Source organism: Phocoena phocoena, chromosome 12, assembly GCF_963924675.1.
Source record: "Phocoena phocoena chromosome 12, mPhoPho1.1, whole genome shotgun sequence".
NCBI lineage: Eukaryota > Metazoa > Chordata > Mammalia > Artiodactyla > Phocoenidae > Phocoena > Phocoena phocoena.
Genome location: NC_089230.1, coordinates 30,922,563 through 31,066,741, shown reverse-complemented (window position 1 = coordinate 31,066,741; position 144,179 = coordinate 30,922,563). Strand labels below are relative to the sequence as shown.

At 38.8% G+C, this 144,179-nt stretch overlaps 2 protein-coding genes across 9 annotated transcripts; one reads left to right on the top strand and one right to left on the bottom strand.

Annotated features, from left to right (window-relative positions):
- The first annotated feature begins 72,586 nt into the window (after positions 1-72,586).
- ARG1 (arginase 1) lies at positions 72,587-84,814 on the top strand. Of its 2 annotated transcripts, XM_065888530.1 has the most exons (8): positions 72,587-72,912; positions 77,442-77,514; positions 79,894-80,068; positions 81,920-82,079; positions 83,303-83,397; positions 83,735-83,839; positions 84,045-84,181; positions 84,427-84,814. In XM_065888530.1, exons 1-8 carry the CDS (start codon positions 72,856-72,858, stop codon positions 84,591-84,593), a joined length of 969 nt encoding a protein of 322 aa, XP_065744602.1. In that variant the 5' UTR covers positions 72,587-72,855; the 3' UTR covers positions 84,594-84,814. The 2 variants fall into 2 exon arrangements, with proteins under 2 accessions (XP_065744602.1, XP_065744603.1); XM_065888531.1 differs by lacking the exons at positions 81,920-82,079; positions 83,303-83,397 and having other exon boundaries at positions 72,856-72,912; positions 84,427-84,593.
- Positions 84,815-86,138: 1,324 nt separating this feature from the next.
- On the bottom strand, positions 86,139-127,562 carry MED23 (mediator complex subunit 23). 7 transcript variants are annotated; one of them, XM_065888522.1, is made up of 30 exons: positions 127,515-127,562; positions 127,129-127,160; positions 126,883-126,970; positions 123,964-124,088; positions 121,768-121,879; positions 120,229-120,327; positions 119,562-119,663; positions 119,014-119,083; positions 117,651-117,763; positions 116,284-116,379; positions 115,721-115,738; positions 110,472-110,672; positions 107,512-107,655; positions 105,749-105,894; positions 104,547-104,792; positions 102,773-102,915; positions 101,476-101,650; positions 100,631-100,794; positions 97,854-97,978; positions 96,569-96,774; positions 96,300-96,480; positions 95,179-95,349; positions 94,523-94,739; positions 92,400-92,636; positions 91,259-91,424; positions 90,627-90,699; positions 89,612-89,826; positions 88,832-88,952; positions 87,950-88,081; positions 86,139-86,306 (listed from the first exon to the last, which is right to left on the bottom strand). In XM_065888522.1, the coding sequence occupies exons 1-30, from the start codon at positions 127,560-127,562 to the stop codon at positions 86,139-86,141; spliced, it is 4,134 nt and encodes a 1,377-aa protein (XP_065744594.1). The 7 variants fall into 7 exon arrangements, with proteins under 7 accessions (XP_065744594.1, XP_065744598.1, XP_065744595.1 ...); XM_065888526.1 differs by having other exon boundaries at positions 110,472-110,513; positions 127,515-127,553; XM_065888523.1 differs by lacking the exon at positions 115,721-115,738.
- Positions 127,563-144,179: the final 16,617 nt, after the last annotated feature.

Below are 144,179 nucleotides of genomic sequence, written 5' to 3'. Positions count from 1 at the left end.
GACTCATCATTTTTGTTCTGGCTTCCAGCTGCTAAATAACCCTCCAATGAGTAGGTAGAAAGGAAGTTTCACTTAACAGTCAGGCTTCTTCAAATCCCTGCTGGAAAGAAATCAGGCCCTTGGAAGGTATGAGATCCAGGGACACCACATCTGGGCCGGGTGAAGCAGACACATAGTCTTGGAACCAGGAGTGGTAACTAACCTCTGTCTCCACAGCTGGGAGGAGGTAAGCTGCTGGGCAGCAAGGAGCAGTTATCTGCAAACGAGTCTCCTGCTGGAGGGACAGAGCTGATTGCTGGCCCGCCACACTGAGAATGGAGCCAAAGCCCTTACTGTGCTTAAGAGTTCATAGCATTGTCACGTTGACCCCCTCCGTGGCTCGGGCCACTCCAGCCTGGCCTTCTTGGTGTTACTCATCCAAGGCAGCTCATATCTGCCTCAACCTCATCACCTGCTTTTCTCTCTATCTGGAAATGCCTTTCCCCAGATCTGTGCATGACTCACTCTCACTTCTTTCAGTTCTCCGCTCTAAAACCATTTCTTCAAAAAGAACTTCACTGACCATCTTACTTAAAATAGCTCCCAGCCCTCCACCTAAGTCACTGTACTCCCTCATCCTGCTGTATTGCAATGCACCTGTCCCTGTCTGAGGTATTCATTTTTATCTATTTGCTTATTTTCTGGGTCCTTTCCTTGAGAGTAATCTTCATGAGGGCAGAGGCTTCATCCATGGCTCTTCACAACACCTCAAACACTTAGTAGGTGTCCCGTAAATATTTCTTTAATTAATAAGTGTTATCCTATTTGTTTTCACTTTTGTTTGCATAAAGAATCTCATATGCACAGAAGTCTGAGAGTGTGACTTACAAGCTTAATTGTGAGAAAGTCTTATAATCCAAACATGGACCTTTAGAATGGACACTGCAAAAATGGAACCTCTGGCTTTCTCCAAAACTGCATTAGGAAATGACTGTGTATTAGTTTCCTATGGCTGCCACAGCAAATTACCACAAAGTAGGCTCTGTGGTAATTTGTGTGTAAACAACAGAAATTTCTGTGTAAACAACAGAAATGTATTCCCTCACAGTTTTGGAGGCAAGAAGTTCAAAATCAAGTTGTCAGCAGGGCCATACTCCTTCTGGGACTCAAGGGGGCTGGGGGAGAAATCCCTATTTCACTTCTTCCAGTTTCTGGTGGCTGTTGGCATTCTTTGACTCCAATCTTTGCCTCCATCCTCATGTCATTTTCTCCTCTGTGTGTGTCTCTCTCCTCGAATGACACGTGTCTGGATTTAGGAGACACCTGGGTAAACCAGGTTGATTACCTCAACTCAAAATCCTAAATTTAATTACATCTGCAAAGACTCTTTTTCCAGTAAGGTAACATTCATAGGTTCCGGGCGGTTAAGACATGGACATATCGTTTTAGGGGTCCACTACAGATAATAAAGCTAAAATTTGAGTTCGGTGTTTCAGATTCATAGTTAAACTTACTAAGTCTATGGCTTCCATTTAGACAGCAGTATTTCAAAAACCTACTTTCAAAAGGAAATATAAAGTGTCAATCTAAAGCACATAGCCAAGTATAATTTGATATTTAATCAACTGAGGATAACTTAAACTGACTTTTCACTATACCTGCTAAATAATCACCCCAAATCAGCCCCATGCAAAGGTGTGAAGCAGGCAGATTTTGCCTTTGCCCCTACTCTTTATCTCCTTTCGTTAGCCTATTTCTTTTTAGCAGCACCCCTTCCATATTCTACACTGTATTAATCAACTGGCAGGTTTTCAGAAAACTATTTCACGTTTTAACCTTGCCATCCATATTTATTCAGAAATTTTCTGCTTTCATTTTCTTCCCTTAGTGTTTGTTGAAGTAGTGTGGCTGGTCCTTGATAATTTTTGTTTGCAGTTTAGATTTTTGTTTTGTTCTCACTGACACCTGTGTTATGGGTTGAATTGTGGTCCCCCTACCACTGCACCAAAGATATATCACAAGTCCTAACCCCCAGTATCAGACTATCATCTTATTTGGAAACAGGGCTTTACAGAGGTAATCAAGTTAAAATGAGATTATCAGGGAAACCTAATTCAATCTGACTAGTGTCTGTATAAAAGGGGGAAATTTAGACACAGAGACAGACAGGTACAGAGGAAAGACAGCCATGCGAAGATGGAGGATTTAAGTGATGCATCGATAAGCTGAGGAAAGCCAAGGATTGCTGGCAACTACCATAAGCTAGGAAGAGGCAAGGAAGGACCCTTCCCTACAGGGAAATCAGGCCCTGCCAGCACCTGATTTCAGACTTCTAGCCTCCATAACGGTGAGACAATAAATGTCTGTTGTTTTCAGCCACCCAGTTTGCTGTACTTTGTTATGGCTGTCCTAGGAAATTAACACAAGCTCTGACCTCTGTTACCCGCCTTCCTTAAGCGCACAGAATTCACTCTTCTACTACTGCCCTCCTAGTTGCTATCTGGGTTTCTGTCTCAGTTTTTTGGTGAGACTTAGAATAATGAAGTTAAAGGCTAATCATTTGTTTGAAGCTCCAAAGAGGTTTTAGGAAACTTATTTCAAAATTTGAGGCAAGTGAATGCATGTGTAATAGTTCAAGATAAGGGCTTATTTATACAATCTCAAATTGGCCAGTGAATATGTTAGTTCATATAAAAGCTGCATAATTATTTAACATGGTTTAAGATATAAGATAACTTAAGAAGAGAGGAATCCTGTTGTGAGAATAATTGGACACTGGGTAAAGCTGGAGTAATTGTCTCATATGAATTTTTTATTTATAAAAATATGAATTTTCCCCTTATCTCCTCTTTTCTCCACCCCCAGCCTCCCAACAGGGCTCCATCTTTGCTCCTCAGGTATGGCACACCCCATCTCCAGGGGCAGAGAGCAGAAGGACCCATTGGTGATCCCCAGGATGCAGCAGCAGGCTCGGCCCTGTGCCAGAACATTTGAAGTCTACCTGTGTCTCTAGATGAGGAAGGTGCCTCTCAGTGGCTGGTACTGCTATGGGTTGTCCTCACCATTTTAGTATTGTTTATATGGGAAAAGATGTCTGCATGAAATGTAGTTTTGTCCTATTTTTAACTCTGAGAAGGAAAAGTTTCCTATAATATATCCATTGTCAATATTTAATCATCTAACAAATGCATGTTTTCTTATTTCCGTGCTGTGTGAAAGTAAGGCACTAATTCACATTCTTAGAAAAGGGATTACCTTCCCAGAATATAGGTGCATTTTATTAGGGGCCCTGATCCGAAGACATTAATACCTGTATCTTATACTCTGTAGGGTTGGTGAGGGTAGATTTTTTGGCAGGGGTCTTGCCTAATGTGTCTCAAATCACACAGCAGCATGGCTGCCCACACCGTCTTTGTATAAAGTTTTCCTGAAAGCTTGGCAAAATGAAAGAGCAACACTATGTGCAAACTCTGACGGTCAAACAGTATGTGGCATCCCAGCTCACGGAGCAAAAAGGGTCATACAAAGTGCCTGAGAGGAGTGCATGTCAGCCTTGCCTTATGCAGGGTACCGGGTGATGGTTGCCTCTCCCCTGGGATCGGTGCTCTGCCATACTACCCACAGATGATGTTTCCAACACTTTCTGAACTAGCAACCAAGAAGTGTTGGGTCAATGTCACCATCTGGTGACTAGTGCCGCAAACCATCTAACCTGAAAGTGGTTCCTATTTCTTCAACAAATTAGACAGACCAGAACCTAACTCCCAACAATCTGTTTTTCCTTAAGTGCCAGCATTCACTATCAAGAATAAACAAAATTTTCCCCCAACTTTTCCCTCTTTTGTTTAATTACCATATTGTAATAATATTTTCTATTTGAAATACATAACATTTTAAATTAAATGATTTTAGTTTTAAATTAAATCTTTGAAGGTCAGTCTGGTGATCTACTTTCTGTGTATAACATTGTTACTGTGGATAAATGTCTTCACAGTTCCAAACTATTGAGATATTAGTAGAATTGACTTTTGGTTTGCGATTTCCTGATAATTTGCAAGAAAAAAATATGTAAATATATACACACATATATATATATATACCACCAAATACTTCAATTTCAGGATGCAAAATGTATCATTTTCTTTCATCCTTTAAATAAAATGTAATATTTTCCAAATCTCCATCTTGCTGTAATAGTGGGAAATTCAAACTCATTCATTATTGGATTCTCTTCCCCCAGTTTCACCAGGGTTATTCAAAGGTCCAAGGAGTCTTATTCAGGCCAGGTCTAATGTGAAGGACCCTCTGGTCTTTGGTCTTCATGGTCACTGCTGATTGTGGTGGCAGCACACAGAGAACAGTTGGTTCCATTGGTTTATCAACTCAGGGGCAGAGAGATCTTTGCCAAGTATTGAGGTTCCCTTCCCAGAGTCTAGGCTGTCTAGTTGCACCAGGCAGGCGTTGCCTCCCCAGGGGTCCTGCCGTCCCCCCCAGTTTCCGCACTCTGAGCAGCTACATATTGCACGTTATGAAATTGTGTCATTGAGTATTTGAAAAGGGTAGTAGCAGATACTGTTTGGATTGCATTTCGTGTGGCTCTAAAGACATACACCATTCTGATTTTTAAAACTGGGGTTATTTCAGAAAGGTTTTCACCTTTGTGTAACACACACACTCAACCCCAAAACATTTAAAAATAATTTTCGAGCCGAGAGGCAAGTCCTACTGGCGCAGTTGCGGTTGCTCTCATGCAATGCCTCCTATAGGCAGGGAGAGGTCCGGTACTAGCTTTTCCGTTCCTGATCCTCTCTCCGTGCAGGACTCTCTCTAGAGTCATTTGCTTCGTCAGAAAGAGTTAAACATTCACAAGCAGCAAATCTACTATTTCTCTTCCTCCAAGGAGAATTACTTCAAAATCAAGATATGACTGTTGGATAATACATTTAAGAATTGAATGGATATTTTAAAATGTCCCTTTTCTCTGAAAACCAACTTCCTTCAGTTTCCTTGGAAAAATTAAAAAATCCTGCAGAGCTGGTGATGATAAATGCAGCCCTTGGCCAACTTTGCCTGTGTTGGAGTGTTGGAGGTGCTGACGTAGGGGGGTTTTTTTGTTTTTTTTTTTAGTTATTTCGGGGAATAGAGCTTATTTAAATTCCACCATTTGAAAAAAGAACCCACCCTCAGACAGTGCTGTTTCATGTTGGTTGAATAATTCACGAATGGGCAGATGGAAGGACACATATAGCTACAAACTGAGTGTCCCTTCAGATAAGCACCCTTCTGTTAAACATTCCCTATCCAGTTCCTCATGGTTAAAGCAGTACTTGGGAGGAATGAACAAGATCACTTCTCCACTAAAATACCACGTGTACGCAGTATTTATTAAATCCCTTACTAGCCGAGGTATATGTCTCTGGAATATTCTAGATCAAGACAGAGTAATCAGAATCCAGGATTGTATTCAAAATAAGCATCCTGTCAAAGAATTATGCTCCCGAGTTTCTTTATTTCTGAAAAAATAAATTTGTTTTGGAAAAGCACAATTATTGCTTTACCCATTCAAAAACATGAGCAAATTGATACAGCCACTATGGAGAACAGTATGGAGGTTCCTTAAAAAACTACAAATAGAATTACCATATGACCCAGCAATCCCACTACTGGGCATACACCCTGAGAAAACCATAATTGAAAAAGAGTCATGTACCACAATGTTCATTGCAGCTCTATTTACAATAGCCAGGACTTGGAAGCAACCTAAGTGTCCATCGACCGATGAATGGATAAAGAAGATGTGGCACATATATACAATGGAATATTGCTCAGCCATAAAAAGAAATGAAACTGATGAGTTATTTGTAGTGAGATGGATGGACCTAGAGTCTGTCACACAGAGTGAAGTAGTCAGAAAGAGAAAAACAAATACCGTATGCTGACACATATATATGGAATATTAAAAAAAAAAAAGGTCATGAAGAACCTAGGGGCAGGACAGGAATAAAGATGCAAAGTAGAGAATGGACTTGAGGACATGGGGAGGGGGAAGGGTAAGCTGGGACAAAGTAAGAGAGTGGCATGGACATATATACACAACCAAATATAAAATAGATAGCTAGTAGGAAGCAGCCGCATAGCACAGGGAGATCAGCTCGGTGCTTTGTGACCACCTAGAGGGGTGGGATAGGGAGGGTGGGAGGGAGGGAGACGCAAGAGGGAAGAGATATGGGGACATATGTATATGTATAGCCGATTCACTTTGTTATAAAGCAGAAACTAACACAGCATTGTAAAGCAATTATACTCCAATAAAGATGTTAAAAATAAATAAATAAATAAAACAGCAGATGATCTTTGAATATTCAAAAAAAAAATGCATGAGCAGAAAAGCAGAACTAAAGCCACTGCCATGTTTTCCTGAGACTCTCATCCCAGGCCTCCTGCAGAGCAACAGTGAGGGGTTGTGTGACTCAGGGAATCAAGCACCAGGCTCAGCTGCTGGGGCCTTCACCTAATTTTCAGTGACCTTGTGAAAAATACTTCAGGTGTCTGTGCCTCTGCTTGCTTTTAAGGTGAGGAGAATATCAGCCTCCCACCATATGGGGGTGAATAGCCAATGAGTATAATTGAAATCGCCTTGCTAATACTGTGCGAAGAGCCATGTGAAGTGCGGAGTGATAAACCTACTCGTGTAGGATGACTGGAAGGTGAAGGATGACAACTGGCCTGGTGTATTTCCAGATCTACAATTCGGTCATGCTGTAGCTTGGAATTCTTTGAAGGCTTTGTCATGGTCTAAGGCTGTGAATGACTTGTTTTAGTCCTAAAGAAATGAAACATTAACAACTTGCATAATCAGGCATTTCAATAAGAATTTGGAAGATATATGTCTATTTTTAGATCCTAGAGGCTTCAGAAGTCATTCAGTCCACCACCACCCAGACCCAGTGGTAAAGGAACCACATCCCTGAGTAGGGCCATTTCCCGTGGAAAGACACTCACCATCTCCTGGTGAATATGTTAGGCGGCAATTCTCCCTGACACTGTGTTGAATTCTGATTCCTTATAATGTCCATCCATTGGTTCTAGTCTTATTCTCTGAAACAACAAAATCAGTCTACTCCTTTTTCCATGTGATAGACTTTCAAATTATTGAAGTCAGCACTGCTGTTTTTCTTGAGTTTCTGTCTTCAGCTAAAATGTTTCCTTTTCCATTCCTTATATGACAAGGTACCTGTAGCTTCTCATCATCAATGCCATCCTCTTGTAATTCAGTCTAGCTTGTTTTTGTTTCTCTTAAACTGTAGTCTTCAGAATGCATCATTACCTTAAGCAGTGGGTCTAATAGTTCAAGGCTCAGTGAGGCCTCTTTTATTTACATTTTAATCAAACAGGTATTTATTCATTATCTCTATGGATATAATAATGAACAATACAGACATAATTCTTGGCCTTGTGAAGCTTATGTTTGGAAATGGGAGAAGTATATGGAGAAGACCCCCCTCCCAAAAAGATAGCTACACAAAGTCAATAAAATAATTCCAAGTCTTGAGACAAGGACCAGGAACAAACTCAGAACCAGGAACAGAATTCTTGGGGTGGGTATGGATGATTAGAGCTCAACCTCCATTCCCCCCTCCTTCTAGTTCATCTTCCTTTTCTCCCTAGCTTGGAAAGCTAGCACTATACTTCCCAGACAGCCTTGTAGGTAGGAGTCTGGATAGAAATTAGGTCCCACCAAATAAATGCAACTCAGGTAGGCCCTTGTTAAGAAATTTTATTAATGAAATAAAAAGCCACTGAATAATTTTAAGCAGCATTCTAACATTTATATCTTTAACAGGTTTAGATAACTGATAAGGTCAATTTCCCATTCTTTCTTTTTTCTTTTGAAATTTTTATGCTATTTTTTTCATTCAGTTATACTTCTAGATGAATTTTGGGATAATTTTATCAATTAAAAAATCCAACCGTGGATGAGTATACTGGGTTAAGCTTAAAAATTAATTTGAGAAGAAATGATTTAATTTTCCATCCTTGACATATTATTTCTCTCCACTTATGTAACTTTTCTATCTCTTAAAAAATTGAAAAGTAAGCTAAACATACTGAATATTGCTACAACAAGGAATTATTGGGACACTGTGAGAACTTACAATAGTGGAACCTAATCCATACTCATGGTCAGAGGCAAGTCTTTCCAAATGTGACATCTCAGTTGAGTCTTACAGAATGAATAGGAGTTCACGGGCAGAGAGAGAGGTGAGGGAAGAAACTTCCAGACAACTTGCTCAACTTATAGGAAGGCCCAGAGGCAAAAGAGAGTGTGGGATGGTGCTTCAAGGTACTGAAAAAGTTTAAAATGGCTAGCACATAAAGTCCAAAAGCAGAGGAGGACAAAAATGGAACAATCTAGGTAAGCAATAGTCAAATTACGAAGAGCTTTGTAAGCTGTATTTGGATATTTAGATGTATGTTTGGAGTTTAGACGGCAGAACCAACTTGACGTAGTAATAGAAGGATAGGGATGGTGTTGGGAAGGGAGGTATTAAGTAGAGTGCCCAGGCTTCTGGCTTTGGACCTGGGAGAATGGCTAGGCTTTTCACAGAGACAAGAACACGAGATGAATCATATCTGAGGGGGAAAAGATCATTAATGCATGTTTGTGCCTGTTGGATTCGCGGGCCAGGGGACACCCAAGCGGAAATGTTCAGCAGACTGAATCACAACCAAAGAAGATAAAAACCACAGATGAGCGATGTAGATGGAGATATTGGTTTCTGAATCGTTGGAACTGAAGACACAGAAGTGGACAGGATCAGCCAAGGACAGTGTGAGGATTAAGAAGTACAAGAAAAACAATATGTAACTTAGACCCTTTGCTCTGAAACCCGAGGATAACCCTGGTGAATGTAGAAGTCCCATTACATTGGCGACTCATACTGCACTCATGGAAACCTTCTGGTTCCTTTCATGCAAACTCTAGCAAGGCCACCTTGTTGCAAGTGACAGAGACCAAACTCAAACTAGCTTAAGAAAGGGAAAAAAAGGAGCATGGGCTCAAAAACTAGGAGATCCAAGGTAGACTTTAGACATCACTACATCCTATATATATATATATATATATATATATATATATATATATATATATATATATATATATCTATCTTAGAGAAGACACAAATTGGCCCTGCCTAGGTCTTATGCCCAACCATAACTCAATTGCAGTGGCCAAGATAATGGAGCAATATCATTGGATATCTTATATCTGGATCTCTAAGGAAAGTTAAAATTCTTGAAATCCACTCCAGACCTTCTGAACCAGAATATCTGGGGAAGAGTCCCAGAAGTTACTAATTGTTACAAGTGGCTAGAGTGATTCTTACTGGAGTGGGGATCTTATTCACAGGTCATGTTTTGAGAAATACTGCAGGCTCCAGAACTGTTGGGATAGGATGCTGCCTGAGAGGACCTCAGGTCTGTCCCCTGTCAGCTTTGGTGAATTTAGAAAATGTTCAGACTTTTGAGTGGACTTGAAAGGACTTGGGGTGAAATCTGGTCTGAATCACTTCATTAAATATATGACCAGGCAACTCATTTAACTCCCTTTGACATTTAGTTCCCTCATTTCAGCACACAGGGAAAATACTTACCCAGAATGGCTGTGCGAGGTTAAATCAAACATTTGTGAGGTCTGGTTGCCCACTAGCTTTCACCATTGCTTAGGCCCCTCAAACCCGTGACTAATGTCTAGGTCTTCCATGTCTTGGGGTCGGTCCTGCCTGCAGTATCATCTGTCATTTGTTGCCTAAGACAGTCGCAATGTTCAATTCTTCCATATTCTTTTAGGTCCCTAGGCTGCATTTCCGGGATGGTAAACTCCGCCTGCCCACACAGACCCTCACTATCTCTCTGTCGCTCCTTTTACCTGCCATACCTCTACCTGTCCCAACCTACACACTCAGCTGTTCAGGGAGCCTTTTTTTTTTTTTTTTTTTTTTTTTTTTTTGCGGTACGCGGGCCTCACTGTTATGGCCTCTCCCGTTGCGGAGCACAGCCTCCGGACGCGCAGGCTCAGCGGCCATGGCTCACGGGCCCAGCCGCTCCACGGCATGTGGGATCTTCCCGGACCGGGGCACGAACCCGTGTCCCCTGCATCGGCAGGCGGACTCTCAACCACTGCACCACCAGGGAAGCCCTTTCACTAAACTTTTGAAGTAGACTTCTGGCTGGGCTACTATGTCTCATCTTTGTTCCCTCTAATCAACATCACAGTCAGAGATCTCTCCGAAACAGTCAGCCAACGTTTTCTGTTAAGGGCCAATAGTAATTATCTTAGAGAGAGCCCTATGATTTCTGTTGCAACTATTCAAATCTACCTTTGTAGCACGACATCAGCCATAGACAATATGAAAATAAATAGGTATAAATGTGGTTTAATAAAGCTAGTTATGAAACAGTCAGTGGACCAGCTTTGGCTTCTGATGCATAGATGGCTGATCCCTGTTTTGAAATACAAACTTGAATACATCCTTCCCATTGCCTTTTTCTTTTTTTTAAGTTCACAGATTTTATTATTTTTTTAATTAATTTATTTATTTTTTGGCTGTGTTGGGTGTTTGTTGCTGCACGTGGGCTTCTCATTGCAGTGGCTTCTCCTGTTGCAGAGCATGGGCTCTAGGCGTGAGGGCTTCAGTAGTTGTGGTACACGGACTCAGTAGTTGTGGCTCACAGGCTCTAGAGCTCAGGCTCAGTAGTTGTGGTGCACGGGCTTAGTTGCTCCGCGGCATGTGGGATCTTCCTGGACCAGGGCTTGAACCCGTGTCCCCTGCATTGACAGGAGGATTCTTAACCACCGTGCCACCAGGGAAGCCCCCACTGCCTTTAGAATAAATTATAAGTTCTTGAAAACAGCTTATGAGCCCAGCCAAACCGCTTACCATCCGCCTGCATCACAAACTCAGCTCCAGCCATACTGGAAGACTTGAATTTATTGCATTGTGTTTTGATCTGCAGCTAACCTATTAGATCTATTGGGGGCTGATATTCCAAACAATGCAAGCTTAAGAGGCATGAACTGATGTAGGTTTGAGTTATAGCTCTGTTCTCACTAAAATTGTGATATCTGGCAAGCCTCAATTTCTTCATTTATGAGAATAAATGGGGATACTTATATTATCCGGGAATAAGAATATTATCTGCCTCTTACATAATTCAGTTGCTTAAAATCAAATGGCATATTGAAGATGAAAGCGCTCATAAACTGTAATGTGTTATATAAATGTCCATGTTGCCTACATAGGCTTGGCCAGTCCCCAGCTCTCCTTTTCCCCATCAGAACATGTCAGCCGGGGTCTCTCTGATCTTGATCTCTATATCTACGTGCTTTTTTGGCAGCATGGGTCAGCTGCAGCTCAGCAGGGCCCTGGAGGATTCAGGCCACCTGTCCTCTCCTCAGATTGACCCACTCGTTCCTTTGCAGGGCAGCCCACTCTCACGTCCCTCCCCAGCCCCAAATCTGGTGATGGAAACCCTGGCCCACACCCAGCCCGTTTCTGGAGCAATTTCTCACTCCCATGAGGGTTAATTAGAAATGATGTGTGTGTGTGTGTGTGTGTGTGTGTGTGTGTGTGTGTGTGTGTGTGTTGGGAGAGGTGGTGACAGACAAGGGAAGAATTAGGCTACTCACTATATCTAGCCTCTCTTGTTTCATTACTGTTCCAGGGAGGGGACAGTGCATTTCCAAATGGAGGAATTATAGACTGAGCAGATTGTAAGGAAAAGTATGTCATACCAGTGTATCTTAATGAATCGTCTATGCCCTTTGTGAGCCTGGGAATTATTCCCACCTTTGCAGCACCAGAATATGGTCCATAATTTAACATCAAATGGGACTTTTAATTTTTATATTTACCTTTTTTGTTTTTTTTTTATAAAAGCTGCTTTATAGCTTCTAACTTTACTTGTCTTCTTATTTAAAGATTCTCTGACTCATTCAGGCTTCTTAACCCACCTATTGAAATTTTCTGACAGGAATCAAAAGCACAGACAACTAATCTTCCACATTCTTTAAAGTTTTGAAGAAATAGCAGCCCTAACATCTGGGCACTGGGATCAATTACGCAGGAGGACACTATATAAAGAAGCAGCAAAGGAACAGAGCAGAGCAGTTGTTTTTTTATTTTTCACTATCTAGAACTAGAGCAAATTACTTTTTCATGATAGAGAACTAGAAAATGCACTTTAAAAAATACTTTATAGAAGATTCATTTTTTGGATTACAAAATTACTAAGAACATCATGACAGGCATTTACATACATAAATTTCATCTATTGTGAGTGGTGCCTTACAAAGAATCTTTTGTATATATATAAAAAATTGCATAGGATAACATTTTCACAAAAGAGGAAGTTCTGTAGGCATTTCTATAACTGATTTTCATTTCAGATTTGATTAGAAATCCATTTCATTGTCTTAATCTTTTTCTTTTCTTGTGTAAAAAAATTCCTTTATGTAAATTAATTAACTATACAAAAGCTTCTAGACCTTGCACATTAGGGCAACTACTATATATACCCCAAATATTATGTTAAATGTTAAACTGCAAGAATAGAGCTATGCAATCTATTATTAGATTTCCTGGGCATCTCTTTAAGTTTTTGAATGAGTATAGAGACGCTTCATTATGAAACAGATATAACAATTATAAATGCATTATACACACCTGACAACAGAGCCCCAAAATATATGAAGCAAAAATGGACAGAATTAAAGGGAGAAATACAATAGCTGAGTATGGACTTCCCTGGTGGCGCAGTGGTTAAGAATCCGCCTGTCAATGCAGGGGACACGGGTTCGAGCCCTGGTCTGGGAAGATCCCACATGCTGCAGAGTAACTAAGCCTGCGTGACACAACTACTGAAGCCCACGTGCCTAGAGCCCCTGCTCTGCAACAAGAGAAGCCCGCCTACGACAGCAAAGAGTAACCCCAGCTTGCTGAAACTAGAGAAAAACAACGAAGACCCAATGCAGCCCCCGTCCCCCCAAAAAAAGGTGAGTGCTTCCATACCCTACTTTCTGTAATGGACTGAACAACTAAACAGAAGATCAATAAGGAAACTGAAGATTTGAACAGCACTATAAACAAACTTGCCCTGAGAGACATGTATATAACACCCCACCCAAGCAAGCAGAATACACATTTTTTCTCAAGTGCATTTGGAACATTTTCTAAGATAGACCATATATTAGAATACAAAACAAGTCTCAGTAAATATTTTAAGTTTGAAATTATCCAAAGTATCTTCTCTGATCACAATGGAATAAAACTAGAAATCAATAACAGAAGGAAAACTGGAAAATTCACAAATTTGAGGAAATCAAAGAAATACTCTTAGCACAATTCAACCCATAACAAGGATTACTAGATTTTTTCCCCTCAAGTCCAGTTAGAAAACTGGAAAATGACTCTAATGGCCCAACTGGAGATTAAGTGTTATCCCTGAGCCAGTCAGTTGGGGCCAAGGTAACTGGAGTAAGAAGAGGCTAATCCTCGTATAGACACACAGTGGGGTTTGGGTGATTTTCCAGGAACAGGAAAGGGACCTGATCAGACAATATGGTAGGTCCACCATGCTGAGAGAGGTTCACATAAAGTCAAAAGAGTTATAAGGAAATTAATATTTAAGATACACATGGGGAAGGGAGGCTGGTAAGATAAGGATCATCTATTGGGTGAGGGAAAGCTTTCACCTCTGTTGCCCAGGCAACATGAATCTCTGCATCTGGAAGTAGCAAGGGCCAGCGAACCTGAGTGGTTTACCTCTGGCTTTCTAAGCCAAAGAGAATAGAGCAAAATGCGTCATTAGAACAACATTCCCTGAGCTAAACATTGAGAGCTGAAGTACAGAAAAAAATCAGTTGAATAACCTAAGGAAGACATAAGATAGAGGCATAACTTAGACCAATGCCAGAGATCAGGCTGTTGCCCACAAAAGTACATATGCACGTTTCTAGAAGCATATGAGAAGGGTAGGCTAAGTCCAATAGTGAGACTTGATGATTTTAAGAATATCTTTATTTCTTTGCTTTAATTCTTCATATATATTTCATTTCTTTTGTTCTTTGTCTCTGGAGGTGGAATGGAAAGAATGCTTCTGCATTCTAGGAACAAAGGTTTATATTGCAATTGTCACTTAAAGGGGAAGACCTGGTAACAGGTGACAGGTCCCTTACCCACTTCAGGTAATCTCCCTGAGCGTTGTCTGTGGTGTCCCTCTTTTTTTTTTTACATCTTTATTGGAGTATAATTGCTTTACAATGCTGTGTTAGTTTCTGCTTTATAACAAAGTGAATCAGTTATACATATACATATGTTCCCATATCTCTTCCCTCTTGCGTCTCCCTCCCTCCCACCCTCCCTATCCCACCCCTCCAGGTGGTCACAAAGCACCGAGCTGATCTCCCTGTGCTATGCGGCTGCTTCCCACTAGCTATCTACCTTACGTTTGGTAGTGCATATATGTCCATGCCACTCTCTCGGATATGGGGAGAGGGAAGGGTAAGCTGTGACAAGGTGTCCCTCTTTTAACGGTGCTCATCTCCTTATCTGGATGCAGCAGAGAGGCAGGGAAATCACCATGAGCATGTCAGAGCACTGACGGGGGATAGGTGGTTCTCAAGGCAGAGCTTTCTTTTGTCCGGAAACGGCCGAGCTCAGCTCTGTTGCTGATAATTAACAGGCTCTTCACCCTTCTTCAAAGAGAACTACCTTTTTCTTCTTGCCCTTGGCAGTGACCAGTCATTCTTTGACAGCTTAGTGAAATTCCTAGGAGAGAAAGGATAAGAATAGCTCTCAGCAGTTTCATGAGGAAATTCTTTTGTAAGGAGTTTAAATTAGGAAATACATTGACTTTAAATAGTGTTTGTCTCATTTTGAAAACTTAGTGAAATGTCTTCAAATATTTTAGATTCATTTAAGTTCATTTGATACATAAACTACGTGACAACTAAAAGAAACCTTCTTGAGTACTCTAAAAATATATTTTAAAAATTAACGTTACAATATTGAAGAAACTTAAATTTTGTTAAATGTCCTCAAACTGGACACAACCTTACTAAGATTTCATTTTGAAATCACAAGTTTAAATTAATTATTCAATTATTCATTTTAAATTGGAATTACAAGGCTGATCTCTTACTCGAATTGGCTAAATCCTTATAAACATAACAAATATGAAATATTAATATTACACAGATTCAAAAATACAAATATTAATGCTATGGTTTTGATTACTTATACATTTTTATATTTAATTCTAAATCTTTGCAGAATTGAAAAATGCTTAACCATCAAGGAGATATTTATGCCTTTGTAAACAATTTTGAAGGATATCTTCTCTGCCGGTTGAAATTCTGTAAGAGTGGAGGATTTCAGCTGAGACACTGATTGTATTCTTGTGGATGACATTGATGGGCCGTTTTTTGACCCGTTATATTAAGATCCTCTAAATAGGGTGGCCTGATGGCACTCGTGGTCCCTATTCCTGTGATTAGTTTGTATATTACCCAATTCTTTTATCTACCCACAGAGTATGAGGCTCCCTTTCAGCAGTACATAAATTATTCTCTTATATCCTTTTTTTTCTTTCAGGGGGTTCTGGCTGAGGGATCTTGTACCAGCTACATATTTCTACATAATAAACTACTTCAAAACTTAGTGGCTTTAAAAAAAACCTCTATTTTATTGTATCTCACAATTTTGTGGGTCAGAAATTTGGCAGGAATCAGCTGGTTCATTCTTCTGTTCCATCAAGTGACCTCCATTAACACCACGTGGAAGAGAACGATTATCCAGCTGAACCCTACAGCATTCATGACCTACAAAACTGTGAAATCTAATAAAATGGTCTGAAAAGTCCAGAGAGGTTTTATTCCCATGTCTCATACTTTAGGAGAATGGCTGGAAGGCTGGGCTTAGTTGGGACTGTCAATTGAAGTGCTTACATGTGGTGTCTCTAGCAATGTGACCTTAGGGTGGTCAGACTTCTTACGTAGACTCTAAGGGTACTAAAAGCAAGTGTTCTTGTAAGCAAGGTGGAAGCTGCACGAGCTTTTGTGATCTAACCTCAGAAGTCACATGGGGTTCACTTGCCACGAGACTTGACTAGTTGAAGAGTCACAAGCCCCATCCATATTCAAGGAAAGGGGACATAGACACCCCTTTCTATGGCAGAAGTGTCAACAAATATGTGACCACAGTTTACACCTGCCACAAAGCTATTAAAATAATTAAATGTCTTTTCCATTTAACTCGAAAGGTCTTTGACTTTGATGTGCATTCTTCTCAAATACTTCCTGTATGTTATGAACGCATAGATATTAAAACAATATCTGATTAATTCTAGGTATATTGCATGGTATTTTCTCGCAATCTGGTCATGACTTTGAAAGGTCTTTCTATTTGGTAAAATGACCTCGAAAGATCATTCTACTTGATGAAATCCTGCATAAGAAAATTTCTGTACTTTATTTGTTAATGAGCCACAGATGCCATCTCTTGAAATGAACTCAGAGGTGAAATGTCCTGGTCTTACCTTAATGATTTTTTGAATTTTTCTAACTGATAAATGTGCTATGAAGAATATTTTATGTTCTTATATACTCAATTCAGCAAATATAGAATGAGTATCTTCTGTAAGTGAAGTGCACATTAAAGAAAGGTTTGGATTTTAACAGGTGTAGATGGCTAGGAAGTCATTCAAAATGAATGGGACAAGACAGCAATCTAGGGAAGACATTTCTGAGAATAGTTTGCTAAGAAAAGACGCAAGAAGGTCTGCAACCTGCTTCATTCAGTCGGACCAAATTCCTTCTGTTGTCTTACTCTATCTGGTTAACTCCTACAGGGTTCTTAATCTTGATTCCACTTTTTGGGTGATTCTTTCCATTGCCTCTCATTGAAACAAGAATTGGTAGATGTTGAGTAAATATTTGTTGACTGAATAAATGAACGGCCCATTACAGAGAATTTAAATATAATAAATCAACTCTTCACACTAAAATTATAGTGCTCATAATTTAATTTTTCAGTGATCAGAAAGCATTTTAAATTCTCACTAGTACCTTTGGTAATCATTGTAAATAATCAGTTATCGTTGTTTTTGCCACTCAACTTATTTTGCTTTTCTGGGTATTTTAATTCCAGGTAAAGAAGCACATACTGTATTTCTCTCTAAATGTTTTTTCTATCTAAATAAGGTGATAGAGAATCAGGACTCTAAGAATTCAGACTGAGCTCACTGATATACAAACCATCACCAGCTCTTTTCAGTGGCTACTGTAAAATATCCTTAGGAATAGAATCTTGTTTGGTTCCAGTGAAATGCCCTGAAGAATGCACAATGCTTGATGTGTGCTAAAGGCAAGATAATATTGCAAAGTTGCCATCCCCTAAATTCAGGTGGTTTTAATCTCACTCAGTTGTGTCCTATAATGTGGGTCTGGAGAGAGATTTGCTTGATCTGCCACTGATTTAGTTGCCGGATTGCCCCACCTTTTACATTTCATTGGTTCGTTCTATCTCCATGTTAATCTCCTCTTTCCACTCCAAATATCATGTCCTCTTTGTTTTGTTTTACAGGCTTTGTGCTGCTCTTGAAAATAACCTACCATAGTTAAGGGGGCCTGAGAAGAAAAGCTATCTGTGATTTAGGGTGATGATTTCAATTTTCAAATGCCCTCTAAATATAGAGTCTACTTGCTTGAAAAAATGTGTTTAGAATGGGATCAGTTGTGGCAGGTTTCTTGCTTTCAGGAATCTGAAGGGAGTGCTGAACAAGAGGGGAGGAATGAAATGTGAAATGAGTTTCATAGTCCTGAACCTTGGCAGGCTGAGCCGTGTCACAGTGGGAAACAATTCAGGGGGAGTGTGACATGGGCGAGTGGATGTGTTTTCTCCTTATGCTATTGCAGCTAAGTGATTGGGGTGTCAGTATTTTGCTACCATTTAAAAACAAAAAGGGTTCCTGGTAGGAGGGCCTCTAGTTATTTTTGATTTATTACCTAATTTTCAGACACTAGAAATTAACAACAAGAAATGAACATGGGCAGAGAATAGCAGAAGCTCTGCAATGATGATTCATTCATATGAATAAATAACATCATTTCAGCATTAAGACAAACTAGGTGTGGCCATTTTCAAAACACCAAGGTCTTTGTTATCTTTTATTTCCTAGAATTACATCATTGTACGCTGTACAATGAAGAAATTGTGCAAAGAGCTGTTCATGAACATTAGCCTCTTTTCTAAACTGGTCCACGAGATTTTTAAAGTAGTCTTTGGAGGGAAAAACGGGTTTTTTTTCCCCCTTTGAAAAATGAAATAAGAGAAAGGAGTATTACTGATCTAGTGTGCTTAAAATTGTAAAAAAAAAAAAAATCAGTAAAAAATTTTCATGTACAAAGATTCTAATGCCGATCTGGCCTCCTTTTCCATGGAATATAAATCTGTATGATTCAGCTAATTTTGCCACATGGTTTTTACTCAGGTAATGCAGTAATAGATTAAAAAATTTTAAAAAATATATGTATATATATATATATATTTTTTTTTTTTTTTTTTTTGCGGTACGCGGGCCTCTCACTGTTGTGGCCTCTCCCATTGCAGAGCACAAGCTCTGGACACGCAGGCTCAGCGGCCATGGCTCACGAGCCTAGCCTCTCCGCGGCATGTGGGATCTTCCCGGACTGGGGCACGAACCCGTGTCCCCTGCATCGGCAGGCAGACTCTCAACCACTGTGCCACCAGGGAAGCCCTGCATATTCACTTTTTAAAAACAATAGACAACTCTTTAGATTTTCTATATATTCTTGCGTCAGTTTCAGTAAGTTGTGTTTTTCAAGAAATTTATCAGTTTCCTCTAAGTTGTTAAATATATTTCCATAAAGTTAAATGTGATTGCTACTGGTGGCCACCTCACAACTGCAAAAGGAACGAGCTTTATTATGATGTATGGAGAAGAATATTAGATAGACAGAAAGAATATTAGATAGACAGAACCTGGGTGCTGATGAGAATGAATTGCTTCTGAAGCTGCCCACCTCTGGAATTCTTCTTACATAAAATAGCTTTTTTTTTCTTTTTTTGCTTAAACTAGTTTGCATATGAGTAGAGTGAGACTAGAGTAACACAACTTTAATCCTTAAATTCCAATAAATGTTTCATTTGTACTGCTGAGCCACAAAATGAACCCACACCAATCTTTGCATGCCTTGTTCGATTGAACATTTTTTATACTTTTTCTTTTATTGTTTAAAAACCATTATGTTTATCATTCATATCACAAAGGACTTTTTTTCCTAATAAACAAGAAGTTCTTCAAATCAATAAGAACATAACAATTGAATAGAAAAATAAGCAAATGCCACAAACAGACAATTCACAGGAAAGGAAATAAAAATAGATCTTTAATATAAAAGAGGCTTACCTTCACTCATAATAAGATAAATGAAAACGAAAATTACACTACTTTACACTATCTTTCTTCCATCAGATTGCAAAGACAAAACTATTTGATAACACTATACTGGCAGGTGTGGAGAAATGGCATTATCATATGTTACTGATGGTTATTTAATTGGTACAACTTTTATGAAGGGTCATGTGGCACCATCATTTTTTATTGGAGTATAATTGCTTTACAATGTTGTGTTAGTTTCTGCTGTATAACAAAGTGAATCAGCTATATGTATACATATATCCCCTCCCTCTTGGACCTCCCCCACTCCATCCCACCCATCTAGGTCACCATAGAGCACAAAGCTGAGCTCCCTGTGTTATACAGCAGGTTCACTAGCTAGATACACTAGCTATCTATTTTACATATAATAGTGTATATATGTCAATGCTACTCTCTCAATTTGTCCCACTCTCCCTTTCCCCTGTGTCCACAAGTCTGTTTTCTACATCTGCATCTCTTTTCCTGCCCTGCAAATAAGTTCATCAGTACCATTTTTCTAGATTCCATATATATGTGTTAATATTCAATATTTGTTTTTCTCTTTCTGACTTACTTCACTCTGCATGACAGACTCTAGGTCCATCCACGTCTCTACAAAGGACCCAATTTCGTTCCTTTTTACGGCTGAGTAATATTCCTTTGAATATATGTACCACATCTTCTTTATCCATTCATCTGTCGATGGACATTTATGTTGCTTCCATGTCCTGACTATTGTAAATAATGCTGCAATGAACATTGGGATACATGTCTCTTTTTGAATTATGGTTTTCTCAGGGTATATGCCCAGTAGTGGGATTGCTGGGTCATACGGTTCTAGCAATTCCATTTATGGGAATTGAGCTTACAAATATAATTATACTCATTGAAATTATATTTTCACAAGTTTATTACTTTCAGTTTTGTTTGCCATAGCAAAAGATTGGAAACAACCTATATGTCTAGGTACATAAAACTAGTTAAATAACTTAGGGTGTACTATATAATGTAATACCATGGAAGTATTTTAAAAAATGGAAAAAATCATCTAGAAAGAGAAAAAGTGATATCAAAGATATATTGTTTAAAATAGGTACAGAGCAGTATATATAATGTGCTATCAATTATGTAAAAGGAGAAAATAATGTTTTGGAATTTATATGTATTTGTGTTTGCATAAATTTATATATTTGCAATATATGAATTTGCTCAACTTTTGTAAACTATCTCTAAAAAGGATACACAGGGAAGTAAGTGATGACTTTTTTTGCCTTCAGGAAGGGAAACCAGGGGGTTAGAGGTCAGCATCAGATGAGGCTTGAACTTTTTGAATTTAAATACAAAAATATTTTGAAAAATAAAAAAGCACAATTAAAAAAACCAAATAGCCAAACAAATATATATATGTATATATGTATGTATGCATACATGTAGACATGAGAACAATTTCTGTTAGTAATTTCTAAAAATCGTTTTAAAGAATTCATTTTAAGGATTTCTTTTTCTCTAAAGCTGCATCTTCATATTATTCTTTAGGCATGTTTTTTGAGTAAATAAGGGTGTACAGTCAAATTTATTGACACAGAAAGATGCCCACATCACATACCATACAAAATTGCATATATATGTATATATACTTAGAAGACATATGTATACACAGACACACAGACACACAGACACACACACACACACACACACACACACACACATACACACACACTAACCCCTAGAGAGATACTTGGAAGTAGTGCAGGTATCAAGTATTATCCATAATAATCTCTCTCTAAGTGATAGAGTTTTCATGATTTTTGCTTTCTTCTTTGTACTTTTCTATAATTGAATTTACTACACACAATGAATATGTATCTCTTCTCCCCCAAAGAATAAAGTCTTTGTAAAAGAATGCAAAATATTCATTAGTTGGAAAAATTTATCCCATAGTGAATAATAGCATTAAGTGTAGTGTTTTTTTCTAAATTGCCACTTGAAATTAGAATAAAAACACTGCATTTTAAAATAAAAACTGCTAGTTCCCTTCCTTAATTGCATACCAGCCTAATAAGAGCAGTATTTTTCTAAGGTTCCAGATATTTCCAGGCGTCACAGTCCCACGTGTTTTCCTGCCAGTGCTTTCCTGGCTGCAACGTTGTTTTTTCTTGCAAAAAAAGATTTACAGAAAAAAACTTGTAAAAGAAAGGCACTACTTCAGCAAAATTTTTAGACTCTTTTATCAGATAGGATTTGTAGGCTGAACACGACAAGCCTTATCTTGGCCTAATGTAGGAGGGATGGTTTGGCCTGACGTTTATACCCCTTTTCTGGAAATTGCTAGGTTATTTCTCCTCTCCACCCTGTCCTTCGGCACTGATGAATTTTATTCAAGCTCCTCTTCGAGTCTTGCAAAGTTGCCAGCACACTTGCTCCCTACACTATATTGTTACACGACTTCTTAACCCAGTAACTCCCATCTTATAATTACAACATGGAAAGAAGTACAGAATTTCCAATGCCAATCACCAGTGTGCACATACTAAAAAACCAAAACATAGATATAATACATATTATTACACACAAAGAAAAACATTGTCTTTTTCCTGTGTTGTGCCAGTTCTTCAGGATCAATAGATTTAAACTTGCTGGATTATCCAACCTAAATCATGAAACAATAAATGATTTAAAAATGTGCCTACAGGGACTTCCCTGGTGGCACAGGCGTTAGGAGTCCGCCTGCCAATGGGGGGGACATGGGTTCGATCCCTGGTCTGGAAAGATCCCACATGCCGTGGAACAGCTAAGCCCGTGCACCACTACTAATGAACCTGTTCTCTAGAGCCCATGAGCCACAACTGCTGAGCCCACGTGCCACAGCTCCTGAAGCCCGCCCGCCTAGAGTCTATGCCTCACAACAAGAGAAGCCACTGCAGTGAGAAGCACCACAACAAAGAGTAACCCCTGCTCGCCGATTCTGGGGTCAGAGATAAAGAATATTACCACTCATAGCAAAAGCAGTACATAGACTTTCATGTTCATTTGCATCAGTTTCCCATGGCCCCCAAGTCCAGGCACTATACAAAGAGCCCTTGATGGATGCCTGTGGACGCATTGAGTTGCATTACAGGATAACACTGATCTTGGGGAATATTTCACTTTTAGAGTGAGCCTACTCTTAGTCTTGGGGAGATGTACCTCATCCCTCAAGTTTGTTTCCTACAAACACCATCCTGAAAAAGGCCTAGTAAATATCTGTCAGAGTCTTGCAATCTTGGCATACCAAGCAAGGATGTGCAGGACTGCTCAGGACCCATGGCAAAATTGCTTCGCCCAAAGGGGCAGAGGGTGGAAAATTACAGACTGCATGAAATCTGGCCTGCTACCTGTTTTTTTTACTATCCATGAGCTAAAGACGGTTTTTACATTTGAACTCTGAATAAAAAAATTATTATGCCCCACAAAAGAGAATTCTATTCTTCTCATTAATAGACCCATATTACAAAAAATTTTACTCAATTGTTATTAAAATACCTTGACTTTTATCAATAAAAAAATCTCTTCTTTTAAATTTTTCTATATAGTATCGTTGATTTTGTTTCTTTGCCTGCAAGCCCTAAATTACCTGACTCTTGACAGAAAAAGTTTGCTGGCTTCTGATCTAGGTAATTGAGAAAAAGTTCACAAATGATCCTGCTTATTTGTCATTTTTGTAACTGCTAATTTCATTGCTAAGCTTAGAGGAAATGTGTGACTAACCAAATTAGTTCAGGTGTGTGCAGATTCTTTTCTTAAATATAATTTTTGAATAGGTAAACATGTATATTATTTAATTCAAATCAGAATTTATAAGGCTTCTTACCAGCTTTTCTCCCTTAGTCAGGTTGGTCTTTGAGTTTCCCATCGCCAGAGCTGAGGTTTATCACTTAAAAACACCTTGGCTTTATATTTAGTCTGATAATAAAAAAGACTAGCATGCTTGAATTAGGGGGATAGAGTACTGCTTATCCAAACTGTTTTTTATTTGTGTCACTTTCTCTTCTTTCTTGGATCCAGCTTGCCTGAATTAGTTTATTTAGTCTTCAGTACAAATGTCAAACTAGTTAAAGTTGGTGTTTCAGTTATGTATTGGTGCATAATAAATTACGTCCAAACTTAGAGGCTTGGAGCAATAACAATTTATTATGTCTCACAATTCTGTGGGTTGACCAGATGGTTCTCCTGCATTCTGGAGGGGTCAGCTGGAGTGCTGAGATGGCTGGAAGGGTCGTAATGGCCTCCCTCATGTTGCTGGCTGTTGGTGCCAGGGGCCAGCCAGGAACTCAGTTGGGATTTTTGGCTGGGGACTTGGTTCTTCTCTAAGCGGGTCTCTCACATGGCTGCCTGGTTTTTTATCGAGTGGACGTTGGGCTCTGAGAAAGAGCATTCCAAACCTAGTCTAAGAAGTTACACACAAACCATTGAATTACATTGATCAAAATATATCACAGAAATGTAACCTGGTTATGCAAGATGTTAACGTTATGGGAAGCTGGGTGAAGGGTACACAGGACCCCATCATATTATGTTTGCAACTCTTCTACAAATAAAAATTATTTAAAAATAAAAAATTTACAAAGAAATAAGTCATGGGGTTAGCTCAGATTTAAGGGGAGGGTAAATAGACTCCACTTTTAAAAAAACATTTATTTAATTAATTAATTAATTAATTAATTTTATTTATTTATTTTTGGCTGCATTGGGTCTTTGTTTCTGCATGTGGGATTTCTCTAGTTGCGGCGAGCGGGGCCTACTCTTCATTGCGGTGTGTGGGCTTCTCATTGCGGTGGCTTCTCTTGTTGCAGAACATGGGCTCTAGGCTCGTGGGCTTCAGTAGTTGTGGCACGTGGACTCAGTAGTTGTGGCTTGCAGGCTCTAGAGCGCGGGGTCAGTAGTTGTGGTGCATGGGCTTAGTTGCTCTGTGGCATGTGGGATCTTCTTGGACCACAGATTGAACCCGTGTCCCCTGCGCTGGCAGGCAGATTCTTAACCACTGCACAACCAGGGAAGTGCCTAGACTCCACTTTTTGATGGGGGAATAACCAGGTTATATTACAAGAGATCATGTGGTATGGGAGAGGTTGTTGTAGCAACCTAGTGGGCTTCTAACAGTGTCCTCTGTTCAGGACATCTTAGCCATGGCATGAGTTGGAGAGTGTGTGTGTGTGTGTGTGTGTGTGTGTGTATGTGTGTGTGTATGTGTGTCTGATTTCTAATGCTTTCCCACCTGAATTTCACAATTTCACTTTTGAGCCAACTATTAAGAAATACTTCTGGGTTCATATTGCTATCCACTCCTCCTTGGATCACTTTTTTTGAACATGATCCAGAAAAAATAGGTTGTCTTGGGTAAAGTTAAGGAATGGTCACTGACTTGACTACTGTGATGTGCTGATCCCAAGACTGGGACTTAGACATAGAAATCTATCACATGCAAATGGCGCATGAGCTAAAGTAGAGAGCCTTTGTTCCTGAAGGACCTGGGTCTCTCGGTTGCAACCTCTAGAATCTAGATGAACTGCTAATCATCAGTATTTGCTTTGTGAGCTAATCAATCACAAAACACTTTAAATTTGAAAGCTTGGCTGTGATAATTTGCAAGTCATTTGTAAACACCTTGGAATTTATTTAAACTACATTTTAGCATCTGCCTCTGTCTTTCCTGAAGTTCCAAATTCCACTTTCTGCTCTTCTTTTAACCTTTCATCATACCCCAGCATGGGAACAGAGGATTTATGAGGGGAGAGGAAGAAATCTGGGGTTGTTTGGCACAGAGATTCTATCCAAAACTTGTTTAAGAAAGTGCCATATTCGTAAATGAAAGTGATCTATGTTTCACTTCTTGTGCTGTCTATCTATATCGGATTTAGTATAAGAGACATGCTAGTTTTCCAAAATGAACTGGAAAGGTTTCCATCTTTGCATGTTCAGCAAAAATTTAAATAACACAGGAGCCATCTGTTCTTTGAGTAGGACACATTTTTTAAAAATAGGTCTTTGATAAGTTAAAAATTTTTTTTCAGTGACTATTAGTATATTCTAGTTTTCTATTTATTCTTGAATCAGTTTTTAAAATTTATTTTTCTAGAAAATCAGCAATTTCACCTAGATCTTCAAACTTGTTGGCAAAAAGCTGTGCATGATACTTTATTATGACCTTTCAAATGCATCCTTATTTGTGGTTTTACTGTCTTTCTCATTGATAGTTTTTCCTTTTTTGTTTTATCTCTTTTCCTTGGTTAATCTTAGCTATCTTTTTTCTTTTTCATTGTCTTTTTGGAAGAGAAAGCTCTGATTCTATTTATTAATTTTACTTTTCTGTTTGCTTTCTAATTTATTAATTTTATTAATTTCTTTGGCTTTGTGACTACTCTCAGTTTACTGATAAAGTCCAGAAGCTGAGAAAACTGAGTGGTAGAATTTCAACATGGGTATGAAAGTTGTCGAAATTGGTGGTGAGGCATGTGGTAGAGAGGGAGGCTGCTGGATATGGTAGGGGCTTCTGAATGGTCAGTAAACAAAGTTGGGAGATGAGGGACCACTTGGTTTAGTATGAGTGGTAATCCAAAGACAGTCCTTTTGAGTGATTTCCCTGAAATGTAATGAATAATTTAAAGATGTTTATAGTAAGTAGAGCATAAAGGACAGAAAGGAAATAAAACGAGCATATTTAATGGTGCTTAGGTAGATCTATTCTGCTCTGACTGCTCTCAAATTGTTTTACAGCAATCAAGAGCTTCATGATTTCTAGGAAAAAAATTACTCAGAAGATTATACTTCTAAATTCAAATTTATGAAATATTTTATTCAGTGATGCCTTTTCTTCCATCCAGAGCCATGAACTTCCCACATCAAGATGTAGAATCTCTCCTTCCTGAAACAAAGGCAGATTCCTAATGAGCAGAAAGAGGTTTTTAATGCCACTGGGAAAGCAAACTATCCTTCTGCCATTTTGATAACTTAAGGAGAATAATTGACATTGAATTAGGAGTGGAGGGCTTTGTCTCAGGCTTCAACAGCTAATAAAGTATTACAGAGAAGCAATTCCTTGGATTCAGATTCCTCTGGGATCAAGTGTCTGTCTTACTGAATTTGAATGCAGAGCATATAAAACTTGTCCCAGCATTTAATGCAAACCAGATAATGAAGCATTTATATGTACTGCTCTCAGCAATGTCCAACAATTTTCATTACATCCCCCATCTTTAATTCCCTGGCCCCAAGAACCTGGGCCCCAAAAACCTCTTAAAATGAAAATCTTCACATTATTCTCTTCCATCCTATTATTATCTCCTCATGGGTCTCCAAACCTCCTAGTTTTACCTATCTTGAACTCAACCATCTTTGAATTTTTTGCCTACCTTCACTTTCCTCTTACAACTAATCGTTTTTAAATTCAGCTGTACATGTGTGGTTCAGACACATTCTTGCTTTCAGAGGAACTAGGAGTCACCAAACACCAAAATATATTAGACATTGTGGCAGACATTGGCTACCTAACAAGATTTACTCTCCCCTTTCCTTTAATAAGAAAATCGTGATTTTAAGCTGGGCACATAACTGCTCAACCAAAAGGAAATCTTCTTAAAGATTTCCTTAAAAGGGAGTGTGTAGGTTTTTCTCCTATCCTTTCTTTGTCCAGCTGTCCAAAAGAGGGGTCACGGGTCAGTGAACTATAGTCTTTGCATAAGAAAAGTAGGAAATTTGGTGAGAAGAATTACTGTGGATTATGAATTGTGTCTTCTACCCTCAAGTCTTACATTGAAGCCCTAACCCCCAATGTGACTGCATTCGGAGATAGGGTCTTTAGGGAGACCATTAAGGTGAAATGAGGTCATAAATGTGGTACCGTAATCTGATGGGACCGGTGTCCTTGTTAGAAGAGGAAGAAACACCAGATCTCTTCTTCTCTCTCTCTCTCTCTCTCTCTCTCTCTCTCTCTCTCTCTCTCTCTCTCTCTCGGTGAACACAAAAATGCCATGGAGGATACAATGAGAAGGCGGCTGTCTACAAACTAGGAAGAGAGGCCTCACCAGAAACCAAGTCTGATGGCACCTTGATCTTGCACTTCTAGCCTACAGAACTGTGAGAAAACAAATGTTGTTTATGCCACCCAGTCTGTGGTATCTTGTTGTGGCAGCCTTAGCAGGCTAATACAGGTGTATGGGAACTCTCTGTACTATCTTTGCAACTTTTCTGTAAATTGACAATTATTTTTAAATAAAAAACTTATTAAAGAAAAATACAGTGAGAAGAAAGAAGAGAAAGAAAGGTAGAACACAAACTGGACAGAAGGCATAAATACAAATCTAGGCTGTGTTGGAGAGTGGTTCTTCTCCACCTCATTGCTTTAAATCAGCCGCTGCCATTTTTGAATTCATTCCTTTCACCTTCCTGCTTTACCTCCCCTGCCTTCTTCATTGTACTTCCATATGACTAGCCCTCTATTTTGTGAGTCCTCCCATCTTCCTCCTCCCTCATATCTGTATATTTAGCTTCTTGGTTATAAGAATTAAACAAGCTATGTACTAGAGCTACTTCATGCAGCCCGTGTTATTTCATGATTATGATGTGATTCTTATAATGTTCAAGGCCACAGGTAACACATGCCAAATGAATGGCGTAGACTCTGAAGACTACTGGATTCCAGGGACAAAGGGAGTCTGGTAGGGACCTGAATGGATTCTGACAATATTCTCTGTGTGTATAATGATATAACGAATAAGGAAACTGAGGTTCAAAGAAACCAGGTAACTTTCTAACATTACCCCCTGCTATATGATCTGAATGTTTGTGTACCCCCCAAATTTATATGTTGATATCTTGACCCCTAAGGTGATGCTCTTAGGAGGTGAGGCCTTTGAGAGGTAATTAGGTCATGAAGGTGGAGCCCTCATGAATGGGATTAGTTCCCTTATGAAAGAGACTCCAGAGGGATCCTTTGCCCATTCTTCTGCCATATGAAGGTACAATGAGAAACCTGCAGTCTGCAAAAGGACCTTCACCCGACCATGCTAGAACCTTGATCTTGGGTTTCCAGCCTCCAAAACTGTGAGCAATAAACTTCTCTTATTTTTAAGCCACCCAGTCTGCAGCCCAAATGGGCTTAGACATCCCCTTACCAATACCAGTAAGTCTACATTAACAGAGAATCCTAGCTATTTAGTCCCAAGCCTCAAAGTGCCTGGCACACAGGGGCACTCATTAAGTGCCTATTGTGTGAATGTCTCAGTACTCTTCAGTTGTTACATTGGAGTTCATAGTGCACAGCCTCTAATTTAAATCCCTGGCTACTTTGCCACAGTGTCATCATCCTTGGATGGTGGCAGTTAGGACCTTTGAATAAGAAAAGAATAATTGAATATTTCTCCAAATAATCTCCTTTTATATACTGTCACTGTCTTTGGGCTTAACAACCCCACATCCTGTCACCATGACAGCACACTGTCCTTAGTCCCATTCAGACCATTAGACATACTTTATAAGTAGAACATTTGGTTTCATTCTACCCTATTTCGACTTAACTTTTTTGTGTGTGATAAAACCAGAGATACTAAACAACATATTAAGTCTTTGCTTTAAAACTCAGGCTATGGTGTTTTCACGAGGTTTTGATTTAATAGTTCACACAGGTCATATGAGACTTGTCATGAGCATTTAACATTTAGAAATTATTTATTTTGTTCTCGCAACAAGTAGCAAGAAACTTCTATCTGGTAGGCGTAAAATTAGGTTCCAGAAACACAAAGATGAGCAAAAACGCCTTTCCTTCCCTGGGGACACTAACAACACAACACCTAGTATATTCATGTGTATGACGCATGAATCTGTAAATTTAAAATCAGAGATAATATGTTCAGATAGTGTTTCCCTCTTTTCTGCTAACACAAACACAGCCAACTATTGATGTCCTCATATCTGCAGTTTGTTTTAGATTTTACTCTGAGAGTCTCAGATTATCCTAATGCTGAAAGGTTTATAATCTATCAAATGACAAGACAGTCAAATTAGCGAAAGGAGAGACAGCACATTAATTCCAATCAGTGGGTTGTCTTCCTGTCTTATTTCAAAATACATTTGGTAGAGAAGCAGTTTCCTTTACCTCAGGTAATAAAATATGCTCTAGGAAAGTTTTCAGAAAATAAAAAAATTCCACCCTATTTAATTATATTTTATATTCAGTCTTAAAGATTATCTTTCAGATTTTTCTAGGGGTAGGAAGAATGTGCAGAACTAACTGGGATTGGTAATACCAATGGTAATAATAGTTATTATATGTACTAGGCATGGTAATCTGCCTATTCACACTCATTACCTCATTTAATCCTTATAATAATCTAGTGGAATATGTACTATCATCAGCCCCATTTAAAAAATGAGGACTCTGAGGCTTAAAGAGATTAAGTAATTTGCTGATCTCCTAAATAGTGGAGGAGAGGGGAGGAAGTTTTGGATATTATTGGTACTCATCTTCATTAATAAAAAGTCCATCTTCATTTGTTCTCAAAGTAAATGTCACACAGACCATTTGCAGCAGAATTTTTGCAATCAGGGAATATTTTATTAAGCCAAGACATTTCTAGTCCCTTGTCATATATCTTGGGTTATTAACGTCTCTCTTGTTATGAGCTAAATCTACTTCCTGTCGCTCTGTAATACCAAAATATCTCCAGTTAGTTAGACTGTGGAATCCAGAACAGTACCCCTGAGGTCGCTGTGATATTGATGTTTCTATTTGGATCTTCTTCCTCTCCTTCTCCGGGAGCCATGCTCTGCATCCCTGACTCACAGCACATGCTAACGGCTCCGGTGGCAATGATGCAAGCCGCCTTAGTTAATAAGCCCATTAGCAGTCAGCATCATTGTGGGTGGAAGAGAAAACAACTCTCAGTTTGGGGTGAAATAAAAATACAGACTGTATACGGAGGCAACAGAAAGGAATGGGAGTACAACTGTGAAAGGCACAGTTATTATTCCCTTAGAGACCCCGTACTGTACAAAGCTCCTTAAAATATTTTATTCTCATCTTTCCATGACTAAGAAGTATTTCTTAATGTTGAAAACAGAAGAAAAAAAAAACCCACTGAAACTAAAACCTGAAAGTTAATGGAAAGAATTAGGTTTCACTCAGAGTCCTGTAAATGGTCCAAGAAGAAAAATCAGAGTTTAAAAAAGGAAAGAAAGAAAAGGCAGAGCTCTTTAGGATTTCAGAGTTAATGGGTAAACCTCCAAAGTGCTGGCCACTTGAAAGCAGATTAGATGAACACCCAGAATTCTGAGACTTCACTAAGGAGGAGCCTAATTACTCAGATCTACGGTGACAGGAAAAAAGAGGTTGCTCTGCAAGATTCTTGCCCTCCAGGGGTGATTAAAATATGGTCCTAATTCCAAGATGCATCTTAGGGTGGCCTAGACCATGGTTTCTTAGCCTCAGCACCACTGACATTAGGGCCAGGTGATTCTTTGCTGTGGGGCCTGTCTTTTGCATTGTGGGATGTTTACCAGCATCCCTGCCCTATCCACTAGATGCTGGGAACATACCCCCTCCCTCAGTCATGACAATCAAAAATGTCCCTAGACATTGTCAAATGTTCCATATGGAGCAAAATCACCAATGGTTTAGAAAACCAATGGCTTAGACGTCCCTTGTTCACGCTCCTATAATGTGTGGTGACCCAGCTGACACTTCTTCAGGATACCTAGCTATATAGGGTCCACCCAGGCGTAAGGACTTCTACACTCCTTCAGATGGCTTTGAATTCCAACTCACTTACTTACTAGCTGTATGGTCTTGGTCAAGTTACAGAATAATAAAATATCGGTAGTTAATATTTATTAAGTGCATACGCATTCACTTTTCAACCAGAGTGTACTGAAGGAGCCAGGAAATATACTAGGTCCTGTGGATATGATTCTGAGCCAGAATAATACTGACTCTGATTTCGTGGAACTTAACAGCCTAGTGATGGGATGGAAATTACAAACTACTGCTCATGTAAATGCATAACTACCCAGTCAGATGAGTGCTGTGAAGTAAAGCACATGGCATTAGCACGTACATAAATCCTATGGCTGGAGAAAGCATCAGGCATTCTGAAAGATCAATGTGGTTGAGCCACAGAAAGCAGATTTGCCAGAGGCCGGAGAGTTTGCTAAGCACCTTCCCTGTGGGATGGCATGGAGTGGGTTCAGGCCACATGATACGGGTACTGTTGTTAATAACCCTATTTTTTTTTTTTTTTTTTTTTTTTTTTTGCTGTACGCGGGCCTCTCACTGTTGTGGCCTCTCCCGTCACGGAGTACAGGCTCCGGACGCGCAGGCTTAGCGGCCATGGCTCATGGGCCCAGCCGCTCCGCGGCATGTGGGACCTTCCCGGACCGGGGCACGAATCCGTGTCCCCTGCATTGGCAGGCGGACTCTCAACCACTGCGACACCAGGGAAGCCCAATAACCCTATTTTTTAAAACAAAATTCATAAGTTATCCCTCCCCTCCTTTCCCCTTTGGTAACCATAAGTTTGTTTTCTATGTCTGTGAGTCTGTTTCTGTTTCATAACTAAGAACATTTGTACCATTTTTTAGATTCCACATATAAGTGACATATTCATCTTTCTCTGTCTGACTTACTTCACTTAGTATGGTAATCTCTGGGTCTATCCATGTTGCTGCAAATGGCATTATTTCATTCTTTTTTATGGCTGAGTTGTATTCCATTGTATATATGTACATCTTCTTTACCCGTTCATCTGTCGATGGACATTTAGGTTGATTCCGTGTCTTGGCTATTGTCAATAGTGCTGCTATGAACATTGGGGTGCATGTATGTTTTCAAATTAGAGTTTTCTCTGGATATATGTCCAGGAGTGAGATTGCTGGATCATATGGTAGCTCTATTTTTAGTTTTTAAAGAAACCTCCATACTGTTTTCCATAGTGGCTGCACCAATTCACATTCCCAACAACAGTGTAGGGGAGTTCCCTTTTCTTCACATCTTTTCCAGCACTTATTATTTGTAGATTTTTTGAGGTGATACCTCACTGTAGTTTTGATTTGTATTTCTCTGATAATTAGTGATGTTGAGCATCTTTTCATGTGCCTATTGGCCATCTGAATGTCTTCTTTGGAGAAATGTCTATTTCGGTCTTCTGTCCATTTATTGATTGGGTATTTTGTTTTTTGTTATTGAGTTGTATGAACTGTTTGTATATTTTGGAAATTAAGCCCTTGTCTGTTGCATCATTTGCAAGCATCACTAATTTTGATGCTGACAAATTTATCATCCTTTTGTTTAAGGTATTTACATTTTGTGTGTCATTTAAGAAAACCTTTCTTATCCAAAGCCATTTTCTTATAAAATGTCTAGAGTTTTATTTTGTTTTATTTTTTAATAAATTTATTTATTTGGCTGTGTTTGGTTTTCGTTGCTGCATGCAGGCTTTCTCTAGTTGCAGTTAGCGGGGGCTACTCTTAGTGCGTGGGCTTCTCACTGTGGTGGCTTCTCTTGTTGTGGAGCATGGGCTCTAGGCATGTGGGCTTCAGTATTTGTGGCACGCGGGCTCAGCAGTTGAGGCTCGCAGGCTCTAGAGTTGCTCTGTGGCTTGCAGGCTCTTAGTTGCTCTGCGGCAGGCTCAGTAGTTGTGGCACATGGGCTTAGTTGCTCTGCAGCATGTGGGATCTTCCCGGACCAGGGATCGAACCTGTGTGTCCTGCAATGGAGGGAAGATTCTTAACCACTGTGCCACCAGGGAAGTCCCTAAAGTTTTATTTTTTAATGTAAGTCTTTCACACACCTCGGGATGATTTCTGTATGTGGTGTAATGTAGGAATCTGATTTTGTATTTTTCATATGGATAACCAATTGTTCTAGCACTCCTGAACTCTGCTGATCAGTATTGCCACCTCTGTCACTTAAACATTAACCAAATGTGTATAGATCTGCTTCTGGGCTATCTCTTCTCTTCTATTGTCTTTCCTTGTCACATTATCTTAGTTATTACAGTTTTGTAATGTCTTTATCTGGTAGCGTATGTCTTGATCCTATCTAATATTGTTTTTAATACACTTGACCCTTTGTTTCTCCATGTAGATTTTAGGGTAAACTTTCAAGTTCTACCAAATCTTGTGGGCTTTTTTATAGGAATTATATTAAATTTAAAGATTAATCTGAAAGAAGTATTATATTTTGATTTCCTAAATATATACATCTCTCTACTTATTTTGGTCTTCTTTAATACCCTTCAGTAAAGTTTATAATTTTCTCCAAGTCAAGCACATATTTTATTATGTTTGTTTCTAGATTCCTCATGTCTTAAAATTACATTTTCTAACTATCTGTTGCTAGCATATAAAAATGCAATTGATTTTTGTATATTGCTCTTATATCCAACAATCTTGCTGAACTCTCTGTTTAGATCTTACAAGTTGTCTGTAGATTTTCTTGGGTTTTCTAAGTAGACAACCATAATGACTATACTCATACACCAATACACATATTTACCACATGAGGATCTGTGATGTTGTCACTCAGCCAAGGTCACATGATTTGAGAGCAGGGAAGCTGTGGTTCAAGACCAGATCTGTTGTACTTAACAGCCTGTGTTCTTTCACCACTCAGTTATGCTACCTCTTCATTATCCCATCTTTTAGTGTTTTGTTTGATTGATTCTTTTTGTTCTTTTTAAAAATTCTTATGTATTTTATTTTGCAGACTTTATCTTTTTGAATTGTTATGTTTTAAATATATTTTTCTTCCTGCAATAGCTAAGACTTCCAGTGGTAGCTTGGACTTGCATTAAAATACAAAATATAAGCAATACAGTAGACATTCTTGATTTGTTCTTGGTTTTAAAGAACTGTTTCTACATTTACACCATCAGGTATGATATTTACTGTAGAATTAAATATATATATCCCCTATACTAGATTAAGAAATTCCTTCTATGTAAATATTGCTCAAACATTTTATCATCAATGGAAACTAAATTTTTTCTAGTGCTTTTTTTCTGCGTGTACTTAGACATTTTTCCTCCAAACTATTATTGCAGTGACTTACATTATTGGATATGGTAAATTACAGTAATAGATTTGAGCCTCAGTTTTCTCATCTGCAAATTGAGAAAAACCTTTACTTTGCTTGGTTTGGTGAGGAATAAATTAAATAGTGTCTATGAAGAATTGCCACGCAGGCACAAAATAAAGACCACACCCATGTCTTCCTTTTGCCCCATGATCCACTCTCTGCTCTGACACTGTGCCCTAGGACTGTGTTAATAATTAATGACTTCTTTGTTGCTGTCTCTAGTTAAGTTCAGCCAACGGGCGGTGGCAGCAGGCCACTGAAGTATTGGAAAAGGGTGAATAGAGTGTTTATTCTACCAGCCATGTCCTCAACAGGCCACACCAGATTGTGTGCATTTCTCTACTGAAGAGGTCAGTTCCTATCATGTAGCGCTCTCCACAGAGCTGCCTCATCCAGATTGTGTTAACCATACCCTCTCCCGCCTCTTTGAGCCCAGAGGTGATATAGCTCTCCACGCCCACATGCACTTACCAGACTCTGAGTCTTGCTCTCTTCACCTTGGTTTCCTTAATCTCTGCCCACATCTTTGTAAAATGTCCCTTTACTTAACTGTCCTCAAATGATTCAGTTTGAGTGCCTGTGTTTCATCCTGGGAACCTGATGAATACAGAGAAAAATAAATAAATTGTTCATTCCATCCCACTATAACCTGAATATGGAAATGGATGAGCTATTTATTTATTTAGTTAGTTTTTGCAATTCTAATTTTTTAATGTCCCTCTATTTTCACAGTTTTCAGGCAATGAAAGCATTATAGGAAATTTGAAAGACTGGCAAGCCGCCTGAGTGGAAATGGATGAGTTTTTTCTTTTTTTTTAACATATTTATTGGACTATAATGGCTTTACAATGGTGTGTTAGTTTCTGCTTCATAACAAAGTGAATCAGTTATACATATACATATGTCCCCATATCTCTTCCCTCTTTCATCTCCTTCCCTCCCACCCTCCTTATCCCACCCCTCTAGGTGGTCACAAAGCACCGAGCTGATCTCCCTGTGCTATGCAGCTGCTTCCCACTAGCTATCTATTTTACGTTTGGTAGTGTATATATGTCCATGCCACTCTCTCACCTTGTCCCCACTTACCCTTCCCCCTCCCCATATCCTCAAGTCCATTCTCTAGTAGGTCTGCATCTTTATTTCCATCTTGCCCCTAGGTTCTTCATGACCATTTTTTTTTTAGATTCCATATATATGTGTTAGCATATTTATTTTTCTCTTTCGACTTACTTCACTCTGTATGACAGTCTCTAGGTCCATCCACCTCGTTACAAATTACTCAGTTTCGTTCCTTTTATGGCTGAGTAATATTCCACTGTATATATGTGCCACATCTTCTTTATCCATTCATCTGTTGATGGACACTTAGGTTGCTTCCATGTCCTGGCTATTGTAAATAGAGCTGCAATGAACATTGTGGTACAAGTGTCTTTTTGAATTATGGTTTTCTCAGGGTATATACCCAGTAGTGGGATTGCTGTGTCATATGGTGGTTCTATTTGTAGTTTTTTAAGGAACCTCCATACTGTTCTCCATAGTGGCTGTATCAATTTACATTCCCACTAACAGCACAACAGGGCTCCCTTTTCTCCATACCCTTTCCAGCATTTATTGTTTGTAAAGTTTTTGATGATGGCCATTCTGACCAGTGTGAGGTGATACCTCATTGAAGTTTTGGTTCGCATTTCTCTTATGATTAGTGATGTTGAGCATCCTTTCATGTGTTTGTTGGCAGTCTGTATATCTTCTTTGGAGAAATGTCTATTTAGGTCTTCTGCCCATTTTTGGATTGGGTTGTTTGTTTTTTTGATATCGAGCTGCATGAGCTGCTTGTAAATTTTGGAGATTAATCCTTTGTCAGTTGCTTCGTTTGCAAATATTTTTTCCCATTCTGTGCGTTGTCTTTTCGTCATGTTTATGGTTTCCTTTGCTGTGCAAAAGCTTTTAAGTTTCATTAGGTCCCATTTGTTTATTTTTGTTTTTATTTCCATTTCTCTAGGAGGTGGGTCAAAAAGGATCTTGCTGTGATTTACGTCATAGAACGTTCTGCCTATGTTTTCCTCTAAGAGTTTGATGGTGTCTGGCCTTACATTTAGGTCTTTAATCCATTTTGAGTTTATTTTTGTGTTTGGTGTTAGGGAGCGTTCTAATTTCATTCTTTTACATGTAGCTGTCCAGATGGATGAGTTTTAAATCAAGTATTTCTTCTGTTCAGTGAAACAACTATTCATTGTCCTGATTTAAATGATTGAATTAATAATTATTATCTCTGATTTTGTCAAAACTGTTTTCTCTGTTGTCATTGTTTGGAACTACTTGCAACTTTCAAATCAGAGTTGAATAAGCAATGCATACGAAGAGTCTAGCACTATCCTTTGAGGCATTTTAAAGGCACTCTAACGTTTGTTTTGTTTAAAAGGAAGAAAGAAAGTGTATTGTGAAGGAGTAGAAATTTGAGCCATTTTAATAACTTTCAAGCTCACTGTGCTCTGCAAACCTAATATTACTTCCATTTTGTGATATTATAGTGGAAATTATAGAGCACAAGTCAGATCTGGAAGGTAAAGATATGGAAATTATTTAACATATCAAAAGGAACCCACATTTACTCTAATTTTCTTCTTGGTTATGCTGACAATCTTTCTCATTTTGGAATGTCTTTCATAGCTTGTAAAAGGCCATAGATGGGCATCATGGGCCCAGTAGAGTCTAAGTTGAAATTGGAAAATTGTTCAATAATCACCCCAATGAGAAAACTGTAGCAATCCTTCATTTGATGATATTCTTGCTTATAGTATATTTGGAATTATTCTAAGATAAAAAGAAATTTCGGGTGAATTTACAAATCCAAGGTATTAGAGACTACAGCTTTCCAGCTTTTTCAGGGGTTAAACAAATACCTCTGGAAAAAAATATTATTGAAAACAGTAATCCACTGACCAATCTCTTCCATGGTGTTTAAAATTCGGTATTTAATCTATCTAGGTATGATATAGAGTCTTGTTTAGAAAAATAGATAATATGATATTACTGAGTTTGGTTACTTTCAAAAATATTCTAGACACATAGTTTTAAAATAGGCAGTCCTAAAAATAGTGTCACATTACTGAATCTCTGCATTTGCCATCTTCCTCACCAGTCACGTTAGAAGAACATGTACTTGTGTTTAATAAAGTATTTATTTGCTTATTTTTAATGGGTGTTTCAATTCTGTCTCCAATTACTTTTTTCTTTAATTGAAGTATAATTGCTTTACGATGTTGTGTTAGTTTCTGCCGTACAACAAAGTGAATCAGCTATATGTGTACATATATCCCATCCCTCTTGAGCCTCCCTCCCATCTCCTGCCCCCGTCCCACCCCTCTAGGTCATCATGCTACACAGCAGGTTCCCATTAACTATCTATTTTACACATGGTAATGTATATATGTCAATGCTACTCTCTCAGTTTGTCCCACCCTCCCCTACCCCACCGTGTCCACAAGTCCTTTCTCTACATCTGCATCTCTTTTCCTGCCCTGCAAATAGGTTCACCAGTACCATTTTTCTAGATTCCATCTATATGTGTTAACATATATTTGTTTTTCTCTTTCTGACTTACTTCACTCTGTATGACAAACTCTAGGTCCATCCACCTCACTAAATAACTCAGTTTTGTTTCTTTTTATGGCTGAGTATTATTTAATTGTATATATGTGCCACATAATCTTTATCCATTCATCTGTCGATGGACACTTAGGTTGGTTCCATGTCCTGGCTATTGTAAACAGTGATGCAATGAACATTGTGGTATGTGACTCTTTTTGAATTATGGTTTTCTCAGGGTATATGCCCAGTAGTGGTATTGCTGGGTCATATGGTAGTTCTATTTTTATTTTTTTAAGGAACCTCCATATTGTTATCCATAGTGGCTGTATCTATTTACATTCCCACCAACAGTGCAAGAGGGATCCTTTTCTCCACACCCTCGCCAGCATTTATTGTTTGTAAATTTTTTGATGATGGCCATTCTGACTGGTGTGAGGTGATACCTCATTGTCGTTTTGATTTGCATTTCTCTAATGATTAGTGATGTTGAGCATCCTTTCATGTGTTTGTTGGCAGTCTGTATATCTTCTTTGGAGAAATGTCTATTTAGGTCTTCTGCCCATTTTTTGATTGGGTTGTTTCTTTTTTTGATATTGAGCTGCATGAGCTGTTTGTATATTTTTGAGATTAATCCTTTGTCAATTGCTTTATTTGCAAATGTTTTCTCCCATTCGGAGGGCTGTCTTTTCATCTTTTTTTATGGTTTCCTTTGCTGTGCAAAGGCTTTTAAGTGTCATTAGCTCCCATTTATTAATTTTTGTTTTTATTTTCATTACTCTAGGAGGTGGGTCAAAAAGGATCTTGCTGCAATTTATATCAAAGACTGTTCTGCCTATGCTTTCTTCTAAGAGTTTTATAATATCCATCTTACATTTGGGTCTTTAATCCATTTTGAGTTTATTTTCGTGTACGGTGTTAGGGAGTGTTCTAATTTCATTCTTTTACATGTAGTTGTCCAGTTTTCCCGGCACCACTTATTGAAGAGGCTGTCTTTTCTCCACTGTACATTCCTGCCTCCTTTATCAAAGATAAGATGACCATATGTGCGTGGGTTTATCTCTGGGCTTTCTATCCTGATCCATTGATCTATATTTCTGTTTTTGTGCCAGTACCACACTCTCTTGATTACTGTAGCTTTGTAGTTTAGTCTGAAGTCTAGGAGCCTGATTCCTCCAGCTCCATTTTTCTTTCTCAAGTTTGCTTTGAACCAGTGGGAGGGAGCTGTGAAGGAGGAAAGGTTTCCACACACTAGGAAGGCCCTTTGCGGGCAGAGACTGCAGGTGGCGGAGGGAGGAAGCTTTGGAGCCATGGAGGAGAGTGCAGCGACAGGGGTGTGGAGGGCAAAGCTGAGAGATTCCCACACAGAGGATCAGTGCCAACCAGCACTCACCAGCCCGAGAGGCTTGTCTGCTCACACGCTGGGATAGGTGGAGGCTGGGAGCTGGGGCTCGGGCTTTGGAGGTCATACCCTAGGGAGAGGACTGGGGTTGGCTGCGTGAACACAGCCTGAAGGGGGCTAGTGCGCAGCTAGCCAGGAGGGAGGCTGGGAAAAAGTCTGGAGCTGTGAAGAGGTAAGAGACTTTTTCTTGCCTCTTTGTTTCCTGGTGCGCGAGGAGAGGGGATTAAGCGTGCTGCTTAAAGGAGCTCCAGAGACGGGTGCGAGTCGTGGCTATCAGCGTGGACCCCAGAGGAGGGCATGAGACACTAAGGCTGCTGCTGCAGCCACCAAGAAGCCTGTGTGCGAGCACAGGTCAATATCCACACCTCCCCTCCTGGGCGCCTGTGCAGCCCACCAGTGCCAGGGTCCCATGATCCAGGGACAGCTTCCCCAGGAGAACACATGGCATGCCTCAGCTGGTGCAATGTCATGCTGGCCTCTGCTGCCACAGGCTCGCCCCACACTCCGTACCCCTCCCTCCCCCTGGTGTGAGCCAGAGCCCCCGAATGAGCTGCTCCTTTAACCCTGTCCAGTCTGAGCGAAGAACAGATGCCTTCAGGTGACCTATACGCAGAGGCAGGGACAAATCCAAAGCTGAACCCCAGGAGCTGTGCAAACAAAGAAGAGAAAGGGAAATCTCTCCCAGCAGCATCAGAAGCAGCAGATTAAAGCTCCACAATCAACTTGATGTACCCTGCATCTGTGGAATACATGAATAGACAACGAATCATCCCAACTTGAGGATGTGGACTTTGGGACCAATGATATATATATATTTTTTCCCTTTTTCTCTTTTTGTGAGTGTGCATGTGTATGCTTCTGTGTATAGCTTTGCTTTTACCATTTGTCCTAGGGTTCTGTCTGTCCGGTTTATTTATTTATTTTTTTAGTATAGTTTTTAGTGCTTGTTATCAGTGGTGGATTTGTTTTTTGGTTTGGTGGCTCTCTTCTTTCTTTCTTTCCTTTTTTTTTATTACTTAAAATATTTTTTTAATAATTATTTTTTATTTTAATAACTTTATTTTATTTTGTTTATTTTATCTTCTTCTCTTTTTTTTTTTCTTCCTTTTATTCTGAGGTGTGTGGATGACAGGCTACTGGTGCTCTAGCAAGGTGTCAGGGCTGTGCCTCTGAGGTGGGAGAGTCAAGCTCAGGACATTGGTCCACAAGAGACCTCCCAGCTCCACATAATATCAAATGGTGAAAATCTCCCAGAGATCTCCATCTCAATGCCAAGACCCAGTTCCACTCAACAACCATCAAGATACAGTGCTGGACACCCTATGCCAAACAACTAGCAAGACAGGAATACAACCCCACCCATTAGCAGAGAGGCTGCCTAAAATCATAATAAGGATACAGACACCCCAAAATACACCACCAGACTTGGACCTGCCCAGCAGAAAGCCAAGATCCAGCCTCATCCACCAGCACACAGGCACTAGTCTCCACCACCAGGAAGCCTACACAACCCACTGAACCAACCTTACCCACTCAGGGCAGATACCAAAAACAACGGGAACTACGAACCTGCAGTCTGTGAAAGGGAGACCCCAAACACAGTAAGTTAAGCAAAATGAGAAGACAGAGAAACACACAGCAGATGAAGGAGCAAGGTAAAAACCCACCAGATCTAACAAATGAAGAGGAAATAGGCAGCCTACCTGAAAAAGAATTCAGAGTAATGATAGTAAAGATGATCCACCCAAGAGGGAAGAGATGTGAGGATATATATGTATGTATAACTGATTCACTTTGTTATAAATCAGAAACTAACACACCATTGTAAAGCAATTATACTCCAATAAAGATGTTTAAAAAAAAAGAAAAGAAATCCATAAAAAAAAAAAAAAGACTGCTTTGGCTACTCGGGGTCTTTTGTGTTTCCATACAAATTGTGCAATTTTTTGTTCTAATTCTGTGAAAAATGCCATTGGTAATTTGATAGGGATTGCATTGAACCTGTAGATTGCTTTGGATAGTATAGTCATTTTCACAATATTGATTCTTCCAGTCCAGGAGCATGGTATATCTCTCCATCTGTTTGTGTTGTCTTTGATTTCTTTCATCAGTGTCTTATAGTTTTCTGCATACAGGTCTTTTACCTTTATAGGTGGCTTTATTCTTAGGTATTTTATTCTTTTTGTTGCAATGGTAAATGAGATGGTTTTCTTAATTTCTCTTTCTGATTTTTCATTTTTAGTGTATAGGAATGCTAGAGATATCTGTGTATCAATTTGGTATCCTGCGACTTTACTAAATTCATTGATTAGCTCTAGTAGTTTTCTGGTGGCGTCTTTAGGATTTTCTACATATAGTATAATGTCATCTGCAAACAGTGACAGTTTTACTTCTTTTCCAATTTGTATTCCTTTTATTTCTTTTTCTTCTCTGATTGTCGTGGCTAGGACTTCCAAAACTATGTTGAAAAATAGTGGTGAGAGTGGGCACCCTTGTCTTGTCCTGATCTTAGAGGAAATGCTTCCAGTTTTTCAGCATTGAGAATAATATTTGCTGTGGTTTTGTCATATATGACCTTTATTATGTTGAGGTAGGTTCCCTCTATGCCCACTTTCTGGAGAGTTTTTATCATAAATGGGTGTTGAATTTTGTCAAAAGCTTTTCTGCATCTATTGAGATTATCATATGGTTTTTATCCTTCAGTTTGTTAATATGGTTTATTACATTGATTGATTTGCATATATTGAAGAAGCCTCACGTATACTGAAGAATCCTTGCAAGTGATAAATGCCACTTGACCATGGTTTATGATCCTTTTAATGTGTTGTTGGATTCTGTTTGCTAGTATTTTGGTGAGGATTTTTGCCTCTATGTTCATCAGTGGTATTGGTCTATAATTTTCTTTTTTGGGATATCTTTGTCTGGGTTTGGTATCAGGGTGATGTTGGCTTTATGGAATGAGTTTGAGAGTGTTCTTCCCTCTGTAATTTTTTGGAAGAGTTTGAGAAGGATAGGTGTTAACTCTTCTCTAAATGTTTGATAGAATTTTCCTGTGAAGCCATCTGGTCCTGGGCTTTTGTTTGTTGGAAGACTTTTAATCACAGTTTCAATTTCAGTGCTTCTGATTGGTCTGTTCATATTTTCTATTTCTTCCCGGTTCAGTCTTGGAAGGTTGCACTTTTCTAAGAATTTGTCCATTTCTTCCAGATTGTCATTTTATTGGCATATAGTTGCTTGTAGTAGTCTCTTACAATCCTTTGTATTTCTACGGTGTCTGTTTTAACATCTCCTTTTTCATTTCTAATTCTATTGATTTGAGTCTTCTCCCTTTTTTTCTTGATGAGTCTGGCTAAAGGTTTATAAATTTTGTTTATTATCTCAAAGAATCAGCTTTTAGTTTTATTGATCTTTACTACTGTTTTCTTCATTTCTTTTTCCAATAATGTATTTGAAAGCTCTAATAATTATATGAAAATAAACTGAATAGAAAGCAAAGAATGTAGAGATTCTCTGGATTGACTCATTTTAAATCCTCCCCAACATCAATTCTATTGTGCCTTCCTGTGTGTAAAACTAACAGTTACATTCCGCCGTCTCTCTTAAAGGTAGAGGTCCAGGTGTAACTCAGGTTGCAACATTCAAAGAGGCTCTCCCTCTGAGTTATGTGGAGGGAAAAGAAGAGTTTGGGGCATCCATTTCGCCAATAGAGATCATTGCACCAGTGGCATATTGCTGTCAGCAGCAGTGGCTTTCAGATTCAACAGCTTCCTATTGTGGAAGAGCCAGCAGCTTCTGAAGTTCAGCCCATTTCTGCAGTCATCCCAACAATTCTGGGAGTTGTCTCTATCCCTGAAAAAAAACTCTTCACTAGTGCAGTGGATTCCATTGCCTACCACTAAAAACTCTGTCTAGGACCATTGGTATAGTGTATCAGTGAATCCTCAGTATAGCTGAAATGAACCATAATAGGAAAAGAAGAAAACCTTTGAAAAAGTAGAGTCGATTCACCTAGTCTGCATCAGGTGTTGTGCTCTGCAAAGTGCTTGGAGTACAGCCCCTAAGGAGCTCCCCATGAGCATTTTTGTACACGGGTGTGGGGAATGGCATGGTGTGGGAGGGGGGCAAGGAGAAGCTGACAGAGAAAAATAACCAAATATTAAACATGGTGGTAAGAGCAGCGTACTGTATAAACCTTACCACTGTTTGAAGCCTGACACCTTTTAAAATCAGAGAACTTAGGAAGGGAGGAAGGAGAAGAGAGAAGAAGGAAGGAAGGAAAAGAAAGGAAAGAGGAAGAATATCTGACGCTTGTAGATATTATTTGACCAGCATGATGTACAAACATTATCTTATTTAAAATACCATCACGGTATACCAGATACGTTGAGAATATTGATCCTGTTTTAGGGATGAGAAAACTGAGTCTCAGAGTCTGGGATTTAAATCCACACCCATCTATACCAAGAACTTACACTGTTTTTAACTTAGTGTAGTGTGATGGGGATAGGGAGAGACAACAAAATTTAGGGTTATCTGTACAAAGTTATTAATTGAATACCCAGTCCGTAGAATGAGATTTAAAATTGTGAGCATTTTTTCCCTTAAACTTTAATTACAGCTTGCTGAGTTTTCCTCTACATAAATTCAAATTTTTATACTACGGACATTTACGGGGCAACTTTGAAATGAGGACATGAATGTTTCTGGATATTTCTTACCACTCCTGAAAATTTTGCTGATTTGGCCTGATGGTTCCTATGAATAACTTTGCGAGGTGGGGAAGTGTAAAGTTAGGAAGAACAAGTTTACCAGAATGAACTATGATTAATGACAACACGTAATTCCCTTAAAGTTTTAAACTAAGAATGCATGTAAATGAATAACCTCTTTAAGGACAGACATGCTGTATCACCAGTAGAGTTTACTTAATTTATTTTGACAACTTTCTAATTACTTATATAACGCATTACATGGGTAATAAAAATGCTTAATAGGATAAGACCTCATTGCTATTTCAGATCAAGTGAGAGGTGTGTGTGTTGATTTGCCAGGCATGTGTGTGTGTGTGTGTGTGTGTGTGTGTGTGCGCACGCGCTGGGAGGATTCATTCAAAGAAACTTTTGAAATGTCAGGTGTAAAAAGAGATTAATTCCCACGTGGAATGTGAAAAAACTCTTCAATTGGTGAATACTGACAATTCTTAGCTGTGGAAAGCAATAGCTAAAATTTATTTTAGGTTAAATTATATTCTAAAGCTAATTTAAATGTTGGTTCTTGCGCGAGTCAACCTATTATATGTTAATCTAGCGCCCCCTTGTGTAATAGATTTTAATAAAGTTTGGGAGTCAGTATTTATATACTCTGTTTTCTGATAAAGTTCTGGTATCTATAATATATAAACAATTCTTACAACTCAGCGACAAAACCCCCAACTATCCAATTAAAAAATGAACAATGAATCTGAACGTACATTTCTCCGAGGAAGATATACAAAATGGCCAATAAGCACATGAAAATTTGCTCACATTATTAATCCTTAGGGAAACGCAAATCAAAACCACAATGAAATTGCACTTCACACCCATTAGGATAGCTTATATACTATATTTTGATTTCTAATTCCTAAAGGAATATTGGATCGTGATATTATTTTACCTTTGTTTGGTTTTTTTTTTTTTTTTGGTATTTTGAAAAGCATACATAATAAAAAAAAAATATAGAAAGGAGTGAGACTGAAATTTTTAGGTTTACATACTACGCCTATGACTGTCATTGAACAAAAACCACTTATGCATCAGGACATTTCTTAAGAAAATCAGATTCACTCTCAGGAATAAAGGAAAAATAACTTTGTAAAACAGGAGAATTTGTTCTGATTCTTGGAATTTCAGGGCAAGAAGAAAATGTGGAGACCTAGTGAGAGGCAGGAAGTGGTTGGCATTTGTGTTTCCTGTGCAAATACTGCTGTCACCGTGTGAGGGCAGCACAGGCTAAACGGCGTTATTAGTCCTTCATATGGAGCGTGGTTTTATGACAAATTTCTCTCCCTTTTTTTTTTTTTTTTTTTTTTTTTTCGGTACGCAGGCCTCTCACTGCTGTGGCCTCTCCAGCTGTGGAGTACAGGCTCCGGACGCGCAGGCCCAGTGGCCATGGCTCACGGGCCCAGCCGCTCCGCGGCATGTGGGATCCTCCCGGACCAGGGCACGAACTTGTGTCGCCTGCATCGGCAGGCAGACTCTCAACCACTGCGCCACCAGGGAAGGCCCCGAATTTCTCTTTTTAAAGAAGGTTGTGGTGCAGATACACAGAACAAACTAGTGGTTACTGGTGGGGAGAGGGAAGGGGAGCAACATACGTGTGGGGAGTGGGAGGTTCAAACTATTGGGTGTAAGATAGGCTACAAGGATGTATTGTACAACATGGGGAAGAGAGCCAGTACTGAACCCTGTAAATGGAGTGTAACCTTTAAGAATTGTCTATTTTCAGAAAAAAGACTCACTGTCTGTGTTCTTCTGTTCCCTTAATATCGTTATTACTGAGATCTGTTCAAGGGCAAGCATTGCGGCCAGGCTTAAATCACAAAATGACTCAGGCCAAAAGTGGCTTCTCTTATGTCAAAAACTATAACTGGTTCTTTTCCTCGGGGCACTTCTTGCCCTATCTGCTTACAGAAGTATATTCTTCCTCATAGTAACATTTTCAATGTGGCACAAAAACTTGTTTACTAATAGAATGAAAAAGCTTTAGTTTCTCTGTAAAAGGAAGTCAAAAGTATACAAACCTATGCACAGTAATGTTTTTATTTTTTTATATTATTTGGAAATGATCTAGATATTCAATGAATACCCATCAATCAAGTTATCTCAGTATGGCTATAAAGTTTCAAGTAACCAAAAAGATTTTGGAAATTATTTTTAAGTACACATACCATAAAGTACAATTATTGTTGAAAAGTTTATTTATAAACTTATATCTCACTTACATCTATTTAATTTACTTGTTAATAACCGTTACGTTTAGATTACTCATGAAAATTTCATTAGACTTTGAACAGGTAACCATGTTCTTAAGTTATCTTTCTTGCTGACAAATTCTGTGACAGAGATAACACGAGCTTATTTTAGTAAACCTAGGTAGAATAAAAGTTTTATATTTAATGCTGATGACTCTAAAGGCATGACTTCTAAAATTAAATCAACAAACTAGATTTTATTTATTAATGTGGGCAGAGAAAGTCAGCCCACCTTATCAGTAGACAAAGGATACTGTGGCCATGAAGCCATCAGTCACTGCAGCCACCCCAATGGTGCTCCCTGAAGGTCTTCAGGATGGAGAAAAACAGGACACTGGCAGTAGATAGTTAAGGTGCATATCAAAGGAACAATTTCATTGACCCTAGACTCTTGCATCTTCTAATACATAGAAAAGCGCTAAATTCTTTAACTTGAGAAGTCTGCTTTTGTTTAATTAGCGGTAATCTTTTGATGTTCTACTACCTGTTTTTTGTTTGTTTGTTTGAATTCCTATATATCCTGACTTCTCCCTTACCTCTTTGGAACAGTCCCTCAGAGCTATCTGAGAGGCTGTCTCCCAGGCTTACGTCCTCAGTATGTCCACTAAACAAAACATAATTATCAACTTTTAGATTGTGCATTTTTTTTAGTAGACACTAAAGACTTATCCTAGATCATGTGAACTTGAAAAAACATTTGGGTTACTTTCAATATTTCTGAGAGTCTAGAAATACTGAATTCATATAGGCACTTATTTTTCTTTAAGCCAATTACATAGAGTTCTTTTACAAATTAATGTTGGCAATACCGTCTGCAGGTAGAAAAATATCACACATCTATAATGTACATACACAGACATACATAAACATATGACAGATGAAAACAAATCTTATAACTTTTGTTTTAAAATTTTAGCTGTGAGATGGGTAAGATAATGCAAAACTCACTAGCTTATAAAAGAACAATTTGATCCAAATAGTGTTTCTGGCTGATGGCATAAGTTTATCTGTTCAGACAGCCTAAATTTTTTACTAACATTTGTGGAGTTTTAAGATTTTTCATTTGCCTAGATTCTAAGTAACTTTCCTTTCTTCCCCCGCTTCTGATAAGAATGACCTCCTTGAAGTTTGCACTTCAAAGATATGACATAATTAAGAGTTCCAAGGGAAAACCAAGTAGAACATTTACATCTCAAAGGCGCGGGGAAAACGCAAGTTCCTCCAAGAAGGACTTTGGTTTCTTAAATTCAGACTTTTTTTTTTTTTTAATACAATATCTGCAAGCCTTTTGAGATGACTAGGGGAGGTTTGGGGATTGGTAAAATGGATAGGTGGGCTTTGATTTGCTTCTAGAGCTGAATTCCGTTTCTTGTAAAGATTAGATTCATAAACAAGTAAGTACAATTGTTTCTAATTCCTCTAGGGATTGGGTTGCAGCTTGAGTGACATCATAGGTTGATCCACCCATCTGACTATATTATCTTCAATTTGCTTCTTTAGATCAGGGAAATGTTCAACTTAGATAGAAATAAAATATTCCTCTGTTTGAGACTTAGAGCTTTGTCTTTGGAAGGTTTTTCTTTCCCTTTGGGTACATAGTTTCATTTAGCTTAGGGAAAAATGCCTTAAAAGAAGTTTCTATCAGGCTCTGAATATCAGCTGCCAGTTTGGCCAACTTTTGACCATAGATCTACTGAAAAAAATCCTTTCAAATAACTTGTCAGGTCTCAGTCGAGACAAACAAAGAGAACACTGACCCCCCTAAAAAATAAGAAAGGAAGAAAGAAAGAAAGAAGGAAAAAGAAAAGAAAAGAAAGACAATTCCTCTGAGGGCTGGCAATAATTGGTAGGACCCAAGCCACAAATGTGGTGCAACTCATATTTCTATTCCATCACATTTTGGGGTCCCCAACCTGATGGTTGCCAAGCCAAGTTCTCAGGACACAAAATGAAACAAACAGGAAGGTAACAGCTGGCCCTGGGAAAGAAAGGAGCAATAACTGATAGGTCTGGATTTGGAAAAGTAGGGAAAATGTAAAATTTTATTTTCCTTTCTAGACTGGCAGTACAGACAGAGATTTGGGAGAGCTGACTATCAAAAGAATTCTCATCCTTCTGTCAGTTTTCCTAGGATTTAATCTGTAGGCTCTGGAGTAAGTTGGGTTTAAAGTAGAGTGTAGCTCCATTATTTACCAGAAGTTGTCAAGATTTTCCAATAATTTTAATTTCAGTTTCCCTTTGGCTGTTTAAGGGAATAACTGGTAGCAGTTACAGGAGAACCCCTTGGAGTCCCGTCAACACTGCTATGGGCCCATAAGGGGGAACTTCGAGGTTAGATACGGGGGTGTCTGTAAGGCCACTAAATTGGTGGACTTTTTTTAATGGTTGTGTAGTCTCTTCAGAGTGGAGAGACAATTCAGACAGAAAATTAGTAGAATGAGTACTCAAGTGAAGGGTAGAAGGAAGCAGTAGATGTTATGTGTGCCTTATAGTCTTTTGTTTTAGGTACCTCTTGTATCTTTAATTTTTCATTAGCCTTTTTCAAGGAATCTTTGAATAAGTTACTTTGGAATTTTGAAGCTTTTTGGAAGCTTCTGCATGCCAATTAAAATAGGGATCCCATTCTGTTTGTTTGATTTGGGAGCCCTTGCTTTCAAATGAACTTCTTAAATAAATGATCTTGTCTAATTGGAACATTCCTCATAAAGCCATTGTAGCTCAAGTTTGTCTTTAATAAGATTGATCCATGCACATAAAGAGACACCATAATTTTTAAAAAATATTTATTTATATGTTTATTTATTTGGCCGCGCAGGGTCTTAGTTGCAGCACGCAGGATCTTCGTTGTTGCTTGTGGAATCTTTAGTTGTGGCATGCGGGAGCTTTAGTTGTTGCATGTGAACTCTTAGTTGCAGCATGTGGGATCTAGTTCCCTGACCAGGGATTGAACCCAGGCCCCCTGCATTGGGAGCACAGAGCCTTAGGCACTGGACCACCAGGGAAGTCCCATAATTTTTTTTTTAACATAAAACTGGCTGAGGTTCCTAAAGGGGGGGCATCCTTAGAACATTTAGACGACTGAGATCTAATTTTTGGAGTTTTCCTGAGGGCAAAGAAAAAAAGTTCTAGATAGCTTAACGGGTATGCTTAGGGTTGGGACTTGGGTTTTTGTTTTTGTTTTTGTTTTTGTTTTGCGGTCCGCGGGCCTCTCACTGTTGTGGCCTCTCCCGTTGCGGAGCACAGGCTCCGGACGCGCAGGCTCAGCGGCCATGGCTCACGGGCCCAGCCGCTCTGCGGCACGTGGGATCTTCCCGGACCGGGGCACGAACCGTGCCCCCCGCATCAGCAGGCGGACTCTCAACCACTGCGGCACCAGGGAAGCCCTTGGGTATTTTTTGATAGTATGCCTTTCACAGGATACTTCTTTTTCCTGGTAGATGGCCTTAGCTCTACTTGACCCACGACCAGCTGTTCCTCCTTGGAGGGAATTTTCTTGCAGGTGGCTAGAGACCTGTTGTCAAACTTACTCATCCGTGACCACATTATCCTTACATGGGAATCTTGTGCTCTGGAGACAATTTTCTCTCAAATAAAGGTGACAAGTTCTTCAACACTGTCGGACTTCCCGGGTGGCGCAGGGGTTGAGAGCCTGCCTGCCGATGTAGGAAGCACGGGTTCGTGTCCCGGTCCGCGAAGATCCTACACACCGCAGACCGGCTGGGCCCGTGAGCCGTGGCCGCTGAGCCTGCGCGTCCGGAACCTGTGCTCCGCAACGGGAGAGGCCACAGCAGTGAGGCCCGCGTACCGTAAAAAACAAAAACAAAAACGGTGACAAGTTCTTTAACACTATTTCGGTTCTTGATCGGTGCCTACTGATTTTAGTTTTGCTCTCAGGGAAATTCACAGTTTAAATCTAAACCAAGCACACTCTAATTCAGAAACCGAAAGAGTACTCAGCAGAAGGACAATCTGTCCTTATCCAAATCCTGAATAAAGGCAGAGAATTAGACCAAAAGGAGGGAGCTCAAAATCTAGGAGGATACTCGTCAAGTCAGAAGCAGAAGGTGACCCAGGGAAGCACTGAGCTCAAGGCATTCAGTGCAAATACTTTGCTGGATTCCAAGGGTCATTGTCCCTTCAGGGGGTCATTTTCTTCAGATCCCACATTCTGTCACCATTGAATGTCAGCCTAAATAAGGAGGTAAATTGAGGTGAGCTCAAATTACCAGAAATTGGGTTTATTTGGGAGTAGCCAAGGAATTGCAATCTGGGAAACACAGGCAGGTCCGTTGAAGATTTGGGGTGGGTTGTACTTCTGGGCAAGGAGCTCAAAGAAGGGGAAGTCCAGCTGGAGTTAAAGCAGTAATTTCATTGGCTTGAGGGTGGGGATGTTCGTTGGTCAGGAGATAAGTCTTGGACTTCTATAAACCAGGCATTCACAGGAAATCAGTCTCTCATTTCCTAAGTTCCATTCTTCTGAGGGGGCATGCGTGAGATTCTCCATTTCATATATTCTGGTTCCATTTTAGGTTGAAACCCCTTCACACTGGGTACCTCCCACTTATACGGGAGGTATACATGCTATTAAACTTCTGTTTGTTTTTCTCCTTTTAATCTGTCTTTTATTACAGAGGGGGCTCAGCTAAGAACCTAGAGGGGTAGAGGGAAAATTATTGCCCCCCCCAAGAAGAGTTAATTTAATAAATGCCTCAAATGGTGAAAAGAGAGTGTCATTTGTTTATATTTTTCTGACTTTTCCTTCTGTTAGTATCACTATGGATTCGTGGATTTTTATAAATTCAATGAATTTCAATAAACTACAGTTATGGAGGGGGGAGGTTTCAAACCATCACAAATATAATCAGTGGAAGACCCTTCAAGCTGGTTCCTGGGTCCTTTGCACATGACTCCATTAGCCTTTGAAAGTGTTCTTGCTTGCTTTGGGGCACCAAATCTGAATCCTTGGTATGAGAGACAAAAATTCCTGTTCTAAGAGTGCTAAAGGCAAATGCAGTGACATCATATCAGATATTTCAGGGAGCAAAGGTAAAAAATACATATTTTTAAAAAATGAGTTCCTATGGGTATTTCTAATCTTGTCATTACAGTATTTTTACTCAATTTCTTTAATTTTATAGTTTTATCTCCCTCCACTTATATTTCATCCTATAATGTAAAGAAACTACTTTTAAAAACAATACCATAGCACAGCATTGTAAAACAACTATACCCCAATAAAAGAAAACAAAGAACACAAAAAATAAAACAGAAACAAAAACAATACCAGTATTACCACTGAAAAAAGTTAAAACATTATTTTTCCACAGATTTTCTTCCCCTTAGAGTGCATCCCAGTAAGAATGTACAATTGGGACTTCCTTGGTGGTCCAGTGGGTAAGACTCTGCGCTCCCAGTGCGGGGGGCTGAGGTTCGATCCCTGGTCAGGAAAATAGACCCTGCATGTGTGTCGCAGCTAAAGAGTTCGCATGCTGCAACTAAGAGTCTGTGAGCCACAACTGAGTCCAGTCTGCACGCAGCAACTAAGAAGTCCACATGCTGCAACTAAGACCCGGCACAGCCTAAATAAATAAATATTAGAAAAAGAAAAAGGAAAAAAAAAGAATGTACAGTCAGGGTACTCTCTTTTAAAGTTACTTGAAATACATCTTTCCTCTGTGGAGTAATCCTAATAATTTAATATACAGCCAGGGTCATTTATTTTGTTTGGCTTTCAATTTCAGTCACTGAGATTTAAATAAAATGATATTCTTTAGCAGGTAATGACTCAGAAATCAGATCCATATAAGAAATCTTCCTTCCATCCTGCCTCTTCCACCTCATTTCTCCCCACCATAGGTAATCATTTTTAATGGTGTCTTCTTTAGCCTCCTAATGTTTATTTTTGCAAGAGGATATTGTGTCTTATTTCCTTCCTTTCCTACACAAAGGGTGGCGTATCATTTATTTTTATACTCCCTTGCTTTTGTACATAACCATATATCCTGGTGATCTCTCCACAGCGGTGTTATCGCTACCTTCTTCTAACTTCATATATTGAGTTTCCTAATCCAGCATCTTTTGAATAGTCTCACTACATTTAGGGGACTATGTAGCCTCACAAGGGTAGATAGAGCCCAGAAAAGCTGATTCTCACACCTCCCCGCAAACCTTCCTCCCGCTTTCAAAATGGCATTCTTATATTTCCTGGGTTCCTCCAGTCAGGCTGAGCGGGCAGTGAGTGTTTGGGGAAGGCAGTTATGCATGATACCCCTTCTGATGGCCTTGGTGGCAGCAGGACGGTGAGGCTTCTGCGTGGTTCCAACAGTTCCTGGTACAGAAGCGTCCTGGGTGACTATGGCATTTGCAGATTTCATAAACTCCACTTAATGGCATCAGGACAAACAGTAACATCTGGTGGCAGCAGTCACTGTGAGGGCCCCCTTGTCAGGTCCCCTCTGTGGTGATGTTTGGGGGCTTGTTCCCAGAAACAGCCTTGAGCCTGGTTTTCCAGTCAACCCAACACTTCTCTGAGCTGCCTGGGATCCTTTTAATAAAATCCTTTTTCAGCTTAATTGGCCAGAGTATGTTTTCCTTGCTTACAACTAGGAACTCTGACCTAAATGCTCTTTATGAAAAAATAATGATTAAACAAGACTAAATAAAGAGAGTGAGGAGAAGGAGTGTACCATCTGTCCTTAGTTCATCTGTAATAGATTATCCTTGATGCACTCTCTCTCAGCCTGTCCTCAATATTTCTATTATGTTCATTTTTCTGCTTAAAAAAAGATAAAAGCAACCAAATTTTGAATTCTATGTTTTGCTTCCTCCTTGTGTAGCGGGATGATAATTGCAGATAGTAAACTGAAGTTTAGCCCTCTACCTAATGCCAGCATTTCTCAGCATCGAGGCTCCTTCTTTTTTTTTTTTTTTCAGTTCCCTGCGCCACCAGGCCCCGAGGCTCCTTCTTTTGTTCTGGCATCAAAGATGGCTTTGAGGATGACTGCTCTCAAGATATGAATGGTAAAGAAAGAAGAGTCAAATTGTTGACTTTTGGGTCTCTACGGAGATTCTCACGAACTCCCTCAGTAAGGGAGATGTTAATCTTCAAAACGTGAGTTTCCGTTTCAAGAGCCAGGTATTTGAGGGTACCACGAAATCTGATTATTGGTTTTTGTTTTAGTCCGAAAATCTCATCTTTGAATATCAAGAGCAAAATCAGGAGAACTCACACATGAACGTTTATGCCAAAACACAGTGAGAAGAACGGGGGATATCGTAAGGGGAGGTTTGGGTTTTCTCCCACTTCTAGAGATGTGTGGCTGAGTGGGTCAGTGGACCTGGAGGTGCCTTGGGGTGATGCAGGAGCATGGGAGAGAGCTTTGTGACCTGGCTGCCCAAGAGCAGAGGGGCACAGCAGAAGCAGCCAATAAGGGACTAAAGAAACAGTTAACCTCAGCAGCAAGTATCCACAGAGAAGTGGCTGCATAACTGACCCTTGCATGCCCCTGGTGCCATGATCCTAGTTGAGTATTATCAAGCTCACTGCCTGGAATATGGGATCTAGGTAATAATGTTCTCCTGTTGTTATCACATTAATCAATAGGCTGGAGCACTTCTTGGTCACCGCTGGACTTAAACACACGCTTCATTAAGTTACTATAGGCTAGGGACGTCCCTGGTGGTCCAGTGGCTAAGACTCTGCGCTCCCAAGGCAGGGGGCCCGGGTTTGATCCCGAGTCAGGGAACTAAGATCCTGCATACCGCAACTAAGACCCAGTGCAGCCAAATAAATAAATATATATTTTTAAAAAGTTACTGTAGGGGGCTTCCCTGTTGGCGCAGTGGTTGAGAGTCCACCTGCCGATGCAGGGGACACGGGTTCGTGCCCCGGTCCGGGAAGATCCCACGTGCTGCGGAGCGGCTGGGCCCGTGAGCCGTGGCTGCTGAGCCTGCACGTCCGGATCCTGTGCTCCGTAACGGGAGAGGCCACAGCAGTGAGAGGCCCTCATACCGCAAAAAAATAATAATAAATAAAAAATAAAATAAATAAATAAAAAAGTTACCGTAGGCTACTGAAAAGAGGGACTGGAGGACTCCCGAGAGAACATGGTGCACAGCCGTGCCCTGGGCACACTCAGACCTCCAGGGAGCGTCAGAGTTGGGAATGAAGTAGAATTTTGGGAGGCCAGAAACCTCACACCTCACTGGTGCCTCTGTCACTGATGTTGCAGGAGCTGGGTCAGGCTGTATAGGTTCAGGAAGAGGGAGGAGGAACAGGGGTCCTGTGAGGCTGACAGTGCAGAGAGAAGACATGGCAGAACCCCCAGAGACAGAGCCGGGAAAGCATAACATGACTTGGACAAGGCTGGTGTTGGGTGCTTTCTATGACTCCTCTCTTTATGCCTAACCAACCCCGGACACTGGGACTCCTCCGAAGATAGGGCATTCCAACTGGTTCCATGAGCTCCATTACTTTTGTTTTTCATCTCTTGATTCCTTCCCACGAATCTGTAAGGCTCAGGCTGCTTTTTAGGGTTAACATACAAGTTTATAAGTAAAAACATATGGGAGTTTATCCTCCTTTCCTCATAATAGATTGTAAACTCCTCTGAGACAGAGGAACCCGCCTTCTACAAGATGCCTTCTATTATGTACTATGCAAACGGGGGAGGGTTTTCAAATATTAACTGACTGACTAGACCCCTCCATTCTGATTGGAATGCTGGCAGCTCCATCCTCAGCATCACAGGTGAAAATAACAAATAGCACTAGATGTCCCAAACGTGTTTGTTTTTCTTTCCCAAGAGGACTATCTCATGCTTCCCTAAGCCATTTCACCTGGTGGCTCATCAAACCGTAACCTTGCCCAACAAACTTGTCTGACAAATGACCTCACAGAAGCTGAAGCTAATAACCTTGAGGACAAACCAGGATTTCTGGCTTCACCTGTTGGCTCGAAGTATCTGGACTGATTGCCCATGTTTTCTTAACTTTATTCCACATTTAATTTTATTAAAAAACATTGTACTAATTGGCAAATTAATGAGGTTTCATAAGATAAAAATGTAAAACACTTAACACAGCTTTGACACCAAGCAAGCTCTCCCTACGTGAGCTAATCTTATTACCCGATCTTCAGAGATATCACTTTATTCATCATTCTCTCCCGTAATCGTATACCACTATATGAGAAAGCAATGTCTAAGTTGTTGAACTTTTTGCTTGATATATATTTTAAGGTATGCCCCCTCCTATTTTTCCTGCATTTGCTACTTTCTAAAGTGGTCACAAATATTAGCACAGTAAGAAGTACATGAAAAGAAACTGCATTCTCTGTGCATTATTCATGGCCTTCGTTACCCAGAAAGGGCCAGCCTAGTTTTCTTTTGTTTTTGTTTTTGTTTTTTTGCGGTATGCGGGCCTCTCACTGTTGTGGCCTCTCCCGTTGCGGAGCACAGGCTCCGGACGCGCAGGCTCAGCGGCCATGGCTCACGGGCCCTTTTTTTTTTTTTTTTTTTTTTTTTTGCGGTAGGCGGGCCTCTCACTATTGGGGCCTCTCCCGTTGCGGAGCACAGGCTCCGGACGCGCAGGCTCAGCAGCCATGGCTCACGGGCCCAGCCGCTCCGCGGCATGTGGGATCTTCCCAGACCGGGGCACAAACCCGTGTCCCCTGCATCGGCAGGCGGACTCTCAACCACTGCGCCACCAGCGAAGCCCCGTTTTCCTGTTTTGAACTTGCTTCTCCTCTACCTAAGGAGGTAAGTTACCTTTGCCTACTATGGAGATTTCAATGAGGACGGGGAATGCCAATGTCAGCTTAGTTCAGTGGTTCTCAAATTTTCATCTGCTTCAAAATCATTTGAGAAGTTTGAGAAAAGTCAGAATCCAGGTCCTATTCACTCACTTCCCCCCTCCACACAGACTCTAATTTGCTAGACCAGGGAGGGGGTCCTAGGAATCTGCTTTTTTAACTCATCCACTGGGTGACTCATTGGCAGGTGGTACACAGACCACAATCTGAGAAACACTGGGAAGGCCCATTTACAGTCTCCCACTTAACAAGCATTTAGTGGGCATCAGGAGTAAAACTAGGCATGCAGTGTATTCCAAGAGAATACAAAGCACTGATAAAATAGACAGTTTTCAAAGCATGTTCACATCTTTTGTTTCCTCTCCACGTCAACCATGTGAGAGAGGCAGAGTACAGATTGGCTCTTAGATTGAGAGGCTAGTGTCTTTAGTGGCTAATTGATTACTTTTAACAAGATGAAATGCTTTTTGTGCTGGTCAATACTGAAGTTAGTTTTTTTGAAAAACAAAAGACTACTTTTTTTCTTCATTCTACTCATGAAGATATAACATTTAATTCCTATAAGAGTGCCTTGTAACATTTCTAAATCACGGAACCCCACCCCCTCTTAAGAATCTGATGAAAGTGAGGAACTGGCCTCTGAGTGTACAGACGCACATGCCCATGAAACACTGCAGAAAATTCCATCCATGGACAACAGTTAATCTACCTTGTCCTAGAAGTTTGCTCTTTTCAAATGCAAATCTAACACTGTTTATTCAGCAAATATTTTTAGGGCACTTACACTAGGCAAAAGCACTGTGTTAGATGTGGGGTAGCAATTTGTGTTTTAACAAGCCCTCCAGGTGATTCCGATGTATGCTAAAGTTTGATATCCACTGGTCTAAACCAAAATGCTCCCCATAGGTTCAGATTTATTTGTGGGGGGCCATCACTGGTGTTTTTAAAACCTCTTCAGGAAATTTTCATACACAGGCAGAGTTGAGACTCACTGGTTTAAACGTTGGAAATGTGGTTTCTGGTCACTGATAAATGCTCACCGTCCCCAAAGGAAGAAAATCCGATGTCCACACCTATGTATCTATAGCTCCCAGCATGCACGGTGACAGTAGGCTTGGAGTTTTAAAGGCGTCCATTACGACCAGGCAGCCCTTTTGCAGTCATGAGGTCACTTTGGAGGTGATGTTCCAGTGCTCCTCCTCCTTCCAATTAATTTATTGTTTAAGAGCAGAAGCCCCAGGTCCTGCTTTCTAGTTAATTATCTTTTAGAGTTGTTTTAATGGAAAAGATAAAACACAATCTCTGAGTGGTTTGTGTGACACTAGAAGATAGAAAATCCATTCCTGGGGTGGAGGCTTTTAACTTCCAATTGCTGTCCTTAGTGACAAATAGATCAATTTTTGTTACTGATCAGTTGCTCTGCTAACAGTTTCTGTTAAGACATCTATTTCACAACTAATGGAGAAATTGTTGTTTTGGAGAGCTTGTAGGCTTTTGATTCACACGAGAAGAAATTTTTGCAAGTCACTGTCCTCTGGAATATCTGCGTAGGGTCACTAAAGTCAGGTAAAAGACATTGCCTTGCCCAATAGAATGATTTTTATTAAATAAGGAAATATACATATACATGTATATATAATTTAAAAATAATAGCCATTATTATTCATTATAATTAATATACAATAAATTGAGCATTTATTATAGATGGACACTGTATTAGACACATTACATACATTAGTTAGTATATTCTTCACCAGAATCATTCAAAGTTATTATTATCCCCATTTTGTAGATGTTGTTCAAGGTCAAATACTCCGGATTCAAAGCCAGACATTTCTGATTCCAGATCTGTGAACTTTTCACAATATTGCACTCTCCTGTTACGACACAGAGTCCTAATATTCATATCATGCTTCATCAATTACCATGAGGAAGACTATTACGACAGAATTCCAAACTCCTCGTGTAACTGAACGCTTAAAATGTTTGAGGGGAATTCCTTGGCGGTCCGGTGGTTAAGACTCAGTGCTTCCACTGTAGGGAACATGGGTTCAATCCCTGGTCGGGGCACTGAGATCCTGCAAGCAGTACACTGTGGCCAAAAAAAAAAAAAAAAAAAAAAAAATTTGAGGAACTAACTGCGCAATGCTCATCGTCACCCTTTCTAGTTCCTGTGACAGCTGCCTCTGTTTTAAGCTGGTAAAATACTCTTATTCAGTATTGGGTTTACCTTGGCTGTTGTATGAGAGCCTGTAGAATGGACAACTTTGGAATTTTAACAGTAATTTCAATAGTAGTGAAGAGTGAAAAACAATCTAAATATTCATCATTCAAGTTAATTATGGCAAGATCATTTGATAGAATATTGATATCTCTTTAAAGCATTCTTCAAAAAATTATTCATAACATAGGAACTGTTCAGAAAATAATTCTAAGAGAATAAAACGAGATATAAAATTGTTCCCAATGAACAAAGTTGTTTGCAATGAACAACACATGTAAATACATAAAATATTAGAAAGTAACATAGCAGAATATTAGCAGTATTTATATATGAGAGGTAGGGTTGTGGGTAAACCTACATTTTCTTATTTTTTCAATATTTTACAATGGGCACATATCCATTTTTAATAATAAAATATTATTTTGGTCTATCATCAGGAAGAAAAATAAAAATTATGAGGAACGTGACAGATTATTCAGTGAATAATTGAGTTGTCTAATTGAAATGATAAATGTCTCCAATCAGTCTCATTAGAGATATTCATGTTTGGATATAAAACTTTTCTGAAACTATGTCTGTTTTATAGAAAACCACACATTGCTAACACTTTCCTTGTGAGTTTGGCATTATAAAATATTGGTTTATATATATTCATTGTTTTCATGCTAGAAATAGAGTAGAAGGTGCCTGGTACAAAGTATGTTCTCAATAAATATTTGCTGAATGAATGAATGAGTAGGAGACGATTTCTCAGGTTGTAATGCATAAAGAGGTCACCTTCTGTCAACTTTCTTTTACCGTTGCAGTCTTGGATTCTTTTTTTTTTAATCAGTCAGCTGGTATGTTTATGAGCATTGTCCTATAAATATTTTAATCATAATTTTCTCTAAGCCTTCTCTTGGAGGATTAGTGTAAATAGGCTTAAAACAGAAATATCAATTCAACTAATACTAAAACTATATGTGTCTTAATGAGGGTGTAACTTCTTTTTGTCAATGTAGAAAAGAAAGCCTCAAATCTTAAACTTGCATACAATTGTCTGAAATCCTTGAAAACAGTAGAAGCTCTTCCCAATAGCACAAATCTTCCTGGAAGTTCACTTGTAATAGAGTTTGGCAACAAAGTCCGTGGACATTACACTGTAAATACCACTTATATCCCTGCTTTCAACAGCCTTGTTGGTAAAAATTTTGAAACTTTGGAAGTACCGTACCAGAAGGTAGACCTCAGTGGGAATGGAAAACAATGGATATTCCTAAATCTGAGAAAAGAGCAGTGACTAGATCCACCCAATTGAGAAACCACTTATCCCTAACTAAAGTTGTATTTTTATACTCTTAGGGCTTTCTGGCTGTTCTCCCAGTCTCTATTTGCCACTGACTCTCACAAACAATTTAGGACCACTTTTTTGAACAGATACAAATAAATCAGCCTATGGCATTTCAAGAAAAAAAATTGTGTATCAAAACATTTTAAGTTTACTATTTAGTTGCTTATTTATTTTTCCCGTGCTTTGAGACTATGAAGAATTTGAGGGTGCTTTTAGGCAACACACATAATCTAATAATCAAAAATATACTAAAAATCAGGATCAGATAAAATGAAAGTGAACACACACACACACACACACACACACACATTCACACACACAAAATCAGCTTTGAGCTTCCTGGAAAACATAGCCCCAAAGAAAAGTCCAAAAGAAGAAAACTTAACTTTCTCAGGCCAAGCAACACTTTATAGCATTCAGTTCTGAAAGAAATTACTCAGGGGACTTCGTGTAGGGAACACTTAAAGATATAGCACACAATAACTTCAATAATAACTCCACTGCAAATATAGATATAAAGCTGCTTATATCTAAGGCTTATAAGATATAAGGCTTCTTCTTATTGTGTCCTTCCAAAAAGATCAATTTCATGATACTAAAAAGCAACCCTGGGAGATCAGTCTGCAGTGAATCAAAACGGTGCCCAAGGATATGGCTTTCTTAGATTGTGGTTCAAACCCTGAATAAAACCTACATTAGAAAAAATCAGAATGGATGAATTGCTTCACTTGAGAACACTCATCTATTAATAGATGTAGGTATAAAGTGTCATTGATTGAAGGATGTTCCAGCCAAATACTGTAAGATCAACTAATAGGGGAGTGGCCAAGATGGCAGAGTAGGAAGACCCTGAGCTCATCTCCTCCATGGGCACACCAAAATTACAACTATTTATAGAACAACTCTTTTCTTTTTTTTTTTTTTTTTGCGGTATGCGGGCCTCTCACTGTTGTGGCCTCTCCTGTTGCGGAGCAGAGGCTCCGGACGTGCAGGCCCAGTGGCCATGGCTCACGGGCCCAGTCACTCCGCGGCATGTGGGATCTTCCCGGACTGGGGCACGAACCCGGGTCCCCTGCATCAGCAGGCGGACTCTCAACCACTGCACCACCAGGGAAGCCCTAGAACAACTCTTGATGAGAAGAACTGGAAGATTAGCAGAAAAGATCTTCTACAAGTAAAGATATAAGGAAGTAACCATGAGGTGGGTAGGAGGGGCAGAGTTATGGTATAGTCAAGACCTGTACCTCCAGGTGGGCAATTTACAAATGGGAGGATAATTACAATGGCAGAGGTTCTCCTCAAGAAGTGAGTAGTCTGAGTCCTACATTAGGCCCCCAAGCCTGGGGATCCTGCACCAGGAATGTGAGCTTCCAGAACATTTGGCTTTGAAGGTCAGCATGGCTTACTTTCAGGAGAGCCAGAGGGCTGCGGGAAATAGAGACTCCACTCTTAAAGGGCCTACACACAATCTCACATGCTCTGGAATCCAGGGCAAAAGCAGTAATTTGAAAGGAGCCTGGGTCAGACCTACCTGCAAATCTTGGAGGACCTCCCGAAGAGGCAGGAGGCAATCTGGGGGCATAGACACTGGCAGCAGAGCTCCTCGGTTGCATAGGACATCTCCTACCAAAGGCCACTTCTCCAAGGCCAGGAAACATAACCTACCTTCAAGATACATAGAAATAAAATCAGCAAATTAGGCAAAGTAAGGCAACAGAGGAATATGTCCAAAATGAAGGAACAGGATAAAATCTCAGAGGAACTAAGTGAAGTGGAGATAGGCAATCTCCTCTACAGAATTCAAGATAATGATTGTAAAGATGTTCCAAGAACTCAGGGGAAGATTGGATGAACAGAGGGAGAAGTTAGCAGTTTTTAACAAAGGGTTAGGAAATATAAAGAAGAACCAAACAGAGATGAAGAATACAATAACTGAAATGAAAAATACATTATAAGGAATCAATAGTAAATTAGATGATACAGAGGAATGGATCAGCAAACTGGAAGACAGAGTAGTAGAAAACACTGAAGCTGAACAGGAAAAAGAAAAAAAAAAAAAGAAACGAGGACAGTTTAAGAGACAACATCAAGCATAGCATTTGTATTATAGGAGTCCCAGAATTAGATGCGAGAGAGAAAGGGGCAGAGAACTTATGTGAAGACATAATAGCTGAAAACTTCTCTAACCTGGGAAAGGAAACAGACATCCAGGTCCGGTAAGCACAGAGAGTCCCAAATAGAATCAACTCAAAGAGGACCACAGTAAGACACATTGTAGTTAAAATGGCAAAAATTAGAGATAAAGAGAATACTAAAAGCAGCAAGGGAAAAGCAGCAAGTTACATACAAGGGAACTCCCATAGCGCTATCAGCTGACTATTCAGCAGGAAGTCTGCAGGCTAGAAGCGAGTGGCAGGGTATATTTAAAGTGATGAAAGGGAAAAATCTACAACTAAGAATATTCTACCCAGCAAGGCTTTTCATTCAGATTTGATGGAGAGATCAAAAGATTTAGAGACAAACAAAAGCTAAAAGAGTTCAGCACCACCAAACCAGCTTTACAAGAAATGTTAAGGCAACTTATCTAAGCAAAAGCGGAAAGGCCATAACTAGAAACGTGACAATTATGAAAGGAAAATCTCATTGGTAAAGGCAAATATACAATAAAGATAGTAAATCAGCCATGTATAAAGCTAGCAGGAAAGTTAAAAGACAAAAGTAGTAAAATCATCTATATCTACAATATGTAGTTAAGAGATACACAAAACAAAAAGATGTAAAGTATAATTTCAAAAACAGTAAACATTGGTGGGGGCGGTTAGTAAAAATGCAGGGTTTTAAAAATGTATCTACTTAAGAGATCAGCAACTTTAAATAATCACATATAATAATCATATATATAATATATATAATATATATATACTGCTATGTACAGTGTGGGGAACATAGTCAATAACTATGTAGTATGGTGACATATTGTAACTAGACTTATCATGTTGATCATTTTGAAACATATATAAATACCAAATCACTATGTTGTGTAACAGGAACTAACATAGTGTTGTAGGTCAATTATACTTCAAAAACAAACTCATAGAAAAAGAGATCAGATTTGTGGTTACCAGAGGTAGGGGGAAGGGAAGGGGGAATGGCATGAAGGTGGTCAAAAGGTACAGACTTCCAGTTATAAGATAAATAAGTACTAGGGATGCAATATACAACATGATAAGTATAATTAATAGTGCTGTATGTTATATATGAAAATTGTTAAGAGAGTAGATCTTAATAGCTCTCATCACAAGAAAAATATTTTTTTCTATTTCTTTGATTTTATATCTATATGAGATGATGGATGTTCACTAAACTTATTGTGAGAATCATTTCATGATATTTGTAAGTCAAATCATCATGCTGTACACCTAAACCTTATATAGTGCTGTATGTCAATTACATCTCAATCAAACGAAAAAAACACCAACAGTGGACTGGGACCAATTAGCTCAAAAGCCTGCTAGCACCAAACTCAAGTTTTTACACATCTAGTGACTTCCCTGGTGGCGCAGTGGTTAAGAATCCGCCTGCCAATGCAGGGGACACGGGTTCGAACTCTGGTTTGGGAACATGCCACAGAGCAACTAAGACCATGCGCCACAACTACTGAGTCTGTGCTCTAGAGCCTGAGCCACAACTGCTGAGTCTGCATGCCACAACTACTGAAGCCCATGCACCTAGAACCTGTGCTCGACGACAAAAGAAGCCACTGCAATGAGAAGCCCACACACAGCAACAAAGAGTAACTCCTGCTCTCCACAACTAGAGAAAGCCTGCACACAGCAACGAAGACCCAACTCAGCCAAAGAAAATAATATATACATTAATTAATTAAAAAAATTTTTTTTACACATCTAGTTGTTTTAAGCATTGCCCAAAAAAACAAAATTTTAGCCATTTAGAGCTGCCTGTCTGCTTTGCATACTTCACCAAATAGCGCCCAACATCTGCTGGTCATAGATAAGATAAACCCTGTGATTATATAGGTGCCAAGCTGCTGCTGCCCTTCAGAGCTTTCTGCCCCAGAGGCTTCCTGGGAGACTGCTGAGAAACAACACATAAACATTTAAGTACACTCTTTTCTGGGAATTTCCTTGCCCTTCTCTCCTTCTGGATGTCCCCCTCCCCCAAATAATCTCTAGATTGTTTGGTTCTGGTTCTGTGAGGGACTATTTTCAGATGGATGGATGGTTATAGGAATAGGGGTGTGTGTGTGTGTGTGTGTGTGTGTGTGTGTGTGTGTGTGTGTGTATTTCCTAGCTCTGCCTGCTGAAAGAGCACAGAGGCAATGATTTCCCAGGAGCGATGGGCATTCCTGCCACCCGGATCTTAGTTTCCACATACCATTCTCAAATAAAAGGAACTGGGGCTCCTTGGACAAATGGCTAGCCCCAGGGCTGTCATAGGGAAAGAACAAGATGAAAGTACAAGACGAGCCTGGAATATCTCGTGGTTCCAGAAAGTAAGGAAGTGCTCAATAAAGATGGTGTCATTAAAACAAGATACACAAGTCAGCTTGAAACATTGGCCAAATCTGGGGTAATTTGAGAACAAAATAATAAACGGTAATGTTTTAGGTCAGGCAGCTATAACAAAATACTATAGACTATGTGGCTTAAACAATAGAAATTTCTCACAGTTCTAAAGTTCAAAATCAAGATGCCAGTAAGGTAGGTTTATTTCTTTTGGCTTGTAGGCAGCTGTCATCTTTCTGTGTGCTCACGTGACCTCTTATTTGTGCATCCATGGAGAGAGAGAGAGCAAGTTTTTTTTTTTTTTTTTTTTTTTTTGCGGTACGCAGGCCTCTCACTGTTGTGGCCTCTCCCGTTGCGGAGCACAGGCTCCGGACGCGCAGGCTCAGCGGCCACGGCTCACGGGCCCAGCCGCTCTGCGGCATGTGGGATCTTCCCGGACCGGGGCACGAACCCGCATCCCCTGCGTCGGCAGGCGGACTCTCAACCACTGCGCCACCAGGGAAGCCCGAGAGCAAGTTTTTGATGTACCTTCTTATAAGGGCAATAATCCCATCATGAGGGCCCCACTCTCATGACCTCATCTAACCCTAGTTACCTCCCAAAGGCTCCTATTTTCAAATACCATTGAGGGTGAGGGGATCAGCCTATCAACTGGATGTGGGGGACACCAACATTTGTAATAGAATATGATGGATCAATACCCATAGAGTAGAAACCACGAACACATGGTGATATGAATAACTGAATAAATAAATAAATGGGGAAGGAATAAAAGCTCTTTGTTAGAGTAGAATTCCAACTAATAAATGTAAAAAGTGATGGAAATAAATGATCACCATTTGGCAAATGTCACAGTAATAACTGTTTTAGTCAAGAATCATCAATGAAGGCTAAACTTAGTGGGTTGAAGTATAATGAGAAACAGGATAATTACATAAAACTGATTAACCTCACAAGATATTTATTAACCACAAAGAGAAAAATAGTAACTCTACAGTGGAGAAACCTGGTAAATCCTACTTTAACTGAGAGATCAAAGTCAACCTCAACAGTAATGGGACAAATCAACATCACATGCCCTCTAATGTGATACACTGAGAGTATACAACATTACTTTTGTGATATTCTTGCAAAAATGTAAAACTTGAATTTAATCAGAGGAAACCTCAGACAAACCTAAGTTGAGAGACTCTTTAAAAGTCTGAAGTTTATGAAAGACAAAGAAAAACTGAGGAACTGAGATTAAAGGAGATTAAAGGTGATTAAAGGAGTCTAAGGGGACGTAACAAGTTCATGCAATCTGTGATCCTAGCTTCAGCCTGAGTTAAGGGCTCTGTCTATATATTATACCTCTGGTCCCACATAATGAAAAGTACAGAAGCAAGCAGTAAATAAAATGGTTTTCAGTAAATACTTATTGATTGATTACTTACCAAGGAATCTAGGTAGGTAGAGCCCTCTGCTTTCATCAGCTTCCCTCTCTTTGAGTAGCAATGTGTTTTGAACCACCCACAGAATGTAAGTGTGCATGTATACAGGTTAGAGGAGCTCTGTCCTTCACCAGAGAATTTATAGCATATAAGCTAAAAAACTGGGTGGCTGCCTTGAAAGTGCTGAACTCTGCCAAGTAAAGATGTTTCATGATCTCAGAGGTGACTCTCATTCGTCCTTAACTCTGGAAAGCCAGAGAGCCAAGGCTCCTTGTTGATGTGTCCTGAGGACACATCTTCAAACGGTTTACCCAAAGAGTGGATATCTTGTCGATTCCCCCTTTTGGGAAATGTCACTGGAAAGACCATAAGTTCAACTTTCTACTGTATTTTGCCAGAATACTCTCAAAAATTCACCTGTAAACTTCCAGTTTCCAAGAATAGTAGGCTAGGTTATTGAGATCATCTCTCTTGATGACAACAACTAAAAATAATGGGCAAAACTCACTTAAAAGCAGTGATGACCTAACATGACAGTAAAGAATTGTGAGGTTAAAATTAAAAGGGAAAATGGGAGCCTCAGGAAGTAAGCTAGAACAGAAGCTGCTTTTGCTCTGGGGCATTTGAAAATTCAGGTAAATTTTAACTTTTGTTTTGACAGCCTTGTGGAGTGAAATGGACATAAATCAAAGCTCAGGGCATATAAAAAGTTCAGAATTGAAGAAGAGACCTTAAAAAAAAAGCTGTGACCCTTTAGAGGGACTGTCCTCAGAGTAAGGTGGACAAGAAGTTAACCAGTTTTTACAAAGATTTGCATCCAAGTTGCAATTCACCTGGGTGGCACTGAGACCCTGAGCCCTGAATTGGATTTAAGGTAGTTCTAGACTTGTTGTGCCCCAGGTACCTGGAAACCACACAGATTTTATTGGAAGAAGAGACTTTTATCATCTCCTCACATTATTCCTGAAAATATTTTCATTAACAATGACCAGCACAAAGGTGACCTAGCATTAAAAAACAAATCACCATAAGAAAGAAACAATAAGAATAGAAGTAGGCCTACAAAGATTTCAAACACTAATTACCAGCTACAGACTCCAAGCTGACTATATTTACTATGTTTAAAGAAATGAAAGACAAACTTGGAAATAGCTTACAGGGAGAAGAAACCCATATCAAAAAAATGGATAATAATTGAGAATTCATTAAAGAGATTTAGCTGATGGACAAATTATTGAACCAGGGAATAGATCAGAAGATGTTCCCTGGAAGGCAACATGGAAAGATAAAAAGACAAAAAGAGCAAGAGATAAGAGAATAGACTTAGAAGGCCTAACATACTTTTCACTTTAATCCCAGAAGGAGCGGAGAAAGAAGGTGAGGCGGAGAATATGAGACACTTGTACATATAAAAATGGCTGGGAATTAAAAACAACCTGATAAGCAATCTTTATCCACAGATTCAAGAAGCCAAAAAAATCCAAGAAAGATATATAGAAATGCACAACTAGACCCAGCACACCAAAACTACAGAAAGCCAAAGGCAAAGAGAAAAATCTTGAAAATGACTAGACAAAACCCCACTTTCCTCCAGAAATGCCTCATTGGAAGCTTAGATAACGTAATTCCCAGAGCATGAACCAAGATAACCTTAAAACAAAATCCTGCCATCTCTTAAATTAACACACTTCTGGTTTCCATTAATAGTTACAAGAAATTGATATCCAGTGCTGGTTAATACACAGACACACTAAAGCTCCTGAGCAAAAAAGAAAATTTTGTTTTTAATTTCAGTTTAATTTTCCAGAGAAGTCAGACTTGGAGGGCATCCACCATTTAGTAGGACAAATCAAAAGAAAGTAACCACTGAAACATAATATATAATGATTTGACTCTCTGGGTCTAGGTAGAGAACCTGATGAATTTTCTACAGATTCTTTGTCAACTTTTTCAGAGTATATGGTTCACTACTCACCAGGTTTCATTTCTGAAAGATTCCGAAAATCCTTTTAATTTTTTAAAAGCTAAAGTTTGACTGTCTCATTTATAAGAATGAAGAAGTCTTGCAGGTGAAGGGAGGTGGCATGAGAAGTGGGAGTAGCATTAGAGGGATCCAAGAAATGTGGAACCCGTTCTCAGCTCTAGACTCAATTCGTTGTGTGAGTTGAACAAGCTGCTCTACCTCAGAGGACACGGTTTTTCCATATGCCTGACTTCCTACATTCCCAGCCACATTACCTTAGAGTAAATCTAGATCCCAATAACAGGCATACACAGTTGTTCTCTGGCTCCAATCTTTGCCTGTTAGTGCAGGACCTTAAGTCCTCAAACTATTTCTAGGGTACTCTCAGGTGACTCACATGTGCTCATGAAACCAGCGATTATCATTTTCTGTGATTTATACCTTCTTCCTTCTCTCTTAGATTCTGTCTGAGAGTCTGCCGCTGCAGTTTCCGAAGTGAAACTTAAATATCTTCCCCATCCCAAGGCTGCAGTTCAGGGTCCCCTTGGGAACTGAGGGCTAGCTCTGGAGACTTCGGGGCACCAGGTGGGTGGGTCTTCCATTTTGGGGTTACTCACTGTCTCCTGGTGCAGTGCTGCCCCGAGCTCCTATGCTCATAGAGAGATCAGTGACATCCCGACATTTTGTTTCCTATAGCCCCCACACCCTCAGGAGGACTGCCTCAAGTCTGACTGGGTAAAGAGAGGAAGGCAAAGAAAGAGGAGGAGGCTATAAATACATAGTCATGAAGTGACATGAGCCAGACGCTCAGAGTGAAGCTTCTTTCATGGCCGCCCACTCTGCTTAAGCTTCTAGCATGCCTCAAAGCGTTAGAAGAGTTCCTTCCTAGAGACATGACTAGGTAACGTACCAGGGATCATTAGTTTGAACATTTCTATAAAATCAAAGTGTTCCAGGAGTGGGCCCCTTCTTATTGTATTGGGTTTAAAGAGTTCGGGCAAAAAAGAGTGGATATATGTATAATGTATAGCTGAATCAGTTTGCTGTACAGCAGAAACTAACACAACATTATAAATCAACTATACTCTAATAAAAATTAAAAAAAAAAAAAAAGAACACTCGGTAATTCAAGAAAACTTAAGAACCACCAAGCTGGAAACACTGGTGCCGAGCGCGAACGTCCCATCTGTAGCACATACATCGTAGACCCACCCCCCTGCTGTCGTACCCACACCCCTCACACCCACCCTGACCCAGACCGAGATGAAACAGGCTCCAATGCCAGCCTTTCAGGTCACTCCCTGAGTAAGAGATGGCTTAAAGAAAAAGAAAATCTTTAATGGAATCTGTTCTCAAATAATATGTTACAACAAAATATGAAGAATGTACACAATACAAAAATATTTAGAAGAAAAAAAAAAGTTTGGGCAATGCATCAAACAAAATGGTTCCCTGAAATCACTTCATTAGAGATTTAGTCGTTTGGATTTTTTGTACTTTCTAGCTCTTTATAAAAGTGCTAAGACTCCTGGGCTTCATTGGAAGACAGTCTTGTTTGTCAGTTGGCTGATGAAAGGACAATGCAGAGATGGGCCACAGTTTGAAGCCTTAGAAAGAGAAAGAGGTAGAGAGTAAGAGCTATATGATTTTTTGGTTTCTCTCATCGTGTAACTTATTTATTCATCCTTTCTTTTTATTGCAAAACCATTAGCTGAGGGCTCTTAAGGGTTGCACTGTGTTCCCCTAAAGATATGGTGAAGTCCTTATCTCCAGTTCCTCAGAATGTGGCCGTATTTGGAAATAGGGTCATTGCATACATGTATAACTAGTCAAATGAGGTCATACTGAAGTAGGGTGGGCCCTAACCCAATATGACCTGTGACCTTATAAGAAGATGGCCATGGGAAAACACAGAGGCACAGGGAGAAGACCATGTGAAGATGGAGGATTAGAGTGACGCGTCTACAAGCCAAGGAATGCCAGAGGTCGCTGGAAAACCACCAGAAGCTAGGAAGAGGCAAGAAACGATTCTCCTATCGGTTTCAGGAGGAGCATGGCTCTGTGACACCTTGATTTCAAACTTCCAGCCTCCAGAATTATGAGATAACAGATTTCTGCTCTTTTAAGTCATCCGGTTTGTGATATTTTGTTATGGTAGCTCTAGGCAACTAATACAAGGGCCTATGTGTCGAACCTCATTCTAGTGGCTTTGGATCAAAGTCAAATAAGATGTGGTCCCATCTTCAGGAAAGTGCTAGATAGGATTTCAGAGAGAGAGAGAGACAGAGACAGACAGAGAGAGAGAGAGTGAAAGACGGAGGGAGAGAAGGAGAGATATTAGATAAGAGGTTTGTATTACTAGGAGAAGGGCTTTAAAAACTTAATATGTACACTCTAAAATAAAGGAAAGGATTGAGCTGGAAAAACTGGAGCTCTGATAGGATGATATAGGTAAGATACCCTCTGTCTTCTTCCTTTTGAAGTCCTGAGATGACAGCTTTGGAGATCAAAAAGGTGGTTTATGTTCACAACAAAAAGGAAACAGTAATCACTAGAAGTCAGCATGGGTTTACCAAGAAGAGAATGTCTCTCAGGGTCAATTCATCACCTTTGACAGGGAAGTCAGACTGGTAAGTGACAAAATGTAGCAGGCAAAGTGTAGCAAGAGTTTATTGACATACCTGGAAGTTTTCCTTATGATATCCTTACAGCCAAGATAGAGCGGTTGAGCTGGGAATTGAGGGAACAGCTGTACCTATGGATCCATGACTAATGAATGGAACTATGACAATCTGGGCTGAGGTTTCCATCGGAATGCCAAGGAGCTCTTTCATAGGTGCTGCCCTCTTCAGTATTTTTATCAGTGAATTGGAAGGTCAAGCATTACCAAATTTGTCTTTGATGGGCTAGATGCCTCCATCTACACCTGGATGTGTGCACTTGGTTCTGGATAGAATCACATAGTTAAGGAGGCCATAGGGAAGCCAGAAGATGTTTTGAAGGGAAAGGCCAAGTTGATGACCTGAAGGAGAGTAGCCATCATGTAATATAAGAAACTGGTGAGGTATTTGGGGATATACAGGCTAAACAATAGAGAATGCAAGAAGTACATGAAGCCGAGGGATACTGTGTTTTACTTGGATTGAAGGGTTGTAATCACCAGGTCAAGTAATAGGAAGGCAAACTCAGCTTGATATAGAAGGAACTTTCAGATGTTAGAGTAAAAATAATACACCCACAATGAAACCTGAAAGATATCAAATCTCTATGGACTCATCTACAAATTTAGTAAAAATTCTAGCAGGATTTTTTTTAAGGAACCCATCAACTTATTCTGAATATGTAGACGAACAGAGGCTTATAAATAGCTAAATCAGTTTTGAAAAAGAAGAGCAAAATGTAACTATTTACCGAAGAATGGTAAGATATACCGTAAAGCCAGGATAATCAAAGAGCGTGGACCTGGTACAGCCACAGGTAAATAAGCCAATGGATCAGAAGAAAGAGCCCATGTGTCTAGGGGAACTTGGTACACGAGGGAAATAACACTCGAATCCATGAGGCAAAATGGAAGGACGGCTCAGTGGGTGTTGTTGAGGAAACTGATGGACTCTACAAGGGAAAATAGAGTTGGAAAACTTACACAATGTACAAAGATGGGTATAGATGGATTAAAGAACTAAATGTGAAACATAAACTCTAAAGCAAATAGGAGAAAATACAGAAATATATATTTGTGATCTTGGAGTAGAAAGGACTTAATGAAACTTCCAAAATGCAAAGCATAAGGAAAAAATTATTCAACTGTCCATTTCAAAAAATAAAAATCTTGAGTGATGACATATAAAGTTATCAGGTTACTGACAGATTAGAAAAAAGTTATTTGCAATGTGAAACCATAAGAGGTTAATACTTAGCTATATAAAATACCCCAAGTAAATATCTAGGATATATTGGGTTGGCCAAAAAGTTCGTTTGGATTTTTCTATAAGGTCTTACACACTGGTCTGACAGGCACACATAGCTGACACTTCATCTGCATTTAGAATGTAAAGTCCAGTGGTTAGGTGGATCCAGAATGCCTACGACTGTGTCATGGCTCTTCCTCTTTATGACATTTGGCAACCCCTCTGAACTTTAGTTGCTTCATCAGTAAAATAACACAAAGAGACTGGTCATAAAATTTACATAAAGATTAAATGAGATAATATAAACCAGAACAGCATCTGGCACATGATGAACTCAGTCGTGGCTGTTTTTGCATCTCTATTTCATTTTGATATTATGAGTCCAATAACTGTTACTTTCCTGCATATTGTATTTCAAAATTAGTGTGGTAACGCTTCTGGGTTATTAATCAGGCAATTAAGTTTTTCTTTAATTAATAATCAGAAAAGGAAGTCATATGCCTTCCCTGAGACTGTGCTCTGGTGGTGTATGAGGTGTGCCTCGTGGATTAACCATTAATCCCAGAGTGAAAACTGAATTCAGCATTGTAGAGCTGGAAGGGATATGGGAGACCATCTTGCTAGTCCCAGCCCTTTCGACACAGGAGGATGCAAAGACCTGGAGGAGGTAAGTGCCATGCCCTGAGTTTGCACTGCAAGAACCATAGCACTTCTTCTGTGGTTTTGATTAATTAATTATGACTAGAAAAGATAATTAGGAAATCAAAGTGGTGATTAGGAAAGATTAATGTCACCAGCTGGCTTTGTCAAATGGGTGTGAACTGTCTACATGAATAATCTCACTTAATTAGAGACCTAGACCCAGAGGACTCATAGTTATTCCAAGTATGAACTTGCTGGACTTCCACTTGACTGTTGCTTTGTTTCAGTAGGTGGAGCCACTCTCCCTCATTAGAATAAAGTAAACAGATTTAACTCAATTATAAATAGAAAAAAAATATGTGCTCTCCGTCACTGAGAGTTGCACAGAGTGACGACTGCCTCGAAACCCCCGGTGCAGCGGTGAGCAGTGCTGGAGCATGAGTTCCAAGCCAAAATCCATAGGGATCATCGGAGCTCCTTTCTCAAAGGGCCAGGTGAGTAAAAACCCTGGTTTTGAATAACCGGAATTTATGAGAAAGTTTCGAACTTCAAAATTACTAAGGTGTTAATGTCTAGTTAGTTAAATTCCCTGATACAACCTGACCTGAAATCTATGTTTTAAAGTCCTCTCACCATTTTGCATCATTGTATAATTATGGTCACAAATCCATTTATTCTTATGGCTCCTAATCTCAGCCACAGCTAATTTTATTTAAATCTGCTGAATTTTTCCTCATAATTTTTTAAGAGAAAATATTTTTATTTGAATGGGAATAGAATATTTCTGCACTGTAGCTACTTATTTAGATTTCCGTGCTCTCGTTGCTTTTGGTGTTACTGTGTATGTAGAAGGAGATAGAATTTTAAGAAAACACATTTGTTTAGTTATGTAATTAACACCTAGAAGAATTTCATAGACGGGCAGCAGCCTTTAGAATTTAAAAATGTGGATAACCTAAACATTATTGATTTATCAACTTTGCGAGTGATTTATATTATTTTAGGGCTTTCATGATTCTATAAAAGTACTGATTTCATGGACTAGGTAGAGTCCCTTGTGCACCTCTCTTTGAGGGAGGAAAAAAGAAAAACAAAAAAGGAAACCCACCTGCAAGTTGACCACATTGAAAGGACCAATGAATTTATCAAGCTCCCAGATTCCAGAACATGCCAGCCACACGTAAATGTACAGTCTTTTTTTTTTTTCTGCCCAGGCACACTCATTCTGGTAAATCTAATGAGATTACAGATATCTTCGACTCCTGTAAGCGTCTGTGCTAAAAGAGGGGGGATGGGGAAGTACAAAAACAAAAACAAACAGGATAGAGTGTGAATTGACACCTTCCCAGGCTGATTTTTTGTGGTTGTGGTTGTTTTAAATGGGGTTTCTCAGGTGTCTTAGAGCTTTCTCTTTGCCCGTCTGAGCAATGTATTTCTTCTCTTAGTTTTGAACTCTTGCTTTGCTCTCTGGCTTTTTTATTACAAAACAAATTGGGACAGGTCGGAGGTTAGAGATGCAAACTGCATTTGGACTGTCAGTCAATACTGCTTCACTTTCCCTGGAAATCTTCCAAAGGTCTCTCCTGAAACACAGGGACATTTTGCTGACAAAGAAGTGTTTCTTTTAATGCTGGGGGTAATTGCAAAATCCACAATGTGCTCACCTATTCTTGGGACAGGTTCTAACAAAGATAGCACTGAAATAACTGATAAAAAAAGAAGGAAGGAAAGAAGAGAGGAGGGAGGAAGGAAGGAAGGAAGGAAGGAAGGGAGGAAACGGCTTGAATATGCTCTGACCCCTCGACCTCAGCAGAAGGCCAAATGCTGATAATAACAGCCATTCCAGGGGATAATATTTTGAAATATAGCCAGAGGCATTTTCCATTCTCCATAATTCTTCCTTCCTGACTTCTACAGCTCTTCCTTATTAAAATATGGCGCGGGGCTTCCCTGGTGGCGCAGTGGTTGAGTCCCCTTGCCGATGCAGGGGACACGGGTTCGTGCCCTGGTCAGGGAAGATCCCGCATGTCGCGGAGCGGCTGGGCCCGTGAGCCATGGCTGCTGAGCCTGTGCATCCGGAGCCTGTGCTCTGCAACGGGAGAGGCCACAGCAGTGAAAGGCCCGCGTACAGCAAAAAAAACGACAACAACAACAAAAAAACATAGCCCCATGAGAATGAAGCTTATTGTCTTGTGATAGTAAGGACTCAGAGAGAGAGATTTTTCTACACTAAGCCATAGCATAGAAGGGAAAAAAATGGCCAACATATAAATTTCTGTCCTCACTTAAAGGAGGTAAAATTGGATAAATAGGCAAAAGGGAGGATTAAAGGGCTAGAAGGTTGAATCTGAAAAAGGACTCCATTCCCTTGCAGGGCAGTGGTTAAGGGGAGGAGGTGGTGGCAAAGAATGAAGTAGGTATTGTATTGATTTTACTGTTGAGTTAACTAAGGCTCAGAGAGATTTGAGAACTTGCTCAAGGTCACACAGCTTTGACTGTGTAATTCCAGACAGGACTGTCTGATACCAGAGCCTGTGCTCCTGACCTGCACTGGTGCATCTTTAGATCTACAGCGGATCTTAGAGTTGCAGTCAGTTAGGGAATGGAGCCCAGCTTCAAAGTCGGTAGAGCTAACAAAGAACAATGAGAAAAGACCAATCATTAGAAGCAGTTTGAATCAGACAAAAAAAAAAAAAAAAGCTAAAAAGTGTCACTCTGTGAAACTGATCGACTGTGATATTGTAATAAGTATACAGCTGGGCCTCCATATCTGAGGGTTCTGTATCTGGAATATCTTTATGTCATTTTATGTAAGGGACTTGAGCATTTGTGCAGGGAGCAGGGGGTAGGGGGAGTAGGGGTGGGGGGATGGGGAGGTGGTGGGGTAGGGTGGGTGTCCTGGAACCAATCCTCTACAGATACTGAGGGAGGACTTTCATATCAACTAAGGAGTGTATAAGATTTGTTGTGTGTGTTTTTTTTTATAATTCTTAAACTTCAGAATGGTGTTATTTTTATTTTTTTGGCGGTAGGCAGGCCTCTCACTGTTGTGGCCTGTCCCGTTGCGGAGCACAGGCTTCGGACGTGCAGGTTCAGCGGCCATGGCTCACGGGCCCAGCCGCTCCGTGACATGTGGGATCTTCCCGGACCGGGGTATGAACCCGTGTCCCCTGCATCGGCAGGCGGACTCTCAACCACTGTGCCACCAGGGAAGCCCCAGAATGGTGTTATTTTTAAAATTTTTATTGAAATATAGTTGATTTCTAACGTTGTGTTAGTTTTGAGTGTACAGCAAAGTGATTCAGTTTTACATATGAACGTAAATTTTAAATTCTTTTCCATTATAGGTTATTACAAGATGTTGAGTATAGTTTTCTGTGCTATACAGTAGGTGCTTGTTGGTTATCTATTTTATATACAGTAGTGTGTATATTTTAATCCCGAACTCCTAATTTATCCCCTCCTCCGTCTCCCCTTTGGTAATCATAAGTTTGTTTTGTATGTCTGTGAGTCTATTTCTGTTTTGTAAATAAGTTCATTTGTAAGGGGTGTATGAGATTTGTTCTAAAGTTTGAAAGGGAGAGGGAAAAAGGGCAGGGGGTTTTATCAAATTGACAATTTTTGAGCATCTACTAAGTGTCAGCTCCGTACTACAAAACACAGTGCTGGAAGTGTAGAAAAAATTGGACTGAAATCTAATAATGGAGAAAAGACAAAACAAACACAAAACCAAGGCAAAATCTGAGCCAAGCAGCACGCTGTTGGAGTTTAAAGAAGGAGAAATTGTATCTACTTGAGAGGGGGTGGGAGTCATACAAAAAAGGAGTGGAGTGAAGGAGCAAATGTGTCCATCTGAGTGTGGGGCGTCCCTGGCTGCCAGGGACAGGAATTTGACATGGAGGATTTACCCGGCAGCCAGGGCAAATCATCCTGTAATTTGAGTTGGGGAGAAATATCTACTTAGTTTGGTGCCACAGCACAATCCTGGGGATAGATCCACGTGTCTTTTGGCACACCTTCTCCACTGAGAACACAAAGTAACCTCCTGTATTGAAAAGGCTTGTTGGAAATTAGAATCAGAGAGACACATGCAAGAACCGGTTCTTTAGGTGGCTAATCTGCCAGGAGGCTGGAGAAGACTTACAGCCAGGAGGAAGCGTGTTAGCTTCCCTGATGTAAAATGAGCAAAGGTAGAATTGTGCCAACTGTGCTTAACCAGGTCAAAATACCTGAAATACCGGGTAAGTTTTGTGGTTTCGGCTCCCGGGTGATGATTTTCCCTGCTGCCTGCTTTCTCCCCAAGAGCCCTAACTTACCACCGTGAGGACCTGCAAGTAGGTCTTTCTCATGCCATGCTCTTTTTTTTTTTTTCCTTCCTTATGTTTTTACTCAAGCTGTTCCCCTGGTTTGCAAAGTTTCTCTATCACCCTATCTATTTTCCTGAACACCTACTCACGTTGCAGGACTCAGCAGAAATATCAGCCTACTCCACGCAGACTTCTCTGACACACTCTGCTCCTGGCAGAGTTAGGATCATCCTGTTTTTGTGGTTATGAATCTTGTATCTGCGTTGAAGCAAGTCTCTAAGCGCTGTAATTGGGATTAAATATCCAAATCCCCTATTAGCTTGTTAGTTACTCAAAGACAGAAGCCCTCTCCTTTTAATCACTCTATCTCCATCTCTCAGAGTGCTTTTGCACAAAATATGTGTTCACTGTGCTGGTAACGCGGTGCGATGGAGAAGAGGAGATGCAAGTTTTGGAAACTAAAGAATGCGGATGTGAACTAAGGCTCTCCCACTTGTTAGGAAAGTTATATAACCTTTCTGATTCTGGATCTTCATATCTGACATAGGGGTAATTCAATCTACCTTGCCGTGATGATTAAATGAGATAATGTAAATTCCTGACTCTGTAGGTATTCAAAAATTGATACTCTTCAATTGATTAATGAAAAGGGTTCCTATTGTGGGCATCAGTTTGTCATGATAATGTCTGTATTACTCTATTTTTTAATTGTTCAGCCACGAGGAGGGGTGGAAGAAGGCCCTACAGTATTGAGGAAGGCTGGTCTGCTTGAGAAACTTAAAGAACTAGGTAATTTGAAAAAATTAATTACTTTTTATTGAAGTATAGTTAATGTACAATATTATATGTTACATATATGTACAATATAATGCTTCACATTTTTAAAGGTTATACTCCATTTACAGTTATTGTAAAATGTTGGCTTATATTTCCTGTGTTGTACAATATATCCTTGTAGCTTATTTTGTACATAATAGTTCGTACCTCTTAATCCCTTACCCCTATATTGCCCCTCCCCACTGGTAACCACTGGTTTGAGCAAGGTACTTTTTAACTTGAAGGATCAGCCTGATTTTCTTCTCACTCTGAAGGAAGGACCAGGCTCCTGCTAAAAGAGGGTGTGTCTGGAGTGACATTTATACCACAGAATTGCAGCATTGGCTATAACCTTAGAAGTACAGCCTATAAAAAAAGCAGCGATGGGGAGCATGCTCAGTAAATACTGTTGGATGAATATCCTCACTCAGATCTTTTGTCTTTCCAGCCAGACTCTTGCATAAGAGAATGTGTGTGTGCAAGAACTGGGGGTGTGTCGTAGGGGAGTCAGAGGAATTGAAAATGAAAAGCCAGGGGCAGCAGGAAGTACACTACTAGCAAGAGGACCCCTATTTGTGAAAGGAAAGAAAAGAAAACAGTAATATGATAACAATAATAGTACCTAGTGTTTGCATGGTGTGTATATGTGTACACATATACATATACATACATATATACGAGCATGCAAATGCAAAGTGATATAATTTTAAAAGTATGGGCTAAAGTAAACGTCATCTTTATATTTAGAACTCTGATGAAGTGTTGGGGAGGATATGGAGCAACTTGAACCCTCGTGTATTTCTGGCGGGAATGCGTAATGATACAGCCACTTTGGAAAGCACTTTGGCAGTTTTTAAATAAACATACATTTACCTCTTGACCCAGCAAATCTTCTCCTAGATACTTACCCAAGAGAAGTGAAAACATATACTATAAACACTACCACCCGAATGTTTGTAGCAGTATTATTTATAAAAGCCAAGAAATGGAAATGAAATGCCTATTAACCGGTGAATGGATAAACAAAAAGTGGTACATCCATACCACGGGATAGTACTCAACAATAAAAAGGAACAGACTGCTGACATAGGCAAGAACATGGATGAATGGCAAAGACGTCATGCTGAGTGAAAGAAGCCAGACACAAAAGACTACCAACTGTGTGAAATTTTAGAAAAGACCAAAGCATAGCAGGACAAAGATCATTAGTTGCCTGAGGGTGGGGCAGGGATTGACCATAAAGGGGCACGAGGGAATTTAGGGGGTGATGAAAATATTCTAAATCTTGATTATGGTGATGGTTGCAAGACTGTAGATATTTCTAAGACTGGTTGACCTGTACATTTAAAGTGAGTGAATTTTAGTGAATAACAATTATACCTCATAAAGCAAAAAAAAAAAAAAAAAAAAAAAAAATGACCCCAAGAAAGAACAGAATGCTTGGGGAAATGGACTAGACTAGTCCCTCTGTTGACAAGCATAATTTGGTCATATTTTATATCAGGTTGAGTCTCTTGAAGGTGTTAGTGAATCATGGATACACACGGACATTTAATGACTACAGCATACAATGACTGGTTAGTTCAGAACACTGTACTTATATCACATGAAGCTCGGTAAATTGAAGCCTAAACAGGGCCTTTTAGGGAGTGACCTAGGTCCTTAGAAACTTTGGGCTAGCTGCAATTTCTTTTTTAAAGAAGTATAATAATAGAGCTTTTATTTCCTGACCTCACAAAAGCTTTTAACGCTCGTTGCTAATCATATGTTCTTATTTAATTCAGACAGTCCCACTATGAGGCAGGTACGATGGACAGAGCAGGGAGCTGAGCTGCTTCAGCTGGTGACAGATTGGACTGAAACCATGGGCTGTTAATATAGTGTGAGAAAATTTAGAAAATATTGGTGTATTTTCTTCTGGGCATAAATATATATGTATACATATTCTTTTAAAAACAATTTCTTCATTACATATACAAAACACGCTTATTGTAGTAAAGTAGACAGCACATAAACAGAGACAGAGACCAAGACAGTGATGCCACCCATTAAGAGCGAACCAGCTTATCACTGTCACACTTTCGTGTCTAGCCTAACTGGCTCGATTCAAGAAGTATCGATATTTGCAGAGAACCCAGTATACAGCAGGCACAGGTGTACAGCAAAGGTGGGATGATGCTGTCAGGCAACAGTGGACAAGATTTTTTACCTTCACAAGTTTTTACAGCCATTCCAGACTTTTTTTTTTTTTTTTGCAAATACACCTATTTGGTAAAATTAGAATCATCCTACAGGCTGTTTTATAATCTCTTTTTTTACTTAGTAACCTGAAACTTTTAATTTTAATTATAGACTGTGATGTGAAAGATTATGGGGCCCTGACCTTTGCTGATGTCCCTAATGACAGTCCCTTCCAAATCGTGAAGAATCCAAGGTCTGTGGGAAAAGCAAGTGAACAGCTGGCTGATGTGGTGGCAGAAATCAAGAGGAACGGAAGGACCAGTCTTGTACTGGGCGGAGACCACAGGTCTTTTTTAATGATTATCTCTATGGAAGTCTGGCACAAATACTGTAAAGGAAGTATCACCAAAACCATGAGAAGAGAGAAAATAAGGAAGGGAGAGCATTGATCAATATTTTACACCAAATTTTCTGTCTTTTTTCTTTTAAATTTATTGGTTACTACTTTATTTTGGAAACAAATTTAGCTCTGTTTGAAGGCTTGCATTATCTTTATAACAGCAGAAGATACATGACATGTGAATGGATTTAGGCAAAATATTCAGGCTTACATTTCTAAATAAATGAGCACTGAGGAAATTCATAGTCAGTTTACTGTACTTGATTACTGATAATAGAAACAATTCATTTAGGTCAACAACTAAAGCATGCGTTTTCCCGTTATAAAAGTTAATAATTGTAAAAAATTTGAAATACACACACATATATAAAAGGGAAAAAACAATGGCAGTTGTAATTCTCTAACAACCGTTTCTACTGGAATTTTGAAAATCTGGCACACTTCCTTCCTGCCACAATTTTTTCCTTGTGTATGATTTTAACAATTGTGTATTATCCTGTTTTGTTCTTAATCTACACTACCAATTTCCTTATGTTACTTCATGATATATGCAAGCATAATTGTTTATTGTTGCTTAATTTTTCATCAAGGTATGATATCACTATATATATCCATATTTTCAGATATTCAGATTATTTTCAAATTTTCACCATTATAAATAATGTGGCAAAGATAATTTTTGCGTGCAAGTCTTTCCATGTTTACTCTCAAGGTCCCACGATATGTTATCAGAAGAAGTATAATTAGATAAAAAGTACAAACATTACAATAGCTCTTGATGCAAGGGTCAGTTACCTCATCCCCCTCCGTTTTCTCCCCTAAAGCCAAAGAGTTACCAGGGCTTCTGTGACGAAACTGCCATTGAGAAACTGGAGCTCACTTTCTTTTCTAAGCGGAAAAATTTGTAAGTGGAAATTTTAAGAGTGGCTAATGGCCAAAGGAAAAGAAACCTGTAGGGAAAGACAAACATCAAGCTGAATCATCAATACCTGAACATCAAGAAACGACTGCTTGCACTTTGAGAATCTGAAAGTTCATGATTCTCTGGAGGATTCCTGAACATTCACAAGTGGGAGAATGCAAGCATTGCATGGCAAATCCTGATCTTTTAACTTTTGTGTAAGATATTACTTAGCATTTTCATTCCAGCAAGTTTTCTGGAGCTTGGAATGTTTGAGATGAACTTTGAGGGTTCTGGATCTGGCTAAGAGCGGGTCCTTAAATACATAGCAGGAGACTAGGAAGTTCCAGCAGAGGATCTGAGTGAGTGAGCTCCCAGGATGCTCTGGCTGAAGTGGATGTAAGGACTTCCGAGTGATGCTCCCCAAATGTAAAAGAATTGGATTTTAAGAAAAATGGAAGGACTCTGTCATAATTCACTTGGGAGAATTAGTATTTACCAAGAGAGATGAGAGTACAGAAAACGAGCCTGAGTTAACCCTGAGAGTTGAGCGGTGTCTCATGCTAAAAAATTTCTTGTGTGGCTACTGTCTTTTCACACAGTTAATTTTTAGTTAAACTATAATTTGCAATTTTATTAGAAGGTGGTTTTGAAAAAAATTACAAATTTATTAGTAATGCCATTGAAGTGAATAAATATAACTCGTTAGTAAATATTAAGTATAAGCTATACTTTATTGTTATCATTGTTTAATTGGCATCTCCAGTTTAAAACCTCTCAGAAATATTAGCCACTTTGACTTAAAGGAAAATCAGGTGAGGATGTTGCATTTATGATATGATGTATGTAATGATACTGCAAACCTGATGTCCATACAAACTTCTTTTCCTCTCAAGTTTGGCAATTGGCAGCATCTCTGGCCATGCCAGGGTCCACCCAGATCTCTGTGTCATTTGGGTGGATGCTCACACCGACATCAACACTCCACTGACAACCACAACTGGGAACTTACATGGACAACCTGTATCTTTCCTCCTGAAGGAACTAAAGGGAAAGGTAAACAGCTGGTTGGTATTTTGTTACAAAAGAATTATCTTTAGCAGAAGTTCAGGAGGCGGAAGGGAAGTAAGAACCCCTGTGCCATCTTCTTGATTAACTTCTCAAACTTTTTTTCTGGGCAGCCAATAAGCAATGGGTGGGCGGATAGAGGTGGTGAGGCTCTGTACCTCTACCTTACTTGATAGTTTGCAAACTGACTTCGTATGTAGCTTCCCTTCTGATTCTTAAACTACCCTTTTTAGTAGGTGGGGCAGAGAGGAATCCTCTATAAACAAGTTAACAGAGGTTAACAGACATACCAAATGTGCAGCAAGGACCAGAACTGGTCTCCCGGCACCTCCTCCTTCTACTACAAACCCCATAGCCTCTCATTCTTACCAAGTGTCCCCTCCACATCATAGGGCCTTTTCAAACATGGAGTTTTAAAATGAGGATTATGGTGGTTTATTATTTAGCATCTTTACTATGAGAAGCATATATCTAAACCACAAGAGGAAGAACTTCCTCCTCCTTGGAAACTTCTTTTCTAAAAGACGTTAAGATGAAATTCCAGAATGAGATTTAACATTGTAGTTCATAATTTTATTGATATGCTGTAGCATATCAATAAAACAATTTTTATTGATTCAACCTTAGCAAATTGGCCGTTGTGATGATACTTGGGGATCAAAACCTCCTTAATGTTAAATGTCGGCAGCAATGTCTTCCGAACAGATGACCAAAGTGATAGGCTTGCAAAATGCGTAGCCGGCTCATGGGAAGAGCCAGGCGTGGCTCCAGGACATCTGAAGATATGGTCAAACCAAAGGTCTGATCGAAAATTTCCCTTAGCTACTCTCAACCACCCTCTGGATTAAGTCTTTACTGAGAAAGAGAAGAAAAGAAGGAAGCTACGAAAGTAATGGAAGCACACTGATTTCTTTACAGAAGAGTTCCAGGAGAGCAGGGCAGAGTGGAAATGGGGCGCAGGGCAGGTAAACGCTGACAAGTGATTCAGGTTAGGTGTGGGCCACAGGGTTGAAGCTGGGTAAGGCCAAAGCAAACAAGGGTAGCACAGGCGGGCAGGCACTTCATTCTTCATTTTGTATTATATTTTAATGATTTCCCTGAGATTTATGTTCTAAACCAGACACACGCAATCTAACAAGTGTCCTTAACTTTCAATGTAAGATTTGCTCAAGAGAAGCACATATAACCCAATGGAACCATTGCAATTCTAGATTCCCGATGTCCCAGGATTCTCCTGGGTGACTCCCTGCCTATCTGCCAAAGATATTGTGTATATTGGCCTGAGAGACGTGGACCCTGGGGAACAGTAAGTTTATTCCTTGATGTGACTTTTCTTCCTTTTTGTCCTTTCTCTTGCTAGGTGTGCTGGTCGAGCCAATGAGAAAAAATTATTTTCAGCACCAAGTCTATATATCTATATCTACACATATTTATATGTATACACGTACATACGTATACGTGTATGTATTCAGGTGATTTTTACGTTGACTTGCTATTTAGAAATATATTGATATATACATACAGTTCACCAAACTTAAATATTTTTTTAAATCTCACCACACTGATCTTTTCTTTAAAAGGAAACAAGAGGGCATACGGTCAGTCTCCTTATAAATTGTAGATTAATATATCCTCTTTCATAGCTACATTTTGAAAATTCTGGGAATTAAATACTTTTCAATGACTGAAGTGGACAAACTGGGAATTGGCAAGGTGATGGAAGAAGCATTCAGCTATCTACTAGGAAGGTATGATACTTTGTGTGTGTGTATGTGTTTGTATGTGTGTAACATAAATATTATGAAAAGGACTTGCTACTGACACTGGTCAATGTAAGTTATTAATAAAGCAAGGAAGTACAATCATGGAACTTTTATAAAGTAAGAACTGTATTTTTCTACAAAATATTAAACCACCAACTTTAAACTGAATTCCTTTCCCACCTCTTAAAAGAAAGAAAAGGCCAATTCATTTGAGCTTTGATGTTGATGGACTGGACCCGTCTTTCACACCAGCTACTGGCACACCAGTCCAGGGAGGTCTGTCTTACAGAGAAGGTCTCTACATCACAGAAGAAATTTACAAAACAGGTATGTAAAAATCTGAGTGAATAAAGAAGGAGGTGTACACCCGGCCAATATATATTGATACCTCCCAAATCTGAAGATCGAGCCCCAACAGACACTTCCTAAATGTCCATTGCATGATGCAATGACTGAAATGTTTTCAGTTATTACACCTCTTTCTATTCCCAGATAATATTTCAAGTCAGTCTGTACTAAATTAAAAATGTCAACTATTTAATAAATTACATTATTTCCATTTGTTGTTGTAGGGCTACTGTCAGGATTAGATATAATGGAAGTGAATCCATCTCTGGGGAAGACACCAGAAGAAGTAACTCGGACAGTGAACACAGCAGTAGCAATAACCTTGGCTTGCTTTGGAGTTGCCCGGGAGGGTAACCATAAGCCTACTGATTACCTTAACCCGCCTAAGTAAACATGGAAACGTCATATAAAAATCTCACAGTTAATGACATAATTAGCAAATCGACTAGTTTAAACTTCTAGTTATCCTCCCAAAGGTTTGGTCTTTCAGAAAAATGTTTTGCCTTGGTAAAAGTTAGTACAATTAGCATAAACTGTATCAATTCCCTCTTGGTATGAAATTCAAGATATGGAAATGCTAACTTTTGTGAAATTAAAAAGCTTATATTCCCATTTTGGCAAAGGCCTTATCGTTAGAGAAATACACATTCATTTCCAAATAAAAATATGCTGGCATTAAAAATAAACACCTATATCAGCCCCCGCACATAGAATGGAACTCTTGATTTCAGGAGATAAAGCTACCCAACCTGAAAAGGGACCATATTTCCATGTTGTTCAAAGCTGTAATCCCTAGAAACTTCTTTTCTCTTTATCTCTTTCTAAGGTTCTGTCACTGCTACACAGGTTTCTAAATACATGCAAAACACACACACACAGGTGAGAGTGTCAACCTGGAAAAGCAACTGATTTATTTTTAAAAACAGAGATTAAAGAATCACCACTTAAGGATGATTTTATTAAGCTTATGCATTTCTAGCTATGTTATTTTCTTTTTTTTTTTTTAAAGAAGATGTTGGGGGTAGGAGTTTAGTAATTTATTTATTTATTTTTGCTGTGTTGGGTCTTCGTTTCTGTGCGAGGGCTTTCTCTAGTTGTGGCAAGCGGGGCCACTCTTCATCGCGGTGCGCGGGCCTCTCACTATCGCGGCCTCTCTTGTTGTGGAGCACGGGCTCCAGACGCGCAGGCTCAGTAGTTGTGGCTCACGGGCCTAGTTGTTCCGCGGCATGTGGGATCCTCCCAGACCAGGGCTCGAACCCGTGTCCCCTGCATTAGCAGGCAGTTTCTCAACCACTGCACCACTAGGGAAGCCCTAGCTATGTTATTTTCTTACATGACTTCCAACTCATTTCATATAGTAAGTTCAAGTCCATGGCAAAGGCAAAAACTTGCCAATCTACACTAGAAATATTAGCCCATTTACTTGGAAATCTATGATAAAAAACTTAAGCCATTTTAAAAAGAATATGAACCTATTTGCTCCAGTAATGCAATGAAATCTAGAGTCCTTTACTTGACAAAAATCTCTTATCCCAGATACACCGAAAGAGATTTATGTATAAAAGGATTTGTAGTAACTATTTTACATGTGTGGTGCCTTTAAACCAGTGTATTTGAAGACTGAATAAGTCATTAATACTAAAAAATAAAAACAATGGCCAAGATAGGAAAGACTGAGAGTAAAAGTCATTTAATCAGATTATGTCCCCATTCCTAGGTAGCTCTAGTACATTGTTGTGGATATGAACAACGTGTAGCTTACTTTATCTCTTAGAGACAAAAACATAGGGAGATGGGAGTTGGAAGTCAACAGATTCACCATTTGAATCAGAATAAAACAATCTGAACATCACTGCCTCTACTCCACCACTATGTAGCAGGATCAAGTTCAGATTTAACAGATTCAAGTCCGTTCTCACCACAGCACACCCTGACTTCACTGAGTCACTGGTAGGGACACTGGCACCTGATTAGACTGAGGTGCTGGAGACCCACTATTGATGGCTTGTGGAGGCACTGCAGCTGGTTCCATCTTGCTAATGTGAGTGATGAATCGAAGACGAAGTTTTAAAGCTGGTTTTAAATTACAGATAATCTTCTCTACCTAGAAAATGGAAACACATTAAAAAGTATTTTAACCAGAGAACTTCAATTTCCAACCTTTAAAGAAGCAATTTACACATACCCTGAGACAATAAACTAGGGAGTGGAACAGGTGGATGAGATGTTTCTCTGCATGTTTTGTGTTTTAACAAAAGCAGATAAAACTCCTTCTCTCTTACATGAGAAAAAACATGTGTTGTCCCTCACACACACACACATATATGTATATATATGTGCGTCTATCTATGTATGCATACACTTACAAAAACATACTCATTTACCTAGCTAGCCAGTCGTCCCACTGACGGCAGCTAGTAGAGTTTACACTGGGAATTCTACATACCCACCAAGGGGATCATCCTTTTAAGATACCATCTTCACGTAAGGTGTTACGTAAGGGAAGCATAAAGCACGATTATATGTCGAAGTTCTTTGAATAACTTACGTTCATAACATTTATCTATGAAGCTAACTTTTTGGTTTTGATTTACACTTGGAATTCAAACTAAATAATATTAGATCTACTCTGACTTAAAAAACTTTAAAGAAATAAATACATCAAGCAGTTCCATAGCTTTCTTAGCTTTACTCAAATGTTTTTGGATCTTACTAGGAAAGATCAGCCCATTAATAATTCTTCCTTTTTGTATTCCCCTTGTGTCAAAGTTTCTTAGGCCCAAATATAGGGAATATGCTAACAAGAACATTTCTGAATTGGTTCCCACTTGACAAACCTGCTGAGGCATGAAGGAGGCAACACCCTCCCCACCCCATGTCGCCAGCTCCAAGGAATGAATCCCTCAGACTAGGAGTCATATGTTTACGTCTATCAATTTATGTTCCTTTCCCATTTTAGAGAGAAATAACATTGAAGTATGGAGGGGAGGTCACTTAATTCCACCTATCTGCCCTCTCTCCACCCTTCTAAAACAGCTGAGATCCTGGTTTCCACCGACAGGAAACTCAGTTATGATTTAAGGAGGACCCTTCCACTTTGAGACAGCTCTCCCAGGGAATGGCTCTTTATATGCTGAGTTACAACGTGCCTCCCTTTTAACTTCACCAGTTTGTGTACCTTTTAAAGTGACACAGAACAAATTTAATACCTATTCCAAATGGCAACACCCAAATAGTAAGAATACAATTAATTCCCCAGGACTTTAAAAATTCAAGTTAAGCACCCCCAGGTCCTTCAAATACCCTTCACTAGTTATTCTCCTGACCCTCCTGGTTTTAGTCTTCTCGTCATGCTGCGATTTGTCTCACATCCTCACAGTGTACCCTAATCACTGTGGGGAAAACTAGGCCCTGCTTCACTTATAACACAAGGCCTCTCTGATCTTTTCAGTAGCCATACCGTACTGTTTCTTCCTAATGAGTTTACTGTTAATAAACCCCCAGGTCTTTTTCAGATGTTTTGCTGCAAATATCAAGGGGAAAAGTGTGAGAAATTATAATAGGTATTTACTTTAACACTATGTCCAGAGTAATAGGCCACGTAGCCTAAAAAGGTCTATTAACCTTGTCCCCTTAAAAGAAAAAAATTAACCAAAAACCCCACTCACCCAAACAAAAAAGTCTATCCGCCATATATTTAAGTTTTCTAAACTAAATGTCATTAAAAAATAATTAAAGTGAACTTACTTGCTCTTTTACGCTGTCACCAGTAAACATGTACTTCATATGATACAGGAAGTCACAGATGGGATCCATGTAGTTTAAGTGGGTGCTACACTGGTCTACGTTCAGCAACATGTCATAAAATGCCACACCAATCTATTCAACAAACAGCATAGAACTACTTAAATGATAAGAAAATGGTTCAGTAACTCGGCTTGATGCAGCTGGACTCCATTACAAGACCAGCACAGAGGATAACACGTTTGTTGAGGAACTGTCACTATCAGACAGACCTCTGTGCACAGGGTAATATGACACTGCCTGCATTTATAATGGAATCCAGAGTGCTACAAACTGCCTCCTAACAGAGCTTACAGGCAACTTCTCTCTCTAATAGTATTCTCTTAAACTTAAGAGCTAGACAATCCCTTTTCTAGAAACGACCTCTCAATTTCTGGGGTATCTGCAATCTCGGGGAGGAGCCTTTATACTGGACCTTCTTAGTTCCATTTGGTGGCTCACACTTTAAGGGCCTACTCCTGGCTCATTTCCTTTTATCTATACTCTTGTTATAGGTGACTGACTTCAACCATCCCCATCATTTTAATGAATTCCTCTGTACTATAGAGAATGTTCTCAAATGCACTTCTCTGTCCTTAACTTTCTTTTCAACCTTGATGACAGATATTTTCCCCTGCATCTCCAGTTCAACACATCACACATCAAACTCGTTATAGGCATACTAAGTTATGGGGACACTAAGGCCTCAAAAATTGCTCTTAGGTCCCACTAAAATGATTTTCCTACTAATGGTAATGATATGCAGTTTGAAAAACACTGGGAAAGAAATCTTAATATATCTTTTAGAACTTAATCTTATCACAGAAAACCCAGATTTTATTCTACCTCTATCATACATCGAGTTCTCTCTTGCTGAAATCTTTGTAAAAATGGTCCCACGAGATGGTACACATAAAGCAACTGGAACTCAGTCTTCACTATAGGAAGAAGTACTTCAGTAAGAAACCTAAAATTTAAAAATAAAAATTTATTGTTACTTGAAATCAGTTGAATTGTTTGAACTTTGTTAATACAGCCTACCCGAGTATTTGCAAAATTTGTAATCTTCTTAAAAACGTTTCCTTTAATTTTGGTAACATTTTAAATTAATCTCACATCTCTCACTGGCTCTTATTTTCATTTGATTATTGAAATAAATTACTTCAGATTTAGAAGTCATTCCTAATAGTAAAATTACTGAATGACAGAATGCGAATTATTTGAAATAAAAAGAGAATAACCAACCTAATATAAAGGCCATTCTCAAGAAATGTGAATCTAATTAATACCAATTATACAGTCAAAAAAAAAATCAGCAGATAGCCTAATATTAGTTATGTAGTTCAAAAGCCAACTTTTGGGATATATTCTGGAAAAAGAATGCATTTGACTAAGCCTCCCAAAATGGTAATGGAAAACAAGATACCAGATTGTTACTTGTATATACAAATTAATTTCATTCAAACAATTCTGAAATAAAGGAGGCTTCCTGATACCTAGAATCTACTTAAGACTTCTACTTCTAAGTTGTTCTGTTGAATGAGATATATACCTCATGCATAAATGAGATTATAAAACAAAAACAAAATGATAAATCAAATGTCTTTAAGAAATCGTAATACCTACTTGGGAATGAGAGAAAGTTGCCCGATGCTAGAATGGTGCCACACCGCATGTGCCAGAGCTAACGTGTAGCTGCAGCTCATCTCAGAGTAGGACTGATGACAAGCAGTGAAATCAAAGAGGCGGAAAGGATAGCCGACCCACTCTGTCTCAGACGTCAGGCTGGGACTGCTGATAACACTCACAATTCGATCATGAAGGACGATCCAATACGGCTCCTTTAAAACCAGGAGAAAGCCTCGTGAAAAATAGCATTTATCCAGTATTCCACCCCATATCCAGTATTCTACTCCAAAGCTTAAAATAATAGCACTTTCTCATGTCCAGTTCATTTAGTATCTGATATTTACTACATGGTAAATTGACTTTGCCTAGTTTATTATACAGATAACACTGGTACACATTTATAGTTCATAACTATGTGTGTGTGTATATATATATTTTGGAGGGAGTGTAAGGAAAAAGTGATTCATAAAGGTGCATAAAAAACAAGTGTGGAAAGCTCAGGTTTAGACAATATTACTGACATTCAAAGATGTTAGACAACTGTGTGGTGCTGACTAGACACGTGTGGCGGTCACAGAAGGGAGACTTCACATGGGCGGAGAACTCATGGAAGACTTCACTGAAGAAGCAAGCCCTAAGCCAGCAGAGAATGAGTAAGCTTTAGAGAAGGTGACGGAAGGAATAAGGTTCTGATATATTCCCTTACATGGCAGAAGTACCTGAAACATGTCTCAACAAGCATTATTGCAGGAGCAAAGGCTCTAGATACATAACACGTTATGGGGGTTGAAAGTAGATCAGATTTTAATGGGAAAACTAAGGCTGGATAGGTAAGGTGGGACCAGAGATGCAGGGACCCATAAGTCAGGTAGATTTATTTAGATTTGATGCAAAATGCAAACAAAATAGTCACTGTAGATTTCTGAAGCAATAACAACGTGAAAGCTTAAAAAATATGAAACATTTCATTAACTGCATGACGAGCTTATACAAATCACAATGATTAACTCACTGGTAGGGCAGTGATGATCAATCCAATTGCATTCATCCATGCTGTAATGTTCTCTCTTGGCACTAAAGGCTGACTATTAGTGGGGGAAAAAGAATAAAAGAGTGAAATTATAAAAGTGACAATGGATCTTATTTTGAGAACATATATCATTTGGGGGGTGACAACTGACCTATTTCAATAAAACTACAATGGATGTTTAGCGAGTAAAAATATAAACAAAAGCTAAATAAGGTTTTTCTTCTTTTTTTGCTTGTCTCCTTTAACAATGGCTGCTAAGCTAAAAGACTATTTCACTTATGTATACTTCTTCTCCAATCATTATCCCCTACTTTACATTGGTCTTTAAGAAGGGAATCTTGAAAGACTATCTTTAGTGAGAAGTTAACATTATTCCTAAATTAAACGTCAAACAGCTAATAAAGAGTAGAAGTGGGAACAAACCCAGGTCTTCTGACCCTGTTCAGGGCTCATTCCATTTCATCTATATTACAAAGACAAGATCTGGATCCAAAAGACAGTCACTATTCAACGTGCATTGGCCTTGGGACAACAGGTTTGTCAAACAGCTCCAAATAAAATATCATTCTCTACAAATAAACAATGAATCTTATTGCAGGAAACAGGATACACACCTTTTCAGGACAACATTTAGAAGAGCATTTCCAACATCTTGGCCTGAAACAGCCAAGGCCATGAGCTCCACACAAGTAACATGCAGTGCGTGGGCAGCGGGGTTGGGAAACTCATTGAATCTCCAGTCACAGTTTGGGAATGGACCAGGAGATTTGCCAGCCATTGGTGCAGATGATTAAAGCAATAACTATTTGATTATTTTGAGATTAAAGGCTCACATGTGTATAATGCTTTACAGTTTTCAAATGTTTCACATGTAAACATCTCATTCGATTACCAATTCATCTGATTATGAGGTCTCAAGAAGTGATTTATTGGAGAGCTTGAGAGGCAAACAATACAAACCAAATACAAATAAATTTAACATGACCGAAGTGTACTGATAGCAACCATGTGGTCAACCACAGGTATAAACAATTGGTGTCATATAAGTGGGCTCTTGTAATTGTGACATGATAGCTATAGATGCAACCAAGGTATCTGTAGGCTTTATCAACCTATTTTCTTTTAATAGTTATAGGAAAGTTAACAAGAACATTACTTTCTCATGAGTAATTCTTTTACTTCAGGAAATAATTCCTTGCATACGAAAAGAAATCATGCCCATTTATGTAAAATTGCTCTATCTAGTAAATAGTGGCATGAGGTATAGACATATTAAGCACAGTGTGCTAATAATTTAAAACAACATAAACGTGAAGAAATAAAAATACCAATATGGAATCTCTTTCACTAAAAAAAAAAAATAAGGTTTTATTGTTATCTATTAATGTTTTAAAAAACATTCAGGGATTTATTTAAAGCAACAAAATTCTATGTTCTCCAGTGGCAAACAAGATGTATGTTCTATAACACATAGTACATTTATTTAGGAATAGGATTTTTTTTCTTGAAAACAGATCTCTTCTCAAGGTCTTTTTTGAAATATAAATTTTAATGGAGTAAATTTCTGCCTATCTGGCATAATGCTGCTAATTTAAGATTTCAAAACCTTCAAAACATTTCAAATAAAATGATCTTAAAAAATTGAAATCTTAGAATATATCAAAATCTTGGAATATTTAAAGACAATATATGTTCACACAAATCAACATATAGTTATTTCTGAAGAGTCTGGAAAAATCACAGTAAAAAGGATATTATCTACTAGTCTGCCAATCAATTTGCAATAGTAGGAGTCATCTGGGACCCAGGGATTGTCTTCTCGTGCATTCATAGCGCATTTCAGGTAAGTGTCACTTAGACACCAGCCCTGTGGTCGATTATCCTTGAGTGACCCAATGATTGCATGGACAAGTTTCCGTTTGAGACTTTCGCGATTTCTCAGGTGCATTTCATAATAGTGCAGAGTGTTATACAAATAGGTCACTGGACGATCTGCCAAATAGAAAACAGATCATTACAATGTTACCTGGTTACTGACAACTGTGAAAAACTAATCCTCATTTTCAAGATTACCAAAAAACAGCTCAGAAGGTTATAAAACTATTTCACATGTTGGGCAATTGCATACAATGAATATTTTTATTCTAGGACAACGCAGAAGGCTTCTAACAATATACACAGCTTCTACTGAAGGATATTCATCACATTCTGACACAGCAATTCCAGTCCTGGAAATTTATCCTGCAAAAATGACTAATGTATAAGCAATGTTGCTGCAGCCCTGTTTATACTAGCAAAAGATTAGAACAGTGTAAATGGTGAAAAACAGGGGACTGGTTAGGTCAATGATGGCATCTATGAAGCAGCTTTGTACGTACTGATACAAAATAATCAACCCTAATACATTATAAAGGTTAAAAAAAATAAGGTGCAGAACAATGTGTATATTACATAATATGTGTGAAAAAAAATAAACTACCAACGCCAGAGTATTTAAGGTAGGATACACAAGAAACCGGTAATAGTGATTGCCAACAGGGAAAGAAACTGCCTAGCTGGAGGACAGGGATGGGACTAACTACTTTTCACTGCATCATGTGCATACATTACCCAGTACAGAAGAAAAGCATTTTTTTTTTTTTTTTTTTTTTTTGGTGGTAGGCGGGCCTCTCACTCTTGTGGCCTCTCCCGTTGTGGAGCACAGGCTCCGGACGCACAGGCTCAGCGGCCGTGGCTCACGGGCCCAGCCACTCCGCGGCATGTGGGATCTTCCCAGACCGGGGCACGAACCCGTGTCCCCTGCATCGGCAGGCAGACTCTCAACCACTGCACCACCAGGGAAGCCCCAAGAAAAGCATTTTTAAAGGAATGCTCCCTTGAACTTCATACCTACTCTGCAGTGCTAAAACGCAATTCAGACTTCTGCTTTGAAGGGAGACATCTCAGATCAAGGACTAAGCAAAACTGCCCCCAGATAAATACGCCCTGTCCCCACAGTGGCTGCTCCAGGACTTCTGTGCTCTGTCACTGACCTCACCAAGCTCCAGTTACCAGGCTCAAAACTTTAGAGTTGTCCCCGATTTCTTTCTTTTGATATTTTCCCCATAACTGGTCAATCAAGCCCAATTCCTACTTCCTTGGCTATCTGACCCTTCTTTCTCATTTTCAATGCCACCATACTTGTTTAGGTGCTAATCATACACCCGAACGTCTTGACGTAAGTCTTTGAAATGGCTTCCTCCTTCCAAGACATGCTGTGGCTAGAACTGGACTCACCTTCCTAAAAGAATGCTTTCCATACCATGACTTTACTCAGTAACTTCTAGTTAACTCTTGAATATCTGCAGGTTATAAAATCCCAACTTCTCAGCCTGGCATTTATGGTGATCTACCACCAGGTACAATTTAGCCCATTGTTTTCAAAATGCCTTGTTTTTTTAACACCTCCATGATTTTTCCAAAGGATTCTTTCTGCTTATCATGCTCTCTTCTCCTTTCTCTTTATACAAATCACATACATCATAGTTCAAACACTATCCATCCAAGAAGCCTGCCAAGATCTGTTTAGCTCATAGTAACATTAGTCTGTTCTGAACTCATACTTCCCTCCTATACTGATTTGGTAATTAATCACACAATATATAAAATAAGGGATCTCTAGTATATTACTTTTTTTTGGGCTATGATTTAACTATTGATATTTTTATGTTTTCTATTTTATACTTCATGGCATCATCACATAGCACTGCCCCTCAAAAACATTTTTATTAAAAATTATTAAAATAAAACCTTTAGAACTACTATTACCCAAATGGTCATGCCCAGCTTAGTTTTGTCTACAGAGCTATTAGATGGAATTAAAATTTGAAAAAGCTCACCATGAAATTTATATAAGCCTCCCAGGTGATCTAGTAGAGTCTCCAATGACTTGGATACTGGGAGCAACTCTAAAAATCTGTGGATTACTATATCAAATACTGGAAGGAAACGGAGACACACATTTCCAAAATAGATGGGTAGATACGGAGACTGGATCGGCACCGGAGGATCGACCTGCTCTGCCAGGCCCTCAAAATAGAGCTTCTCCGGGTATTTCTGTGGAAGTGAGGAAATGGTAAATGTTTATGGGATCTTTTGTAATTTTCTTAAAAAAGGAGCTAAATAAACCTGTCATTTTTCGAAGAGTATGAAACTGTGTTTGTTCCTGCAATGCAATGAAATCTAGAGTCCTTTACTCACCCAAAATCTCTATTATCCCAAAGATATACCAAAAGAGATTTACATATGAAAGGATTGGTAATAACTCTTTTCATTTTGTATTGTAAGTACCCATGTCTCCTAAAACTGTAGTTTCAATTTATTCTTAACATTAGAGATACTCTAGAACCTTGAGAAAGTTTAGGGAGCTAATTCACTTCTATACAGACCAGAGAGAAAAGAGCAGAGCTGCAGAGAAAACAGACAAGTCAATTAGCCAAATACCTAAAGTTTGGCCTTAAAAGAGATGAACTGAAGCACTAATTTTAATTAGTACCTTGTGATAATTCATGTGCTTGGTGTGCCAGTCATTCTGCAGCCAGTGCTCTGGGGAATTTTCCTTCACAAAGTCACTTACTCGATTTCTAAAATCATTTGGTTTGAGCAACAGCAACTGAATTATGAAATAACAAACCTGGGCTTCATTCCCTTCATGACTACGCATGGCCTTTGGAGAAGAACAGAAAAATTAAATGAAAATGCCCAACCTGTGCAAAAGCATGGCTCTAGAGTCTAAATTTGAAAACAGTAAAACTCACGATTATTAGAATTTCATTATATGTCTAGTCTACCCCAAAACAACTGTTCGGCATTCCTCCAACATCTGACCCTTTCTTGCCTATTTTTGGCTCTCACCTAGAATGTCCATCTTTATTTTTTGAAATTTAACCTACCTTTTAAGATCCACCACCTAGGTAGATGTAATCTCTCATTGTTGCCTGGCAATATTTTCCCTACACCTCTAACTTATCCTTTTATTTTACTGATTTATAGACTTACCTTATTTCCCTTACTAGACTATAACCATCTTTATACCTATGCTCTACAGCTAAGAGGTAAATGTTAACCACTTAAGCTCCCTAAATATCACCACTATAGTATTAAAAAAAATGTAGCACTGTCCAGCCTGGTTCAGTGATTTTTCTTAAAATTTGGCCTGAAATAGACATCAAAATCAGGAGAAAAAACTGCTTGGGGAATACTGGGTGGCTATAAGAAACACTCAGTTATGACTATGGCTACCAAAGTGTACAGAAATGGTTATAAGTACTGAAAAAAGATTCAGTGACTTTTTACTACTTCCTGCCTCTAGTAGGAGCCTTTGAGAATCAACTCAGGGCATTACAAGGCCAGGACCACATCCGTCTTATTTACTTCTATACCTTCTGTGCATACAACACAGTAGATATTCAGTACATGCTTACTGAATGAATGAAGAAATTGGGGAATCTCTAGTTCCTTAGGGAATTGATAGCAATACTTGTTCTATAGTATAAATTTATTAAATCCTTAGAAACAACACAGAACAGATCAGCACAAGATCCATTAGCCATACACATCGATCCAAAAGAGAATGGGACTGCTTAGAAATCTGTTCTTAAGTAAATGTATTCTTACCAGGCAGAGAATTAATCTGTCCAATGTAACAATGTTGTACTTCCATACCATGTCATTAAGAATTTCAATGCATTTGTTGAGTTGCTGACCCCCAGCTGATGTAGAGAACTCATATACCAGGAAATCTGCAAATGTTCTCACATGGACTACCAAGGCCCTAGCTCCAATTCTCTCTAACACTCTGGAAAGCAGAGAGTAAAAAATAAATTGCATTGCTGTAGGGTATAATGGATTGCCAAATGGAATGCAGATCTAGGTTTCTGGCTTACCTATAGCCAATCTGATTAATATGATCTGTTTCCAGGAGCATTTTCCAGAGAAGACAAAGGAAGAGAGGAGGAGAGCGCTGTGCAGAAAAGTGGGTAATGATGTCATTTTCATTCGTCATTGACTTCCACTTCCTATACTCCTCCTCCACGTTTTTTTTCAGATTAAAACGGCTTTCCTGAGGTACATTATTTTGTTTAAAGAATGCCTACAAGGAAGAACAGAAGTTTATTTCAATGGTTGTAGTAAAAAGGGCTATGGCTACAGAGTCAAGAAACCAGCTCCAGCCTTGACTCTAACACTAATAAATTCCAGGTGACCTCAAGCAGCTCAGTAATCAAGGCCTGAATTTCTATACTGGGAAAATACAGAGGCTTGACTGGATTATCTGTTAAGATTTCTTTCCTAGATTTTCTAAACAGAAATTCCAAGCAAGCCTGAATTTCAAACTTTCTTCAATCATCTGTTGATACTTCTGCTCATCTTTGGGAAAAAAAAATGGAAAAGAAAAAGAAATGTAAGTACTCTTTGGTTACATATTTTAGTATATTTATAAGGAAAATCATTACACTAGCCGAGTGATTCTCAGAGTATGGTCCCCAGACCATCCGTATCAGTGTTACCTGGGACCTGTAAGAAACGCAAATTCTCAGGCCTTATCCCAGACCTACTGAATCAGAAGCTCCGCAGCTGGGGTCCAGCAATCTTTAGCTAAACAAGCCCTCCAGGTGATTCTGATAAGTTTGAAAAGACCCACTGTTCCAGCCCTATTAGAAGTTACAGAAAACAGATGTTCATTATGCCTAAAATTTTCTCTGCAAAGTGGAAGACAGATGAGGTTTTCCTTTCTCCATATTACAAAAGCCAAGTTTATAGTTTTTCTCTTTGTGATTTTAAAAAATCAGTCCGTTTTTCTCTTTGTGATTTTAAAAAATCAGTCAAATGTACATGATGTGTATTCCGTGAAGCTCCATTACACTGCATTTCTCCCCATTGCTGTTCTATGAGAAAGAATTTTTCAGTTAATGTGTTAAATCTCACAAGATTCTAAAACTGTTCACTAGTAAGATGAAGCCATAACAATTAAATTTTTAGAAACATATCCAGTCCTATAATAAGACAAGGAAAAACTCAAGAGATTTTGGAAGTAATAGCAAGGATTTACAAAAAAAAGAAATAAAAGCTAATTTTCTCTGGGTATCATCAAAACTCTCTAGAATAACACAGTAAATGGGAAGAATGATTTCATATACTGTATATTCAATATATAATTCAAGATGAAATTACCTGCAGTGGGCCTGGAAAACAACTAAGAGTGTGTGAAGCCCAATTATGAGGAGTAAAACTCATGATGGTCTGAAGGATGTCTTTACACCAAGTTCCCTGAATTGAATCAGAGCCTGTAAAAAAATCTAAACACAAGCAAACAGATGTAACCCAGATATAAAAGATCATGGCCACAATTCATAAATGATTTCACAGAAAAGTCACAAGTATGTACACTCAGAGAATTTCACTGCAGTGCATTCACTACTTAACTAGTAATCACATCGGTAAATGTGAACATAACTAGTGAAAAGAAGACAAAAGACATTTGGTATCTTTTTTTTTTTTAAATTACGGAGCACCAATGATAAAAGATTGGTAGAGGCCCATCACGACTGCTCATTTAGTTCACTCTGACAATGAGGTATTAGCACTTTACTGAGCCAAGGAAATAGAATTAATAAAGTACCACATATCTTTTCTGGTGGTTGAAACAGCTATAGACTATAACTCTCTAAACCAAAGAGGTTTATTTATGTAAAATAAGAAAGTTTACACAAAGGTATTTGAGGTTGCTAAATTCAATAACTGTTTCTTTGAAATAGCCATTCTCAAAGTGTGGTCTGTAGACTCTGTGGGTCCCCAATATCCTTTCAAGGATTCGATGAGGTCAATGCTATTGAAATAATACTACTACTAAGATATCATTGGCCATTTTACTGTGTTGAAATGTGCACTGATGGCACAAAAGCAATGGTGGGTAACACTGCTGGCCCTCAGAACAAATCAAACAGTGGCACCAAACAATACTAACAGCCACTGTAATCTTCACCACAAAACACTCTTAGGAGGGAAAAAAAAAAAGTGCCATTTCACTTAAGAATATCCTTTTTTTTTTTTTTTGGGGATTCTTTTTTTTATTTTTTTATTTTTTTTTAAACATCTTTATTGGGTATAATTGCTTTACAATGGTGTGTTAGTTTCTGCTTTATAACAAGAATATCCTTGATAAAGTAGTAAAAAAGATTGTATCTCAGCCCTTAAGTACATCTATTTGTAATATTCTGTGTGATAAAATGGAAGTACGCATAAGGTGTTCCACCTACACACCAAAGTATGATGGGTGTCTTGAGGAAAAATACTTGTGCGATTGAGTACTGGGTCAAATTAGTTCTTTTTTTCAATGGAATTCCAATTTTACTTGAAAGAACATATAGTTTTCTGGATTTGGGCGTTAGGCAGACATCTTGAAAATTAACAAAGGGAGTCTGTCACTTCAAGAAGAACAAATGACTGCATCTTTTACCAATGATAAAATTTGACCTTTCAAGTGAAAATTAGAATTTTGGAAAACTTATATACACTACCACAAGCCTAATAGTTTTCCAAAACTTAAAGAATTTTTCTAATGAAATCTGTAGTGAGATTAAAAAATGTAATTTTCTTATACTACATAATGAAATGTGTCAACATTTACAAGCTCTATCTACAGAACTCAGTAAACCAATGTTTTCTAAAAAAACAATTCATGAATTTACAAAATATGCATGAACACAAAATCCATTAAATGTACAAAATAGACCAGTGGGTTATAAGGTAACAGAGTACAAAGAGTTCACTGATAGGACTTTGTACTCCATTTAAGAAACTATCAATTTTTCAATTTTGTGTGACATCAAACAATATTCATAATTAGCTGAAAATGCTATTAAAATACTCTTCCCCTTTCCATCACCTACCTGTGTGAGGCCATTTCCTTTTTACTTACTTCTACAAAAATAACACTTGCAATAGATGAGATGTAGAAGCAAATAAGAGAATCCAGCAATGTTCCTTTACATCAGACATTAAAGAAAGATGCAAAGGGCTTCCCTGGTGGCACACTGGTTAAGCATCTGCCTGCCAACGCAGGGGACACGGGTTTGAGGCCTGGTCTGGAAGGATCCCACATGCCAGAGAGCAACTAAGCCCGTGTGCCACAACTACTGAGCCTGTGCTCTAGAACCCACGAGCCACAACTACTGAGCCCACATGCCACTACTACTGAAGCCCGGTGCGCCTGGAGTCTGCTCCACAACGGGAGGCCACCACAATGAGGGCCGCGCACTGCAACGAAGAGTAGCCCCTGCTCACCACAACTAGAGAAAGCCCGCGCACAGCAACAAAGACCCAATGCAGCCAAAAATAAACAAACAAACAAATAAATAAAAGCAGCTCTACAAAAAAAAAAAAAGGAAGATGCAAAACATGTTAAACAATGGTACTTCTCACTAAAGTTTTGTTTTGGAGACGACAGGGTTTATTTTTCATAAAAATTACATCATGTATGTTAACATGCAATAGGTTTATTACTGTTATTTTAAAATAAATCAAATAGTTAAAAAACTCCTACTTTAATATCTGACAAAGTAAATATCATATATGTAATCCATATCACAGAAAATCTTTGGGAATTTCAATTATTATTATTATTTTTTAAGAGTATAAAGTGGTTCTGAGACCAAAAAGCTCAGGAACCAAAAAGAGACCAAAAAGAGACCAAAAAGCTCAGGACTTTCAAATGATGTTAGATGACCAAAAACTGATGTTCAACCTAGTTAAAATGGTACTACACAGAGAAGAATTTACATTAATTACTGAAATGGTGAAGATATCAAAACAACAACTGGTTTTTTGGAAACAAGTGAGAAGAATCTTTTCAGTAGGTTACCCTCCCCCCTGCCCCTTAGTAGTCAGGAGGGACACAGCACACTCTGACTCATCGGTGTCTGTTGGTAGTGGCTGCATATTCACTGTACCTGTTACGTGAGTTGCTCTAGCTAAGGTCAATATCAAGGCGCGGTTCAGTTCTTCAGATTCCGCTGAAAGCACCGTTTTGGGATCGCTAAGGAAGCGTGTAAACTGTGGCTGTACCTCCGAGCTACCTAATGCTGTTATAAGCCTGAGTGCAGTGCTCTCAACACTGAAAAGTGGGAGAACAAAAACAATCATTAAAAGATTAAGCTGCAGATAAAAATCTCAGAACTATAGAATTAAATCTAATTCTAGGTTAATCACAACGGGAAAACTTGCAAACTATAAATTTCCCTTCTTTGGTTAAAAACAAACAGACAAATGAACTCGTCTTTTGTGTGGGAATGAGCTTTCCTTAATTTGTTTTAAAAGCCCGAGGTGCCAAATTTTACAGCAAAAACCAACTGACATTTTTACACATTTGAAAAAGATAGCTTGTAGCCCGCAGGACTAAAAAATTTCACCTGGATGCACAGCATTTGAAAAAGTACAGCTTTTAAAATTTGAAATGTATTTTCACTTAGAGAAAATCAAAATGACGTGATACTTTAACCATAATCTGAAGTATAGTTGAATCCAGTATTCTAAAGGGCTAAGCTAGAATACAATGTCAAAGGTCTTGGAAGTACTTGTTCTCAGTCCAAAGATCCCTAGGCAATAATTCAACTATCTTACTAGGTTTCTATTTAAAAAGCTGGACTCTACTTCTTCTATACTGGAAATAAAACACTCCAGAAGCCCTGGGGTTTTATGACAGTGAATAAAAATACTGTAAGGTAATGGATTAAGTTCCCCATCTCCAACAAAGTTTCTAATAAATCCAAGGAAAGACAGTCTCCAATGAGCTCACCAGAGATGGAGCTGGTTCTGGTTTGTTTGTGCAACTGCAGCCAAAGTATGAAGATGACTCAGGAGCTGAACTCTGTAATGAGGCTGAATGTGGTGCATCCGGTAGCTGAACATCTCAAGAAGCGTGTGCAAGATCCCCCAGGCATGAGACTTGAAAACAGTTGGCAAAAGCTGACCTTGAGGAACAAGACAGTTTAAGGCACCAATCAGTAAAAGCTATGTATTAAAAGATACCTGAAGAAAAGTCACACTGAATAAAATCCATGCAAAGATTCTGATCATGAACACACACACATACAAACATACAGATACACATGCACACATAGATACTCATATATTTTCCAAATTTTCTCCATAATTTGTACTTTAATGTTAAGGAAGAAAATCCAGATCCTTATTTTTGGGTTGGCCAAAAAGTTCGTTCGAGTTTTTCTGTTACAAAATGACCTTTCTGGCCAACCCAACAATACCAACTTTGCTTTTTTTTTTTCCTGGAATTTGACAAATGATACTCAAGTTCATCTGGAAAGGTAAAATAAGAGCGAGGATATGGAAAAAAATTACTCTAACCTTCCTCACTTCTTTATTTTTATTTAGTTATCTTTTAAATTACTTTCATAACGTTACTGTTCCCAACCTTTTGAAGCTTGAGGATCACTTTCTAATACACAAATTGCATCACACCCCCTCCTCCCTGCTAACAAAGTGTAATGTGACTTTCAATTATCTGGAAAAAAGAGTAACCATGGTTAAAATGATACTGTATTAATAAAAAGTTAAAATTACCTCAAATCAGAAAAACACTTCCATATTAGAAAATATCTATTATTTAGAACTGCATAACAACCAACAGACATCGTACAATGTGTTCTGCAATGCAGGAACACCCCCTGCCTATTGCTGCCCCGGGCAAACCAGAAAGAGAGGCAAATGGGACCGCTGGTTTTTATATGAGTACAGGCATCATGTCTGTCCTGCTCACTGCATCCCAAGCACCTAGCATAATTACATGCCCCCCTTTCTTAACCATAACTTTACTTTAAAACATGCATCCCACTCCCTTGACCCTCTGTGAGGGTCTATCCCTCTTTTTTGTTTTATTTTTCTCTGTAAGGTTTATCACCTGACATATTCCATATTTCGATTATTTACATTTTTTGTCTGTCTTCCTCATTTAGCAGGTAATCTCTACGATGGCAGTGATTTCTGTACACTGCTATATCCCTAGCAACTAGAGAAGTATACGTTGAATGAATGGAAGCGTTAATGGTTAAAAACACCAGAAAGTCCTGTCTTACTGATAAATCCTTTGATGCCCAAAGACTCTATTTCCATATAGACCAATAAACGGCTGTACGTTTCCACTAGGGCTGGAGCCAAGGCCACACTGGACTTTGCATGAGCAAGTTTTATCACTCTGGTAGCAATGCTGTGGATAAGGCTGAGGAGAAACAACATATTAAAATAAAAGTAAACATTCATTATTTTTGACATAAACACAGGAATTATTCTACTTATAGAGAACTTGGTATAAATCTGAACTTAAACATATAAAATGAATCAGCTCTGTTTTAATCATTTAGGTTGTACAGAACACATGGTAGTGATGCACTGTACAACCTGAGACTGATTCTGGTTTCCACGCTGCTTTCAACGTGCCTCAGGATCTCTGCTCACGGAAAAGCAAAATTTGGGTATAACTCATGTACCCAACTCAAAACTTGGGTACATGCTTGAATGGTTTTAGGCTGTTTCTTTTTCAAATATGTAACTAAAACCATTTAAGAAATTAACTTTTGTTACAGAATTACTTAACAAATCACTGGTAAGACCCAAATGTTAGGTACTAAAGGGACTTTCCTCAATTTCGTCACATATGCCAGTAAAGCGCTTGTATAATTCTAGCACAATGTTAACCATTTGAAAAAGAGCATGTTTTTTCTAGAACCAATGACCCCCCCACCTGGAGGTCCACACATACATTCTCTTTGACCTAGGCAGTGTTTGAAGTTTGAGCCAACACTTAATGGTTGAGAGTCTAGAAATAAAAGCCCTTTCCAAAAAACCCAAGAACTAGATACACTAATGTTCATCCTTACACTGCAGAAATTAGCACAAGTGGCAGCACTGTTAAGTTGAGCCCCTCCCGCTCCAGTCAGCCTCAACCCCTCTATACACACAGGCTTCCGTGCACACTATTACCTGACTCGCCTTCATGCAGCCCCAGGCAGGCATCACTCACTTACATTATCAGCTTGGCTCCTATGGGCACTTGAGGTTCTAGAATCACACCCAACACAGCCCTTTCTGTCTTTTAGAAACCATATATGTCAATTCTAAAAGCACTCTTATGTATAGTCAACATAGGAAAGATATTACAGTTTTTGCATCCCTGGACTCAGCAATTCTACTTCCAGCAAATTATTTAATAAAAATGCATTATGGATAGGTGCAAAGACAGCCAGAAAGGTGCAAAGACAGCCAGGAAGGTGCAAAGATAGCCAGAAAGATAATCTTCATAGCCATCTTTATAACACTGAGACACTGCAATCTCAGTATCCAACTACGTGGAACTGACTAAAGAATCACACATAGACACACAAAAGACTTCTTTGTAGCAATTAAAACAGATGTTCCTGAAGAGCACTAGATCTAAAAACATGTTTAATTAAAAAAAAAAAACACCAAAAAACAGGTGTGTAATAGATTATATGAGAAAAAGGTGGTTATAAAATAGTACTGTAGTTAAGAACACATTTTGAAAAAACAAAAATACCCCCATAAATTCATATATTTAAACATAGAAAAAAGACTCAATACATATATATAAATATAATTTTACTATGCTTATTTCTTATGGAGGGATTATAGCAATTATTTTCATTTTCTTTGGGTTTATTTGTATATTCTAGAATTCCTATAATAAACAATACCATTTTTGTAATAAAATAAACCTAAAGGTTTTTAAAAATATACCTGGCCATAAAATATACACACATAATCATGAAATCAAGTCTGCTGCACTGACATCAATTCCCTGGCATAGGACGAAATAAATAAAAAAGAACATACCTCATCTTGGCATGAACTGTCAGTGAATCCAGGAGGTTCATTGGTAAGGGAGTAATAGATCCTGAAGCCAAACAGCTCGTTCCAGGAAGAGGTATCCTCATAATTCCATTTCCATAAATAGTTTCTACCAGAGCTCCCATGGGTAATGTAAAACATTCTGAATTTGTAGAGTATGCATTACACAGCAGGGCGATCTTATAGTCATTCATCTGTAAACTTTTATTTCTAAGACTCTGCTGTAGGAACCTAAAATTTCAAGTTCCATTCAACAGAAAAAAAATGCAAATAATTTCTAGAAAGGTAATTTGCATTTCTAAAAAAGCTTAATTTCATGCAACTATATATTTATTCCTATAGGTATTATAGTTTCTGCCCAAAACACAGTGTTAACACATATAAAAGACTGAGAAGCATTTCAGAAAGAATGTAATTATAAGTGAACACTGAATGGTTGTTAAGTATGTACTATATATACTGCACTGAGATTCAGATAATGAAGAAATAACTCACAGATTCATGAACTAGCCTACTTATCTATTTGCTTGAGTACAATAATATACCTTCATTACAGATGTCACTAAGGAAAAATGGTTAAGGGTTACCTCATAAAATGAAAGCCAAATGAAATGTGAAGTCTGACTACCCTACAGTCTCCTATGAAGAGATCTGTCAGTCAGTCCTTTTCAGAAGTTCAGCTATTCCTAACACCCTTGACGGAAGCCCAGTCCTATCTAAAAGAGGGCATCTTCTCTGAGTAATCGCAGCTTTGGAAATGATGTAAGGGAGCATGCCAGCCAGATCAGCTCCATCAATCCTGGCAGCCCAGGGAATGAAAGATATCCCAGTCAGATCATGCTCAAATTCCAAGTACTTAAACAATTTTGAAACATTTTCACACAGTTTTGGAAATTAAGTATTTTAACTAAGGTAAAACATGTAAAAGCAAAGATTAGACCTGAAAATTAAAAAAAAATATATATCTCCACATACATATAAACAGGCTTGGTTAATCTTCTAGTTGCTTTCTGCTGCAACTGATCAGGTTCCCTTTAGTTATAACATACACATTAAATATTTACCCTTACCTCTAGTGGATGTGGGAAGATTTCCATACTTCACATAAATACTGAGACCAATATTGGTCTACAACCCACTATTTATTACATTAAAAAAAATGAACTGTCAAGCTACAAACAACTTACTCATGGTGAAGCTTTAGGGAATGAGGTATTGGAATCTGTAGCTTGGAGTTGTCATTTTGGGCTTTTCTATTGAGGTGAATCCAAATGCAGGTCATTGCAAAGGCATGAGTTGACTGGGGTTTGTTAATGTCAGGAACTGGGATAAACTAGAAAAGAACAATTTAAATACAAGAAAGAGTAGAATTAACTAATTATATATATTTTAGTAATCCATTTCTGCTATATCTCATAATTTAGCTCCAACTGTTCAATAACACAAATCAGAAGATCTAACAGCTATCAGATATTGAAACTATTACAAGATTGTTTTTACTTGCCAAGAAAATAACTGAAATCCACAGGTGCTTAGTCAAGCTTTTCCTACTGCCACAAAGCATTCATAATCATTAAATTTTTATTCTTGGACTCCCCTGGTGGCACAGTGGTTAAGAATCTGCCTGCCAGTGCAGGGGACCCAGGTTCGAGCCCTGGTCCAGGAAGATCCCACAAGCCACAGAGCAACTAAGCCCATGTGCCACAACTACTGAGCCTGCGCTCTAGAGACCGCAAGCCACAACTACTGAAGCCCGCACGCCTAGAGCCCGTGCTCCACAGCAAGAGAAGCCACCGCAACGAGAAGACTGCGCACTGCAACGAAGAGTAGCCCCCACTCGCCGCCAACTAGAGAAAACCCGCGTGCAGCAATGAAGACCCAATGAAGCCAAAAATAAATTTATTAAAAAAAATTTTATTCTTTAAAAATTAAACATCATTAAGAAAAAAGTTAATCACATCATTATCTTACTGAGTGTGATAAATATGAATACAGAGTTTCTAAAAGTCGCAATATATGCGTTCCAAGAACATATAAGAGACATGCGATCTAAATGAGTAGCATAAAACATATTGTTTATTGATGTGTGAAATGACACGGATGTCTGGAATTTGCTTTAAAATCATCAGCATTAATAAAAAAGATGAGGAAAGAAGATGAAATAAGAATATTTCTTGGACTTCCCTGGTGGCACAGTGGTTAAGAATCCACCTGCCATTGCAGAGGACATGGGTTCGATCCCTGGTCTGGGAAGATCCCACATGCCGTAGAGCAAATAAGCCCGTGTGCTGCAACTACTGAAGCCTGTGCACCTAGAGCCTGCGCTCTGCAGCAAAGAGAAGCCACTGCAATGAGAAGCCCACGCACAGCAATGAAGAGCCAACGCAGCCAAAAAAAGAATATTCTTGGTGATGGGACAGGAGTGTCTTTTTCTACTTACTCTACATTTTTTGTGCATTTTAAAATTTCCATAATAAAATGTTTCTAAAAAATGACAATCATCAATATATACCATATTTTACTCAAATACCTTATATAATAAAACACTAGTGTGACACACTCAATTGGCAAACAACCAAAAAAACCATATTAACAGATACTGATACTATGTGGTCATTCAAATGTGTATAGATTAAAACAGTTTCATGCTTTTAAAAATTGTAACCCTGTTTAGAATGTAGAGAAAGAGCTTGTCATACTAGATGTTCAACTGTGATTTAAGATAAACTTCAAAAATAATCTAGTTCAATTTCGTCACTTTATACAGGAGTAAACTAATGTCAAGAAAAACTGAATGTCTATCCCATGATCACAGCAATCACAAAACTGGGAAAAGAACCATGTTTCCAGCGTTCAAGTCCAGTGCTCTTTTCACAAAATCACACTAAAATCCTTAAACATAAATTAGGCATAATTCTAATCACATTGTTAACTATTTAGTAAAACTTACTTCTTTTTCTGGGTACAGAAGGTCAAAGAGCTTCATGACAGGGAGAAAATCAGCTAGTGCATTTTTCTGAATACTTCCAGAAATGAATTGCAAGAGAACCCACATCAGATGATCTCTGCCTTTAATCAGTCCTCGCCCTGCTAACTGTAAAAAATGTTTAAATACAAATCTACACAGCCAGTTAAAGAAACAGATACAGTAAAGTCTAAAGAAAAAAGAGAGAGAAACCTTGTTCTCAGTAAGTTAGCACCTTTTTTTTTTAACATCTTTATTGGAGTATAATTGCTTTACAATGGTGTGTTAGTTTCTGCTTTATAACAAAGTGAATCAGTTATACATATACATATGTTCCCATATCTCTTCCCTCTTGCACCTCCCTCCCTCCCACCCTCCCTATCCCACCCCTCCAGGCGGTCACAAAGCACCGAGCTGATCTCCCTGAGCTGATCTCCCTGTGCTATGTGGATGCTTCCCACTAGCTATCTACCTTACGTTTGGTAGTGTATATATGTCCATGCCTCTCTCTCGCTTTGTCACAGCTTACCCTTCCCACTACCTATATCCTCAAGTCCATTCTCTAGTAGGTCTGTGTCTTTATTCCTGTCTTACCCCTAGGCTCTTCATGACATTTTTTTTTCTTAAATTCCATATATATGTGTTAGCATACGGTATTTGTCTTTCTCTTTCTGACTTACTTCACTCTGTATGACAGACTCTAGGTCTATCCACCTCATTACAAATAGCTCAATTTCGTTTCTTTTTATGGCTGAGTAATATTCCATTGTATATATGCGCCACATCTTCTTTATCCATTCATCCGATGATGGACACTTAGGTTGTTTCCATCTCTGGGCTATTGTAAATAGAGCTGCAATGAACATTTTGGTACATGACTCTTTTTGAATTATGGTTTTCTCAGGGTACATGCCCAGTAGTGGAATTGCTGGGTCATATGGTAGTTCTATTTTTAGTTTTTCAAGGAACCTCCATACTGTTCTCCAGAGTGGCTGTATCAATTTACATTCCCACCAACAGTGCAAGAGGGTTCCCTTTTCTCCACACCCTCTCCAGCATTTATTGTTTCTAGATTTTTTGATGATGGCCATTCTGACTGGTGTGAGATGATATCTCATTGTAGTTTTGATTTGCATTTCTCTAATGATTAATGATGTTGAGCATTCTTTCATGTGTTTGTTGGCAGTCTGTATATCTTCTTTGGGGAAATGTCTATTTAGGTCTTCTGCCCATTTTTGGATTGGGTTGTTTTTTTGTTTTTGAGCTGCATGAGCTGCTTATAAATTTTGGAGATTAATCCTTTGTCAGTTGCTTCATTAGCAAATATTTTCTCCCATTCTGAGGGTTATCTTTTGGTCTTGTTTATGGTTTCCTTTGCTGTGCAAAAGCTTTGAAGTTTCATTAGGTCCCATTTGTCTATTTTTGTTTTTATTTCCATTTCTCTAGGAGGTGGGTCAAAAAGGATCTTGCTGTGATTTATAGCATCTAACTTTTACATTTACTAATTACTTTTTCTCCACTCAAGGCACACCCAGCAAAGCCTTTTAAATTATTTTAATATTATATGTTTTCTCCCTGACCTCCAAAACAACTATGCATATCAAAAATTAAATGTTTTAAAACATGATTAAGTCAATAATGTATGCATGAGAATCAAGTTTAATTTGCGAATATTATGAAAAATATTTCATCAAAACACAAGGAGTACTTTATTGTACCAAAAGGATGAAATTTATTGTTTTTACTCCTCAAGGACTGGTTATCCAACACACTTTTCCTGGTTTCCTGTAGATTATAACAGAAACCAGTGGTGGTGATCGGGGTGGTGGGTAAGTGGTGGTTGAAAGGATTTTAACAACTCTTATGAAAATATTTCCCCCAAATAATCTAGACTATCAAGATGTTATAGATACAACAACACTATTTTATTCCCATTCAATGTGTCCAAAGCCTTATGCCTAAAACCAACCCTTTCCACAACTTACTCTTCCACTCGTATTCCCTGTTTCGGATTCACTGTTGTACTCTTCCATTCACCTGTCTAAGCAGACACCAGTGAGTGATCCTAGATTCCTGTTACTCCCTGTCACCTATCGTCACCAAGTCGTATTCACCTCCCAGCATACCGGGTTTCTGGCTCCTCCTCTCTGTCCTGGTTTAGGTCTTCAGCATCTCTCACCCAGACCACTGCAACAGCTCCCTTACTAATTTCTTTGCTTCTGATTTTGGCTCCATCCATCTCTACATCACTGTCTTCCTACATGTGGTCATTAGCAGTAATTTTTCCAACTTGTATATGATGATGTCATTCCCTTCCTCATTTGCTTCCCAAAGTAAATTTAACTCAGAACAAACACAGGGTCATATAAAGTTCTCCATGTCTGGCCTTACCTTCCTGCTTTCTTCATCTCACCAACACTTTCCCTTTTACATTTTTCTTTCCAGCTATCACACACTTTTGTCCCTTTCCAAATGACCATCTTTTTGTTATGGAAACACTTTCCTATCTTTTCCTCTTGGCAAATTTCTACTTGCCTTTCAAGTAATAGTTTCAAGATCCCTTTGAGAAAGCCATTCCTGATGTCTTTAATAGGGACTATTCTCTCATTCCTATCACAAGGAAACATGCTTCCATTATGTGAACTATAATATTATAATCAAATTGTTTATACCTATATCTTCCCACCGGTAAAGAGCTCTTTGAGGGTACTATACTAGTGCCTTTTCATTTTGTATCTCCTTGTCCTTGCACTGTGAATATGTGGAATGAATAAGTGAATGCAGTTTTTATGGTGACAAGAAAATGAGAAGTTAAGAAACCATAAAGGCACTGAACAAAACAGAAATCAGAGCTCAGAACTTCCGTTCACTAGGTAACATCCACACCAGTCTAAAACATACTAATCAACAGGTAAAGTGGCTCTGACAAAGGGTGTGGTACTTACCTTCTGATGAAGAGAAAGGACCATATGTGGAAAACTTGCAAACTGGAAAAGCACAAAGAAAATGAGCTGACTCGAGAGATGCTGCCAGAGGAGTTGGCTTGTTCCCCCATCATCAAACTTCTCCTCGGTCTCCGATCGCTCCATGGCATAAACCACCAGATCCACCAACTGGTCCTCCAGCACAGGGCAGCGCTGCTTGTGCTGTAGGGCAGAGATTAAATACAGTATTCCAAAAGCCTCCCGGTTAGTTTCAGAAGTTACCAGTTAATGGGCATTAATCGTAACAAGAGGCTGAGAAGCATGGAATGAAGTTGAACTTAGAAAGTTAAGGTTAGATTTAGTCTGTTAAAGCTGCATCATGTTACATTATCATAGAGGACGAGTATCATAAAAAATTATTTTTCAGGTCTCACACAAAACAGCCTTCCCATTAACTTTTGACTTTCACTATAGACATCAGTGTTCCAATATGACAAAGGGCACTACACAGTAGAAAATTTTGTTATTTATTTTTTGAACAAAGATCATTTAAAAGACAAATGAAATGGGGATAACAGTATTAAGCTTGCAATCTAGCTCAAAATATGAAAACCCTGGATTTCCAGGAATTAAATACTATGACAGGAGAGCAAACAAAGCAGTGTGTGATCTATTTATTTAAAAGTAATCACCACATGTTTACACTAACTTTATATACAGAGGTATATCTAAATGGCTTCCAGATTACTCAATGTCTATTTTTCAACGTGTGGTATTGATCTGATACTGAAAGGAAAACTTCCTCTACAAAAAAAAAAAAAACTTGATCTCAAAGTTAAATCTCTGCTCTTCCCTCTTAGAAGCCAAACATAATGCAGCTTTAATTTTAAATTAGACTATTTTAAAAATCTAAAACAAGAAAAAGAATTGAGCTTAAACACTAAAAATGAAAATGCAACTTCCCTTTCTAGAGGCAAAAAGATTTATGCTTTTTTAAAGTGATTTTAAAAAATGTACTTTTACCAAAAGAAATATGTTGAGCCATATTTTAAGCCATTTTTATACTTTTAATAAAATGTTACATGACTTAATAGCCAGGCAGTTGGAGGCCTTTCTAATGAATACAATACTAACATAGATGCTTTCCCTATAAACTTTAGATGTGATTATTAGTCTTTTGCCATGAAAAAGGGATATGATTTCCTGAAATTTAGGGGAAAAATGCAAAATGGGGACAAATTTGGAAAAAAACAAAACATAATGAAGAGCATCCCCTCTTTTGCATGCTTTCTGCCAGCTCCAAACTTGTAAAGCTCCAATATAGCTGCACTTTCTTAAAGCATGCAAATAAAACAAACATCTATCCAAAACAGTAAGCATCAATGGTTGTTTCATATTTTTTCCAAAAACACAATGCCATGATCACAGTTCAATCACATTACAGGTTTACGAAGAGCAATATTAACACCACCAGTTGGGACTACAGTACTTTTCCTCCAAATGTAATTATCATTATGAAGCAGAGCAAAGTGCAACAGACAACACTACAAACTATTTCTTAAATCAGCATGCACAACTACTGTGTACAGGGCTTGAAATTCACTAGTTCTGCCAACCACCAACAACCTAAGAAATGTGTCAGACAACACAAATTTAGAGCGAGATCATTCAAAGTATACAAGAGTCAGAAAAATTTGTGAAAAGAAGTAAAGCCAGAATTTCCAGTAGGAATTTTTCTTCAGTGATGGGAATTTGCTGCTAGTTGGAAACTAACCAATTTGTCATCTATTCCTCCATCCATGATGGTCTTCCATCAGTCTGCTTCAGGAAAAAAGAATAAACTAAACAAAATTGGTGTTTAGCACCTGGGTCATTTTTGAGTTTCCCTTATTAGTATTAGCTATTTGTTTCAGAGAACTGGATTTTTACCTACATATTTTTAGTACTGCAGTGATTGATGGTCATATAGTTAATGATTTAGAGGAAAACCAAAAATATTAAGATTTTGGCAAAGTAAGAACAACTAGGAAATTTACAGTCAAAGCTGATAAGCTTTCAGTATATACCATGACTCAAGACTACCCCCAGATTTTCTGTTAACAATCAAATCAGTCAGGAATCTCTATGGCACCAAATGCACTGGTTGGTCTGAGGGTAGCAGAACATCTATCAGAATGAACTCTATATTTCCCAGATGTTTTTGGTTAAATCCAAGGATAGTTCTCACACCAAGTTTAGGGATAGCTTACACCATGTTCCTTTTTTTACTCGCCAATTTTAATAATACCAAAAAAAAAAAAAAGAGGGAAAAGTCTGGAATATAAAATGATCTGTGCTACTAACTACTTTAGAATAAGTTTTGCTTTAGTTTTCAACTGCTAAAAGATAATTACATTAAAGTTAAGATTCTCCACCACGTAAGTTTTATAAAGTGGAAGAAATGAAAATTCGTAAATCAGTTTAATGATCTGTGAATAAAAGCTAATTATCAGTCATAGGGTGTGATAATTCTTGTAGCCAATGGATGCTATGTCTATGGCTATTCACAACTTGCTGAAAGCTTTCATAAATTTAAGTCTTAAGATATAGGCATACAAATTGAATTAGTTTACATCATATGTATATGTATGTTTAGTTAAAGCCTGTGTTAACAATAAGAATCTAAATTCAGTATTTTAACAATGCAATTTCTGCATAACAGCTCAAACTGTATCGGAAATTTGTATTAAATTTTCAGTTTTGGTAAATGCTGAAGATCAGGCACAAGGAATTAACAGAAACATTAACATTAAGCCCCACCCATGCCCTGATTTTTTCCCACCACTATTTAAAATGGCAAATGATAAGGCTTTCCGTCTTAGTAAGCATATCCTATATTAAGTGGCTCCTGACATTTTCATATAAGTTTTGGTACTGCTTATGTGGTGCAATTTTAACATATTGTACTTAGGTGGGCGTAAGTTAACTTAAAATCATTATTTCAGTGCTAGAAATCAATTTTAAAGCAGTATCTATTTAGGACAGGTTGGGAAGAAAAATCCCATTGTATGTCATTTATCATATTCTCTACCAATCAGAACTGGAGTCCCACGCCAGTTAATACCACTTTCAATGGTGCCTTTTAAGGATAAACTGAGTGATAGTCTAGTACTTCACCGTCTCAGGGCAGCCAGAGTTCATATACCACCACAAAAGGAGTGAATCTGTTCTGTAATGCTCTTATTCAGTACAAAGAATACAAACTCTTGTGCAAATACACAAAACAGGATTCTTACACTGTGAACACTACCTTGCTGGTCACAGAACTGGGCTATTTATGACCTTCTGAATGCAACCAATTTTAGGATAAAATACCATAGCCCAATTCCTACTGGAAAATGCAATATGGACAGCTCTTAAAAGGTTTCAAAGCTTTAAGTAAATTATTGCATTGCTAGAGAGAGGACAAGAAAGTATAGTGCAGGATATAGTTCTGTAATGATAAAAGATGTGATGAGATAACTTATTTATTTTTAATCATATGCTTCTTATACAGTGCGCTCTCATTGTCTACCCTACTCTCCAGGTGGTAAAAATAATATACCAAGTCAACGCAGCATATACCTTACAAGTGCGCTCACTACAGTTTTCTCCCAAAACAATTAATGATGAATTGTGAACTTTTGACAATGTTTACACTACAGTGAGATCAATATTAATAATGTTCTGTCAGCATTTCCATTATAAACTTTATTTTTTACGGATTTATGTCTTAGTCATAAACTTTTTTTAGGTTGAAACTTGTTACTGAAAGGATCAGATCAGAAACACCCTTCTCTAAATTTTGTCAATTTCTAATTTGAGAAGAGCTGCCCCCCAAAAGCAAAAAGCTAAGGATGGCTAAGGATATCTGGGGGAAGAAGGTACTTGCAGCTCAAATTACCATGGGTACATTTATTCATCAAACTGCAAAAAGAAACTGAGTCAAGTATGCCTTAAAGTGCACTGCAAAAATTAGTTTTAAGACATAGCATGAAGCATTCTTTCAAGGTTCACTGAATACTTACCTCTAACTCAAGTGAAAGCTGATCAGAGTTAAAGACTTGGTGTTTAAGATGTTACATTGACAGGTTATGTGAGGTTAACTGTCAGATACTGTGGTGTGAAGCAGTTTCAGTTTCACATGAACAAAGGCTTGTCCAAACAAGGAGACTTGGTAAATTTTTCAGAAGAAAAAACTTAAAATAATAAAAGAGATACTGCTACTAGGGTGAGGTTTGGCATGCAAAGTTTCAACACTGAGCAAGTTTTATGGCCAAGCTATATGTCCTTAAAAATAGGGCTTTATAAATGGAAGCACTGGCACAACCTTCACTATAGTATTGCAAACAGCAACGCTATTTTATATAACCTAGACAAGAATGTCTTTTTAAAATCAAAAAGCTGGTCTATTTTAATATGTTGGGCTCAAAAATTTTTAACAAAAATAATGAGAACCACTATTTTGCTTAAAATCTCAAAGTCCTAGAACAGACTTGGGACTGTATAAGAGTTTGGTTTATAAAGTTTGGCCATTTCGTGTTCCTCCTGCCACAGGTGGACTTCAGCTGCGAGGCACTCACTGCAGGAGGAGGACACTTCTGGCAAAGACTGACAAAGAAGGGTGTTTGTCAAGCAGGTGTGGGGTCACCTAAGAGTGTGACATTTCTTAGTCAATCTCCATGTTTCCAAAAAAACTTCCCCATGTAAAGCGTACCACTCCAACTTTTAAAAGTAACATATCTCTGTTAAAGTGCTTTTGTTCTCTTTTGTTTTGTTTTTAATTTGTTTTTGTTTTTAGGCAAAGCAACGTAAGTATTTTTATTGATGTTGTTGTTTGTTTATGTTTTAATAGTCTGGAAAGATAAAGGCCACCACAAATCTTTCCATCTCTGAAAATTCCACCAGGCTAGCTTTAGCCCTAAAGTATGAAAAACAGTAAAATGGAGTGGGAAGGAAAAACAACCCATCAAAAAAGTGACAGGCTTTATCATGTGCCAGGTGTTGTCTCTTGATTTGATTAAAAAAAAAGAATATTAAAAAAAAACAAACACCAAAAACAAAAAACAAAAACAATCCACCAAAAACAACTCTCATATCCCAAGAAGAAATTCATTTTAGTGGCCTTGGTCTCAGCATGGTCCTGCCAATTTCAAGCCCCGACCATACATGTATTCTCTAAATGGAATCAGTGGCTACAAAGCGGCCAGCGTATCGTTAGTCACAATACAACAGTAAGGTTGTGAACATACCTGAGCAATGTTCAAGGTCTAGAGCATTGGAGGATGGGCAGGACAAGACAGGACAGAACAAAAATAAAGGAAGAAAAAAAGAAAAGACAAAACAGTGACTATGAGGCCAGCCTCAAGGAACCCAGAGTCAGCACAAACCCTCCCACATGTTAAACCACCAAAAACAAACACACACCAAAAAGAAAAAAAAAAAAAATCAGCAATTGAGGCCATGCTGAAAATACCAAGGGTTATAAAAATAGACACCCAAACAACAAAAAAAGTCAAAAATTATGGTTACGTCATGTGTAGGTTTCTCTGGCAAAAGGTATACTTGAAACTGGCCTTATAGAAAAAAAAGCAATGCAAAATAAACCAATTTTTAAAATATCTCCTTCTTAATTTAAATATTCTTAAAGCAGTATATAAATAAGAACAATACATTGTTTAATAAACCATATATTAAAAAAAAAATCACCGAATAGTTCTTAACTGTTTTGCTCAGTTAGCTATAGCAAAGAAAAGAGAAAAGAATAGTGCAGATTCTATGCAGAATTTACTAGGTTTCCAGCACAGTACAGTACCTGCTTATTTAAACCTAGCATATTGCAGACCATATCCCTGGAATAAGGCTGCTCCAAAACATATCTCAACAAAGCAGTCTGTGGTTCAAACAGATCCTTTAAAGAAAATAAAGAAAATTATTGCTTCAAGATCAAAGTTAATGTTAATTCAAATAATTTGAAATTGGGATCAAAAAATCCTCTAAAGGCACTTGTTACCTTCACAGAGTAGGCAGTATCTAGTGGAAAAAAATCATAGGATTTTAGTGCTTACAATTAATCTGTTCCCACCCCTCATTTGATAAATGATGTAACTGAGGTGAAGGGACTTGCCCAAGGTCATAGAGGAAAAGTTAGAAATGGCTTCAGCTACAGTCACGTGGAAGTCTTAAGCATCACTGTAGGGAAAGGATTTTTTTCCCCAGAAATCTTTCTAATCATTCTCCTACAAGTGTAAACATAGACATCATTTCCAAATTTGGAGAGGACTTGATAGCACACGGGTTAAGAGTTCAAATCCTGACTATACTATTTCCTAAATGTGGGGCCTTTTAGTCAAGTTACTACCCCACTCACTGTCTCAGTTTCATCATCTGGATAATGGAAATATTAAGATGATAGTTAAGAATAAAAGTTGTTGCAAAGTAAGCTCTTATAACAGTGCCTGGCACATAGTAAGTTCACAATAAGTTCCTCTGTTTTCATTATTACTGCTATCATGATTGCAAATTCCATTTAGTTTACCACTTTTTCATCTTCTAAAGTTTTGCTGACTAATATGCCAAGAACCCAGAATTGTCACTTTAGTTGCACTATTTTACACTCCTCACTTTTGGAAGTTTCCTAATCACTGTCTATGTCATTTTTGACATGAAAACATTTACGTGAAAACTATCTTGCCCTCCCCATACCCTGCTCTGTCACTACTCCAAACCCCAAGATAATAAATGTCATATTTCATTATAGCTTTATGTCTATATCACATATTTCATTTTATGGATATTTGTGGATTTTTTTCCTTTGAGAAATTTCTACTCTTACTTTTGTCCTCCCCGTTTGAAAAAAATCTAATAAATAGGGACACTGCAAATTCATTTTTGGTCCCTGCTTTGTAAAGGAAAAGTGAAAACAAGGAATCAATTAAAAACTTCAATTTTCTAACACCAAGTGCTTTGCCAGGAGTGAACCGTTGGAACATAGACACCTGCAATATCATAAACCACAGGCTGTACTTGGATATTGAAATCATATGATAAACCATAAACTATCTTTCATTAAATATTTACTTCTTCAGTCTATGAAGAGACAGTTTAGCATTACACATCAAATACTCCAGGATAAAGACTCTTAGACGGATCAAGAAAGTTCCATCGTATTTAGTAACATACCTTATCATATGGCAAGAGGCCTTTCAAAGGAAAACGGAGAGTTGCAGGGTCCAATTTCCATGAATTACAAATGGCGCCTGAGTTATTTACAACTGGCAGAAGGCTGCAACGGCCTGTGTGCATTACAAAAAAATGTTTCTAAATAAATGTGAACATAGAAATGCCTGGTCCTTCATTCACTCTACAACTATTTAATGAACATCTATGCTGAACCAGGCACTGGTTAAAAATATGTTTTAATTAGATATAAGTTTGGGAATTTTCTTTGATTATTTTTAGCCCTTCTAAGCTCACAAATGTTGCATTTGTCCAGGGACAGAGGTCGGCAAGCTACAATCCATGGACAAAATCCGCCTGTTTTTGTAAAGCTGTACTGGAACACTGTTGCTTTTGCACTGTAATGGCAGAGTTGAGTAGTTGCAGCAGACTGTATAGCCCACAAAGCCTAAAATATTTGTTATATCACCATTTATAGAAAAAGTTTACAGACGCTTAATCTAGGGTCAACCTGAGTAACTTTAAACATGATGCTCCTAGAAGGCTTAGATGTAGTATATGACCACCAATCAGTTCATGTATCCAAATGCCTGATAAATCCTGTCACTGCGATGTCCCACAGGCACCTTGTTCAACATAACTTAAACTAACTTCATCATCATCCTTCTCAATCCTTCCATAATTCATTAAATGATGTCAATATCTACTCAGTTACAAAAACTAAAAGCCTAAGAATTATCTGTCTAGTGTCTGTTTAGTTTTTGTATTTCCAGTGTCCGGAATAGCACCTGACTCACAGAAAGTGCTAAAAACTTCATCATTGACTAAATAATGTCTATATTCCAGGCTGTTCTGAGGCCACCATGATTTCTAGAAATTATTCAGGAATATATATGAGTACTGCAAAAACTGCAAATCACGTGCTTATTTTTAAAAGAAAATTCTGAGAATCTAACAAACATGAAAAAATGGAAAACAAAATAAATGAAATACAGAGCAAAGGTGTAAATTGGAATGGGCTGAGAGAGTCAGATAATCGAGGGGCAGATCTACTGCGACTTCCAGTTGCCTAGAGATTCCATGGTGCTTTACTAGCTCTACTAAAAGTTCCCTCTAATCACCAGGAAACACATCTTCTAGAATGGTTCTATCTGAAGCTTAGACCAGTCCAGACAGTTGCTTTTCCTTCCCTGTACTTAACACACAAAGTACCTGAAGCAAGTAAAAGGACATTATTAAGCTCCTAGAGTTATACTAAAATGACAAGTCACCAAGACATGTATAAGATACCATCCATCAACTTTGTTCAACAGTCAGATCACTAAAGACCAGGTACTATTTAGTATATTTTGAATTATAATCCTACCGCAAATGGAGTTGATCCTTGCTGTGGGCCTAAAGGTGTCCACAAAGTCTGATACCAGGTTTCCAAGTAACTGAAACAAAACAAAACAAAACAGAAAACAAATAAGTATAAAAATAAAATCAAGATTGCTCTGAATACAAGAATCATTTACATAAAGTGAGATTATGTAAAGATTTAGTACAATTCCTGGCACATAAAATTACTCAAAGGTTAGTTCTCTTTTGCTTCCTTCCAAACAATTACTGACCAGTTCATTTCTTCCTGAATTAAGCCAGGTCATACCACCATGTTCTTAGCTATTTGATGAAGCTATGTATATTTCATCACATAATATATAAACTGTCTCAGCAGGACAGCAGAGAAATGAAAGAAATACATATTACGTATTATCTAAGGATAAAGTGTTAAAAGAATAAGCACACACAAAAAATCACATTATTATCTAAGAATAAAGTGATCATTAAAGAATAAGCACACAAAAAATCAGATTAGTATAACGATTTTCAATAAAACTTTCTATTAAAAATTTTAGAAAACATCAAATTTACCCAGTGTGGAAGTTTTCCCTCAGGATATAATTTCCTGATCTCTGTGACTGCAAAATATGCTGGTAATAAACAAGCATTTCTTTCCAAGATATATGCTATAACCTAAGAAAAATAAGAGGGCGATGTTATTATTTTGACTAGTCCCACAGATAAGCCCCTTAAATGCAATAACAACAAGAACTATGGTATTAAGAGGTAGAGATATTACTTCATGGATTCACTGGGCTTAAACTGTAGCATAAAAATTTTGTTTATATGTGAATATCTAAAAATGAAGATTAATAAATAATAAAATGACTGCTGATAGTAAGAAACATTGAAAATGCATCAATTATTGGTAGACTCTAATAGGAAGGCGACAGACTAACAATTCTTGCATCATTAGTTACAAAGCACAAAGATCTTCTAAGTGGTCCATTGATATTAAAATGGTTGAAAATACTTTAATATCAATATTGTTGCTTTCATAGTTAAAAACCATGAATTAATTAAAATATAAAATTTCCCTTTGAAATACAATGAAAGTGAAATAGAACCTTTAAAACATGATTTTTGTAGAAGTAAAGAAATGGAACGTTTTACAAGCTACCGTAAGTTTTAAAAGCACAGAACTATGTAAAACTAGACTTTTTTTAGGATATGATCAATGAATTGCAGACATGTTTACCTCTCTTGCTGCTAGAAGCTGCTGTACAACAGCTGAGCTCACTGTATTGGGAATTGTTAAGGTTTTCTCCAAAATCACTTTTAAGAGATCTCGAACACCCTGATAGAACAAAAAAGTCATAGGTTAAAATATAAAAACGTCCCCGGTGCTAGTTAAAACATCTAAAGTTTTCAAGGTTATACACTTGGAAAAAAAAATGTTACCCCCAAGGTCACACTTTTGATTTTTTCTGAACCAGAGCTAACGTTCAACCTCCTAACATTAACCCAAGAGAAGTGTCATGTTCCAAAGCAGAATTCTAAAGAATGGCTTGCAATATGAATGAACGAAGAAAGTCACTTATAAATAAAAATTAAACTTTCCACACTCTGCTAAGCTTTTTTGACCGTCACAACATTAGAAGAGTTTCTATTACTATGAGGGTCCAAAAAGTTTAATTTGAGCTTAACGGACAGAAATATATTTGAATATAACTTGAAAATACTCTGAAAACATGGACAATACTACAAACTTTCTGGCAGATGACCTTTTCTACTCCTTCCCATTGCATATTCTAACTTTATTCCCCTTTCTCATCATCCATCACATACTTTAATCCCTCAAACTTATCGAATAAGGCCATTCTGTTAACTGGTCATCCATATCTATCACCAGTTGCATTATTTCAGAGCAGAATCTGATACATAGAGAAGAAATTTCATTCCATAGTATAAACAATGTGATGAATCTTATAAAAAAGACAGACAAAACATATATATGAAAGAAATCAGAAACAATTATAAAGCACTATACAAATAAGTACAGAGGTAAAAACTACATATTAATGCTAAGAAAGGTGAAATAAAGTACAGAGAAAATAATCAGAAAAAGCTTCTTAGAATTAATTCTGTATTAAATCACGATTCAAGCCAATACTTATCAGTCAAGTCATTTTAGATTAGCAAAAATACAGACATAAAGCACAGGGTCAGGTATTGGCAAGTCTTTCAAAAAGGACAATAACAAAAGTGGCTTGAATGAAGGAGAAGCTTCTGCAGCTATGGAGCTCCTGAGATGTATTATGAGACACAATTAGAGACTGTATGCTGTTGTTTTTGGTCAAGAGCAGAGTGCTGAAGACACCAGTTAAGGAAGGAAATGTGTCCAAGGGAGGTCAAGGTGAAGCAGGACTTGCTCCCTTCATCAACTGATGCCTGCATCTCTTCTCAGTTCCATACACACCTGCTCTGTGCTTTCATTGGAAAGGGGCCCCAACATCCTAAGATTTGTGGCATGAAGGGACCCAGAGTCTGCTTGGTGACTTCCCTACTTGTCACAGAAATTTACCAGCCACCTGCATTTTTAAGAATGTTGGGAGGGGAGCAGAGAAGCTCTGAGAAACACTGAGCAATTTTAAATCCCTTCAGGAGATACAACAAAAAAGGAGATTTTGTAAATGGTTCCACTTCATTTCTCCCATGTGAAATTAAGATATGTACACTGAAAAAGTAATCACACCTAACGATTACTTTTTATATTGAATAATTAGGAAAAAAATACCTTGTAATCCACTCCTCCAATTATTTTCCGAACCAGTTTAAATGTTAAGGCCCAAAGCTGTGTTCTTTCCCATTCAAGTGTGTCAGAGTTTATCAGGGATTCACAAACCATCCTAGAAAAAAGGAATACCCATTCCAATTACAAGACAGAATTTTTGCAAGTTCTCTAATAGCCAAGGTCTGTGTACTCTGGATATTATATTTGCCACAGTAAGGTTTTTTTTTGGGTCTTCATTGCTGTGCGCGGGTTTTCTCTAGTTGTGATGAGCAGGCTTCTCATTGCGGTGCCTTCTCTTCTTGCAGAGCACGGGCTCTAAGGCACACAGGCTTAGATCTCCATGGCATGTGGGATCTTCCCAGACCAGGGATTGAACCCATGTCCCCTGTATTGGCAGGCGGATTCTTAACCACTGTGCCACCAGGGAAGTTCCAGTAAGTATTTTTCATACAGGTACATATTACTCAAGCACACTTTCAAAAAATTACATATAGTATTTTACATTTTTTACTTATATGAAAGACTAAACACAAAGTAGAACTAAATAATATTAATTACATTATATTTTTACTAGAAAGATATGTACCAAAAGCTATTGGTTAAATATTTACCATTTACCTGTTTGTGGCAAACTGTATTTTTCCAAGATGGCTGCAAGAAGACTTTTGATCCCACATGCTCTTCTAAAATGTGACATTGATACTCCTCCCATGAAAAGTATCAGTGTCATTCTCTACCCCTCAACCTGGGCAGGCCTAATACTGGCAAATGGGATGCTGTATGACTTTCAAGGCAAGGTGGTAAAGCTTCTGCCTAGCCCTCTTATGAATGCTTGCTCTTGGACTCCACTATGCTGTGAGAAAGTCCAGGTTACATGGAGAAGGCACATGTAGGTTCTGGCCAACAGTGCCAGCTGATGTCTCAGATGACAGCCAGGTATCATCCACCAGATATGAATGGGGAAACCTTTGTCATGACTCCAGTTGTAGCCACTAGCTGATTGCAATCACGAGACCTGAGAAAAAACTACATACTACTTGCCCAGTCAAGCACAATAATCATGAATGTTAATAATAAAAGGATTATTATTGTTTTAAGCCACAAAGTATTGAAGTAATTCATCACGCAGCAAAAGTAAACTGGAACCAACCGAGCAATTCCACTCCTGGGTATATAGCCAAAAAAAACAAAAACACTAAACTGAAAAGATACGTGCACCCCAATGTTCATAGCAGGATTATTTACAATTGCCAAGATATGGAAGCAACCTAAGTGTCCCTCAACAGATGAATGGATAAAAAAGACATGCCATACACACACACACACACACACACACACACACACACACACACACACAGTGGAATACTACTCATCAATAAAAAAAGAATGAAACTGTGTCATCTGCAACAACATGGATGGACTTGAAGGGTACTGTGCTAAGTGAAATAAGTCAGACAGAGAAAGACAAACACTCTATGATATCACTTATATGTAGAATCTAAAAAATACAATAAACAAACTAGTGAATATAACAAAAACAACAAAAGTTAACTGGAACAAGCTCATCAACGTGAGTGATTTTAGTCTCTGGACTGAAAGGCAAAGTCTGCTTGGTTTTGAGCACCGTAAGTATACAATTCTAAGAATACTGCATCCTAGAAATTAAAAATGAGATATCACAAAGGATTTCTTGTTGAGCCCAACTTCCTTCTTCATTCCCTCAACCAATTTCTAAACATTAATAAAAAAGTAGATTCTGGGCTTCCCTGGTGGCGCAGTGGTTAAGAATCCTCCTGCCGATACAGGGGACACGGGTTCGAGCCCTGGCCCGGGAAGATCCCACATGCTGCGGAGCAACTAAGTCCGTGCACCACAACTACTGAGCCTGCACTCCAGAGCCCGTGAGCCACAACTATGGAGCCCGCGAGCCACAACTACTGAGCCCACGCGCCACAACTACTGAAGCCTGGGCGCCCTAGAGCCCGTGCTCCGCAGTAAGAGAAGCCACCGCGATGAGAAGCCCGCGCACAGCAACGAAGAGTAGCCCCCGCTCGCCGCAACTAGAGGAAGCCCACGCACAGGAACAAAGACCCAATGCAGCCAAAATTAAAATAAATAAAATAAAATAAATAAATTTATAAAAGAAAGAAAGAAAGAAAGACAATTCTTTAGAGTGCTCATATTCACCATTAAACGTACCTGGGTGGAAGGAGACCAGTCTCGACTGCCACTGCTAAGCAGTCATAAAGAAAAGAAATTCTTCTAGGGCTATGCTGGCCGTGAATGAACCTCACGGTCCACTGGATGCATCGTTCGTGAGATTCCTGGGAAATCAGCAAATGGTTACGCTTTAGGTCTAAACTTACATTTTGTAACTAACAAATAGCTAATAGTACCTGGGAGTATATCAAGACTATGAATGAGATACTCCATTATAAATTCATGGATGAAAACAAATTCTAAAAAAAAAAACCTGAAAAAATTCAGATTTAGTACTTGAGTTATAGTAAGCTTAATCATACAATTATATAAGCTTCCACCATTTTTACTACATGGCACCTCCAAAAAGAGTACGATTTTATTAACATATGCATGATCAATAGAAAACTCTAGCAAAGATTGTGTACGGCATTGTAAGCGGTGCCCTTAATGGCAGATATAAATATTCCTGTCACTGGGGGAAAAATCCACTATGAATTAGTACATCAGCCTCATGAGAATTTCGTGAGTCTAATTCCTAAGAACCCAATGAGTTATGAATCTAATGACATATCCAATTTCTAGACTTGCAAAACTTTAAATCTGATACAAAAATGTAGTACCCAAATCACAGATTATCTTCTAGGATATCCTCAAGATGTCCTGCTCCTCTGTGCTACCACTGTCCCTGATACACACTTCTACTGTTGAACATATAATGCTGATTTAGAAATACTTATTTTCTTCCCAGCTCCTCCATTAGAATATAAAATTTTCGAAGACAAGGGCTGTGTCTTAACTCATAAAATGTTTAACGAATTATTAAAATATTAAAGTATGTCATAAAGATGTTCAACATCACTCAGAGAAATGCAAAAATAAAACCACACTGAAATAAAATTGCTCCTGTTTTTAGATAGGCAAAGATCAAAAAGTTCAAAGATCAAAAAGTAGATTAACATTCTACTATGAGGCTCTAGGGAACAGATACTCTTATGCATTGCTATCGGGAGTATAAATTGGTAAAACCCTTATGGAAAGCTATTAGGCAATTTCTATAAAAACTACACATAGACATACCCTCTGACCCAGCAATACTATAAATTTATTCCGTGTCCCATGCATAAAACTGTTCATTATAGTATTATTTAAAGCGAAAAAAGGTAAGAAGCAACGTGTCAGTTGGTAGGAGACTGGTTAAATAAAGGAAGGTGCAGCCATATAACAGAATATTGTGTTGTTATAAGAAAGTGAGAAAGGAAGGCAGAAGTAACTCTTAATGGATTGATGTAGAATTACTTTGAGAATTTAATATTAAGAGGAAAAAAGCAAGGTGCTAATGAACAGTGTACACGGCATATGAACATTCTATAAAAATGATTCTATGCATAAAACACTTCTAGGGGCTTCCCTGGTGGTGCAGTGGTTAAGAATCCACCTGCCAATGCAGGAGACACGGGTTCAAGCCCTGGTCGGGGAAGATCCCACATGCTGCAGAGCAATTAAGCCCCTGCACCACAACTACTAAGCCTGTGCTCTAGAGCCCGCATGCCACATATACTGAAGCCTGTGCACCTAGAGCTCGTGCTCTGCAACAAAAGGAGCAACTGCAATGAGAAGCCCACGCACCGCAACGCAAAGTAGCCCCTGCTCACCGCAACTAGAGAAACCCTGCACGCAGCAACGAAGACCCAATGCAGCCAAAAATAAATAAATAAAATTAATGTATTAAAAAAAAAAACACTTCTAGAAGGAAACATAAACTGGGAATGCTGTTTGCAGACAGAAAAAGAAACAAGCAATTAAGCTAAGAAAGATGGAAGGCAGATTCATCATTGGGTCCAACTTTTGGTCCAACCCTTTGTACTTTGTACCGTATGAATATATTATCTATTAGAAAATAATTAGGGTGCTTCCCTGGTGGCACAGTGGCTAAGAATCTGCCTGCCAAAGCAGGGGACACGGGTTCGAGCCCTGGTCCGGGAAGATCCCACAAGCCGTGGAGCAAGTAAGTGCGTGAGCCACAACTACTGGGCCTGCACTCTAGAGCTCACGAGCCAGAACTACTGAGCGTGTGTGCCACAACTCCTGAAGGCCGCGCGCCTAGAGCCCGTGCTCTGCAACAAGAGAAGCCACCGCAATGAGAAGCCCGCGCACCGCGACTAAGAGTAGCCCCCGCTCGCCGCAACTACAGAAAGTCCGCATGCAGCAATGAAGACCCAACGCAGCCAAAAAATAAATAAATAAATAAATAAATAAAAAGAAAAAAATAATTAAAAGTAAAAGAAATTTAAAAAAATGAATATACTGAAACTCTGTGATTCATGTCTGAGTAGCAAGTCTTAACCACCAGCAGCTCAAGTGCAAACAGTTCTCATTTTCCTACCAAAATGCACCATGAGAAGATAAGGTACTACTGGACTATGAGCTCTTTAAGGATCACACACTTTGTCTTTTTCAAGGCTGCATTTTCTGGTGAATGTTCTCTGTTACTAAGTTTTACTGCTCCTTTCCTCAATTTTATTATATCTTTGTATCCTTATTGTGGCATCTTTGTATGAATGCTGGGCCAGTTTCCAGTTCCTTAAAAATGGAAAATTTTATCCATTACACTCCCTAACACAGCTGTTTCGAAGTACAAATAAATCAGCATAGGATCAAAATGGTTTTATATAATCTAACTTGGGAGAGATTTATAAAAACAACTCACTGTGCTGTTGTCAACCTGATTTTTCAATACAGATTCTCTACTGGAAGAATACAAATTGAAACAAATGGAAATCAGAATTGACAAGTAAAAGATGATGACAATTTTATTTCTCCTTTTCCAGAAAGACCTTAACAGCAACATCAAAGAAAATGTGAAAAAAGAAAGGGTCAAAAATCATCAGCTGAGTGTATTAAAAATGCAGAGCTCACCTGAGAAAGACCACCCCAAAACTGTCTGAAGGCCCCCAGACAGCTAATTAGCTTTGTTTTTTCATCTTCAGGGGTGTCCATAAACATGCTAAAAAACAAAAACAGCATTATTTGCCACTAGTTTTAAAAAGGTAATTCAACATAATCAGAATAGTGGATCTTAAAAACCTCCAAATCAGACCTAAATAAAATCTTACAAAGATACACTCAGGTAAAAACACAAAAATCTGCCATGCATATACTCACCCAGGGAAAGCCTCTTCTATAATTTCCGTTTTCTGTTAAAAAAAAAAAAAAGTAAACGACGTGAATTTTGTTTTTTTAAAAAGGGAGGGGGAGGGGCGTGACCGAGCAAAATAATACAATGCAACAAGGGCAAGTCACCTTAAACAGCAACGCGCAGAAACAAACAATACCTGCCTGCTTGGCCTGTAACAAAGGGTGTTGTGGATTTCAAAGGAGACTTGGAATTGGACCGCAGTTTGAGAACTGCTCAACCGTTGCACACATACACGGTTTCACAACAAAGAAGAGATGGAGGAGAGGTTGCCCGGGCCAGGTTTCTTGAGTCGTTGCCCGCGAGCCACCCCCTCTCCCAGCCATCGTCCTGGATCCCTGGCCGTTCCACTCACCACCACCTCCTCAAAAATGCTCTGCAGTTGCGTCTCCATCTGGACCATCTCCCCCGCCTTCCTTGGACACCAGGCGCGCTGCCCGGGTCAGGCCCGAGATCCGGCAATGGAGGGGCAGAGGGCCGGAGACGCCTGTAGGAAACCTCAGCTCGTCGGGGTCGGTTTCTTCCCCAATCGCCCAGCTGAGTCCGTCCCCTGTTTGTTGCAGGGCCCAGCAAACAACCGGAAGCTGCACGGCCCAGCAAACAACCGGAAGCTGCACGGAAGCCGGATCGCTGGGTGTCCTCTGATTACGAAACCCGCAGAAACCAGGGACACAGTCAAATGGTTCCGCCTGTGGAGAAGTGCGGCGCACGAGCCAGACGAGAGCGCCCCCAAGTGGAACCTCGAGCCTAAGTCACCCCGAGGCCCGGTCGGCTGCAGACCGCCACTTCACGGCTGAAGCGGGAATTGCTTCCTGCTTGGTGCTGATGCTTTTGCACGGCGGGAAGAAAACAAGCTTGAGACCCAGGGGCTACAGCCTGCGGGAAATGCTCCTCTTGCGACCTGGGGCAACCTGATGTCTACGAGCTGCTGACCTTCTAGGACTCCGTCAGCAGCCTGGAGCCAGGAGTTGAAAGCTCACTTTTCTAGACGACAGGGACAATGCCTTCTCGACTATGGTAACCTCAGTGCCTTGCAGAGTGCCAGAAGCACAGCAGGCTTTCAGTGAAGGTTGAAAAGGTGAATGAACGCATCACTACTGATTTTTAATTAAAATAATCGAATAATAATATATACTGTTTTCAGTTATGATCATCAAAAAATAATATTTATCAATTACTAAATACATATAGCCTCTTTGGTGGTGGGTAGGGATGGAGAAGGGTGGCAAAGAGGAAGGTTGATTCAGTGGCATGGTCGGAGCAGATACACTGAGTGGTGTGCCCCCCACCGCTGTATTCTTTGAAGCATCAGTTGACGTTTTTGTGGAAACTTGCTCTCATTCTTCAAGCTGATTTAGGTGTCTCTTCTTTGTCTTCATATAACACTTTTGTGTGTAAGTAGTAGAGGACTTCATTTATGGAATATTTATCCACTGTTCCCTCAGTGCTAGACATGGTGTTAGGTATTCACTGAACTGTATTGCAGAGTGTATTTTGCAGAATATCTGAGCTATTATAGAAGGGTGACAGAGCCAGAATTATTAAAATCCAAGTACCCTAGCAACCTATTGTTCTTTTTTGTATGCTAAACAGATTATTTTATTGTGGATTGTCTTCAACCAGATTCACTTCTAAGACAGCTTTCATTTACTAGCAGATTTCCACGTTTCGGCTCTGTGTTTCGAAATTGGTATATTCTCTCTTTTTTTAAACATCTTTATTGGAGTATAATTGCTTTACAATGGTGTGTTAGTTTCTGCTTTATAACAAAGTGAATCTGCTATACATATACATATATCCCCATATCTCCTCCCTCTTGTATCTCCCTCCCACCCTCCCTACCCCACCCCTCTAGGTGGTCTCAAAGCGCAGAGCTGATCTCCCTGTGCTATGCGGCTGCTTCCCACTAACTATCTATTTTACATTCGGTAGTGTATATATGTCCAGGCCACTCTCTCACTTCGTCCCAGTTTACCCTTCCCCCTCCCCGTGTCCTCAACTCCATTCTCTAGTCTGCGTCTTTATTCCTGTCCTGCCCCTAGGTTCTTCAGAGAAATCGGTATATTCTCAGCAAATGCCAGCTACTCTTGATACTGGCCAGGGCTTGTACAATTAAGTAGGTAAAATGGTCAGGTAAGAATTAGTTGTCATAACCAAATACAAAGTAATTTTTCTATTCTGCTTGCTGATGCTCTATTCATTGAATAAAAGTTGACCAGCCATTTCTAGACCTTCTTCAAGTGTTTCCCCTCAAGTCATGTTTTTAAATTGATGTATAATTTGTATACAGTGAAATGCATATTTTAAATATACAGCTCCATGAATTTGGACAAATGTTGACACTTGTTTAACTACTACCTCAGGCAAGAGATAGAATATTTCTATCTTCCCAGAAAGTTCTTAGAGTCCTTTTGCAGCCAATCCCCCTCCCAGAGGCAAACACTGGTTTAATTTAAGTTATCATTAATTAGTTTGCATGTTCTCAAAGTTTATATAATTGGATTCCCACAGTATCTATTTGTGTCTAACTTCTTTCACACAACTTTGTATTTTGAGATCTATCCATGTATATCATTCCATCGTATGAATACACCACAGATTATTTTTCGGTTCACCTGTTGATGGATATTTACATTTTCAGTTTTGACTACTACAAATAAAGTTGCTATGAACATTCTCAAACAAGTCTCTCTGTAGACATATATTATTTTTCTAAGAGCAGAATTTTGGAGTCATATAGTAAGTATATGCTTAACTTTATAAGAAGTTGGCAAACAGTTCTCCAAAATGGTTTTTACTCTTTTTACACTCTGATACTACAAATTTGTGTGGTTTCTAATTGCTCTACATCCTTGTCAGCATTTAGTGTTGTCAATCTTTTTACTTTTAGCCGTTCCAATGGGTGTGGATTTTCCTAGTGACTAATGATGTTGATTTTTTTAAAAATGTGTATCTTATAAGCTATTCAGATATCTCTCATGAAGGGTCTGTTTAAGTCTTTTGCTTGCTATTAATCAGGTGATTTCTTATATACACATTTATTTGTAGGAGTACTTATATATTCTGTATACAAGTCTTTTATCAAATCCATGCATGGTGAACATTTTCTCTCTGTTTTGGCTTGCTTTTTCATTTTTAAAATGATGTCTTTGATTAGCAGAAAATTTTAATTTTGATGAAGTCCAATTTATTATGTTTAAATTTTATGGTTATTGTTTTAAGTAGCCTATGAAATCTTTGTCTACCCTAAGGTCATGGAGCTATCCTCCAATGTTTTCTTCTAAGAACTAAGCTTTATAGTTAGTATAGATAGTGTAGATATATAGTTCAAGTATTTACATCCATGATTCATCTTTAATTAGTTTTTGTAGGTGGGGTGCATGTGTGTGTATGCATTAGGGTGGGGCAGGGCTCTCTCCTCCTTGTTTCCAGAGGGGTCATGGCTGCTGCCTAGGGCTGAGTTGCTCAGCTGCCACCCTGATGGGCCTAGAGAACAGAGCCTCAAGCTAAAGAGAATTATTCTTCAGCCTTAAAATGGAATGGAATTTTCCCTGCCAGGTCTCAGACTCGCCTGGGACCCATGTGACCCCTTCTTTTTGACTTCTTCTTTTGGAATAGGAATGCTGGTCTCACCAGTGTATTTTGAAGCAGATAATTTGTTTTGTAGTTTCACGTGTTCATAGAAAGGAATTTTGCCAAAGGATGAATCATACCTCTAGTTTCATCCATTTGTTCCATCACCGTTTGTTGAAATTACCCTTCTTTCTTCATTGCATTGCCTTGTATTAGTCTGGGTCTCTTTTTAGACTCTCTATTCTGTTCTTTTGATCTGTTTGTCTATCCTTATGCCAATATCATATTGTCTCAATGCTGTAGCTAATTAGTAAGTCTTGAAGTAAGGTAGCTTAAGTTCTCCAAATTTATTTTTTAAGCTTATTTTGGTTATTCTAAATCCTTTACATTTCCATATAAATTTTAAAATCAGCTTGTCCATTTTGATCAAAAAATACTGAGATTTTTATTGGGATTAAATTGAATCTATAGTGTAATTTGGAGATAATTGATACCTAAGCAATATTAAATCTTTTAGTCCACAAACAGGGTTGATCTCTCCATGTATTTAGTCTTCTTCTATTTCTTTCAGCAATCTTTTATAGTTTTCAGTGTGCAGATATTACATATCTTCTGTTAAATTTAATCTTATGTATTTTATATGCATTTTGGAGGGATGGTATTTCAAGTAGCATTTTAAAAATTCTGTTTTCCAGTTGTTTATTGCTAACATATGGAAATACAATTGCTCTTTGGATATTGGTCATTAATCCTGTGACCTTGCTCAATTCACTTTTTAGTTCTAGTAGTTTTTTATAGAACCCATAGAGTCGTCTCTGTCCACAGTTGGTCGTCTGTAAATAGGACAGTTTTACTTCTTCCTTTTCAACTTACTTCTTCCTTTATTTCTGTTTCATGCTTTACTGTATTGGCTAGGACCTTCATCAGTACAATGTTGAATAGAAGTGGTGAGAACACACACCTTTGCCAAGTTCTTGATCTTAGGGGGAAAACAGCCTTTCATAAAGTCTGATGCTAGCTGTAGGTTTTTCACTGATTTTCATTATCATTTCATTGATACTGTTTGTCAGATTGAGGAAGTTCTTTTCTATTCCTAGTTTACTGGAAGTTTTTTTTATCATGAATAGATATTGAACCTTGTCAAATGTTTCTCTGCCTCTATTGAGATTTTTCAGTTTTACTCTGTTAACGTGATGGGTTTAATTGATGGGGTTTTGAATTGTGGGAGAAGGGAATTTCCCCCTCTTTTTCCTCTTAGTTCTTTTGAATGGCAATTAAAATAACATAAGGCAGATTAACAGGAGAAAATCAAATTTATTACATATATACAGGGAACCCTCATAAGCATAAAGAATTCCAAAGACAGTAAGGCAAGATGAGGTATATTTATTATTCTGGACTGGAGAGAAGGAGGTAGGAGTCTGGGATTTCAGAGGGACATAAGGCATTCACAGGAAGATGAAAAGAATTAATATTTGGTAAGCATATGTTTGCTAGGCCATCTAGGGACAGCGGAACACAGATAGGACTTTGATCTAACTAGCCTTGATAGGTTCCTCCCTGTCTACCACACCTAGCTCATATTTTACTGTAGTATCTATGGTGTTGACTCCTTCCTCAGACAGGTCTTCTATCATAAATTATTTTAGACAATAAATAGTGGAAGTTCAAAGGTTCTTCCTAAGCCTTTTGAGCATGCCAGAGTGGCACATCTTGGGGCAGCCTGCCCTGAACCCCATCAAAATGCTAAACCAGTTTTGCTTCCATGGGATACATACTATTCGGTCATGATATGTTATCCTTTCTATATATTTCTGGATTCTATCTGCTAATATTTTATTGAGGTTGTATTTTTTTTTTCATATGCTACTATCATCGCCAACTCCTAACAAAACATGCCTTTTTTTGAATAATCAACTTTAACTAGTGAAGAAAACTGCTGGGAGTCATAGGCCTCCAAAAGCCCTTTAACTTTTTTTTTTTTTGAAGGCTGTGGAATACCTTGTACAGCTGAACTCGTGTCGTTCACTTGCTAGGTGACGAGCTAATAATTCTCCTGGGGTGGCTTTGACCTGGCAGATATTTAGTTCCTTGACATTTGTAATATGTATATACAACACAATATGCCCTTGTTGCCATGTAAGAGCTTCTAACAACCTGAGATGAAAGAATTCCAATTTCCTGCTGCAGAGTACCTTCAAGAGTTAGGCTGAGTGTATTATTTGCTAGGGCTGCCGTAACAATAGAAACTGGCTGGCTTAAACAATAGAAATGTACTTTCTCACAATTCTGGAGGTTAGAGGTCTGAGATCAAGGTGCTAGAAATTTGAGATCAAGGTTTCCTATTTTACTCAGTAAGTCAAAATCCATTATTATCATTATTTATTTTGATAAATATATAAGAAATATTTATGATTCATAAATTTATCAGTTGGTTGGTTTCTTCGGAGGCCTTTCTCCTTGGCTTGCAGAAGGCTGTCTTCTCCCTGTGTCTTCACATGGTCTTCCCTCTGTGCATGTCTGTGGCGAATTTCCTCTTCTTATAATGACACCAGTCATATTGGATTAGGGCCCACCATTATGACCTCATTTTAACTTAATTACCTCTTTATTTGGACCCTCTGTCCAAATAAATTACATCTTCAACATGTGAATTTGGAGGCATACAGTTCAGCCTCAAAGCTCCTTCCTCTGGGCCCCCAAATGCACGTCCTTCTAGCATGCAAAATACATTCAGCCCATTACAACAGCTCTCAAATCTTAACCATTGCAGCATCAGTTCCAAGTCCAAACTCTCGTCTAAATATCCTCTAAATCAGGTATAGGTGCTTCAGATGTGAGGCATTCTGAGGTAAAATTCCCCTTCAGCTATGAGGCTGTGAAACCAGATCTGCTTCCAAAGCACAATGATAGGACAGATAGGACAAGCCTAGGACATACATTCCCATTCCAAAAGGGAAAAATTGAAAAGAATAAAGGGGTCACAAGTTCCAAGCAACTCTGAAATCTAGCTGAGCAATTTCCACTAGATTTTGAGGCTTGAGAATAATCCTTTTCGGTTTGATTATTTGCTCTGTCCTCCAGGATGGGTGTGTGTGTGTGTGGTGGCTCGGTGGAGCTTGTAGGCACCTAAGTGGCGTGACGTGGGCATCCAAGCGTGGGAGGGGTGGTGGTGAGGTTGAGAGGCTGGTTGCATACAGGGGAGTTTATCAAATAAGCAGAAATAATAAGTTCAGTGAAAGTCTGGTTTCACACCGTGGGAGAAGGGGAATACATATGTGGAAAGAGAAAACTAGGATGAACCCTACAGTGCTTGATTGAAATTGGATATTTTGATATGAACTCATGGATTTAATAGATGGGTAGTTTTAGAAATAAATACAGTATGAGCTGTCCTAGCTTTCCTCAAACATGACCAAAGCTTTAGCAGAAAGAAAAATTATGTGGAGCAGCAGATTGAGCAAAAGGGTGAACATAAAACTGTACCTAAGGAAGTATACTAGTGGTCAGATCAGTGTGATTTATCAGTGCAATTTTGCATAGTGGAGGCTTGGTGCTGAGAACAGGAAATATGTCCGAAGTTCAGGAAACAAGCTAAGGCAGAAATAGAGGTAAAGGTGACCAGCAGGAGTTGGGCAAAGTGAGATCAACCAGGATGTCTTTGTAAAAATGGCTAGTATATTTGGATCGCTGTTAGAGCTGGTCTTAGGACAAATAGTTGAATCATCCTGGAGAGTGAGTCCAGGGTAGTACCTCTCAGAATTGGAGAGCCCTGAAAGCCAGGATGGGTTGTTTGAGTCATCAGCTAATGCGATGATCACTTTGGGCTTGTAAATAATGGAGTGAGCTAAGAGACAGAAAGAGAATTTGGTTTTCTTTCTGTCTCTTAGAAAATAGACATTTGGTTTAGGAGAAATACTGGGCCAGATTTGAGGATCAGGGGATGCACCTACCTCCCTAAGGAATAGGATATAGCAATTCTAATGGAAAGCTGGAAACCCTAGGTGCTGAGGATGGAGATGAAACAGCTTAGAATCTTAGGAGGATGGGAATAGACCCATCAGACAACCCAGCAGTTGTCTCCTGCTGTTGTCATCTTCTTCTCCCCCTAGCCTGGTGTTGCTTGTCTTAGTTGAAGCCAGGTGTAGAAACAGGGGTCAAAGTTCATTCAGGCGGAGGAGGCTTTATAAAATGAGAGATGTGAATTATGAATTAATGTCTTTCAGTTTGGCTGTGCGTGGATTAGTTACTAATACCTGATAAGGTTCTTCCCATTGTGGCTGCAAAGAATCTTTTATTTGATGTCCTTTCCAATAAACAGAATCTCTAGGTTGTAATTTATGATCCTTTTCATTTCTTGGGAGTTTGCTGTAAAGGTAGTTACTAATTCTTTTTAAAGTGTCTTAATAAGACCCTGGTAATAAAGTAATATATTTCCTTTGAACCATTGTGGGTGAAAGTTTCCAAAATATTGTTTTCCCAGAAAACCATTTTCTCAGATACCCAATGGATTAAAGAATGTACGTGCTGGGGAGGCTTCCCTGGTGGCGCTGTGTTTAAGAATCCGCCTGCCAATGCAGGGGACACGGGTTTGAGCCCTGGTCCGGGAAGCTCCCACATGCTGCAGAGTAACTAAGTCCATGCGCCACAACTACTGAGCCTGCGCTCTAGAGCCCGTGAGCCACAACTACTGCACCCGCGTGCCTAGAGCCCGTGCTCCGCAACAAAGAGAAGCCACCACAATGAGAAGCCTGCGCACTGCAACCAAGAGGGTAGCCCCTGCTCGCTGCAACTAGAGAAAGCCCTTGTGCAGCAAGAAAGACCCAACGCAGCCAAAAATAAATAAATTTATTAAAAAAAAAAGAATGTACATGCTGGAGTAATGGCAGTTTGGCTTCACTAGACACTGTAAGTTTTGTTTCGTTTTGTTTCATCAGGTCTAAACCATATATGCGTGGTGGGGTCAAAATTCCCCCCTTTTCTTGCCGTGTCCGCTTCCCTTCTTGTAGCGGCAATTTCTTGAGCCTGTAGAAAGAAACCTTTTACTGGGTTAGCAGGGTTAACGGTGAGCATTCTCGAGGCTGAACAGGATGAATATTTAAAGCTGCTTGTTGGGCTGCAGCAACAGCAAGCTGTTTCTTTTAGCTTCCCTAGTGTCAGATGTGGAATGCCCTGTTGTCTTGATAACTGCTAACTGTTTTGGCACTTGTATAACAGTTAATAACTCTGCAACCTGTCTTTTTTTTTTTTTTTTTTTTGCGGTACGCGGGCCTCTCACTGTTGTGGCCTCTCCCGTTGCGGAGCACAGGCTCCGGACGCGCAGGCTCAGCGGCCATGGCTCACGGGCCCAACCACTCGGCGGCATGTGGGATCTTCCCAGACCAGGGCACGAACCCGTGTCCCCTGCATCGGCAGGCGGACTCTCAACCACTGCGCCACCAGGGAAGCCCTGCAACCTGTCTTTTCTTTTAGTTTTTACAGGTTGTCCTGAAGAGGTTAAAAACCTCATTGTTTTCATAGCATTCCAAAGTTTTGTGCCACTCCAAAAGAATAGCGACCATCATTATAAATATTTGTCACCTGGTCTTCAGCTAGTTGACAAGCTAGAGTTAAGGCAATTCACTTGGCTTGTTGTGCTGACTTTTTTTCTGATAAATAAAAGCTTTCAGTTATATCCTCTACGGATGTGATTGCATCTCCAGCCCTGTAACGTCCCTGCTCATCCCTTAAGTAGGAACCATCTGTAAATCTAATTAGATCAGCCTTATCAACGGGGCTTCTTGTAAGTCATTCCAGGGAGCAAGAAGATAATCTGTCAACAAAACGCGGTCGTAGTTGTTTTCTTCCTGTGATGCTGGAAGCAAGGTTACAAGATTAATGTTATTACATCAAACCAAGGTGGTGCGAGGCGCAGAAAGCAACATTACTTCATAAGAAGTTTGTTGGCTTTCAGAATTGTGCTGAATGTGGTGAGAGTTTAGGAGAGACTCAACTGGGTGTGGGACATAAATACTTAAAGGTGACCCTATTCCTGTTTCTTCAGTAGCCTCTCTGAAATAACCTTCAGACAAAGTGGAAGTCCTTTTGCTACCTAGTCTAATTTAGTTTTGGAGCATAAAAGCAAGTCATCTGTAAGCATTTTTGTAAAAGCATCAGAGTAAGACAATAACTGTCTATAAATGAAAGACTTAAAAAGCGTTGTTCAACGCTTTTTCTCATGTATCAGAATTTATTCGTTAGATTACAGACTGTTTATATTGTTCTGACTCTGTAGCTATTATTTACACTTTATTATTTACACAATGCAATACAGTGCATTGTGATTATATTTTCCTTTTCTGTACACTTTTTGTTTTGTTTTAGGGGTTAATCATTGTGCCATGTTTTTTCTTTGCTTAGTTTGGGATGTGCCTATGAGTAATTCATCCAGAAACCTCCATCTGAGATATTTGTCTCTTCTCAGGAAGTTCAGATACATAAAGTATATACCAATTTTATCTTCCTCTTGCAGACATCCCTCCTGGAACTTCTGTCCTCCTCTGCCAGTATGGATTGGCTACTCTCTAAGCTTGCCCCCTGGCTACTATCCTGTCTAGTGTCCTGGAGATTCTCTTTTGTTCTCTCTTACATGCATCTTCTGTTTGCTCAGTTTCATGTCTTCCTCTTTCTCAATTTACTTTCCTGTTTGAAGATGGAAGAGATCATATCCTCCATTCATTTCCTCAGAAAGACTATTTCTTTCCCCCCCAACTTTTTATTTTGAGAAAATTTAAACCTAGAGAAAAATGGCAGGAATTTTGCAATCATCACATGTTATTTTAAATATTTTACCACATTTGCTATTTCTCTCTGTCTCTCTCCTCTCTGTCCCTTGTCTTCTCCCTATCAATCTATTATCTTTATATGAACTATGTGAGAATTATTTACAGATGTCATAATTCACTCCTAAATACTTCATTGTGTGTTTTCTGAAAGTCCTGCATGTGGGACCTGACTTTCATAACCACAGTACACATAGCACACTCGGGAAATTTAACATCAATATAATACTGTTATCTAAAATACATCCGTCTCACAGTTCCTCAACTGTCCCAATAATGTCCTTCACATATTTTTTTTTTCTCCCATCCAGGAATCAAACAAGGGTCTTGCATTGCATTTAGTTGTTAGGTTTTTGTGATCTCCTTTAACTGAAAGAGCTCATTAACCCATTCTTTTCCCCACTTTTCATAAAATTGACATTTTTGAAGATTCCAGGGCAGTTGTTTTGCAGAATGTCCCTCGATTTGGGTTTGTCTCATTTCTCATGATTATATTCAGGTTAAACATATTTTGTTTTCTGTAGGTATGCTATTGTATCCTTAAAAGTGTTATGTTTAGAAGGTTTAGCTCTTGCCTTTGAGACTCAGAGGTAAGCTATATAGAAAACAAATACATACATATACCTATGCATATACCTACACATATATACACATAAACTTTGTGCATAATTTCAAGTGGTCCACAGACCTTCCCTTTAAGCCTATCCATGCAAGCACATGACAAGCACAAAGTTTTCTGCTGTAAGTACAATTGGCACGGGTGATGGGACTTATGTTTTCACTACTCAACAGCAGTGCTTGAGTTACTTTTTAAGTCACATAGCGCTTACTAGAAATGTTACCTCTTAAGGTACTGTTATGGGCTGACTCGTTTCCCCCAAATTCATATGTTGAAGTCCTAATCCTCCGTACCTTAGGATGTGACTGTTTTTGGAATAGGGTCTTTAAAGAGGTAATTAAGTTAAAATAAAGTCATTAGGGTGGGTCCCAATCCATGATGGTTGGTGTCCTCATGAGAAGAGAAGATTATGACACAGACATCAGGGAAGTGCACACAGGGAGACCACTGTGTGAAGACAGCCATCTGCAAGTCAAGGATAGAGGCTTTAGAAAAATGCAACTCTGCTGACAACTTGATCTTAAACGTCTAGCCTCCAAAATTATGAAAGAATACATTTCTGCTGTTTACATCACCTAATCTGGGGTACCTTGTTATGGCAGCCCTAGCAAACTAATATAGGTACCTTTCTGAATCCCCTGAAAAAAGTTTATTATTTCCTCTTCTATTCCCCTGGCATTTCATTAATACTACTAGTATAGCACATCTCACATTATATTATGGTTTAACATGTCTGTTTCTTCTACCAGACTGAAGTTCTTTAGAAGAGATACAGAAACGGAACATTCTTGCATCTCCTAACACCTGGCATAAAATCTGGGGCTTGGTTGTTCTCAGTTATTATTGTTACTCTGCATTGAATAAAAGCACCCATGGCGTTATTTCATGGGTGACGCTTCCTTTGAGGTAATAGCTATTTCTGAAATGCTAGATGTAGAGAAAGTTTTGGATCACATACCTGTAAGGTTGTCATAATTTATAACAATTTGTTTCATTAGACATTTATGACTTAAACCTCCAAGGTCATGTCTGAAACCATTAAATAATTTTAGCAAATGTTCATTGAATGTTTTCTAGGTGCCAGCCATTGTGCTAGATGAAATGGAACAAAATAGCAAGCCTAAACTAATGTAGCCCCTGCCTCAATGGAGCTGGAATGCCAGAGAGATTCCAAGTTTTGGGGAAATAGCCCAGTGCCTGTCAGGGTTTAAAGAAGTGGAGTGAACTCACAGCCCTTATCTTCATGAACTGACACTTGTGGGGCTGCTCTCCCAGACACTGGTGAGCTCAGGCAGCATGGCGGGACTCCAGTTTTGGAATGTCTCTTCTGGAAATGACCCTAGAAATTGTGTCATGAATGACACTCCCTTGAAAACACTAAAAACAACAAGAGCCTAGGAAAGCTTGGACATTTTTTGGAAATAAAATTATTTCTGGGTTTTGAAATGAACAAGAGTGGGCCACTAGAATTCTAACAGTAGTAGGGCAGATCTGCACTTGAGGCAAAGAAAGAGAAGTAGTTCTCCAGACCCCAGACACAACCTTAGAAAAGTTGACTGTTCAGTAGAAGACAGTTGCCACAATTGGAGGCATCAAATCAGGTTTCTGACTTTTTGAATCATCAGAGGTAGTAATCAAGGGTTCAAGTGATGAGCTGGGGTGGGTTTCTCTGGTTAAGTACATTAGTGCCAGCCTCCAAAATTGCAGAGGGTCAGTTAGTGAATATTTTAAGCTTTGTGGGCCAAGAGGCATAACCAAAGATACTATGTAGGCATGTGTATGAAATTAAAAATGTGTGTACTTATATAGTAAAAGGAAACAAATTTCACAAATTTTTATTGATAAAATTAAAAATAAAGTAGTAGAGCTTTTTTTTTCCCCTAGGGTTGGAGGATAACCTTTTGTTTAGTTGAGGTTCAAAATTACTGTTACCTGTCTTCAATATGCATCTGTGCTGACTGGTAATGAGATTTTATGTATTTCATCTTGAGAAGTGTTTTTTCATACACGTAGGTATGCAAAATACTGATAGCAGTCCACAAGCATTGATTCTACCTTATCAATCATTGTTTGGATGTCTAGTAACCCAGTCACTTTATTAGTATTTCAGTTCCAAGAACCAGGGTCCTATAGTCCATGGTGAGATTTTGCCTTGTCCTTTCCTGTATACTGCTGCCTCTTGGTCCTGGTTTTGCATTGCTAACACCAGTCCCACCTGGACAGCTTGATCTAGATTCAGCTCCAATATTGGATCTCCACTTGCCAAGGGCTAGCATCTGTCCTTTCTATACCACCTGCCTATCTGGTTAGCCTTTTCTCGTAATAAGCCCTCCTTGAAGTTGGCCACCTGCCCACGCATCCCTGCTCTTATGTTACTTGAGGTCTCCCTGTCTTGATGGACTTTTTCTGCTGGACCTGAGCCTAATATCTACCTCACCTCCACCACCCTCAGAGTATCTAGTTTCTCTGACCTTTTCCAGTCTGGCTTGTCCAACTACCACCCAAGCTCGAGTGGGAGAACCAGCAAGGGCAGTTCTATAAGACCCAAGGAAGTTGATGTTGGCAGGCCCTTGGGGTTTTCCCGAGACATTAACAAGTGGGCTTTCTGTGATTCTAGAAAATTCCCAGGAATCTGTGGACAGGGGGACCTTGTAGAATGTAAAAAATATTTATGATTGGTGGGGGATGTAATGATAGCTGCCTTTCAGAGCCCAAGTGTTCTAAGCATTAGAATATGCAGAGTGAAGCTTTCAGAACCCAGAAGGTGGAGATTGTTCTAAAACTGAAGGGAAGAAGAATAGTGAGGCTTCCAAGTTTCAAGTAACTTAGAAAACGTAGGTTCAGTTGACACAGGCAGTCTAGTCCAAAGTCTAAATTGCCTGGAAGCTGTGGATTTGGCTGGTGTCCAGTGTTTAGGAGAACTGTTAAGAAATTTCTAAGACTTGAGAAACTCAAAAGAGGTTGGAGCTTAGGACTCAGGGGAATTGTTATAGCAGAAAATATGACTAGAAGCTGGGCAATGCCAACATCTCTACTGTACATACCTGTACATGTCCCAGGTAGATTGTCTGAGGTTTACTACCCTCAGGAGCTGAAGGATTAAGATATTTCTCCATTATAATATCCAACATTTATTAGCATGGAGATAATCTGAGATTACTTTGAAAATGAAGAATCTAATGTCAAGAGTCAATTAACTTGTAACGGACATAAGACTTTATCAGAGGCCTCCTGACTTCCTTACCTAATGTTTTCTTGTGTTCTCAAGGTTGAAGGGGGTTGGGGAACAAAGGTGGAAGAAGAGGGGTGGGGTGTTCTGACAGTGTGGGAGATTAAACAACTGGTTATGATAGCGTAGCCAAGTTGACATATAAAACAAACCACCACAGAGAGGTAGATAAAGCCAGGAGCACTGTGAACCAGACTCAAGGAGACTAGATAGATTGTCCTAAGTGCAAATAGGCAATTAGAACCCAGAAACCAAGAAAAACTGAAGGCTTAAGTCAGATGAGTACACAAAAGCCGTAGGTCCTAGGAATCTCCTAATTTTGAGGCAAATTGCAATGTAGACTTAATCTATCTTTTATAAAATCAGTATGTCATAACACAACAATAACAACAAAATACTCTGCAGTGGGAGCCTGAAGACATGGCAGAATCTCGTTTCTGAGAGATCGCTCACCAAGCTGATCTGGGCAGATGATCAAGTCCCTCGGGTCCTCTAGCTTTATCTGTACAGTCATCAATTTTGATTAGAATCCAGAGTGAAAGTTTGCAGAAGAGAATCCAAAAGCGCATACAGGACTCAAAGCAAGTGTTTAGACTTGATTTCAGAGAGGCAGCAGTGAGTGGTGGCTTGAAGAGAGATCTTAGTTCCCTGCCCAGGAGTTGAACCTGGGTAGCCTGGATGAAAACCAGGAATCCTAGCCACTAGACCAGCAAGGGGTAGAGGCTAGAAGCAAATTTTCCCTGGCTCTTTCCCCCATTGAAAAATGCATTTCTCAAGGAGGCAAAAACTTTAAAAACAGGTACAAAGTTGATTATTAGAGACACAGCACAACAACAAGTGGGAGAGCACACAGAGAGACAGTTTGTTTAGTTAAGACAGAAGCAAGGCAGAGATACACACCAGGAGAGAAAGGGTACGGGCGTCCCCCACAATTAGGAGGAGCCCCGTAAAAGGCGGTTAAGTCATTTATACAGGTCAGTTCTTCCAGTCTTTGTCTTCCCTCTGGCCAATCGTCTTGTTTTGTCCCCTTGGCTAATTTGTCTCAGGACCCTCCCCTAGGTGCACGCATACCCCTCAGCCAAGATGGATTTCAATGCAAAGGTATCTGGGAAGAAAAAAACAGGACATTATGGCCCAGCATCCCCTGACTTTTGAACCCCAAAGAACCTTTCTTTGCATGTGTAGTGTCTCCCTTGCCCCAAGAGGGGAAATATGTTACCTCTTGAGCCTTTACTCAAACAGGGTTTCTTAAGGTGTCCACAGGAGACACTATTTGGCTATTTACCCTCTCTCTGTTGTTACTTCCATTTCAGAGTAAACAGGAGGCTGATTGTAAATGCCTAACCTGGAGCCCACCTATCTCCTGTCTCAGGCAATGCAAACAGGAAGCTACTTGTAAGTGTCTGTCCTGAAGCCCACTTTTTCCCACCCCATGAAATGTAAACAGCAGGCCAGTTGTAAATGCCTAGCCTGGAGCCCATCTGTCTCCTGCCTCAGATTGATCTTGGCTACATTAAAAAAATCACGTGGAAGGATACTTAAAAATACTGCCGCCTTTGCCAAAAGTCCAGAAGATTCTAATTCAATCAATGTGGAGCCTGGGCTTCAGAATTTAAAAACTTAAAATTAAAAAACTACTTTGGGTGCTTCTAAGTTTACCTGGTACAAAGAACCATTTGCCAAACGTATTCAAATATGTTTTTGTTCATTTCTGAATTTTTGAAGACCTGGTAGTTCGCTGTGGTCCATGGAAAGAAGTCTGCAAGACCATGAATTAGATTTTCTCTGAACCTTAATTCCTTCTGTTACTGCAACAAATGCAGATGCTTCCACTAGCAGGTCTGTAGGTGGAATTGGTGAAGTGGGGGGGCAGAGTGGATGGAGAAAGTGATGGGAAAGAATAGCACAAATCCTCAAAGCCACGAAAGGAAACATGGCTTTTATGCTGCAGATTTTTTCATGAAGGGAGTGCACTTCAATAACAGAAAAAGGGATTTAGCTACAATTTTCAGGAACATTCTTAATATTTATGTCATTGTATATTAGGATAGATTCATTTCTTATTTCTTTTCACGGTCTTTAGGGTTGTAATAATTTGAATAGTGGTTTCCAAAGAATGTACTGCAGTCTACAGGATTTTTATAATCTTTACACTAAAAGAGAGTTTTCAAGCTTTATTTGATTAAATAAAGCTTTATTTGATTAAATAAAGTTTTCAAGCTTTATTTGATTAAATATTTGATTAAAAAAAGATTTTTATAATCTTTACACTAAAAGAGAGTTTTCAAGCTTTATTTGATTAAATAAAGGAGGTTATCATAGGACTAATGTTCTGTTGACTTAAAAAAAATGCACAACGTGAGAGTTGCCAGTTAAGTTTTATTTGGGGCAAAATGAGGACTGCGGCCTGGGAGACGGCGTTTCAGATGCTTCTGAGAAACTGCTCCGAAGAGGCAAGGCGAGGAGCCAGTTTATATAGAAGTTTTGTAACAAAGGGCAGGTAGTCTGTACGTCAAAAAATTACTGTTAAAGAAAACCAGGTATCTCAAGTTAAGGAATTTAGTGCTCTTCTATGTATGTGAAGATGCAAGTGTCTGGGCTCACTGAAATCATTCCTTTGATATGCACCTCAGCTATCTGGGGGCCAGTATCCTGTGTTTTCATATCCTGAGTTTCCTCAGTGCTCACGGTAGGGAGTGGCTGCCGTCTGATGGCTGCTAGATGGCAGGTATTCTTTTCAGCCCTGGGTTTCCTCAGGGCTCACCAGCTCACGTTGGA

Bases quoted from the DNA above. Each gene is read 5' to 3' on its own strand.
- ARG1 (XM_065888530.1), top strand. From the start codon at position 72,856: ATGAGTTCCAAGCCAAAATCCATAGGGATCATCGGAGCTCCTTTCTCA. The intron at 72,913-77,441 runs GTGAGTAAAAAC...TTAATTGTTCAG, and splicing joins CTCCTTTCTCAAAGGGCCAG to CCACGAGGAGGGGTGGAAGA. The intron at 80,069-81,919 runs GTCTTTTTTAAT...TTTCCTCTCAAG, and splicing joins GTACTGGGCGGAGACCACAG to TTTGGCAATTGGCAGCATCT.
- MED23 (XM_065888522.1), bottom strand. From the start codon at position 127,562: ATGGTCCAGATGGAGACGCAACTGCAGAGCATTTTTGAGGAGGTGGTG. The intron at 120,328-121,767 runs GTATTTTTTTCC...TTGTTCTATCAG, and splicing joins TTGGAGGAGTGGATTACAAG to GGTGTTCGAGATCTCTTAAA. The intron at 97,979-100,630 runs GTACAGTGAATA...GCTTGTGTTTAG, and splicing joins TAGAGCAACTCACGTAACAG to ATTTTTTTACAGGCTCTGAT.